The 138,053-nt window shown below is 43.1% G+C and overlaps 3 protein-coding genes across 5 annotated transcripts; all 3 read right to left on the bottom strand.

Annotated features, from left to right (window-relative positions):
* Positions 1-79: 79 nt before the first annotated feature.
* On the bottom strand, positions 80-3,086 carry LOC113981366 (protocadherin beta-16-like). The gene has a single exon (XM_027708721.1). It carries the CDS (start codon positions 2,782-2,784, stop codon positions 289-291), a length of 2,496 nt encoding a protein of 831 aa, XP_027564522.1. The 5' UTR covers positions 2,785-3,086; the 3' UTR covers positions 80-288.
* Positions 3,087-3,339: 253 nt separating this feature from the next.
* On the bottom strand, positions 3,340-8,636 carry LOC113981365 (protocadherin beta-15-like). The gene is made up of 2 exons (XM_027708720.1): positions 5,997-8,636; positions 3,340-4,570 (listed from the first exon to the last, which is right to left on the bottom strand). Exons 1-2 carry the CDS (start codon positions 8,601-8,603, stop codon positions 4,451-4,453), a joined length of 2,727 nt encoding a protein of 908 aa, XP_027564521.1. The 5' UTR covers positions 8,604-8,636; the 3' UTR covers positions 3,340-4,450.
* A 41,194-nt stretch (positions 8,637-49,830) lies between these two features.
* LOC113981364 (protocadherin alpha-C2-like) lies at positions 49,831-130,674 on the bottom strand. 3 transcript variants are annotated; one of them, XM_027708718.1, is made up of 5 exons: positions 97,867-100,383; positions 89,500-89,558; positions 87,232-87,320; positions 52,189-52,290; positions 49,831-51,751 (listed from the first exon to the last, which is right to left on the bottom strand). In XM_027708718.1, exons 1-5 carry the CDS (start codon positions 100,381-100,383, stop codon positions 51,681-51,683), a joined length of 2,838 nt encoding a protein of 945 aa, XP_027564519.1. In that variant the 3' UTR covers positions 49,831-51,680. The 3 variants fall into 3 exon arrangements, with proteins under 3 accessions (XP_027564519.1, XP_027564518.1, XP_027564517.1); XM_027708717.1 differs by lacking the exon at positions 97,867-100,383 and adding an exon at positions 128,139-130,674 and having other exon boundaries at positions 49,831-52,290; XM_027708716.1 differs by having other exon boundaries at positions 49,831-52,290.
* Positions 130,675-138,053: the final 7,379 nt, after the last annotated feature.

Here is a 138,053-nt window from a genome sequence, read left to right as displayed (position 1 = left end):
TCCCCGCTCCTCGCTGTCCGCAGCCCGCGGTCCGGAGGGCACTCTCGTCTAACGATAGGCGAGTCTGTGACCTCCGAGGAACGCAGCGGTAAAAGCGGCAACAAGGCGTTTCTCAGGGCAACGTGGGGCGAAGGCTTAGTTCGGAGGGACTGAGCCGCCTTCCCCGGACTGAGGAACCGGCACGACCCCTCCGCAGGTCCAGCACGCCTGTAACAGCATAGAATGGCACTACAGCTACTGGGAAATGTCAGGCTGAGGATGGGGAAGGGAGGTTCCTCCCAGTACGGCTCAGGCATGGACGCGCCCGCCGACCGGCCAGTCCGGCGGCTGAAAGGGAGAAGCGACTGTGCTGCCCGCATAGGCTTCCCTCTCGCCGGCGGGCTGCGAGCTGCAGAGCGCATCTTCGTCCTTGTCCGGCCCCGCCTCAGCGCTGCTTTGCGGGCTGAGCAGGACGGGCCTCAAGAACTGAAATTCACTCCTCCCCGAGCCGGTGGTCAGGCACACCTCGTAGCGGTAAGCCGGTGACAGAGTGCCCATCCCGCCCACGTCCACGCCGTCGCTCGCGAAATCTCCATCCGCGTAGCAATTGGCAGAGGGAGGTGAAAGGTGTGCCCGGAGGCGAGCCTTGCACAGCTTGACTGTCGCCAAGGCGATGACGGACAGGAGGAAGAGTGACGAGACGCAGCCCAGGGAGGCAATGAGGTAGGTGGTGAGCAGGTCTTCCTCAGCTACCTGCGGCTGCTGCCTGCTCGCAGGATCATGCTCGACCTGCAGGGAGGCGTCGGAGAAGTCGTGCACTAGAGCGACAGCGAGAGTGGCGGTGGCAGAGCGCGGTGGGTGCCCGCGGTCCCGAACCAACACGACGAGCCTCTGCCGGGGCGCGTCCCTCTCCGTCACAGCCCTCGCCGTGCGCACCTCGCCGCTGTGCAGCCCCACGCGGAACAGCCCCGGCTCCGTGGCCTTGGCCAGCTCGTACGACAGCCACGCGTTCTGCCCCGCGTCCGCGTCCACCGCCACCACCTTGGCCACCAGGTAGCCCGAAGGTGCCCAGCGCGGCACCAGTTCTCCCACCACGCTGCTGTCGGGGGGCGGGTGCAGCACCACGGGCGCGTTATCGTTCTGGTCCTGCACCACGATTCGCAGCAGCGCCTGGGCGCTGAGCGGCGGCGAGCCGCCGTCACTGGCACACACTACCAGCTCGAAGGCACGCACCTTCTCATAGTCCAGTGGGCGCAATGTCCGGACGGTTCCACTCTCCGCGTCCACGGACACGAACGATGCCGCGGCGGGAGTGCCCAGTGGAGGTGTCTCTATTGCATATCTCACATGTGCGTTTTCTCCCGCGTCAGCGTCTGTGGCTCTCAGGCTACCCAGGCTCGTCCCTGCGGGCTCGTTTTCACTCATCACCATGGTGTAAATGTCCTGGATGAAGGTGGGCGCGTTGTCGTTCACATCCAAGAGCCTCACGAGCAGTGTCTTGGATGTCGAAAGCGCGGGGGAGCCTTGGTCACGGGCTCTCACCGTCACGTTATACTCTGCCACCTGTTCCCGGTCCAGCACCTCCGATGTCACCAGCGCGTACGCATCAGCTGCCAGCAGTGAGATGCCGAAAGGTTGCTCACCTGCCAGCTCGCAGGTCGTCCTGCCGTTGTCCCCCGAGTCCCGGTCCCGCACGTTGAAGAGGGCGACCACGGTGTTCAGCGGGGCGGCTTCCGAGAGGGTGCTGGTGAGGGAGGTGATGATCACCTCGGGGGCGTTGTCGTTCACGTCCTCCACCTGCACCTCCACCTTGCAGTGCGCGGACAGGCCCCCTCCATCTGTTGCCTGGACGTCTATCTCATAGGTCTTTGTTTCTTCATAGTCCAAAGGCTTTTTGAGTCGAATCTGGCCTGTCCCTGGACTTATTTTAAATGTCTGTAGATTTTCCTCTGAATTTTGAAATATGGAATAGGCTATTTCCCCGTTCGTTCCTGAGTCTAAATCGCTAGCAGACACCACCACCACTAAGGTATCCTGGGAGCTATTTTCCCTAACGGGGACTTTATACAGACTCCGAGTAAATACCGGCATGTTGTCATTTATATCCAGGACTACCACGTGGATTAAGGCTGTACCAGAGCGTGGTGGAGTCCCACCATCCACAGCTGTGATGCTGAAAGCAACTTCTGCCTGCTGCTCCCGGTCCAGGGCTCGATCCAACACCAGCTCCGCGTACCTCCTGCCGTCATTTCGCTGCCGGGTGTACACATGGAAATACTCGTTGGAGCTGATACTATAATGCTGAAGACTATTGTTCCCCACATCTGGATCCTGAGCGCTTTCCAACAAAAATCGAGTCTCTGGCATTGCAGATTCCGGGATCTTTAAAACTATCTCTTTATTTAAGAACACAGGAGCATGATCATTAATGTCGGTGAGTCTTACCTCAGCTCGGAAGGACTGCAGTGGGCTCTCCAGCAGCACCTCGAAACGCACCAGGCAAGGCTCATTCTGTCCGCACAGCTCCTCCCGGTCCATCTGCTCTCTCACCGCCAAATCCCCGGTGTGCTGGTTCAGCTGTAAATACTGCTTTTCTCCATCAGAAACGAGTCGAGCCTGACGAGCCGATAATTCCTCACCGGTCAGTCCCAAATCCTTAGCGATATTCGCCACAAAGGAGCCTCTCTCCGCCTCTTCGGGCACAGAGTACCGAGCGATTTCTGCTCTCATTCCCGAGACACAGAGGAGAAGGAACAGAGCCACCGCTCGCCCCGGGAGCGGCTCCTCGCTCTTCCTCAGCTTCATTCCCTTCCTGCGACCCGATCTCCCCTTCTGCGAGCTGGATGGAGCTGCCGATACAGCCTGCCGACCCCCGGACGGAGCAGTACGAGATGGTGCAGCCCCGCCTGTCCGAATTCTGGGGGCGGCAGCGGTGGAAACTGGGAGTTGCGCGGAGCCTCCGCGGTCAGCAGCGGCACCAGGCGGCCGATCTGCGGAAGGACGCAAAGATTTCCCAGCACAAAGCCTGGAAAGTAGAGATTAACGGCTCGATTTCTCTCTTCCGAGGTCAAGCAATACAGATTTAACTGTCCATGCAACCCTGTTCAAATATGGCCATCGCTTGAATAAGCAACACCTCTGTTTGTCTTTTATTTGAAAAAGAGATTTATTTAAATCTGGGGTTTGTAGGGGTTTCTTTTCCCCTCTTCCCCCCCCCCCCCAACGTACCTCATTATAATGATTTGAGTAAATTACTTTCAGGCTGTTTAGCTAAAAAAAGCTGTATATTGTTACAAGTGTCCAGCAAACCAAGTGAGCTGGTCCATTAACCACGGCAGAAATCGTCATGGTGCTCCCCATAGAAATCCTCAGAATGGATCAAAATTGTTCACTCAGTTCCCCCTCAGTCTGGGAGCAACATCCCTCGGACCTCAGCTTGGCTCAGAAAATCTCCCTCCATCTTACTCTGGCTTCTGAGAATGGCCTACTTCCCAGGTAGTTCTGATTTCCCCTGCATAAGATCCACTCCAAATGCACGGATTTATTCCTGAAATCCTGCTCCTTAGGTGGCTATTTCCTTGGCGATGACTGTGACAAGTGATCTCGAGACAGCACACTCACCCGAGGGAGTTTCAAATAAGTTTTATTGTTTTCTGTCAGCAGGCATCTAACTCTTAAAAATGTGTAGGTGACAGGAAATATCACATTACTTTATAGATCAATACCTATTAACGAAGAAAAAGAAAACAGAAAGCTTCTTGAAGGCCTATGTTCTACAGTGCCCTAAGTTAATTGTAAACAGTTCAGAGTGTTTTACTTTAAAACCACAAGCAGTACTTTCAATTGTCTACTACTTTACACTAAAAAATCCTTAAATAATAATTTCAATTTTACCTTATTAAAACAAACAAACAAACAAACAACACCCTCCCCAACAAAACAAAAAAAAGCACATTGCTCAAAGCCCACTCTTTACAGCAAGGAGAGCCTGCCAAGTGTGCCAATGCCAGTGGTTTCTAATATAGATAGCTTCTGCCTGTTACTAAGAAATTCCTTTGCAAGCAACACTCAGTTTTGCTTAATATTTGTTTGGCCTAGTATTGAACAGAGGACAAAAAAATAAGACATTATTACAGAGCCCTCTCATAAAAAAGAAACAAAACCCACAAAAAATCCCATAGAAAAGGTGGCATAGGAAAAAGCTGAAGATCTGCTGCAATTTTCCCTTAACATGTAGAAGCAGTAGCACTTTCACAATCATACATTATTGTGTAATCAGCATGCAACACAGTCCTCCTCCTCCATTGGCATCACAATTACAAAATACCTACATAAATAAAATACTGCTCAAGAGGAGAGTGTTTCTGCTCTCTCACAGAGAAGACTTCATCTCCCTGGTACCTTTTAGGGAGGTGTTTGGTCTCTTTGTTCTCTTTTCCCTGGGAGGACAGACATACTTGTCTCTCTTCATTTACTGATGGCTGAGCCAAGGGTTTTGATCAGAAGTGTCATTTAATCCCAGCCCCCCGTTTGCAGTGCAAGCTGCTTCTGCAGCTCCGGGTCCTGTGTCTTCAGAGACGGGGGCTCTGCCCTGCAAAGAACAGAGAGATTGGTTGTCTTTTGGGCATTGAAGGGAAGCAGGTATCATCGAGAAGCTTGGAGGGCATGTCTTAAACCACTGCCTGTGTGACACTTCTCTACCCAGAGCCAAAGAGGAGGTTGGTGGGTCTCCGACCCGAACAGGGAACATCTGAAGTTCAGAAACCATCCTCCACTCTGGACAACTCAAAGGCACTACTGCAAAACTTTTATGATTCTCAGGGAGTAATTCAAGATAGTGAGAGCCCCAAATGAAAACCCCTTTCTCACAAACAGTAAATGTGGTTTAATGTTGGTGTATCAAGAAGGGTTGTTGTCTGCCCTGAAGCTACTGCGGCTCTGAAAACCTGCAGTAAAGTGAGTCCAAGTGGTTATGAAATACTAAAATGTTAAGGGGTGACTTAAGACGGTATTAGAGGTAACTTGGGCTCAGTGAGAGAGTGAGGAGTTTCAATGATCATCTCTTGTCTCCCCCATGCTCTTTGAGCCTCAGATGTGACTCACTCTGAGTTCACAGAGGGCTGGTACTACCTGGGAGCGCCCAGCTGGGTCAGGAAAAGACTGCGAGGGTGCATTGTAAAGTCCCGATAACCACACCTTTCTCGCCAATACTGTTCATGCAAGTCACAAAAATACAAGGGAATTGAATGGCAGAGGTACTCACCTCCGTATCCTCGAGCAGCTTGAGTTCAGCACTGCCACCACCACCCTGGTGAATGGCACTTGGCAGCGCCGAGCACCAGCTCCTAACAGCGGTGCAGGGGACACCGTCAGTGAAGTGCCACCCTGTTGCACAGTTGTCCCCGCAGTCTCATCTGACACTGCACAAGATCACTACATTCCCACTGATGCCGCCTCCGAGAGGACATGTCCCTGGAAGCGGTACATTCCTGCTCCCCATGGGCTCCACACAGTACTTAGAGAGGATCCCAAATGGAGACACATTTTCTACCTCTACTTCTCACCTTCTCGTTGTCCAGCTGCTCCCCTTTGCAGTGACACTGAAGACTTGCTTTAACACGAATACTCAGCATAGATATGGGTGCAGTTACCCGGAGAGGTGATAGATGCCTCATCCCTGGAAATATTCAAGGTCAGGCTGGATGGGGCTCTGAGCAATCTGATCTAGTTGAAGATGTCCCTGCTCCTTGCAGGGGAGTTTGGGCTCGATGGCCTTTAAAGGTCCATTCCAACCCAAACTATTCTATGTTTCTATGATGCAGAGAGGCGAGGTTAATCAGCATACAGGATGCAGTTGAACCCTGCTGGATCCTCCTGGGAGGCACCGCCAGCGGCTCTGAGACCCCCTTTAACTTCTCCTGCCGCCACAGGGACCCCTCCACTAGCAGCTCAGCAACTTCCTTGCTGGCAGGATGTGACACATCCCCCTATCCTCCCCCCGCGGACAGGTTCCTTACCTGTGCAGCCCAGTCGCCTTCCTCCCCGAGGTTGGCCACATCTTGCGAGCACACTGAGCTCCGCTGTTCGCCCGGGCCAGGAGGCAGCCCGGCGGGGAAGCAGGGGAAGAGGGGTCTGAGGAACCGAAACTCGCTGTTGACGGTCCCGGCGGCGAAGCAGACATCGTACAGGTAGCTGCGGGGCAGGGAGCCCGCACTGCTCTCCGTGGCTATCGTCGGGAACGTGGGCAAGGTCTCCGTCTGGCTCCGCCTGGCCCGCCGCACCTTCACCACCACGGCGGCCAGCGCAGTGGCGAGGAAGAGCGCCGACACGCAGGCCAGGGAGGCGATGAGGTAGAGGGTGAGCGGCCCGTCGGGATCAGCGGCCGGTGCCTCCTCGCTCACCCGCAAATGCGCTTCGGAGAAGCCATCCACCAGCGCGACGGCGAGGCTGGCGGTGGCGGAGCGCGGCGGGTGCCCGCGGTCCCGCACCAGCACAACGAGCCTCTGCCGGGGCGCGTCCCTCTCCGTCACGGCCCGCGCCGTGCGCACCTCGCCGCTGTGCAGCCCCACGCGGAACAACCCCGGCTCCGTGGCCTTGGCCAGCTCGTACGACAGCCACGCGTTCTGACCCGCGTCCGCGTCCACCGCCACCACCTTGGCCACCAGGTAGCCCGAAGGTGCCCAGCGCGGCACCAGCTCTCCCGCCGCGCTGCTGTCGGGGGGCGGGTGCAGCACCACGGGCGCGTTATCGTTCTCGTCCCGCACCATGACGCGTAGCAGCGCCTGGGCGCTGAGCGGCGGCGAGCCGCCGTCACTGGCGCGCACGGACACCTCAAAGGCACGCACCTTCTCGTAGTCCAGCGGGCGGAGGATATAAATATCCCCATTTTCAGCGTTAATTGATACCTCGGGCTGCTCCTTGCCCTCCTGCCGCACCAGCGCGTAGTTTACGCGGGCGTTTTTTCCTGCGTCGGCGTCCGTGGCGTTCATGCTGCCGATCCGGAGCATGGGGCTGTTGTTCTCCGTGACCGATATGGTGTAAATCTCCTGGGTGAACTCTGGGGGATTGTCGTTCACATCCGATATCTGCACGAAGATGTTTTCCCGAGAGCTCAGCCGCGTCTTGCCCCAGTCCGTGGCTGTGATGGTGATGTTATACTGGGCCGTGCTCTCCCTGTCCAGTGCAGCGTTTGTTCTCAGTTCGTAATAATTATCAAAAGTGGGGGTGAGGCTGAATGGCAAGTCCCCGTCGATCGAACACTCTGTCCTGCCGTTGTCCCCGGAGTCCCGGTCCCGCACACTGAACAGAGCCACCACGGTGCGTGGCGGGGCGTCCTCGGGAATGGAGGCGGTGAGAGAGGTCAGAGCTATCTCCGGGGCATTGTCATTCCTGTCCAGGACTTCTACCTGCACTTTGCAATGCGCAGACAGTTCTCCACCATCGGTGGCTCTCACCACCATCTCGTGGGTTTTCGCTTCCTCGAAATCCAGGTTGCCCGCGACTCGTATCTCCCCGGTGGCCGGGTTCAGCTGGAAGAGTTCCCGGGATCGCTCCGATGTCTGGGTGAAGGTGTACCTCACTTCCCCATAGGACCCTTCGTCGGGATCCGCGGCCGCGACTCTGACCACCAGCTGCTCCAGGGGGCTGTTCTCAGCCAGGCGCACCTCATAGACCTCCCGATCGAAGGCAGGGATGTTGTCATTGGCATCCACCACCACGATCCGGACCTGAGCCGTGCCCGATCTGGGTGGCGAGCCCCCGTCGATGGCGGTGAGAAGTAAATTCAGCTCCCCCTGCTCTTCACGGTCGAGCTGGCGCTGTAGGACGAGCTCCGCGTATTTTACTCCATCTTTCCCTGTTCTGGTAGCGAGGGAGAAATGAGGATTGGACCCGAGGCTGTAGTTCTGCAAACCGTTACTGCCCACGTCCTTGTCCCGGGCGATTTCCAAGGGGAAACGGGACCCGGGAGATGCTGTTTCTAGAATCTTTAAAACCATCTCCTTCTCCGGGAACACGGGGGAGTTGTCGTTTACGTCACGAATCTCCACCTCCCCTCGGATCAGCTGCAGCGGATTTTCAAAGAATATCTTAAAGACGAGCGTGCAGGTATCTCTCTGCGGACAGATCTCCTCTCGGTCCAGCGACTCCTTTGCCGTCAGGACTCCGGTGTTTTGATCGAGACGGAAAAGCTGCTCACTCCCCTCAGACACAACGCGGGCCTTGCGAGCCGCCAGCTGGCTCACAGGAACCCCCAGGTCCTTTGCAATATTGGCGACAAAGGAGTCCCTCTCCATTTCCTCCGGCAGAGAGTAGCGGAGGGTTTCAGCCCCGCTCTGACACACGCAAAAGCACAGAATAAAGAAGATCACTTGCCTCTTGCTGTCTCCGCTCCGTCTCCCGCACGCCATCAGTTTCCGAAAAAGCCATCCGCCGTCCTCCGCGGCTCCCAGCATTTTTAAATAGCCTCCGAAGCGGAGCGGTGTTTGCCAGCAATCCTGGGGTGAGGGAATCTGGAAGCTCCCGAGTACTCCGACTCCTTCCCGAGCAGCTCCCACGGTTTTTTTGTCTCCCTGTGCCTGCAAAGCCGGGGCGGACCGAGGGACGCGCCGGTCCGCGGCCAACATCCCCACCCAGCGTCGGAAGGGGGAATATTTCCTCTCATTCGGGGTAGAGCTGCTGATTCGGGGTTTGCTGCTTGAATCTGCGCTCTGTGTGCCAAAGTGAAGCCAAGAGGTGCGGTGGAAATATTCTCCTCGCTTGGAAGCGGGATTGCTGCTCTGGGTATCAATTCCCAGCTCTCCAACCGCGAACTCTTCAGACACAGCTTTTGGGTTGCCTCTACGTTGTGTAGGCATTGCAAGATTCGCTTCCACGGCAATCACTGCGACATTTTCATTCTCCATTTGTAAACCAGCACAGGACAATTAGCAATTGGGGAGGGTCAGAGAAGCTATTGAAGATGAGAGCTTCCCTGCCAGAGAGTTGACAGGGAAGTCACACTAGAAGATAATGCTGTTCTAGGTTGTTTTTTTCTCATTGGGTATCACATCTCGCCCGAAGGACACTTAACACTTCAACATTTTTCTGTGTGAAAAGCGCTTTTCTCCTTAATTGACAAGAGTTTCCTCCCCTGCCGCCTGCTGATCCTTGCATCCATGATAAGGCGTGTCACTGTGTAACACGTTCCTGAAAAATGTCCCCAGGCGTACACAAACACCGAAATGCTGCAAAATGTTTTCATGTTTTGAACGTGTAATGTCCTTTCCCCTCTAATGTTACCACACAGGGTTGGGAATATTTTAAAGGTCCCACCTTAGAGGTAAAACCTTCACTCCTTTACCTACCTGAGGCCAACAACTGGTTAATGCAAAAGGCAAGGAAACAAACACAAGAGCTCATAAATTAAGCACCTCGATACACAGAAGCTAACGAGGAGCTAATAGAGACAATAGCAAAGATCAGGGATCTAATTACACTAATTAATGGGCCATTAAAGGATTTACTGAAGTGTAAACTCCAGAGGTTCAACGAGAAGCTGTGTACACGATAAAGGGAGGAAAAAGTTCTAAAGATTCTCATATATTATCAGAAAGAGTCTCACAGAAAGAGTCTTAGAAACAGATTACGAGATGTTTTATGGGGGATTCTATAATATACAAAGCTTGTTATGAGACAAGAGGCAGAACCAAACTCGCTAAGAGGGAGAGATCAAGAGCAGACCTGTGAGGAACAACTGTGGGAAACAGAGATGGAAGGGGACACCGAGGGGTTCTGAGCACGGCCTGGTAGTTGAGGCAGGATCCGTGCTGGAGACCGGTTAAAACCATGAGGGTCAGGCACTCATGGCTGTCCCGGAGGATCGACATCTCAGCTGCTTCTGCGGCGAATGCACACACAGTGTGCTGGGGATGGGTCCAGGTGCCTGCGAGCCCAGCCCAACCCTCCTCTTAGAGAATTAAAGAAGTGAAGGAGAAAACAGAATACAGCTTGCACTACTTATTTTTGGTTCGAGCAATTTTTATTCAGATTTTACTATAAAAGGAACTGTACTTTTTAAGTATTATTATAAAGTATCACAACCTCCTGGGTTTTGGCGCTTTTCCTTTAATTTCCTAGATGTTTTCTCCTTATTTTTGCTTTCTAAAAGGGCTGATGCTGTCAAATAATACTCACGAGATCCAGTCCTAGAAATTCGTCGACACCTTCATTTGTTTTAAAATAAAAACTTCGTGACTGCATGAGTAGGAGAAAGTAACAAGCGTTGATTTAGGATTCCTCAGAAGTTTAGATACTAAAGGATCTTGTACGAATGCAGTCATTTTTTTGTGATTTCCTCTTACAGCCCCTTGGAAGCGTGATAGGCTCTAACTTACATCAAAGGGCAGCTCAGCTGTTTCTTCTCTTCCTCCCTTCCATGTCCACCTCTCGAGTTGCGAGTATTATCACCAACACAAAAGCTTGATGTAAAACCAACCACAGTTGGGAAAGTGGCTTCTCTCCTCTTTCGTGCCACGCAAAAATAACTGTGACACCTGGAATTCATTTGCTTTGTGCCCCTCTGTTTAGCTCTCGGCACCTCCGAGAGAGGAAAGTGTATTTATTTCTATTTAACCTAATTTTTGGCACCGCGGTGCAGCAGGGAACAGGCACAGGCCGAGCGGAGCTTCCACAGACACTTCATACTCTGACTGCAGTAATCCCATAATTTTTGCTCCTATCATTTTGGAAGGGAAATGGTGTCTTTCAGCTTCAGGTGTAGAAGGGAGCAAGAAGAACAGTGATCCTTAACGGAACTCTTGGCTGTGAGTGTCTTTGCATATCAGAAGATCTGGTCTTCCACTGACCTTCATATTCTTTCAGATTTTAAAGAAATGCGAAATAAAGAGGGTCACTTACCTTGCAGCACTGGAGAGCTAATGCTGGTGTTTTCTGTTGGGTCACAACAATAAAATGAATTAAAAAAAAAAAAAAAGAAGAAATAAAGAAGTTTGAACGCTTCCAGATGAAGGCACACTATTTTAGGACAGACTGAGGAGCAATAACCATAATAAGGATATAATTTGCATAAATGTGTCAGAGAATTCACTTATCTCCTTGAGCATATAGTGATGTTGCAGGCTTCCTCATCTTTGGTTAATGATGACATCTTTATCCTAAGAAGATAACTTAAAATTACCAAAAAAACCCACTTCTCTCTACTTCAATATTTACAACTGAATGCTAGAAAAGTACTACAGCAACATATTCTGCTCAGTTCCTGCTATGTCCCCGTATTTCAGAACACAGTGCTCCTAAAAGAAAACTCTGCCCGTACTTCCCCAGCCTGAGCAATTTCAGTTTCCAAAATCTGCCGAATGAAATCTGAGACGCCCCATGCCTTTAACCCCTGATAAAGGTTTCTTCCCCATCCCTGGAGCCCCTGAGGATAGAATGGCTTGGGAGGAGGCGTTGCCTGGAGATGGAAAGCAGAGATGCTTCCCCGAGTCACTGTGGTTTCCATGCCTGGTGCAAAGAGGGACCAACGTTCCTGTCCTCTCGTTCCCAGCCATCTCCCAGGACTTCTTCTTTTGTCTCTGTAACAATCAGGCAGCACCTGAATTCCCAGCTCTCCCGCGGAACTGCTGCCTGGAATTCTCAGCAGGACGCAAACGTCAGGAAAGCCGGGAGAATCATTCCCAGCCACGGTTATACAGTAAATACCACTGATAGCTGTCCTTGTTTTGGTTCATTTTCCGAGAGATAAACCTGCCTCCTCTCTCTGCCTGCATTCAGATCGGTTAAGGCTTTCCCCATCACTCTGTTAAAAGTAAACATTTATTTCTCCCGGTATTATCTCGGTGCTTACCAACCAAACTGCTCTGTCTGAGTCACCCCAGACCTGCGGTGAAATCCTCCCAAATCCCTCAGGGCTGGACCTGGGAGACCGCCTCTCTCCTTCACAATCCCTGCTTTGCCTTGTGCTCTTAGCGTTTCCAGGCGATGCGACGATTCCCAGCGCATCCTTTGGAAAGGCTTTAAACCATGGCGTATTCCGGCGCAGCGGGGGCGTTTCGGCTGCGCTCTCAGCAGCCTCTGACTGGTGCTCACTGGTCTCCCCCCGGTCCCGCCCAGCAGCAGCAACACCCGCCCAGCGCTGGCCAACATCGCCACTGGGCGACCAGCGCAGGAACTGCACCGGGGCGTCTGCCCCGAGCTCAGCACGGAGCTGCTCCCTCGGCTTCCGGCTATTGCAAGGACAAATTCAGAAATACCTTTCCCATCTAAAGTCTTTGGCGAACAAACGCGCTTTCTTAGTACTTATCGAGGCATTTGGTTTGAGATTAATAATCCAGGCAAGCATGAGACGTCTTCCACAAGCCTTCTGTCGAATGTGCTTAGCAAGGGCTCGAGCTATGGGGAAATGCAGCAAGCATTGCTCACGTGTTGTTCACTGCATTTTCCAGAATTCAGGCAATGAAGGCGTTTTCAAGCACAGGCTGTTTGTGGGAGGCTGAATTTTGAATAGTCTCCATCACGAGGAAATCTCCAACTGTTTGATGTCTTCTAAAGTATTCTGCAGTTAAGAACTTATTCAGGATTAATACCAGCACAAACCTCCTCTGAGCCTTGAATCAGCTGCAACAGATTTCCAAAGAATATCTCAGAGATGAGCGGGCAGGTATCACTCTGTGGACAAACCTTCTCTCAGTCGAGTAACTCCTTTACAGTCAGTGACTCTTCTACAGTCAGGACTCGGGTGTTTTGGGTGAGGCAGAAGTGCTGCTTCTTGTCAGACACAATGGAGAACACATTTCTTCCCAGGCAGCAGTACTTCCTTTCTAATAAAATCAGTTCATGAGGCCTTCTGCTCTAGGATCTCCCTGTACACATTTCAGCTTTGAAGAATAAAGGAAAATTCCCTGCTTCAAAAGTCTGAGTTCATATATCTTCTCAGAGACATTCTGCACTCTCCAGTCTCCAAAGATAGTGCTGGAGAGAAAATACATCCCAGACTGAAAGAAAGCAGGTTTAGATTGAATATCAGGGAAAAATCTTCCCTGTGAAGGTAGTTAGTCACTGGAAGAGGTTGCACTGAGGAGCTGTGGCTGCCTCATCCCTGGAAGTGTCCAAGGCCAGGTTGGACAGGGCTTGGAGCAACCTGGGATAGTGGAAGGTGTCCCTACCCTTGGCAAGGGGTTGGAATGAAATGGGTTTTAAGGTTTCTTCCAACCCAAGGCATTCTCTACTCATATCTTTTTCATCGTGCATATTTTGAACACAACAAATTCTTTCTCTCTTCTCTCCAGTCATGACAATCACAGTACTTCTTGTTTGGAAATAAATTCTCTAGTTTCAACACTTTGCCGCTATGAATGTCTTTTGAAGCCAAGTGATTATTCTCATCTTCATAAACTTTGTTCTTAGTGGGATCCAATTTTTCCATCCTCAGCCTCCCTCGGCAGAAATTTTCTTGACAAATCCCTAGAACTGTGTGGTTTTTTTATGTATCAAATGGCCCACAAATAATATTTTTATTTCTAGATATCTTATATCTTGATGTGTTTTGAGGGAGGAATACATAATTTGCTGAGATTTTTTTTATAATTATTTTCTTGTGTCCATTCTCTGTATGACTCCTTCCACAGTTTCCTGTGGTGGCTGTTTCAGTTGACTCAGAGGAGACTGGTCCAAAAGAAGAGTCACATGATGAACAGTCAAGAAGTACAAGGTTGTCAGGCAACTCAAGTTCACTGGGTGAATACTCTTGGCTTTCCATGTGCTTTTCGTGAAGTGACAGAAAATAAGATGATTTTCTCAGTGACATTTGTAAAGCCTTGAAAAAGAGACTTCAGGGACAGGCTTTTCATGAGTCTTCAGGTTTGTGAGGAAATATTTCTACAACTGGCTACACTATCACCTGAGGTTAGTAATTAGAAGTGTTTGAAGGTAAACAGTCCAGCATTATAATAAGAAAGTGAGAACTAGACAGACTGTATGCTGTTCTGGGCAGAGAAATAGCATATTTTTTCTTAAATGGAAGGCCAGGAAGGAAAGGATATGGGGATGTTGGCCTTGGACAGGCTAATTTTGAAAATCTAGCTGGTCATCTGAGGAGGAAAACAGGGATTCAGCTGAGAAATAGATTTGACAGTGAAGGAGGGAAGGGCAGAGCAAGAGGGATAACAATGGTTGAAGAGGGAAAGATGTTATGCCAGAGGGACCAAAGGAGGACAAGCATGAACGTGTTCAATTGGCAAAGCTGACCAAACAGAGTAAGGACAAAGAAATACATGTAGTGGCCATCCTGAAGGCAACTTAGTTGATGTGGCACCTGTAAAAAAAGAATAACAATGGACATTAGTAAAGGGAAAGTGGGGTCCCACCAGCCAGAGCAGAGAGGATATGGGGAATTCTGAAGAGAAACAGGAAGGGCCATAGATGGAGTTTGAAGTCAAACTAGATGCATGAATCAGAAAGAAGCTGAAATGGATATAGAGAAGGAAGAAACAAACCATTTAGGCAGGAGGAAAGAAGTGTGGATATGATCCTTTAGATTTGTTCCTGTCCTCCCATTCTCAGTATCTGGCTTAAGACCTAGATTCGTCTTTTCCATCTTTCTTCCTCAGAATGCCTTTAAATTATCCGAAGGTAGCAGCACACCAAAGGGAACCCTGTTATCTCAGTCAGTGCAACAGGATAAAGTGCCCAGAGAAAGCATCAGTGCCCAACTTTCTGTCTCCCAACACCAACCTTGGCCCATCTGCAAGTCGAGTTCCCAATCCTGTAACCCCTGGATGGCATGAACATACTGAGAGCAGCTCTGGAAACACTTGGCCCAGTGCTACCTAAAGGGAAGGTCAATGGAGAAGTGATTCAAGCACAATTTCATGCACAGCATGGTCACTGCCTGGAAGGAAAACAGAGGTTCTGAACAGAGGTTTTCAAAGGAGACAGAGAGATCAAGGGGATCGCCGTGTTTACTCATCACAGCTGAGCAGAGAGATGATCCAACCTGAGGGCATCACTCCCCACTCCATGTCTAGAGCTTCTGGAGGCACAGTGACCAGTCCAGCAGTTAAATAAGTGTCCAGCACTATTTCTAAACCAAATCCAGCAAAATAGTAAGGGCTGTGTAATCCCAGCATAAGAGAAATCTGGCCTATGCTTTACTGAAACAGCAGAGTTGTCCTGTTTTGGGAAAATACGTGGGAAAGAAAAGGGAGTTCGGGCCCTGTTTTTAATTTTCTTTGACCTTAGCTGCAGGTTACTTTCTCTCACATGATTCCAGCAACAACTGCAACCCAGACACCCTCTGGAGTCATAGGATGACCCTTTTGTCTCTGACACAACTAAACTGTTCTTGGAAATACAGGGTGAGCATTGAACTACCTGTTCACTGTCACATTGTTTACAGAAAGCAGTGAGGTTTAGACTCTCAGTATCTTACATACCCTTGTATCTTGCCTTTTATTTGATTTTTAAATACTTTTTTATCTTGACAGAGCTGAGCTATGAAAAGTCATCTTTCTGTTGGATGGTGTTTTGATGTGCTGAGCACTTCTGACCAACAACACGTAGATACTCTGAAAGAAAAGAGACTTATAGAAAAGAAAACATCCATTCTGTGGGGAGAAATCCAGCGTTTATTCACTGTTTAGGCAACAGGCATGTACTTACATCAGTATCACATTTTCTAAAGGAGTGGACACACTGGCAATGACAAATCCAAAAGCAATTTCAAGATAGATGCAGACACACAATTCCTATTGAACAATTATAAAGGAAATAGATACGAAAACAACACATTTAGCAGGTACCGCTGAAAGTGCATGACAGCTAATTCACTTTACAAAGAGCTTATACCTGGGTAGATGCAACACAACTGTGATGTAAAGATACTTCTACTGCTTGGTTCCTAAATCTGGGAAGAAAAAATTAAGTATTTTTATATCAAAAGTCCTGGATTCTATTAATGATGGGGAGGGATAATAGAAAACTGCCTGTAGCCCCTGAGCTCTGTCACATATAAAACTATTACCAGTTTTTTGGTTGGGCTTGAGCAAATGAGACTTGGATACACCTTGGGATCACTTAAATGAAGTTTTTTGTCCAGTAGCAACTCGGCCCCTGCCCTGGCTGTGTCCTGAGAGCAGCAGAGGCAGCGGGCTCGGATCCCTTTTGCAATTCCCGCTTTTTGGCACCAGAGAGCAGCCGCCACAAAGGAAAAACCGAGCGGCGAATATGCAAGTCACGGAAAGAGAGGCGGGGATAGATCGGGAACACCCGGGCTCGGCTAGAGAAGGGACAGCCCCCGGAGAGAGGAAGGTCTCTTTATTATCTATCTATCTATCTATCTATCTATCTATCTATCTATCTATCTATCTATCTATCTATCTATCACTATTCATTTATCCATCTATTTATCAGTGCATCCATCAATTTTTTTACCTACCTACCCATCCATTCATCTGTTATCCATCCATGCATCTGTGAGCATCCTTGTCCACATGTCTGGGTTCTGTGTGCTGTTCGCTGCACCACGGGGAGGAGCACACGCTCAGATCCAGGGAAAAACCTGCTCAGACCGAGGGAGTTTTGGACTCAAAGCTGGAGGCTGAAGAGAAAGGGGAGAAAAGAGGTCAGTAGAGAAGTGATGAGAGTGTTAAGGGGGGATCCAGCACCCTGGATTGAGCAGGGTGTGGGGGAGGATATAGATCATGGAGCAACTCCAGGGATCGTTTTATCCCTTGAGGTCCCTGACTGGATTTCTGCCTTTGCCGCTGAACAGAAATGAAATTACAGCAGTATTGAGCAGTGTGCTGGTTTCCCCCAGCACTGGGACTGCAGGGCAAGTGAGGACAGGAGCCAGCTTAAACCCTGGGAATCTGGGATTGTTGTGGGAGACACCAGGGGCTGACTAATCTTCTAACTTGTTCCCTGTCAAGCCAGACTGGCTCTAATGCAGAAAATATTTATACTATTTGAAACATGCTTAAAGAATTGTGTCTGCATCCATTACTACATGCTTGCCTTCTGTTTTAATCTTTGCAGAAGACAGAGAGAGGGGATAGAGAAACCTCTTTAGAAAGGCAGTTGTCAGGAATACATATATATAATATTCCTCATCACACACCTCAACATAAAGTGAAATTCACAGGTTCAACCAAAAATTTCCTTCAAGGCAGTGTTGCCTAAAGGTGAACTACAACATCAACAAAAAAACCAACCAAATATGATAATACTATTTTAATGACTGATTTATTTATTTAAAATACCTTTTAAGAAGCAAAAATATAATGCACTCCTGTAAATCTCCCATTTAGTTTCTTTAAGGTAAAAGCAAAATAGATTGTCTCCTCTTTTTTCTTCTTTTAATTTATTTTGATTTTGCAAAACATTTTTGTGCCTGCACTTCACAGTATTATTTGATTTCTGTTAAAGATCAGATTATTTTTTCATTTTACTGTACAGTTTTAGTTCTCTTTTAGTACTGTACTGTACAGTTTTAGTTCCCTGGCAGTCCTTTAGGCAGAGATATTTAAAATGTAAATGGGCAGTGTGTCCTGTGTTGTGTTAGAGGAAAATGAGTTTGTATAAATCAAATCAGGCAGGAGCATAACATTTACTCTGTTGAAGGAAATTACATGTATAGAAAATGTGTGTCTTAACCTCACCAATCATCAAGTACAGAGTGAGGACCAGCCCTGAAGGCCCAGAGGATGAGATACTACTTAAAATACACCTTAAATGGAAATTAAGGACAAACTTCTTAAAGTGTAATACTAAAAGTCCTGCTCTGTGTCCCCTGAGTTTGGAGAGATGCTGAAGAGCTTTAGCTCTTTAACTGTTGAGTTCTGTAAGGCCACAAAATTCTGCTTCTGCATATGTAGATGTGTCCTGACTTTACCAAGAAACTTGGTTTTAAATGCCCAGATGGGCTCCAGAAGTTTGTGATCCCATGTCTGTCTTCCAGAAGGAATTTGGTTCACTTGGCATGTAAAGGACAGACTTTGTCCAGAACCTATGCAAAACACAGTATTTTCCTTTAAAACTCTAAAATGGAGAAAAATATCGTTGGATCTCTTTTTTTTTTCCTAAAATCATCCTATGTTTAATACTTCAAAGTTACACTCGGCCTAAAAAGGGTTCAAACTCACTCTGGATGTCAGATGATAGGAACTTCAGAACGGAACTGGAGTGATTCTTAGCCTTCCTCTCCATACATACATTATACTCATTAGCAGGTGATAGTTAAGAACTAAATCAGTATCTCTTTGCTTTCTCATATTTTTCTTTTGTCTGCCTCATTCTATTTCTTGATATATTAATCAAGGTATCTAAAGAAAGAAATGCTCAAAAAAAACCCCCCAAACCCAGGGACTTTGAGAGAGGTTAAGAATTGCTACAGGCTGCCTGGGTGAATAAACACGTCCCTTAAACTGAATTTTTTTATCACAAACCCAAATGTTGTATCCTTTGGAACATAGGGAAAAAACCAACTCTCTGCCCAATACACAAAAATCTACCATTCTGAGAGTAAAACTGGGGTATTGGATACAGTGACAGGAATAAATAAATATTCATTACAATGTTGTTTAGTAGATGGAGTATGTTATTTACATAAAAATGTTAAACCAAGAGACTCCCAGCTCTGCAGTCTCTTTGTTTATTGACACTTCCACTAAATGCACATAAAAAGACATCAGAGAAACTATTTGGCAAAGCCTTTAAGCTTTAAGAACAGAATAAACCTGTGCAGTGATTCTTGCCTTGTACCTAAACTATTTATGCACTTGCCTTATGAGCAAAACATCAGAAAAATCAAGAAAGCTGTTAAACTGCATAGGCAATTGAGTTCCAGCATCACTAGGATACAACAAAAATTTTCTTCAAGGCAATGTTGCCTAAAGGTGAACTACAGAAAAAAAAATCCATGATGATAATACTATTGTAATTTCCATGGCATTCAGACAACCCGACTGATGTTGCCTCTGAGAAGCTGAGATTTTTAATTTGCTCAGTGTCCTCCTTGCCTCACTGATGGCTCAAATTCTCACCAACTTTGGCACAGTGAGACCCAGCTGGCTGAAAACACAGCTTACACAAGAAAATGTCCAATGTTTTCGAACATGTGGCAAAGGAGAAAAGCTGTGAGGCTTGATAACAACAATAACAGTTGGATTAGAGCAACAGTTATGTGATAAGAATGGGAAACTTATCATTAACTTTCAAAACAACAAGAAAAGTCGTCTTGTTTGTAGCTGAGGGGAGAAGTAAGAAGTTCTGAGGTACAAAAACATAATCACAAAAAATCTATTAAAAATCTATTAGTCTCTGTTCAACAACTTGTGACTTACACTACCTTTGAGAACAGACAATTATTTTAGGAAAAAGATACCAGCTTCTGAAACAGGCTACTGCTTTCTGCTCTTCCATAGAAGCCATCCATCTGTTGTCAACTTAATAATTTGAAATCTGACTCTAAAATCACCACAAGGCACATGCTGTGTACAGCACATGGGAGCAGTTAGCATGGTGCTGGACATCAATTTTCATCAGGGACACATGAGCTAATGTGACCCCATCCCAGAGGTCAACACCAGTAAGTACAGTCTACTAAAAAATCCCTGAATGGAAGATGCATCACGTAATGCAGCTTCCTGCATGTGTTGCAGGATATTTGTAAAGCTTCTAAAGCTTTACAGAGAGATTTGTTCTGTACTAAGATGATAATTAAGAGGTATAATGAAGTGTTGTCCAGCAGAGAGAAGACACTTACAAATGCCAGGCAGATAACAAGCACTGGGGCCTCAAGAGAAATAAGAAGAGATGGATTCCCCTGACAATCAAAATCCTGAAGCTTCCTCTGGGAATGAAGTGTTCTGAGCTGACAGCAAATGGTGAAATCAGAAAACCTTTCCCCCCTCCCCCAAAAGAAGAACCAAACAAAAGAAATCCCCAGGCTGGTATAGATACCAATCCACTTGTATACTTTAATTAATTAGACTTAATATGAATGGTCAAATGTATTTCTTCAAAAACCCAAAGCACTGTTCTAACAAAAGCTCTTCATGCATCATTTGAAGTTTCATATCAAATTAGGGGGAAGGGGGAGATGAGAAGAAATCCTTCCTATTGGACAGACATTTGCACTTGTCTCTGAAATAAAAATGTGTGAGATTATACACAGTTAATATCAAGCTTGGAAAGTGATTCTTCTGTCAGTTAGTGAAACAGTAAAAGACACTGAGGACATTCAGAGGGCTGCAGGTACTGATTTTTTGGCCCATGGAAACAAAATCCTAAGACTATTCCAAAACTTTTTAAATTAACATTGTGTTGACCTACATTGCCATAATCAGAGCAGAAAGTACATGTGTAAGTTTTTTTTGTGTATGTACTTTTTCAGAGAAACTGGAAATGTGTTGGGTTTTTTTTATGAGGTAGTAATTTAGGAATTTATTAGGACTTCTAGCTTCTTACGACTCAGTTTATCTACTTTTTCTTTCTCGTTACTTTTGCTATCCAAATGAGTGGAAAAGTTAAGGGAGCGATCAATTATTTTAAAAACTGTTGTAGAAGTATGTCAGTTTAAAAATTATATTTTGGTGGCTGGGCCCAAAATGATGATCATTCTTTGGAAAAATGCAGATGAAAGTGATAAGATAGCCATGCTAGCAAAGGTTGCCTATTTCACAGCAAAAGCACCCCATACTGTGGGTTCCTTCCCTTCCTGCTCCATGGAATATTTATTTACAATTTTTAATTATTCAGGAGGTGGTTGTGTCAGTGCTGAGGACCACCCAGACCTTGACTCTCCTTCTCTTGTCCTGCCAGTGCCTTAGACATTTCCTGGCTCTTGTCATGGATCTCTATAATCCCTGCTCAGAGATCCAGCAACAAATTTACCATTGCTCTGCTCCTGCCTTTGTGCTGGTTCTGAGAGGTCCTCTGTTACAAAGACTGTGGGATTGCACCATCAGAACCAGATTTCTAGAGGAGATCCTGCACAGAAAGCATGGCAGAAGGCTCAGCTGGTGTGTCCTTACCCCGCTTCCTAGAGGTTCCCTTGTAAGTGGGATGTAGGTGGATGCTGCCAGGTCATCAGAAGGGCAGGGACTGCTTGGTGGAGGCTGTGAGATTCAGTTGCCAATGGACTGGCACCTCCAACATGCCTACTTAGGCCTGCCAACACCTGGATCTTGAAGGTACTGCTGGGGCACAATTAAGCACAGAGTATCTTGAGTAACACTTGGTGATTAAATAGAGGTGCCTGGTGCTATTCAAGGTGAAATCCAGCATGATGTACCCAGGGCATGAATACACAGCATGTGGGAGATGTATATGGGATATATCTCCCTCATTACCCTCATTGCCAGAAGGACATGGGGCTCTAACAGAGCCTCTGCTACATCTTCCAGTTTTCTGTGGATGCTCCAGTTACTGTTGTGTGTGGTGCTGGCTGCCAACCAGCAGGTGAAGGTATATGAGCTGTGTAGTTATTTATTATTTTTCTGTTTACTTATTATCTGGATGCCCCATCCCTGGAAGTGTTCAAGGCCAGTTGAATGGAGTTTTGAGCAACCTGGTCTAGAGGAAGGTGTCCTTGCCCACGGCAGCAGGGTTGGAACTAGATGAGATTTAAGGTCCCTTCCAACTCAAACCATTGAGATTCTATGATTTCCAAAACACAGTTATTGGACTTGGACACAAGGGTAAACATGTAACAAACACCACAAGCAAGGGGAAGAAAGTGCTTCCAGCCATCAGGAAGCAGAAGCAAACAAATCAGCCCCTAAATTCCTGTTGTATCCTTATTTACTACTTGGTTTAGACATTCCTCTCATTGTGTGGCAACAGCTTAAACTCATCACAAGCCTAATGAGGAGAGTGCAACTTAGTGGAAAGCAGATTATGTCAAACAGATTTGATATCTTTCTCTGACAAGATTACAAATAGGAATGATAATGGAGACTGTATTGCTGATATAATGTAATCAGACTTTTGTTAGATTTCTGGCTTTAAGCCTCTAACATTCAGATAAAAAAGAACCCCAAAACAAGAGCACCATGAAAAATCAGAATGGCACAAACTGAATCAAATTAAATTTGTCAAGTTGATGGTCTCACTGCAGTTAATGTGGACGCATCCAATAATTGCAATTAGATTCATAATATCCTATAAATACTGATCTATTATATACATATAATCTTCTTTTGTGATGATATAGAGACAATGGTAGTGTAAACATGCATTTTTTCCTGTAAAGTTTTCAGATTATATAAACATTGAGATGTGATAAGCAAGAAGGCCAATGAGCAGATCACAGAGCTGTGAAATGCTTGGCTTGGCTCACCAAGGCAGATTTTAATACAATAAATCACAATATTTTTCCTACAGGAACAGAGAATCATACGCAGAGACCTGTCTCTGGACAGAGCTCCAGAGACCAGAGGCTCTGGAGACACTGAAAATTTCTGTAGGCAATCTCCTGAGCACCACTGGGAAGGCTGACAAAAAACATGATTACAGAGGAACACTGAATAGAAAACCAGCATTTCTTTGTAACCATTGTGACTCAGTCTCCGTGTGTGCTCTTCAAAACCATTGCTGGTTCACACAGGAACAGTGAGAGCAATAACTGAAAGAATTCCAGTCTCACCATTGGGAACTTACAGGTGAATTGATGTGAATCTGATGAACAGAAATCTATTAGATGGCTTTTTTTGCACAGCAAGGACATCTGACACATCCCTGTTATGATCCAGAAATTTAAAGAAATGATAACAGGGAATAAAACACAATTTATAACACCCGGAGAACATGGTCAAGACATATTCTGTGCTACCTCTCAGTTGATACCTTCAAGTCAGGAAGTGGAGTATTTCTAAGGATGGTTCATAATTGACGTGTGTGTGACAGTAATGGACATGTTATGTGACTTAATGTCACAAGTCAGTGATCTTGTTTCAGGGAGAAGTGCATACAAATATACACAGAGCAGACTGGATGATCACAAAATTAATTTTGCATATATGAAATATATTTATTGGTACCTAACATGCTCCAGGTCAAATATACCTTCTGTATTTAGTCTCTTCACATTTGATTCCCAAACACCACATAACTATTAGCTTTCAAAATCATCTAATTTATTAATTAATGTTCAGATTCCCCAGGAAATATATTTTTAGGTAATAGAATGAATTCAATTCAGCTTCTACTCTGCTTTGTGCTCTTAGTAGAGATAGAGATTTTCTCAGAACTTACTGAAACAGCAAAGATAAAACAAAGTTCAGATTTCATACCTTTAGGAACACACACAAGTCCCTTTCCTTCTGGCCAGGACATATGTGAGCATCAGATGTTGCTTCCTGGGAGTCCATTCCCCACAGGGTTCTTTCAAATGACAGACTGATCTCTGTGCTTCCCTCAGGGACTGCACACACGTCTAGTAAGTAGAATAAGTTGTTGTGGTTTCTTTTTATTTTGGAAATGCTACTTTTCAATACCAATTGTCTTCTGAAAAGTAGGTAAAAATGCAGCTGATTCTCTAGCTATTGGTACTGCTATTTTTTTTTCTCCTTTGAGATGTGTAGAGCCAGCTCATCTCTGCCTGTTCAGTATCACAAATATGAAATGAAGTGTTAATGAAGATGCATCTGCAGTGCCAGATGTTGGCCTTAGCACTAGCTGTACCCAGCTCCCTGCCTGTCTGCCATTGCATATTCTGAAATTATGATCTTTAAGAAGACAGAAATCAGTGTTATCCATTACTCCTGTTGCACCTACCCACCAGACAGTGCACACGGTCTCATTTTAAACAGGATTGGTGTTTCCTGGCAAGAGAAAACATATTTCTTGCTTTTTTTAGGAATATATTTGATCTGTATTCAGTCAGACTGTAAACATGAGATTCTTAAATCCTGCATTTACACCCTGGAAACATCCATCTTCCAAATCCTAGGCTGGGGGAATTCTTCTGGCTTTGAAAAGTCAAGAGTACAACACAATGAATGTTTCGCTGTCCCAGAATGGCCTGATTCAATCTAATAACAGAAATTAACAATATTTAAAGATAAAATGTTCCAGAAGAAATGAAAGAGCAGACAAGGAAGGTAACAGGCCTTTGGACATGAACCTAGAAAAGAGAATATCTCAGGCAGAAACCCTGTTTGGGAAATCCAGAGTGGTTCACAAGGAGGATTCAAGGCAAAAGCAGCATCCCTTGGGAGATACTTCCTTGCATAATGCTTTTGAAATCACATTTATTGAGCTAAAAGGCACTCTGAGATGTGATAATACAGAAATGGGGGAAATATATCACTAAAGATAGAAAAACTTCAAATGTTCTTAGTTACTTCTTGGAATTTCAGCTGTTTGACCAAATGGTCATATTTTGGGTTTGTACCTACCTAGGTCTACATGGCATTAGCTCCAGAGTAGGATTTTTAGGTAAATTCTTCTGCCACAACATAACTACTTCTGCTAATAAATTACTGGTTTGTCCAGTCCAAAGGAAATGCAAATTAATAAAACATTTTTCAGTGTAACATAAAATTAATATAGTTATTATTTCTAGTTTAGGCAGCACAATTATTTTTCATGCCAGATCTGTAAATATTGATTTTGTGAAGCACTTCTGAAATATCCTGAAAAGCAGGAAAAGCAGCATCTCACCTGGTCTGTTACCTTGGTTTTACCTGGTGTCATCTAAGGTCAAAGACAACATACCCTGCAAGTCACTTGTGTATTTTGGCAATTTTGTTTTTTACATCACTGCTTGCTGTTTTGTTCATGTATTTCTTTAAGCTATCCACTCTAAATTAAAAAGACAAAAAGTTCAAATACACTCCTGTATCTCTGTGCTCTGTTTGGTACAATGATTTTCCAGTAAGCTTCCTATTTTCTAAACAGCAGTTATGAAGCTTTTGTTATATTTTTAATTAACTAGAGCTCCCAGGTCTGTGTGTAATTCTGACTGGTTTGTATTCTCTATGTTTCTATAATATCCGGATGGCCACATCACACAGGAGAGCTCAAATGCAACATGTTCATAAACTTAGCCAGTCCAAAGAAGTATTATCAGCTGATGAAAGGCTTGAAGGAAATTAAATGCGAGGCAAGAAAGTTAAAAACGTATAGCTTAGGAGAAAGAGATGAGAAAGTGAGATATAAGTCTACAAAAAATCAAAAGTGTGCCAACACTGAAGGAAGAAGCAGCAGAGGCACAGGGGTAAAAGCACAGAATGACTTAGAGGAAGATGTAAACTGAATGCTAAGGAACTGTTGGGGTTTATTTACATATAGATCCCTGCAAGTCCAAACATAATCTCCATATAAAAGCAAAATCTAAAATTGATTATAGCAGATTTTTTTTGGCGGGTGAATATTCTAGAGTGAAATAGATACCATGAAAGAGAACAATCTTCTTGACCTAGTTGATCATTTTCCTTCTAATACCTTTCTTCCAGCTACAAATTATGTTAGAAAAATATTAAGTTTACAGGGAAGCACCTAAAACGTAAGAGGAAGCGCTGTAGTTACTAAAACAAATTAGCCTACCTAATATGAAATTTCTAGGTTTAAATTTATCCAGCTGTACAAAGACAGTGAAAAGTATGAGTAAAAATTATGAAGTTTTATCTCTGCCTTATAGTTGCACCTTTTGTTATATGTCTTATATGTATCACATATGAAATGATCATCATAATGCAAAAGAAGTTTATGTGACCACCTTGTTTTTATCACCAGCAAGGACATAATATTTTCTTTTTGACCAGACTGCATGTTTTTGACAATTAGCACATGGCCTGTGACTGTTCAGAAGTAACCACAATATCACATAATTGACAACAGTATTTCAGCCACGTGAGAAATAAGAGCGCCCATAGGAATTACTAAATAAATTAAATCATTAAAGCAAGCCACCTTCCCCAGGAACAGCTGTTATTATTTTAGAAAACAAAACCTGCTGAAGAAAACTGGAATCTTGCCAGATCTGGTACTTAAAAAGAAAGGCGGGGTGGAAGAAAATATAAGAAAAAAAATTAGAGCACTTGAAGATTAAGCAACTGTGCAAAGTGAAAAAACATCCCTTGCAGTATCCTGAGGCAAGTATCAAAAAATGGGCCAATATTAGCATATGTATTCAGCACACTTCTGGAAGCAAGGAGATGTTTGGAAAGCTTTGTGTGTAACACCTGTCTTTCGTACTAAAGAAAATACAAGAATAAAAAAAAATGCAGGAAGGGTAAGAGAGGACACCATTAAGCCGAGATGGAGCAGGCCAGCTGGACTGTTATGATTTAATTAAGGAGAGTTTTACTCAGTGGGATTCACACATGGGAGATTATTCCTATCAAATCTGACAGAATTTTTCACAGTGGTAACATATCACAGAGGGAAACTGTGGACATAAAAACGATTTGACACTGTACTGCACGCTGTTAAATTAGAAAGTTAATGATTAGAGTATATACAGCATGAAAAGCTTGCAAAAGTAAAGAGCTGACTTTGAAATCTAATACATGAAATTAAAAGATAAAGTGTAGACTACATTCTAATTTACTCAGCCTCATTAAATTACTTGTATCAGCCAACTCCTAATATCTTTTGGTCAACTAACCATAGAGGCATAATACACCACTTCCACCAAAACTTAAATTTCCATCTTCTGCCTAAAAATGCATAAATTGTATGTTATCTAAATGTGCCCAACTCTTTCTTTGATTCCAGCCTTGCCTTTTCTTCCTTAGAACTCACTGTCAAGCTGCTTTATCAAGAATCAGTTTTCCTGTAAGTCACAGAGCCACAGAATTACTGAGGTTAGAATGGACCCTCTGGAGACATAAACACCACACACCCACTCCCCTGACCCCTCAAATCCTGGGTAAGTTAAAGCAGGTTGGAGTTCTCAAAATACATCCAGAAATGGAGACTCTGCAACATCTCTGGGTGATCAGTGGTCAACCACCATCTGAGCATGAAAGCTTTTTCCTTATATTTAGAAATGAATTTCATTTATTTCCATTCCTGCCTAACATTGAAGGTAAAACTTCGATGTTTCCTGAATTCCTCTCCAGAACCATCTTCTACACAGTTCTTCCTTCAGCAAGCACCTGAAGAGACCAAAGCCCACCCTGCTGAAACCTAAAGGCTGCTGTCTGCCCATCTGCCTCTCCCAGAATACTTAACTCCATTGCACAGTCCCTAAAACCAAGATTCCCCCAGTCTCCACACTCCAGACCAGTTTTCATTGTTTATAAGTACCAGGTCTAGTAAAGAACTTCCTCCTTGATTCCTCAGTCACCAGTATCAGGGAGTTATCAGTAGTGAACTCCAGAAACTTCCCGATTTGCTTGAGTCCCACTTTGTTGCTCTTTCAGCAAATCCCACAGAATAGTTTGGGTTGGAAGGGACCATGAGCAGGGACACTTTCCACTAGACCAGGTTACTCAGAGCCCCATCTGGCCTGATCTTGAACACTTCCAGGGGTGAGGAGTCCGCAATCTCTCTGGGCAACCTGTGCCAGTGCCTGGCCAACCTCACAGGGAAGAATTTCTTCCTAATATCTAATCTAAATTTACCCTCCTTCAGCTTAAGACCATTCCCCCTTGTCCTGTCACTCCATGCCTGTGTCCAAAGTCCCTCTCCAGCTCTCTTGGAGCCCCTTTAGGCACTAGAAGGGGTTCTAAGGTCTCCCCAAAGCCTTCTCTTCTTCAGGCTGAAGAGCCCCAACTCTCTCAGCCTGTCTCCATAGGAGAGATGTTCCAGCTCCGGGATCAACTTAGTGACTCTCCATCAGAGTGGATTAAGTCTCTGAAAAATCTGTGAGCTTTTTTTGACCACTGTTTCTTATGCTGTGGCCAAGTGTGGTAACTGTCCCAGCTGGGGCTGGGGAGAGGACATTAAATGGTGCATTAATACACTGAGGATACACTAGTAGATAATCAAATAGGCACCATTTCTTCAGTAAACACACAGCCAACAAAAAGCCTCTCTACTGCTGTACCTGTACAGTGCTGCTGTATGGCCCTGAGAGGCAATTAGTCAGCAGCTCCCATTTATTTTTTAGGATGGGCAATATGCTGTCAGGGCTTAAGAGGCACCCTTATGTTCAGCTGAAGGTAAGGTCCTAACCATAACCTGAAAAACTGCTAACTCTCATACAACCCTCTGGTGGATTATATTAGCTGAGACTGTTGTACTACCCAGAAAATAGTTTTAGAGGAACTCCAGGTCACTGCTTGTTGAAAAACTTCAGTGAATTCTCCTCAGCTCCCTGCTTGGCTAAGAAAAACAATGTTTGGTGATTTTGGCCCCAGAATTGTACTTAGCTAATACTGAACTTATTTGTGCAAGTCCAAAATGTTCTAGATAAAAGTTTGTTAAGGCTGAAGGCAGTCACTCTAGATAATATCAAAAAAATAACAAAGAATGTTAAAGTTAAAGAATGACTCATTTATTTTACCAACAGTAATGTTTACAGCAATGTAATCTGTTACAAAGATCACTTTAAAATAGCCTAATATTTGGAAGGAAATGAAATGCAGGCTTTGACAGTTATCTGTTCTGAAGATCAGAGCCAGGGCCACACATATTGATTCTCTGTAATAACATTCTGAGTTCAGTTTGCAGACTCTCAGAGCTCTCGGTTTGGCAGCAAGAAAGCAACACATTCATCTCTGTCAGGCTGATATCTTGGTTATTTCATAGATGGAAAAAAAAAAGGAAGATAGTGAGCTCCTTACCAATAAGATGTAATAACTAAGTAATGCCTGGAGAGTTTAGTCCTATATTTTCATATACATTGTAATACATTTTATAACCCACTTGCTAGTGTGGCATTTAGCTACAAACTTTGCAGGGTGTGTGTGTGAAAGCTACATTGCATCACAGAGGTGCATAATAGAATCTCCTAAATTGGAAGGCACCCACAAGGATCACCAATTTCAACCCCTAGGCCTGCACAGACACCCCAACAATCCCACCCTGTCCCTGAGGGCGTTGTCCAAACCCTCCTGGAGCTCTGGCAGCCTTGGGGCTGTGCCCACTGCCCTGGGGAGCCTGGGCAGTGCCCAACCACCCTCTGGGGGAAGAACCTTTTTCTGAGATCCAACCTGACCCTGCCCTGACACAGCTCCAGCCATTCCCTGAGGTCCTGTCACTGGTCACACAGAGCAGAGATGGAGCTGCCCCTTGTGAGGAAGCTGCAGACCTTGGTGAGGTCTGACCTCAATCTCCTCCTCTCCAGCTTAACAACCCAACTGCCCTCAGCCACTCCCTCTCTGGCTTCCCCTCTAGGCCCTTCACCACCTCTGTACCCCACCTAGTAGCTTTGTAGCTCTCCAATGACTTTAGATCTTATATTGTGGCACCCAGAACTGCCCCCTGGCTATGTAACCCACATAATCTATAGGTTACACATATAACTTGTATGACCCCATCCCAAAGTTGTACCATTTGTTCTCTACTCACAAGTAAACAGCTCCTCACTCTTTCTGGATCCTCCCCATTACTGCCCTTCATGGTATCTGAGTTGGGACATAGATAATGGAGCCAAAATAAAGCTGTGAAAAAACACACTTTGGTCTCTGACCACACCATCTCTCCTTGATTAGCCCCAAATCTCATTTACCTGGTAGCCCCCATACTGGTCAGTACCACAGCCAGTGCCCAGAATAATAGCAGGGAAAACTTTCCACTTGTCCAAAATGTCTTGATGTGTCAGTTGGCCACTTATAACATTTATAAAGCCACCTCTTAATTTTCCTTTGCTTAAAGAACCTTGTGTGCCTTTGTGTATGTCTGAAGGGGATCTACCTTTCTTATAGCTGGTTACTCAGGCACAGAGACTGAGTTTGTGTTGACTGGTGCCCCAGAAAGCCAACAAGGACAACCTAAAGGTTGGCTTCAGTGAGTTGAAATTAAGATTCAACTCTTTCAGCGCTTAAACATAAGTAAACTACAGTGAAGTATCAAAAGGAAGGCATGGGCTTCTTTAAGTAAGAACAAAATGCCCTTGAGCAACAAAACGATGCAGAGTGAAGGAAGCACGAGCAGAACAGAATGATTCACACACGAGAGACATTGGGAGCTGTGCAGTAAAAGGTGCTTATTGTGCACAATTACATGGGCACCAGTGGGCTTGGCTTACCCCACTGTGCTGTCACCCTGGATTACATGGAATTTAAATGACAGTAAATGTATAGGGAGATCCCAGCCTGCTCTGCCACAGAGATGCCACGTAAAGGAGGGGTTTGATTCATGAGAAGTGGTTACTCAGTAAGTTTTTGCTTCTTTGCATAGGGGTACAACTCCTAGAACATCTGCTGGCAGTGGTGCTGATTGGGCCCTCAACAGAATGGTAAATGAAGCACAGTTTCTTCAAGGGTTAAACTTATTAAAAACTCTATGGTTTAGCAAGACAGCTTTGAAAAAGCCTATGTGAGTTAAGCCTGCACTGTGCATAATCCATCTCAATTCCCATGTTGGCTATCATGAGTAAAATCTATTTTTGGAGAAGATAAACAAGTATCTATTATCTCTTACTGCTCTTTCCCTTCATCTGGTAGTTCACCTGTCATCCACAATTTCAATCTCCTATCAGAACTTCCCCATCACAGCATTGAGGTTACTGGCCTGCTTTCTGTGTTCTGCTTCCATCCAAAAGGGACTTGTTTTCATGAGAGTTGGGGTTGATGTCCCAAACACACTTCTGCTTTTGCTCATGATATTTAGCAATTCTGCAAGAATTGGTCTTTTGGTGACACGATCTGTCTATTTTCCAAATAATTTTATTCTTCAAATGTGTCCATTCCTGACAAACGGAAACAGATTCTCTTTTCACATTTACTTCTCAACCTAAAGATGTCTGTTAACTGCTAATATTCCTCTGCCCCTCTTCAGAAAACCTTTGTGAATCCTTGTGCCTGGCCTCATCTTCCTTTTCTCCAGTACATTTTCTTTTCCCAATGTAATGTAGGTTAACAGTCACCTTTAAATGACCTTTTCTTCCAACTCTGACTCTTTCTTCTCCTCTCCTCAGCCTGACACTTAACTTTTATGTACTTGAGTTTGCAACCTGGTTATAACCTAGAAATGATGCAGCTTAAATCACCATAATGTTAATAAATAATTGACTTAGAGAAAAAAAAAATCAGTGTTTAAACTATGGTTTACTGTCAATCTGGAATGACATTTCACATATTCTCCTACAGGGATCTGTCATCCATCCAACTCTACAAAACTATTTTATTAGCACCTTCTATGCTACAGTCCTGCACACAAAATCTTATCTGGTGCCAAACTGGGATAGAGGAAAAGGAAAACTCTTTGGAGCTCAGAAGAACATTTTCAGTTTGGGAGGGAGAGTCTGAAATAAGACAAAATTTTCGTAATGACACATTCGAAAAGGTACAGTCAGGAAGGGCAGAACAAATAGAGCAAAATGAGGAATGAAATGAGTGAGCAGTACTGCAGAAAATATCTGGGGTTATAGCGGTTCACAAGCCATAAAATGACACTTTAAAAAACCCCAGAAAAATCTCATTCTGGAGCATGTTATCAGAAGTGTTGTGTAAGACAAGGGAGGTAATTATTCTGCTCTACTTGCTACTAGTGAGAGCTTGGTTCCTGCTGTGGGCACCACATTTAAGGAAGCAAGAACATAAAGAATATCCAACAGAGATCAAGAAAGGCAAGGTTTTTCCAAAAACCACAGACTTGAAAATTAATTTAAATGATAAATAAAAAGGTTGAGGGAAGGTGAGAAGAGCCTTCCTGTTTATCAAATGCTATCACAATGAAGGCAGTGATCAATTGTTCTCCGTGTCCTCTGGAGAAGGGCAAGTAAGGTGCTTAATTTGCAGCAAAGAGGATTTATGTTACACACTAGAAACACTTGACTCTCTAAGGATAGTTAAGCTCTGGAATAGGCTAACTGGAGAGTTAGTAGCATCCCTCCAATAAGGAATTTTCAGAACAACTTTAGCTGATGTGTCAGAGACAGAAGCTGCATGTATTTGAAATTTCAAGTGATGTTGAAGTCCATTTGGTCACCTTTGATGTCATTTTGCCACTGGAGCTGCACATACTCTATATGTGATGCTACTGGACAGGCAGTGCCTCTGACCTCACACTGATCAGCATCTCTATTGCAGAGTTAACAGGAATTCCTGTGAGAGGCTTCCTGAAGTGTTTGGTAAATTATATTGAGTACGTTCCAACCATCTTTATTATAATTTCCTATTTACACACATGCTGACAAGGATCATTAGCAGCACTATTTGATGACAGCATTTCATCAGGAACCAGAAAAGCATATGAAAGTAAATTATTAGAGGGTAGATGCTGATAGGGCAATCTGTGACTGTCAGCAGGTTGCCACAGGATTTTTGACACTGGACTTCACAATATTCCAAAATTCTTATGTTAACTAATACCCACAGAGTACATCATATCTATATTTGGAGTGCAATGTTTTCACATTTGCAAATCTCAGTATATTGATTTTTATCTGTAAAACCTAGTTTTTTGTGTCTTCTTTTCCTTGGAAATCCTCTTTCTCCTAACGTGACACTAAGTGAATTCCCAGTTACTGAGCTGCTTTGACACACAACAACCTTTTCAAATGGCAGGGAAGAATTAGCCTGATATTTTCTTTTGGTGACCTGCATGTTGAATTCACCTCCTTCCTAGATATGACAAGACACAATGTTAGTCTCTCAACATAAAATGTGGTTAGTGGGTTTTATTACATTGATCTTAGGAGCTTCAGATTTTGAAGAAAAATAAAGAACTTTTAAGGACAGAGTTTGCTGGATTTTTATATTTAAAATAGCTTATAAAAGTGCCCAGTGGTCCAAGGCAAGTGCTTTAAGTAAATTAAATTTAAATAATCAGATAAATAATCTGCTTATATTGAGCTGTGAGAATGACTTTGCCATCTTAAATTTTCATAATCTTTCACTTGTCCATTTGTGGGACTTCTGTGTCATGCCAAGAAGAAAAGATGTTGGAATTTCAAAATTTCACATGATTACAGGATTAATAACTGCTTTGACAGCTCCTTTCAAAACTCTAGTTTTCACTTTCATGCATTTCAAGTCCCTTATTTTAAAAAGCAGTCAGTGATGCACACAGCACACAGCACACAGCCAGGTGAGAAACCTGTACTTCCAATTAACACCATATCTAGCAATCACAAGACAAAAATTGGGAGATAGTGGGAAGAAACAATGTCTGCCAAATATTATTACACCAGGATGGAGATGCAAGGAGAGATTGTTAATGCAGACTTAATGAAACAGCTATTCATCATAAGAAAGATCTATCAGAAAAAAAGAAAGACCCAAATGCCAAGAATTACAGTGAAGCAACCAAAAAAGGTGCATAAAACAACCCAGAACAACAGGCTGGCCCAAACACAAGCCAGTTCAGTTGCTGCAGCAATTAATGACTGAGGAGCTCACAAGTTCATATATATATTGAACTCCATTGTTTTAGACTTGTGAAAAGAAGTCTATCCCATCAGGAGCTCCCAAGGACTTCAGATACCCAGTAGGAGCTAAGTAAATAAAAGTGCTTTTCTCCTACCACTGTAACAAAAGCAAGAAATCCCACCCTGACAGCACAAAAATCACCAGTAAGTAGAGGGTGTGTTTAAAGAGCTTTGTGCTTTGCTCTGTGTCTGGGTAGGAAAGGATTCCTTCTAATGCTGGACCAGACAGCCAAATGCCAGTCTCTATTACATCAATAAACAACCACTTTTCTCCAATCCAAGAGGTTTTGACTTTTGCCTAGTATTTGAAGTTATTAATGCAGAGAAAACAAAATCAGCAGGATCTCAGGAATAACAGTGGGACAGGTTGGAATATGTTCTCTTTGCTGTCTCACATAATAATAGACCCAAGTTCCAGGGTACTTGCACGATAAGACCAGAAATACACACTAAGATCTGTACAGGCCACACTGGATCTACCTCAGGAGTCCTGGGAAGGGCAGACTGGGACACTGGGCTCCAGGAGCTGGAATTGTTCAGAAAATCCAAAGGTACATCATTAGCCTGGTGACAGAGAGGCAAAGAAAAGGGGGCAGAAAACCTTTTACAGTATTTGTACTCTTTCACTACCTGTAACTTCATGACCTGTTTACCATAATTTAGATTCTAATCAAAGAAGTCATCTTGCATCATGTTCCCAAGTTGCACAACAGGTTAGGGAGATGGTGATGGAGCTGGAATATATGCAAAAGGAATATAACTTTTTTTTTCCATTGAGTCAGCAACATGCAGCTGGTGTAAACCACTTGTGTTTGTTCCATGCCTTTAATCTGTCTGCAGTCTGTAGAAGAATACATCCCCAGAGTCTTCACTAGACCTTGAATTCTAGCAGCTGTCACTTGAAATTTATTTCTTCCTTTGTCTGGGAGCTATTTTAGTCAAATGCAAGCACATGTGCTCTGAGCAAGGCTCCCAAGAGGAGCCACCATGACAGGGACACTCCTACATGTCTGTGTTCTTTCAACAGGCTTGAAGATGGTGGCAAATATTTCTCCTTTTAGTGTGTTTTTCATTAATCCATGGCCTGTTGCAGTGTTTCTTTTCCCCAAATCATCTCCTATGGCACAAAGCATCGAGTACAGCAGCTTAGTAGTGTTTAAGGTGCTACTGGGCTCACAGCAACCAAAAGATCCTGGGGAAGGAGTAGCACAAGGGATCAGGCCTAATACAAGTCTTCTCCACTGCAATATTCCACATTTGCATCTCTTGAGGTCCAGCCTGTTCAGTCAGCAATTGCTTTTCAATTGTGACAAAAGAAAACCTCAGGCTCAGGAGCTGCATTGCCTGATTTCTGGGTTTTTTTATGTTACAACCATTCCAACAGCACTGCCTCTTTCTGTGCCTATTTGTCCTATATTATGAGCTGGTGACCCCTAGATGATCCTGAACTTCATTCCATTAGTCATCCTCTCACTTTCCCCAGCATAAATTGCATTGTAATCATACCTTGCTCCTCAGAATAACTTGACTTTTTCATCAATGTAGAAACTTGCATTCCTCCCACACTCAGACAGTACTCTGATGGGATTCAAACTGGGGAGCAGTGAGGTGTGGCAAGGCTTAAGGAGAAGGGAGACGATTTAAGCAGGAAAAAAGAAAAGAAAAAGCACAACACATTCACTTGGGATTTACTAATAACTAATCATTATCTGCTTGACCCCAAAAAACTGAGCTGCTTGGAGAAGATTAGACATAACAGAGTAACCTTGCTGGACATTCTTACTCTGTCTAAATTAATATTTTAGGAGCTTCTCTTGTGAACAGGCAGAAGAGGAACCTCTGGCTAGACAAGCTTCCAGGAGCAGACATCCCTAATAGCCAAAGGGTGAGATTCCCCTGTCAAACTGGAGATGTTCGTGGTGCAGACTGTCACCTTGGAGCTCATTGTCTGGGCTCTCTTGGCAAAGAGACAGAAATAGGCCTTTCAAGGGTCACCTCATCTCACTCAAAGATAGGACAAATGACTAGAATTTCAGAAGAGTTTATTTCCCTCCACTGGATACGAAAGGAGACTCACACATTAGATCAGATGCAGATATCTATGCTGGTAGGCTTCTCACATTAGGTGAGATGAATCCCACTAGATTTTGTAAATCTTGCCCGTGCACTTCCCCTTTGCCCTATGTAACATAAAATATATGACCACTAGAGATAATATGAAATATTAGATATTTTATTCCCTCACTACTGAGAACAAAATTCCTTAGTAGACCCCTTACCATGCTGCAACTGAGTACAACTCTACTAATTAGGGAAGCCTGCTGTGAGGGGAGCATTTAGAGGCCAGATAAACAAGGGCACTTCAAGCTTTAAAAATCAACCCCACTTGACTTGTCTCGTATCAACAATACACACAATTAAGATTTGTTGGTACTTTTTATTAATAACCATCACTACATACTCAAATAATTAATTTTAAAAATCTTATTCTAATTTAGCTGTAAGAGGTCAATACCACGGAGAGGGCGTCATATTGTCAGAGCCAAGAGCTCCAGTCCTTGATGACCTCAGCCCATGAGGTGAAGGTGATCAGTTTTGAGAAAGGGGAAAATCTTTCCTTATAACCCCCAAAGTCAATGTTTTCTCCTTTTGTAAGTGTTTCATTTTCTAGACAGTTCCAAACCATTCCCTTGTGCACTGCAGTGTGCTGGGGGTGTCACTTCCCTGGTCTACTACATATGTCTTGGCCTGTTGTTGTTTCTTGCTTTGTGCTAGGATTTAGGTGTTGGTTTTGTTTTTTTTTCTTTTTTAATCTCTTGACAGGCTGCTGCTCTTGCTACCCCCACCACCACCTCACATCAAAAGCTGTCCTTTCCCAGTTTTTTAGTGTGTGTTCCATCACCACTGTCCGACCACCAATGATCAGTTTATTTCTGGGGGCTCTGTTTCAACATATGCCCATATTTTCAAGGCCTTCACTGCTACCCTATGTTTAAATTGTGCATATAGCTACAGACTTCAGCTCAAACTCGAGTTCACACATGAAGTTTTTGTAGGAAGCTGCTGACACATCTAAGAGACAGGACTGGAGTCTGGCACAGTTCATATAAAACCTGTGACCAGTTCCTAGCATTGCCAATATTACTTTTACTAGGACACCAGGAACAAAAATGCTTATACAATTTTTCACAGTTGTGCAATGTAACTGTCCTCATATTTGAATTCAAAACAAGCTGATATTAATTACACCCAGCTTATGGAGTTCTGACTTCCAGGGGTGCAACAGGCCTCCAATTTAGCTACAGAATTTTTGAAAGCCTCATCTTCTCCAGAAAGGGCTCTCAGTCTCAAGTGCCTCGTCCAAAGATACAAGTACTCATTACTCTAATGAAGAAACTGCAGCCTTATTTACAATTTACACGACTTCATTCTTAGAACCGCTCTGTTTGAATAAGTGGTTTACTCTATTTGTTTTTCAGTGAGTCTTCTGTGCTTGCTTTTTAAATGAGCATAAAAAATTCAGTGGTGATTAAACAAAACTAGTACAGAAAAGAAGGACACTAATCTGGAAAATCTGCAAACAGCTATCTGTGAATGTAACAGCCTTCAACAGTAGAGTTTCACAGTTATGATTTGGAGTAAAATTATTTATGACAGTTTGCAACGCTGGGGACTAAGCAAGCAAGGATAACATTTCACATATTTGAAAATAAGGGATTTTCTTTTAGACTGAATATTCAAAAATAGCCAAGATTTCTTACCTGGTGTAAGAAAAAAAAAAGAGCTCAAAAGACACCACTCAGACCAATGTCCAGCTATGTGAGGTCCCGTCTTAGAAATGCCCTCCTAAAAATTTTCACTGTGAGAAAAAAACTATTTCATGAAGGAAATAACTTCTACATAATAAAGACCACAACCAACACCTACTACTTACCTGAGTAATACCTAATACTGCCTGAAACTTTTTTTCTGCATCAAAGAGCTAGTGCTTTCTTGGTAGCAACTTCCTGATTCTATCGCAACATTGAATTATCTACTTCATCTCATGACTTCACATAATGCCTCAGCACTTCTCTTTTAAAATGTATTTTCTTAAATTCAGAACTTATTATCATTGTCTTGGAACTAAATGCCGTGGTTTTAAAATATCAAAAGGCAGCTGAAAAAGTCTCATCCTGTGTGTCTGTCCCCCTTTTAGGATCTCCAGTAAATTATTCAGCGTGTAGTCTATCAACACAACCTTATTCGTAACCAACGAATCTCAATCAGAATTTTAGCAGTTCCTTGAGACATTTATTGCATGACTTTAGCTAGCTAAGTTACTTTATCTGAAGTAACCCTCCGTACATTCCCTCCCTTTTGGAAGGGGAAAAGAAAAAAAGACTTTGATCCTTTAGAAGAGAAGAATTAGCATCTCCAAGCGATAATTCACTCGTAAAAGCACTCAGCACAATTGCCCTCCAGGAATGCTCTTTGTTGACTCTAGAAGCAACCGGGTCAAGTGCCTTTGGATAAACTTGTGGCTTTAAATACACACCCCAAAAAAAGCAGCTATGAATAACTATTCCACTCTAAGACACCTACAATTAGAAAGAAGAAATCCAGGCTTTCCCAAAGGCATAATTCTACAATTATTTTTAACTATAGGAGTTAACCACACGTTTTTTTTAAAAGCTTGCCATACCTACTGAATACCTATTCTCTTTTTGAGGCAGAATTACTACCAGAGTTTGAAGGGAAGTTTGAGATTACACAGAAACAAAATTTCCCCCGTCTCTGTGGAAAGAACCCTTACCTGTGGAAAGAAGCATTGCCAGACCAGCTGCTTTTTGATGTGAAGTGTTTTCTCTGCAATATTGCTAGCAGACTTGAGGAAAGTAAGCAAAATTAAATTATTCCTTTTCTTTAGATATAAGATTATTGAAGTGTAAGTATTTTCTTCTTCTTTTAAATTCTCTGTGTTTTCACCCCAGTGAAACAACAAGAACAGTAATAAATATAGAATTCAAATGCAAAAAAATTCTTCTGTGTTGCAGTCAAAAGCTGCTGCTTGCCAAAAATCAAGAGCATGAGTGGAGATACCCTTCCAGCTCACTCATTGCCTCACAGCCTGTTTAGGATTGAGCTGCAAGATAAAGTCTGAGAGGGCTGATGCTCTCGAGACCTATTTAGTCCGAATCCTCCCTGCAATTATGTCCCTCTCTGACAGTGTCACTCTGGAATGATAACTATGGAGTTGAATATCAAGAGTTAGTTTTTATTTTCTTCCTTATCCCTCCTTCAAACAATGATTCCAGAACCTAAATGACTGCACTTATGTCTTGAAAGAGGAGAAAACAAATCGATGTGACTCATTTATTTACCGGAATAAGTGGAGGAGTGACAATATTTAAGCATCTACCAGATATTTAGCACTACAACAACAATGCTCTCAGGTATGTGGTGGGATTCTTGGGGTGTCCTGTGCAGGGCCAGGAGTTTGACTCAATGATCCTTGTGGCTTCCTTCCAGCTCAGTATATTCTATGATTCCATGACCCCAACAACCAACCCCTCACACAACACTTAGCAATAAATTAGGATTTTAGCTTTGTAGCACTGCAAAATGGAGGAAGGCTTCTGTGCACACAAATTTACTCGAAGGATCCACAACTGACAGCAAACATCAGCTCTAACAGAAGCCATCACGGAGCAAAAGTGAGTTAGAAAAAAGGCAGAAAGAACAGTAAAGCCCAGGCCTCTGAGCAACAGAGAGAGCATCTTCAATGCAACAAGGAAATCCCAGATACTTTTCCAGCTGTAACAATGTGGTTTCATCAGGCCCTACTCAGTCTCTCCAATGTTGATTGGAGCAGGCTTTGATGAGGTGCAGAAATTACAGCCCAATCCATCAGGTTTTGTGCTGCCCACCACCGAGTGATGTGTATCAGTTTGTTGTCTACTTAGTAACCTGATCCCTTGAAATTTTAGATCGTGGGGAAATCTTGGCCATTTTTGCCTATTTTGGAGGATAGAGGTGTTTGAAGTTCAACTTCCCACTAGTAGCACTTCAAATAGATGTTCTGTGGCCCAAGACAGTCTTTGTCATTAGAGGGTGTCTCACTTGTTTACTCACCTTTAAATTTTAAGTGGTAAAAATAGATCTTCACAAGCTCGAAAAATCATTCTCCCAAGGTTCAAAAATTTAGCAAAGGAAATTAAATTTTGTAGCAAAAAATCTCACTATCCTACACAGAAATGCTGAAATTTGAGCTACTAAGTTCTTAAGATATAGAACCTCCAAACACTGTTTAATAGATGTTTTCTTCTCTCTCTTCTCTCTCTCTCTTCTTTCTTCTTTTTTTTGTGGCTAAATTATTCTTTTACACTTTTGTTAAAAGCATTTTTTCCGCTTCCTCTATCCTCAGGGTTTTGACATGGAATAACCTTCTTTCCTAGTCTGAAATGTATTAAGCTGTGCATTAAAAGAAGCTCAGCTGCCTCTTAAATGCCAAAATCTTTTGTAAAATAATGTATTATCCTTTTTTTAAAATTACATGTGTGAGAAGTGTATTAGATAAAGCATTAAAGAGTCAAATTGTAAAGTAAGAAAATGAAGAGGTTAGTAAAATACATAAGATTTCTATCTTGAATAAAACCAATAAGCCCAGATGAGCAATCCTTTAGCTCCCACTGGATTTTTGATTTCCAGATCAGCTGTTTTGGATGAGAAAAGATAAATTAGGAGTGTATAAAATTGTGTTTCATTATCCAGGACAGGATCTCCCACAAAATACAACCTGGTCAGTGTGTGCTCAGAGGGGCTACAAGGTATTTTCCAAAAATGCTGGACTTCTTAAGCAGGCAACGACCAAATATTGCAGTTCTGGACCATTTCTCTAACAGCAGTAGTCCTGATTTCTTGTCATGTCTGATGTGGTCATTGCCCTCCACAGACACATGCAAAAAACAGGCACTTTGCTGTTAACGTTGCTTGGCTGGAAAAGAAATGGTACCTGTTAATGCCTTCAGTTTTACATGAGCCTTTTCTTACCCATATTCACAGTGAGCCATGATGATCCTATATTAGCACCAAAAAATTAAGATATGATCACAGTGACCTTGCTGGATGTATTTGAAGAAGAAGCCCAGTTATGTGACTGCAGCAGAAAAATGTACCGACTGAGGAAAGCAGTGTGTGTAATAATGCACTTTTCCCAAAACATGCCAGCAAAGACAAACTTGCCCCCAGCTTTTATCATGGCATGTTACATTTCGTTACTGTTAAAAACTAGAGGTTGATGAAAGACCTTGTGCCATTTGCCCATTGCATGATCAAATTCCTGTATTATTTCTGTTATTTCCTGCTTGTCCTTGTCTTAAGAGCATGTGTCCATTTTGAAGGGGTTGTCCTAAATCACCAGACAACCAGAGAAATGTGAGCTGCCACATCTCAAAGAGCTGAAAATGGTGAAGTGAAACATTCACAGTTCAAAAATCAATACCTTTAACTGTTTCATTTCTCTTCACTTTTACAGAAAAGTTCCCTTATCTAGAACTCCCTCCCACATCTCTCACGTGTCAAAAGCTCCAGTTTTTCTCTAATAATTTCTGACATTTTCTCTGGGACTATTTTTTGAGAATAGGATGATCAGGGCTCTAGAGAAAACAGGAAAAGTGTGTCATATATGTAATTTCATATTAAAGAAAACAGTTCAGAAGAACTGTACTGATTATGTGAGCAGTTGAAAATGAAACCACTGCAAAATTTCTAGTCTTTTGTGTCAGGGGACTGTGGAATGAGATACTTGAAAGTAGGATTTAGGACTCAGTTTGCAGCAGCACATCCATGGCCTTGACAATTAGTTTTGTGACATTTCCGTCTTCCACTGAAGTACATTTGGCAGAGGCATTATATTGAATATCACACTCCACTGTGGTCTGAGTAAAAGATTGCATTAGAGTCCAAGCTTTAGTACATCCCATTGTCCTTTTAAGGGTGACTTTATGAGATCAGAAACAGGCCCTGAGAAGCTGCAAGAACTTGATTCTACAAAGCCTTGAAGGGAATGAGAAATTACCCATGAATATCTGCAAAAAATGACAGTAAGAAATGAGAACTTTCTGGACAGGTTTCTTACATGCTGTGTGTGGATTTTCAGTAGTGATTTTATCAGAAGTATCAAAATACTTTTACCAAAATATTGGCCCATAGGCTTCACCTGAAATGGTTGTGCTGCTTTGTTAAGTATAAAACAAACCTCTGCTGTGATGACAGTCAAAACAGCTAAAGTACTACAAAGTGCAATCTGTTTACAGGCATTTATATTTTTTTGCACGTGTAAGAGGACCTGGAGATGATGGCAGGTGAGGTAGATATGTGAGATAGGTGGGGAAAGACTGAGAAAGTTGGGGCTGTTCAGCCCAGAGAAGAGGAGGTTGTGTGGAGACCTCACAGCACCTTCCAGAGTCTGAAGCAGCTGATGAGGCAGCCAGAGAGGGAACCTTCATTGGGAACTGCAGTGATAGGACAAGTAATGGCTTCAAACAGAAAGTGGGGAAATTTAGGCCAGATATACGGAAAAAATTCCTCACTAAGAGCGCAGTGAGGCCCTGGCACAGGTTGCCCAGAGAAGCTGTGGCTGCCCCACCACTGGAAGTGTTCAAGGATGGGGCTTGGAGCAACCTGGGATAGTGGAAGTTGTCCCTGCCCATGGCAGAGGGATTGGAACTAAATTGTCTTTAAAGATCCCTTCCAACCCAAACTGATCTGTGATTATATTCTATGATTCCACATCTTCATTTAAGAACAACACAAGAATTGGCTCAGGTTCCTTCAGTGACTGATTATTTTAACACCTCTCAAAACTCTGGAGAGAGACCAGTGAAAGAGGCCAAATGGCAACAGTTAGAAAATTGGAGGACAAAGGCTGTGAAATTTGTGCCTGGAAAAAATAAGAAAAGACTGGTGTGGAATGTAAACAGTAAAGAGTAAAACTACGGGTTTATGAAAAATAGGTCTTGTTAAATAAGTGCAATACAGTTTTTTAATGGATCATTGGGATGATTTATACAGAAAACTCTGCTAACAAAAAGCAAATCAAAATGTGTGCCTTAGTTTTAGACAATAGTGATCATATATAATAAAGCTGTAACCATAGAATTATAGAATATCCTGGGTTGGGAGGGACCCACAAGGATCAGCAAATAAACTGGCTACAAAATGTCTCACAACAGATAGAATGTGGCCAGTGTGAATCTTTCTCTGGGATCTTCTGTGTATCTCCAGGGGATTTCTTATTCACCAAATGCTGCTAAATTAGTAACGTAGAAGAAAATAAAAAATTATTTAAGGAAAAACATGCAGATGACACATACTATCAGACATGAGGCACTTAAATCAGTTATATAGACTAACCTGAACTAGATTGGAAGGCGGAGAGCAACTGAGACACAGCTACTTCACGACATCCAAAGGCATTATCTTATATGATCAAGAATGTAGGTCATGTGTCTGACTAGAGGAATCACATCCATATGAGCCATGTATTGAAAAGGGCTTTGGACTAGTCACTGAACAAGTCCATTTGGAGCTTATGCTGAGCATGTCAGCTGGGATTGTCCCTGGGTGTGTAAGTGTTGCCAGGGAAGGACTGGGACACTGGTTGGTGGAGGTTAGGGATGTTTGACTTCTTGGTCTGTGTCAGACATTGGCCACTCAAATTTACAAATGGCTAAAAGTTCGTGAGTTGCCAGAAAGGAAGGGACATGGCTTTTCAAAGCATTTTAATCCGTTTTCTGAAACAGAATTTGGGTAGGTGGGTTGGTAGGAGAGCAGAAGAGAAGCTGATATGATAGGCTTAGACAGGAAGTGTTTAGACAGTCTCTTCCTTTAAAATGTGTGTTTGGACATGGGCAGAAATCCAGTCTTGCTGCACTTGCCCAGTTCTGCCCTTTAGGGGAGCTGGACTAGGGCAGGAGAAAGAAGTACATAGAAAATACATCAAGATGTAATTTCCTCCATGCATTTAAAAAAGGACACAGGACTTGTGGTTGAACTAACTTACCAAAGCAGAGGAATCTGACCTCACCCAGCTGCACAGACATGAAGAAACTTGGAATCTTTCAGGATGGGCTCAAGCAAATCATTATTTGCCCTGTGGGTGGGTGAGCATCGGATCATCTATCCCATTTGCCACCATAATCCCACCATTGATTGGCAGCACGTATGGATTTTGTAGCCAGCCCTGTGCCTTTACACAGAGCAGGTACCAGCAACCCAAAGCCCACTGGCACCTACAGTCAACCATATAGACATATATGGTGAGGTACACACATGTCCTTACACAGTGAGGTCAGGGAGCACAGGCAATGCCTCTGGGGTTAAAGAGCTTTTAGTGCAAACCTCTGTGCTGGGGAAGGACAAGACTTTGCATAACATAAATTCCATGGTGTGCAGCCATCCTGTAAGTGTTCATTGCACAGAGTAACATCTGCACACACCCACACCTGCAGTGTGCCTGTGACCTATTTATTATTCCATACAGCTGCACCCTTCTGGCGGACACGGTGGCAGCAGAGCTTCACCACAAAACTCACTTGCTGAAGGGGTTTTAGTTTTACTCTGGAAGTTAATCAATGCTGAACTAACTGCACCATCAATATTGATCAGCCTGCAAAGGCTTTGGCATTATAGCACTGCAATATCCTGTTACTTCCAGGCTGCTTTACATTAATTAGCCTGTGTGCATATTAATGACTGAACCTACATGGCTTGGCAGGTTCACAGGGGGAGCCCAGCAGTGCACAATGAGGGCCTAAGCAAATAAACCTCATAGGAATTTTCTTCTTAGATACAGAAAAAATGGAGCAATAGAACTCACAGGTCAGCAGTTCCTGCCATGAGCCCAACAGCATATTTGGCAGCTTTAAAGATGATACAGGCTGTCCATTTGTGAAAGCTTGCTTGACCCAGGGGGCCATTAGCAAGATCCATAAGCAGACTAGCCCCTCCCTCTGACTGAAAGTAAGTGCATTTAGTGCCCTGGGTTGACCTGTCACACTGAATCTCTGGTATCTTCCAATGCTGTGAAAGAATTCACTCACATAACACCCTCACCACTTTCTGGCTAATAAATGTCTCTTTGCTTGTGCTGCTGGTGTGACCCAATGTGGCCAGTTGAGACCTACCCTTGTGTGTGTGAAGGGGGCCTGAGGATAAAATAAAACTGGTTTCACCTTTTTGTGTCATTTGCTCCCTGAGAACAGGGAGAGACACTCAAGCCTGCCATTTTCAGTGCTGTCACCCTTCAGGGTAAAATGCAGCTCATCTTCAGACTACATTTATATTGTGAGTGTTCTGAAGTAGATTAACAGGAGATTGTTCCATGTGGCTTTGGAAAGATCAAGGTAGCTTTTGTGATGCCTGGTGGCAGCTTAAATTCCCACAAAGAACCTTCTGAGTCTACAAGTAGCTGGACTAACACAATTTACACACCCTTGGGGTTAGGCAGATCCTCTTTATTGTGTAAACACCCATCAGGAGCTTTGTGGATCATTTCCTCAAATGTCAGTACCTAAATGTTGTGTAATCCCCTTTTAAGCATCTAAGAAGACAAGCAGATTTTAGGTTAGATTTTTTCATTATTTTAGGCTTGTCCCTTATCTAACATGCACCTCAGGTAATTTCCACACTGAAGGCAGGGAGGTGAGAGCAAGTTCAGCAAAGTTAAGCCCCTTCATCCTCTCACCATGTGGCCCTGGTGACGGATGAAGCCGCTCACAGTTGGGGGTCACAGTGTCTGGGAAGAGCCAGGTTGGCAAAGCTGCTCTAGGCAGGTCCTGAGCCTCTTGTGCCAGCCCATGGAACGAGATCCTGGGTCCTCACTGAGCCTAAGGCTGCTTGCACCATAGGTGATGAAGAGGAAGGTAGGACACTAGTCAGTGAAGGCTTTGATGGTGTAGATAATTTGGGGGTAGGTGTGGGGATGTCTGAAAGGCCTTAAGTCCCAGTGTGCAGAATTGATTTGATGTGTATTTGCTCAGCTCACCATTTCACGCCTGAGAGACTTCAGGTGGGATTCTTTAAACCCCTACAGAAGGAAGTTGTTCAAGGTAGGGAGTGATTCATGCCTTCCTGGAGGAGGGCTGTGATCTTAGACTGGGGTCTTAGGACAGAGGATTGCATCTACACACATTTTTAGTCTAGCTTTCCCCAGAAACACAAACATTGCTCCCACTGAGGCTGCACTGAACGGAATTGTGAGTCACAGAGAAGCTTAAGGATTTATCTAACAGGAAAACTATTGCAGAATTAAAAGTCTAGGGTGGCTGTGATTGATGTGTTTTAACAATTACTGTGTCTTGTCAAGCTTCTTGTGCGGCGCCATTCCCATAATTAATGGGCAAGGACTTTTTAATCCCCCTCAGTGCAGCTCAAGTAGTGCCAAGACACTCAAAGTGTCCATAAAATATCACCAAAGGAGCTGGAACAGGGCTGCCAGGGCCAGCTGTAATGTTATTCCACCTCAGGGCTGAAGCCTGATATCATGTGTGATGCACCACCCACTGCTGAGCCCACAGGGAGCCCCTCAGGGTCTCACACTTGGTTAGAGGTTCAGATCTGACTCCTGCTGGGGTGGCACACTGGTGACATGGTCACCATTCACCAAACACTAATCCCCACAGGTGTGCCCAACAACCCATTTATGTGCCTTATTGCCATGCAGGATAACATTTCCTCCATGACACATAAATGGGGTTATCTCTTCAGGACCTGTCCCTCTTTATACGTGTCCTCCCACCATAATGAAGGAACAAGGGGGTTCAGGAGTGGGACAACAGACCTGTGGCTGCTCTATTCGGTATGAAGGCCAGCTTAACACTTCTGATTCTTTGGCAGGGCCCTGGTTTTAAAATCTAGTTTTCAAGCCCAGCATGTTTGTTTTGTAATATGCTCCAGACATCAGTTCTTAAATGTGGATGAGTCACTTGCTGTCTTTTTGCAAACAGTGACATAGCTCTGGGCACCACTGGCAAGCAAACATTTTTAGTATTTTCAAGCTGTGTGGCTTCTGAGAGATGTTTACTTTCCTACACCTCTGTCATCTTTTGATGTTAATACCTGTGTCAGAGTGATTGCATGGAGGCAATACTGGGATATGAAAGGGAATCCATGGTGCAGTGTAAGACAATTCTGTGGTACTTCATGCTGAAGGATTTCATTCTTTAGTTCTTTAAGCCAGCCAGAGGCACCTGAACTACAAATATTCTAGAAGTAGGTGCCTAATGTCACTGCAGTAGAATCACTTTGAAAAATCAGATTTGCATAATACCTAAGCAGCATTACCACTGACAGTAGGTGTTGCAGTATTCTGTACACCTTAACTGGGTCCCAGATTTTTATATATAGAATCACTGAATGGGTTGGGTTGGAAGGAACCTAAAAGATCATCTCGTTCCACCCTCTGCCATGGACAGGGACACCTTCCACTAGACCAGGTTGTTCCAACCCACTTCCAACCTGGCCTTGGACACTTCCAGGGATGGGGCAGTCACAGTTTCTCTGGGCAACCTGTGCCAGGGCCTCACCACCCTGGCCTCAAGCAAAGAAGAATTTCTTTCCAATATTTAATCTAAACCTACTCTCTTCCAGCTTGAACCCATTCCCCCTTGTCCTGTCACTCCAGGTCCTTGTAAACAGTCTCTCTACACCTTTCTCGTAGTCTCCCTTCAGGTACTGGAATGCCACAATTAGACCTTCTCTTTTCCAGGCTGAACAATCCCAAATTTCTCAGCCTTTCCTCACAGCAGAGCTGCTCCATCCCCCTGATCATCTTGGTGTGTCCTCTGGACTGGCTCCAACAGCTCCATGTCCTTCTTGTGCTGGGTCCCCAGAGATGGAGCAGCTCTGCAGGAGGAATCTCTCCTGAGTGGGGCAGAGGGGCAGAATCCCTTCCCTTGACCCGACAGTCATCCTGCTTTGGATGTAGCCTGGGAAACAGTTGGCTTTCTATATAAATGCTTGCACACACACCTGCAAATGCAGAGCAGTGTCAGTGGATCCTCTAGGGAGGAATGGAAACCACAGAGAGGAGAAAGAACCCAGGAGAGTAGCAAGTGCAGCATCCCCATATCAAGAGCTAATGGAAAATGAATGTACATGCTATCAATATTGATTTCATACTATGCTGGTTTAGGCCGTTCAAGGTCAGTAAAATGTGATAAAGCATTTATTTTGTTATAGCTATGCTATTCATTCTCTATCTGTTCAGCTTTGGTGCGGCCAAGCAGCCACTCAGGCATCTGTGAGCCTCATATAGGTCCTGATGTGATTCCAGCTACCACATGAAGCCCTTCACAACCATGATTTATTAATGCAGTATTTGGAGTCCTCAGCTTGTCCTATACTTTCCAGGGTTTCTATTTGCTTCATGCAGATTAAACTATGTGAGATATCAAAACATTGATCAGCTGTTCACTCATTTCTCCTTCAGAGATGTAGAAGAATAAACCACAGGACTTCAGTGTACATCTACACACCAAAGCCCAACTTTTTATCTAAGTGATATTTCTGCTCATTTACAGGAGCCTTAACAGAACTCTTGGCACTGTCTCAAAAAACTGTCTCTGTCCAGGAACAGCCAGTAGTTTCCAAACAAACAAATAACAGCAAAACTGAGGAACTTGCTCAGTTCTTTAGGACTCAAATGAGGATAATGGCTCAGCTCCTTCCTTAATCCTTGTCTTACATGAGATCTATGAAACTGCTGCTAGGGGAGAATTGGAAAAGCAAGAATAATTGTACGTGGTTTATTTTACCCAGCTGTTGACAAAAGTGATTGTTGAAAAACATCAAATGAGTGAAGAAGAAGGGGAAATAAAGATGATCCTAAAAGGTATCAAAACTGCCTGAAAATAATTCCATAATTTATTTTCATATATGAAATTTGGGAAACGTATTTTGGGTCCTGTGTTCTTCTCCTTATGTAAGATGATTGGCAAACTTCAGCTGGATCCCCTCCTGTGATGTGGAATGACCCAAGTACTGAGCAGAAAGAAACTGCACAAGATTAGGCCTTAGAAGCCTAATGTAAAATGAGATTTCTTTTTAATGACAGGATGTTATTAATACACAACATAATTCAGGTTTATTGTTATAAAAGCCCAATAGTTTTGACCACTGATCTTGTGTGCACAGAAACCAGACTTCCAAGGACAATGTGCTCACAGAAAGCATCTGTGAACTCTTGAGAGAAATAACCTGTTCAAGTAGTAAACGCCCTGCAATTGTAATTTCCTTGCTAACAAACTCTGCAGTGTATTTTGTCTTGCCCATTTCGTTGTCAGCAGGAGGATAAACTAAACTTTTGCTTCTTAATTTGTGAAGGTCTTGGCCACCTCTGGTTCTCAATTCCCATCGTTGTGTGGTGTTCCAACAGTAACCCCTAAAACTGTGGCGGAATGTGCAGATTCCACCCCCACCCACCCCTGGTTCTCCACACATACTTCATGCCAAGGGTTTATCCTCCTCCTGGACAACTAAAATCAAGGATGTAACCGGTATAATTTATATATTAGTTATGAAATAGCCAAATTTCACTGCAGACATCTCAGCATTCCAGTTGCACTAGAGGTTCAAATAAGGAAAAATCTTTTAAGGATCTGGTGAGGTGCCTGATTCAGTCTTTTGAAAACACAGTGAATCAGTGGAATGTATAGCCTACTAATGCAACCCAGCCTCTTTTTAAACAATTCCAGCAAGAGCCTCTCCTCTCCTCTGAGAGTTTTTTTCTCTGCTCTATCAGCTCTCCATACTGGAATTATTATCTTCAGATATTCTGCTCTTGTCTTCCAAGGCATACAGTCCCCCTGAAGTAAGCACCTGCATCAAAGGCAGCATTGGTAAATGTAATTTTGTGTTCAAACCAGCAAATTGGAGACATACTGCAGCTCTTGGTTTATTCTGATAGATGCAAGACTTGGAAAACCTGCTGTGTGTGACCACTGATGAGAAATGACTGAATCAGACTGGCTTGCATAGGGGAAAATGCAAGCACTCAAAAGAAGAACAAACACTCAATTAAAATCTAAAAATAATCAAATGTTAAAGATTCCTGTAAGAATTAAATCCTTGTGCTGGATTTTTACCAGAGGCGTTGAGAGAACGACTTTATGATGAGTATAAAACAACTGTATCCTTCTGTGTGTTTAAGTTACCTCTGTAACTCCAGTTGATGAACGTTTTGGGAGCTCTTGGATTAGTCACCAAATAAAAAAAAGTACGTCTAAAGGTACTTGCATAGCACATTTGCATAAAGGAACAGTTCCCTCCCCAAAGCTTAATTTTTTTCCTCTTGTCTAGCCTTTAAAAGTGAATCAAGGATTCTCTTTCACAAGTAGCACCTTTTTATTGTCAGTAAAACAAGACTGGTAGCAAAAGAAAACTCTAAATAGACCACATGAGGCCATTGGTGGTTCATGCTTTGAGATATGAATTCTTTTATTAGAGCTTTTCTGTGATGTTTTAAGACTTGCTGCAGGTTCTTAAAAATGAATAGGAATTGTTCTATTCTGAACTGTCAGCAGTTTGGAAACTTAAAACATCCAGGACATGTCTCAAGAAATCCAGTTGTTCTCTTTGATCCTAGATTAAAGGGCCTGTTAGAAATTTCAGAGCTATGTAGTTTCTTACACAGTTCCAATTAACACGACACTTGAGCTTTATTCTGTGAATGTACAATAATGTAGAAAACTCCTTGGAATTCCCTCATCAGCCATATTCTATTTAAAAATACATGTATTGGTTTTATATCAACATCCTCAGCCACGTTCAACACTCCATTTATACCCTCAGGTTTAATTCACAGAACTTCAGCTTCACAGATTCTTACCAATAAATCCCAAAATGCATGCATGGCTTGGTTTAAGAAAGATATTTTACTTGTGTTTCATACACAAAAGAACTGATAATCAACAGTGGCTTAAAAAAATTAACACTACTGCACTTTTTCACAAGTGTACAAAAAAGAAATAATGAATTTACATTCAACGGTAAAGCTTAAAGTCCACTCTAATAATAGTTGCATTGACATTCACATACACAAGCACAGAATAAATATTTCAGGATTCTTATAAGAGCATACAGCATACATACAGTACTTGAATTTTACATAGGGAGTGTTAGTAGGGTCAGAAGTTCATAATCTCATAGAAAAGTTAAACTAAAATCAGAAAAGGTTGTGTGGGAGGTAACACCAAGGTACTGCACAGAGCTAGCAGGTTAATAAATCCATTTGTGTGAGGAGTTTGCTTCTGCTTCTTCATATTAGGACAGTTTGTTTGCAAAGGTGTATTCAAAGTGCAGATTAATGAAAAAAAAAAAAGAGAAGATATTCTTGTATTTATTAATACATGCAAGAGGCAGCCCTCAAGTCACCCGACAGAATAAAGCTGTTATTGGCAAGTGGCCGATATAATACAGATGTTTCAGGCAATTTTTCTAAAGCACTTTAATAGCAGCAATTGTAATTTATAATGGCTCTAGATTGACTTCTGTTTGGGTTAAAGGGCATCATATTTCTTTGACATTTACAGCTATATTTCTTTATAAATAAATATCTCAAATAACAAATAGCATAGTTAACGTTTCTTTTTTCTCTCTTTTGCATAAGTGTCGTGGAAAAACTCTGACTTTTTCAGAGACATAATGTGCAAAATAATGTTAGAGTGGAAATAGGGACACAGAGCATCACAGTTACATTCCTGGGATGTCAGCCCAGCCCTTCTTACACTCTCAGGGCTGGTCTTGCCAGGGTAATGCAGGGCTTTAAGGGACAATTTTCCCAATGGCTTGCTTGGTAAATAGATATAATTTATGGTATCTTAAAGAGCTGTAAATGTGAGGTTTCATTCAAAGCAGTGTGTACAATACGTCATGTATAGGACTCAGTATTTCCACACAGTGACTTCTCAAGATTTGACAAGTCTGCTCATCTCCTTTCAGGTATTTTCTCCCCAGCCTGAACATCTTTGAACATTTGTGTTCATTAGGTGTTTCCTCTGTTGCATATTTACCAGCTCTTCTTGCATTTTATAATCTGATCTCGTATCACCTAACTGACATCTGCACACAAATATTTCCAATCAGATAGAGGGTGCACAACATTAAAACTTTTAAACCTGTCCTGTAAGTGTCATCAAGACAGGAGCACAGGAACCACAGTGCAGAGTCCAACCTCTCACTGGCTGTACTGTGAAGATTCTCCTTTTCGGCGTAGGAGAAAGGAAACTTGTGTCTGCTTTTTAGATTCTGAAAACAAGCCAGAGTGGAGAAAAAGAGTTAACACCAGACTTAATAAAGCTTTTAAGACAAAACCTGTTAAGCAATTTAGACAGACACTGAATTTCCTGCTGATTTTCTCAAGTCTGTACATACAGGAAATTTTTTAACAGTAGGAAGAAGTTGGGAGTTGCTACATAGGAGAAATCTGCCATTATTACAAAAACTGGCTAAGTGGGTTCTTTCAGTATAAGCCCCTCACTGGTCACTGTTCTCAGTGGTGCTGTTGCCCTTTTCTTTTTTCTCCTGAGTCTTGTTTCCCTTCTTCTTTTTCTTCTTTTTCTTGGTCTCTTCCTTCTTGCCAAAGGTTATGAAGTCACTTTTGTCAATTTGGCTGTTTGGTGGCTCCTGCCGGATGGAGATGATTGCAGGAGATCCTGGGATAATGAATTTGTCTGGCAACTCACCAGGACCACCTTGTTTGGAATTGCCCGGTCCAAATTTAAAGGTCCAGCTGTTGCTGTTCACACCAGCTCCCACTGGGGGGGACACCTCTCCCGCCTCAGGTTCTGAAAAAGTCAAAACAGCAAAAAAAGCTTAAAGCATCATTAAATACAAGCCCTCAGTGAGCATCAGCTTCCCCTTTGAAAGCTCTGGCTTCAGCCTAGTGACTCCTGGTTGCCTGGCTGCTCATCTGGGGGTTACCCACTGGTTCTTGCCCAGGCTGCTCAGTGTTAGCACACACTGACTCACTCCGTGCACTGCTGGGCCCAAGAGGCTTTGGACTCTTGTGCCTTGAAACACGGTTGTTCTTTATTCCTCTTTTGAAGTATATGAAATAAGAGATGGCTGTGATGCAGCCCACTGTAATGTTTTAAGGCAGGAAACACAAGCTCGTGTATTGCATGGCAAAAGAGTGTCAAGTCTTCTGGGACAGGGTTAGAAGAGTGTCCAAGGCAGCCTTGGCATTATGCACATCCATTTGGGATATTTTAGCAAACCATCCTCTCAGCTGTGTCCAGGATTCCTCATGGAGGAAAAGAGTGTCTGAAGGGATGGTGTCAGAGGATGGACCCAGGCTCTGCTTGGTGGTGCTGAGCAATAGGACAAGAGGTAACAGAAACTGATGCTCAAGAAGTTCCTCCTGAACATGAGGAAGAACTTCTTCACAGTGTGAGTGACCACACACTGGAACAGACTGCCCAGAGAGGGTGTGGAGTCTCTCTCACTGGTGATATTCTGGATGCAATCCTATGCCATGTGCTCTGGGATGACCCTGCTTGAGCAGGGAGGTGGGACCAGATGAGCCACAGTGGTCCCTTCCAACCTGAGCCATCCTGTGATTCTGAGCTGGTGCATCCCTGAGAGGAACCTGAGGCCAAGTAGCACGTGTTTGTGTGTTTGTGTGTGTGCAATGTGGCTGAGCAGCAGACATGGCCCTAGAGCAAAACCAGGAGTGAATTGAACTGGGCAGAGATACTGCAGGACTCCTTCCATCAGGGTGCACAATCTGGTCTCAGAAATATCCATGGTCTTCATAGGTTATCCTGATATTTTTTACAGATCACAGCATTTTATAGAGAAAAATATAAAGTTCTGTCCCCAGATTTAGGTTTGCACTATGAAGCAAGTTTTAATTTTATTTCCATGATTTTGATTAGATTGAGCTAATCGGATTTAAATGTTTGTGTATGTTGCTCTGACAAGGACCATTTTCTAGCATAGTGAATTGCAACAAAATTAGGTTCTTCCATGAGAGAAATTGTTAAAACCTGGTTGTTTTCTTTTCTCTGAAACTTTGAAAGCTTGTTGTTATTTATGGAACTCCCAATTTTGAATGGGAACAGCACAGCTATTTTAATACATCATTTTAAGTGTTTAAAGGACTCTAATCAGGGGAAGGCTCAATGTTTATGCACTGATGCTAAAACCCTCAAATCGGATGAAAATATTCTTATCTACACCCTAAAAATGCAGTATCAAAACACAGGACCTCTCACACTTTTAACACTCCCAGCCACACACAAACCCTTGCAATACCACACAAAAAATTCCAATACCATTGATTAAGTCTCAGCATCATGTATCAGAGCTGTCCAGTTGAAGAGGTAAAGATGTTTGGGGTAAGGAAGGAGGTGGGAACTGTGCTGATACAAGGAGGGGTTGGAAAACCATTTGAGAGGGACTCCATTCCCTTGGAAAAGGAGGGAAGGGCACCGAAAGACAGAGAAGAAATGTCTCCCACTGTTAAAAGAGGGCAGGAAGAGAGAACAAAACAGATAATCTAGAGGGAGATCTCCAAGGTTTTGCCAGTAAACATCAGCTACTGGCTACTCTGTACCCCTGTAGCAGAAATGAAGAATACTGCATTTGTTCTATTTGTTCTGAAATGAAGAGCGTCTCCTCTATTTCTTATTCTCTAATGATACTTCATCTCCTGTAACACTGTTTGTACAATTTTCTATTTTATGAAATAAACTATGTGTTGTGCATGCAGACATAAGGGTCTCCTGGTTCAAAAGCTAAAAAAAAGCATATTCTGCTGCTTGACAACCTTTCTCCTGCCTGGCAGCAAAATAAACACGTCTGGGAAGCATGATTCCTTTTTTAAGCTTTTCTGTACTTACACAGGATGTCCAAAGTTACAGAGCCAAAGAAATGTGAATATACAACATATTGGAACTATCTCTGAGGCCATCTATGTAACAGGTTTGGCACATGGAATCTTTGGCACCTTTGAACCTCCACAGCACATGGAGGTGACACGACTGTTTTACAATGTGATATTTAATCAAGAAGAGACTGTACACTTCTTTTCCCCCTAAGATTGTATTAAATGATGAAGAAGTTTTAACTTTGAACTTACATTCTTTCCAGGAACAGCTGAAGCTGTTTTAGTGACCTTAACCTGTCTAGTCTCAAATATATTTTTTAAGTGATTAATAATGTGAAAGTTCCTCTATTTTATTAGTTGTAGCTTTTCTGTAAATTTCTTACAGTCTTAACTATCAACTCCAGATTTTTTACATGTTTCCTGTTAGTAACAGCAATGTCCTAGAAAGTACTTTCATAATAAATGCATTAATATGAACCAGCTTTCATTCCTGCTTAATAAATTGTTTTGCTCAGGTACAATTTATATCACTTTTGTTTCTTTGAGATGATGGATTACAAAGGTGAATTTGTGTGTCTTGGCCTTTTTCCAAATTATTAATCAATTGGCTTTCTGCAGCAATACAAAAATGTGAGCTTTCATATTGTGCCTAATAAATTAAGCCCTTTTTGACAAATAAATCCTTTCTTTTTTCCCAACAAGCCCACAGAACATTCATTCTAAACAATGCTGGCCCAGACCCAATGCTCTTTTTCTGTTCCTGGCAGGAAAAAGACAGCTGAAGGTGACCTCAAATCATGTTTGACTCCACCCTTGCTCTGGTTGGGGAGAACCCTGCAGCAGTGAATTGCAGAAAAATTACTTTGAAGAGTACAGAGTGACAAGACTCTATGGACTGCAGGGCCACCACAGCACAGCTGAAACGACACAGGGTGTGGCTGTGCCATTTTTATGTGAGCATAGAATCACAGAACCATGGAATCGACTGGATTTGAATGGATCTTAGAGATCATCCTGTTCCAACCCCCTGCCATGGGCAGGGACACCTTCCACTAGCCCAGGTTGCTCCAAGTCCCATCCAACCTGGCCTTGGACACTACCAGGGATGGGGCAGCCACAGCTTCTCTGGGCAACCTGTGCCAGGGCCTCCCCACCCTCACAGGGAACAATTTCTTTCTAATATCTCATCTAACCCTGCCCCCTGGCAGTGGGAAGCCATTCCCCCATGTCCTGTCACTCCAGACCCTTGTAAATAGTCCCTCTCCCTCCTCCCTGTCAGCTCCCTTCAGGCACTGGAAGGCTGCAATTACATCACCCCAAACCTTCTCTTCCCCAGGCTGAGCAATCCCAGTTCTCTCAGTCTTTCCTCACAGGAGAGCTGCTCCATCCCTCTAATCAACTTATTAGGTTGGACACAAGACGTAAGACAATGACAGTGACTTTATGTTACTCATTTTACCACACAAATACAGCAAAGTGCAAGAACCCAGGGTATCCCTAAGGTACAGTATCTCCTGCATGAAACCTCCTGCCAGACTAATCGGGTGCACAAACACATCTGCATTACTGAAATCTAATTCAGAGCAGGATATTGACCCTTTAATCTGGTTCTGCCTGGAAAAATCCACTCCCCAGATGAAGTCAGTAATATTTGCTCCAAAACCATCTGACATCACGTATCCAAACACAACAAACCCATCACACCTACCCTGGAATCAGGGTTCTGTCAGACTGTGGAGGTTTGCTTCCCTTTCTGTATGGTTTTCTGCCAGACCCCAAATATGTTTGTTGTCCATACAAACTAAGCATTTTAAATTCTCCTTAATACTCACTAAGCCAAAGGAAACTAATTATCTCTGCAGCTGCGTGGAGAGCTCACATACAAAAAAGACAGAGACAGACAGAACCTAATGAGTTAATAGCCATCATTTCCTACCAGTGGGGCTTCACCAGTCTCCTCAGGAAATTTCTCTTCTGCGTGATTTACCTGATAACATGTGTGTTTATCTGTATTGGCAGACTGAAGGTCACAGTTCAGCTGTACTAACAATGCTGTATGTTTAGGCATTTTCAGATCAAGGATAAATGTCATCTACTACTTATTTCCAAAGCTTCCTTAAACATCTCTTCTGTTTCTTATCAGCAGGAGTTCAACAACAAAAACTTTCCACTTAGATGCTATTTTACATTTAATGGGATTAGTTGTACTTCTCTTGCATATTTTCTGGGTCTTATTGAATGCTTCAAAGTTGTTTATTAAACTTAGAGGAAAATCTAAATAAAGCAAACCCGCCAGTTATATTCATGACACTTAATTTAAGACATTATATTTCTTTTCTTCCTACAGTACAGAGGATTGTACTGAGTTGCCAATGTTCCTACATAAAAGTTCAGAGTCTGGTCATTTCCTGGTGTAACTCATAGGATTACTTTGGAGACTGCCCCTTCACTTTATTCTTAAGGAATACGGCAGATTTCATGTTCAATGACCAAATAATTAAATTTTTAAATGCTTGCATGCAGCAGAACCCAAAATCTAGGCTGCACCTGCAGGTCCTGATGCTTCTTCGCCTGTGTGTCTGCGAGCTAAAATGGGAGATGAACTTTTCACCCCTTCCATCTTTTACTCTCACCGAAATACAAGTGTCTCAGTAGACTTTAAATGGAACCCAGAGCAGCAGAGACTCTGCAGTCGAGTAGATCACATATTTAGATGGCACGAAGTGACTTCTAGGCTGTCTTTCAAAATACTTCTTTTTCTATCCCGTGACTGCTGTCTGAACTGCACAGGCAGATTTACACATAAAAAACCACCAAACATACTCTAAAATCACCTATCTGAAAGCTTGAGGGAGTACAGTACGGTGCATAGCTATTTTTTTTCCTCTTCCAGAAGCATTTACTGGTCACATGCTGTAGCCTTCTACCTCTCACCGGACTTAAAAAACACAGAAATCTCGGTCAGCAGGCCCTCGTTCAACAAGCCCTAATTGCTCTGAAAGCACCTGATTTCCTACACATTGTCAGATAGAAACTGTCATATCACACTGAGAAGCTGTGGCTGCCCCATCCCTGGAAGTGTTCAAGGCCAGGCTGGAGAGGGCCCTGAGCAACCTGGTCTAGTGGAAGGTGTCCCTGCCCATGGCAGGAGGTGGAATGAGGTGAGCTTCCAATCCAAACCATTCCATGATTCTATGTGGATGTCACAGATTCCAAGATCCCATCATGGGGGCAGGTTGCAGGTGAGCTGTGTCACCTCGCTGAGCACCAAGCTCCTCACCTGACTGCTCCAGGCAGTCCTGCTCTCAGCACACAGGGTTTCCAGTGATGTCTAAGTCTCCCTATACTCTGTGCAGGGAGCCCAGGCACCTGCTACAAGGAACAGGTTTCCTAAAATTTAGCCTGTAGCAGTTGTGGGCACCTTCTTTTTATTTTTCTAAGACATCCACAGAGTAAGACATCCCTTTTCTAAATTCAACCACCAAAACACAGGCATCCTCTGTCTAATTTAACTGTTGCTACAGTATGTAAAGAGAGAGACAGGCACCCTCAGAAGTCAGTTCAACCCACCGAGCTAAAATGCCTGGTTTTAGATGCACTGAATTCTCTCTGTTCCTCTCCTCTCTCTGCTGGAGCTGTATTACCTTTGCTTCTTTACAGATAAAGCCCACCCAGAAAATTTATACTAGACAGCTAACTTTTGGATGGCTGGTGAAAAAGGAGCTGAATTCTACCCTCAGGAGCAAGCCAAGCAGCACCATGGCTTGGGGGGTGTTGTACTAATGACCATGCCAGAATATTTCAAAAAAAGAAAAAGTTCGAAACTAATCTCTTTAACGGTGACAGCCACAAAAAATCCTGTGCAACTGTTTGCAAGATGAGGCCACTTTCTCAGCCCTAATCCTTTCATGGGATTTTCATTTGGGCAAGCACTGGCATGTTCTGTTCAGAAACACCTGAGAGAGCTCAGCCACGTTGTTAAAATTGCACCATTTCCACCCCTTAAAAGGCCACGTTTTAGTTCTGGCAGCAAAGACACCAGCACAGCTTAGAACCTGTGCTGCAGAACTCCAAAGCACAGGTCTGTCACTGAGATTTCAGGTGCTGCCTTCTCTGATGCAGAATTTGCAAATTCACTCAACTTTCATCAGCCTGTAAAACCACCCAAGCTGAGAGGTAATACTGAGTGATGGGTACAAACAGCCTGAAATTGAGACATCTTCTAAATTTGGGGCAAAATGTCTGCTCACGGCACATGTCATCACTCAGCCCAGGAATCGATATCCCATCAGGTCTGGGCTAAGCCTGTAATTTCCATCTAACTGACATTTTTCTCTCTTTTGGGGAGGCCTTGTGTTTTTTTCCTGTCCCTGTATAGCCCCACAGCTCCAATCTGGTGTTTGCTAGGAACAGGTGGTGCTTACTGCCCATAATGCGAGCTGCCCGTATACTCTGAGCGTCATTACATCGGCTCTACCTCCTATGCCTCTGCTGCTTTCTTAAAGAACCTTTGTCAGAAGAAGGCTAACTCATGTTAGAACAGATGTGCCCCTACTCAAGGGGGAGAAGAGGAAAGCGTTTCTGTGCAGCTCTGTCTCCCTGCAGAGACATTTTTGACTGTGTGACATGCTCGGCCAAGACAGCAGCTCGTTTTTGCTCTGTTTCACCCCTCTCACCACTCACCACTTTGTCCCTGTCTTTAAAAATATGGTGGCTCGTGGACTCAGAAAATCATTTAGGTAAAAGCTTTCAATCGAAACTTCTGTTATTATTAAAGTTAAAGGAAATATTTTTCAATGTTCTTTTCCCACACAGCAGAACACGCCGACTAAAGCCATGGAATACCCCGTCATTAATCACAGCCCCTTCTGTCCGCAGGTCAAAGGAGCAAAACACATTAATTAAATGAATTTATTTAAAACTGAGATCAGGCAATAAGCAGGAAGCAAACTGCAGAGAAAGCTAGTCATTAACCTGATTTCTCTCTTCCCTGCCTCCTCTGCTGATGCTGTACTGACTGCAGCCTCTGCCTCTGGCAGGCTTAATGAATATTCACCATGATAAAGAGTCTGACATTCTGCACTGATTCTGAAACAGCACATCCAATGCAAACAGCGTGCTCTGAAAAACCCTCTCTGTGTCATTTGGAGGATCTCTGCGGACATTCTGGCTTCACTGATCATCCCTAAGCCTTTTTGGGATTAAAATGCCCATTTAATCTTTTTTTTTTTCCTGAAAAATGAAACAAATTAAAAAAACCCCAACAAACCCACAAAAAAAGAAAGCAAATAAAAATCCGTCATCAGCATGATAAAAAGACAGATATAGAACTGAAAGACAGAGGAATGATTCAGTCAGAACAAAATTGAACCATTTTAACTATCACTTTGCCAAACAATCCCAGCCATCTCCAGTGACTGTGTCAATTTGGAGCCTTAAAGAAACACCCAAATAATTCTCACTCTCTGCTCTCCCATCTGTTTGACCTGTTCTGCATTAAGGAATCAGAGACAGGAGGAATGAACCAAATGAAAACTTCTCCCCACGAAGAAGCCTGTAGCTTTAATCCAGTGCTTGGATTTAAAGTCAGTATTATTAAAGAGGGTAATTATAGCACATATGTTGTAGGAGATCTGTAACCCCCCACTGCTCCAACATCCAGTCCCAAAGCAGGGGGTGGGCACGGAGGTCACTTCCAGCTCACTCCCAGGTTAGTGTCCATGCTGACAATGACCATTAATATACACAAAGATTATTTACCTCGTTATAAGAAACCAATCTTACATGGCTGTGTATTAAAGTAATTGTCTCAGCTACCAAATAGCTCTGCCAGCATAGTCTGAGATATGGGAAACCAAAATTTAATTTGCTCGCTACCACAGCCTGCTGTGGCCAGAGCACAACAAAGGGTAAATGGCTTCTCACAGATGCTGAAGAAGCAAACAGAGCAGTTCCTCTCATTCTTTTTTCACTAAAAGAGGCTTTTCCTCCTATAAAAATATCAACCTTCTCAGCTAATATCCTCTTAGTGCTGTACCTGTGTCTAGTCCTGCTACCACAGGTAGAACTTGCCTTGGAGAGCACAAATTTTAACCCTTTCCTCAGCAAACTGAGGGCTAATCTGCTGCATCACTGAGACAGCATGTGCACGCATCCAGGATGCTCCTTGTCATCTTTTCAGCTCAAATTTAATGTTGGATTTGGGGAGATGCAGCATTTGAATGTTTGTGTCGCATGCAGAGGTCATCAGGGAGAGATTAGTCCTGCAATATAAGATAGATATATTTTTATTTGGGCATTTCCCCATGTCTGCAGGCTCACAGTGACTGTTTTTAAGAGTTCATAGCTGAAAATAGCAAAAAAAAAAAAACACAAAGAAAACAAATCTCAAACCAACCAAACAATAAAACCCCAAATTATTTTCATCTCATAAATGTGCTGTTAATACAGTGTGGGCAGTTAAAGCACCAGCCCTTCTGCCCTGGATTTAATGCAAACAATAAGGGAAAGAGCAGTGAGTAGCACAGAAAAATTGAATTTGGGGTTGGAGGGACTGCTCTGCCCCTCAGTACTCGGGAAGGGAGAGGGTGGTGTGGGTAGTAGCTGGGGACAATGTTCCCCTGAGGACCTGTGGTGGGTGCCCCACCTCCACCTAAGAGAAGGCTTGTCTTTGCCTTCCTGTCAAACCAGGTGCTATGTAGCCTAAATGTCCTAATTAAATGTCCTTAAATGCACTAAACTGAATGACTACAGCAGCAAGCAGCTCCCCAGACCTCTGCTGAAGGCTGATTTTAGGAGTGCCGGGTGACGCATCCCAAAAACATGGACGTAGAAGCAGACCTTTAAAAAATGGGACGTCTGCTTTGTGGCTCAAATGTCCCTCTGGATGTGACCAGGAGAGGGGTGGCACTCTAACTGCTTCCATCAGGCTGGTGCTGTGGGTGGAGGCTGCCTCTTTATATAAGGACATGAAATATTGCAAAGAGAGCAAAAGTCACTGCAGAAAACAAAGCTCTGAATGTCGGGAAGACAAAACACATCTGGGCACTGCTCAGTCTCATGTTATGGAAAGCCAATTCTGGTTACTGTGTTCTGTCAAATTTAAATAACAAATAATTTGACTCTTACATACAAGCCCTTTTATTTGACAGACAACAGGCTCACAGAGCATCATAAATCCTGATGTGAAGGTGAAAAGGAGGAAGCATTTCCTGGCTGCTGCTGGAGCCTGTAACAGTACCCTGGGGCCAGCCAGCCCCCTCCTCCCCTTGCTCTCTGCTAGATGAGCTGTTGAATGGAGGCCAAGAGCACAGACTTGCAATCCCAGTCGACTCCTGCCACTGGAGGCCACTCTGCTTCTATGGGGTGAACAGGATCAGCTCGGACTCCTGTCTACAGCCACTGCAGCCACGTTATGCCTCAGCCCCCATCTCTATGGCTGGCTGTGCTTGATAGCCCAAAGAAGGAAAATTTCAGGTTACTTGAAAGGAAGGATTTAAATGTTCTAGTGTTGGATTGTTTTTACAAGGGCCTGGAGGGACGGGACAAGGGGGAATGGCTTCAAAGTGACAGAGAGTAGGTTCAGACCAGGGTAACAGAAAAAAATTCTTTACTATGAGGTGGTGAGGCCCTGGCACAGGTTGCCCAGGGAAGTTGTGGATCCCCATCCCTGGAAGTGTTTAAGGCCAGGTTGGATGGGGCTTGAAGGTCTAGTAGAAGGTGTCCCTGCCCATGGCAGGGGGTTGGAACAAAATCATCTTTAAGGTCCTCTCCAACCCAGGCCATTCTGTGATTCTGTGATTTCCTGGACAGGCTCAGCTTGTTTTTATTTGTGTTCACCTTGGACAGTGAACACTGCTGAGAGAATTGAGTTTAATTCAGTCCTTCCTGCTTACCCTCAACAAAACTGTTTACCATGTACCAATCCCTACAGCTCTGAAAACCTTCTGCAGGTAATCTTACCTGAGCACAGTCCATATCACTGCTGGTGCACAAAGCCCTGCACAGCTCCCAAAACCCAGTGCTGGTAGGCAAGAGAGAATCCCCACCATTTAACTGAGCAGAGTTAATAGAAAGCCAGCAACTATGGAAACTTGAAGCATCAGTTTTAGCCTTTCAAGGCAGAATCTAATTTTAACCAACTAATTGGATGAAGTAGTAGTGAAAGAGAAAGGGACACATTTCTGTCAGTGCTCTTAGAGGCATCTATTTTAAACATGAATGAATGTGTGAGCTTCACCACTCAGAGAGGATAGAATAGCAATGGATCAGGGACACACGAGAAATAGTCTTAAAAGACAATTTTTCTTCTCACTTTATCATCTATGTTTAGCTTACAGACTTCAGCCATTCCTATTGCAGATGGCTCCCACCCCTGCAGCCCAAACCATTGCAATCTCCAGACCAGTTGATTACAGGGTAAAGCTTTCTGCTTCTTAAAGGAAAAAAAAACCCATACAAAGCTTCAGAGAGTGGGAAATGCAGTTCCTTGTCTCTCAGAGGTTGAAGGTGGCTCTGTGCTCTGAACCTCAGAGCTGACACCTGTTCCCTGGCTCCCTGTGGCTCTGGTCACAAATAAAGGGATCATTTTACTAATATTTTATGGATGAAACCTGAAACTGGCCTTTTCTCTATCTGCATCACAAAAGGGAAGAAAGGGTACTATTACTGTTTTGTTTAGTTTAATTTTGTTCTCCTCAAGTGATTTCTTCACTTGAAAGTGAACTACACCAGACAGGTACACAAAATCCTTCAGCTGACCCACTTTGACTAGTTTGTCACTAAACCTCTGCAAATTCTCCTCCTCTGAAAGCCAATTAACTAACACTAACCAATGCCTATTTTGATTCCCACTGATATGGCTGTCAGCCAGCAACCTGCCCTAAGAGAGGTCTGTCACTGTAACACCTTCCACAGGAAGGGGCTGTAAAACTAAAGATCCCACAGCCCTCAAAACAGACTTTGGCAGTCACAGCCCTCTTTCCCTTCCACAATATATATGTCACATTAGCAGCTTCCTATCATCTCCTGTTAGGATCACATCCCATTATTATTCCTTTTCACTGATATGGGATGAATGGAGCTAATAATATTTTGCATCAGTTAAAAAGGAATCTTAATTAAATGTGATGAGTAAGTGCTAATACAATATGATAAGCCCCCTGGATAAGCACGCTACACAATTCCTCTCTCTTTCAGAATCCCTTAAAACATTCTTCAAGAAGAAAATGGAGGTGACCTTGCAAAGACTCCTCACATCCCTTCTCCTACTGCAGAAATAGGTTTGCTTTTTCAAGTGGTTGCAAGTCATCATTTTTCTCAGGTTGTAGGTAAATCTAAGTATTGTGATCATTTAGAGTCATCTACGTCTTTAACCCTTTAAAGCAGATTTTTTGGTGCTGGTGAGATGAACCAGCCTGACTGCTCTGGAAGTCTGGACCTACTGTATCATGGATTCAAGCTTTCTACCTGTTTGTCCTCCCCTGCAGCTAAAAGTTCTCTCAAAATTGAGCCACATGATGAGAAGCCTGCATTAGGTTTTCAAGGGATATGTACAGGTGTAGTTGTCCTGAATTTGACAGATCTGCATGCAGATCCATCAAACACCAAAAACCACCTGTGGCTGGTTTAAATGTGTTTATGAACCTCCTAACTTGCTCAGTGCTTTATTCTGCTTGGTCACATAAACTGAAATCAGGTGATGAGCTGTAAAGGCCATATGATGCTGATACAAAATTTAACAAAAAGATTAGTTGAGGGGGAGGATAATAAACAATTAGGGAATATTAAGGTATGGTTATCTAAGTAAGGCTGAGATCAGAGTTGGCAGCTGCTCAAAATGGATGGTACCACACTGCAACAGCCATTTGAACAGTTGCAGATGCCTTTGTGTCTTGTCTCTTAGACTACTTTCTTAAATATTCATCAGATGGTAAGTATTAAGTCTAGGAGGCCCTTGGATGCTTAACACTTCCATCAAAAGTGGGTAGAGCTATCTCAGTTGATTTTTGATCACTATAACCTTTTCAGAATAGAGCTCTCATAATCCCAGCTTAAGAGTTAGTAAATGATGTGCTTTATATTTCAATTATTTTTATTTTCATTTTATAGCCCAAATAATGTTTTAAGTGAAGAATTGTTCCTTCAATGGAACAACTGGAGAAATGGCTCAGATTTGTCCTTCCATGTAAAAGGATGCTTTACATTATACTCAGGAACTGCTCATTTGCTAATGAGCTCTCTCAAGAAAGGCTCAAACAGTTGTAGTAACATATCAGAAACTTATTTATTTAATATTCCTGCCATTTCCCTTCTCTGAAGGAAGTATTAAAAATGGAAGAACTGGCTTGAAATGAACAGGATGATCAAATCTGGGAAGTGAATTATTACACATAGATTGTAATGGATGTAAAATGGATGTCTGAGAGCAAAGAAAGGGAAACTAACTTCATTTCCACCTTATTGCTTAATGGAAGCTGACTTAGGAAAAAATCCTACCCTGATTAAATTTGAGAAAATTCACATTTCTTATAGCTGTGATTCCTTTAAATGAGGAGGCAGGGAGAAAATCAAGGACAGACTGTATCTGGATTGATAGCATAGTTATTTTCCTTCCAGGAAACATGTCATATTCTCAGGTAACTAGGACAAGCTGTCAAAGAATAGAAACATTTAAAAGATCTTAGTGTTCACAAAGGCTAAAAGGTGATATTATTGCTTCTCGAATCCTTCACTTCAAAAGGAATTTTAAATTACTATCTGGTGGGACCTACATGTAGAGTATTTTAAAACTATTTTAAGACTGAATTAAACTTAATACTTTTGTTTTCCATATTGTAGTTGTGTGTATTTTACACATACATTTAAATACAAAATTGGGTCATTCATTTCTGTGATAGATGAGGAGGTGACTGATTTCTGAATTATTACATATCAGAGTCTACTTTCCCAACACCTTTCCTCAGTCCCACCACTACGAGGTCAGGCCATGGATTAAAGGGTTTGTTACATTATGAACTCTGGATTTGGAATAGTACCTGAGTGGGTACTATGACCTGGTCCATTTTAATCCATGCAGACCATTCAAATTCAGAGTCCTGGTGTGTGGTGCAGCTCATGGATGTCAGATCATCTGATAATAAATGTATATTCCTGCAATACCAAGGAACACTGTTCTCCATGTGGGGACACCAGTACCAGAAAAATCAACTCCCCCAGCAGCCCTCCATCCCTGGAAATATTTAAGGTCAGGTTGGATGGGGCTCTGACCAACCTGGTCTAGTAGAAGGTGTCCCTGTTCATAGCAGGGGGGATGGAATGAGATGATCTTCTTCGTCCCTTCCAACCCAAACCATTTTGTGATTCCAGGATTCTGTGTCTCAGCTCTGGTGTATGAGGTGGCCACAGCAGCACCTTTTCATTGCAAAGGTGTGAGAGCAGCATGTGTCAGAAGGGGAGCACAAAGCCAAAAGAGCTTCATTCTCAGACTCTGCAACCTGACAGTCCCATGAAGGGGGATTTTTTCCAGCTATTTCCCTCACTGGAAAGAAGTGGGGGGGAAAAAGGCAACTTCTGCAGCCAAATGCCAGCTGCCTGGACAGCAGCAAGAGCTGCCATTCATTAATCTTGATGTGCCTTGTCCCACTAAGCACTAAGTGCAAATAGCTGTGATCCTTAAATTGCTTCATATGCTCTCTATGATCCACAACTGCAGCACAGAACCTCACTTCAATGTATTCCCTTTACACCAGACTTGAAGAAGAAATAGCTCGGGGTAGCCAGCGGAAACATAGACCATGACAACAAGGAGAAAAAAGCTCTATTTATATCTCTTCCTGCTGACACATGGAATAGCACACACTTCATTCAAGCATACACACAGCTGCTCAGTGGCTGGAATTTCTGCAGCAGCTCAGAGGCTGGAGGAAGTGCAGTCAAAGCACATATACTGTGTATGGAGGAGGAAAGATAGCAAAAGGATGCTTTAAAATGCTGTGCTTGATCTAGTTCATTCTACTCATGAGGGAGGCTCAGAATTCTCAATTTTATATTCAAAAACATGTCTGCATGTTTCCTGAAACTGGCACGAATATTTAATACCTCTTCTTCTAAAACTAGTATAATCCTGCATGCAGATCTTCCACAAGCAGCTACCGACTATTTTTGCTTCAGCAATTATCCAATTTGCATCTCTAGTCAAACAGTGAACAGGCAGACAGATTTTTATCTCTGTGTCTGAGCAAATCTGCCAGTGGCTTAAAGCTTCGAGTATCACTCTTCAGAAGGGGACAATACCTGGAGAGAGGACAAATATGTAGGCTCAATAGCAAAGAGAAGGGCCCTTCATCAGGAACTGTAGTAAGAGGACAAGGAGTAAAGGCTTCAAACTGAAAGAGGGGAAATTTAGTTTAGATACAGAGAAATTTTTCCCTGTGAGGGTGGGGAGGCCCTGGCACAGGTTGCCCAGAGAAGCTTTGGCTGCCCCATCCCTGGAAGTGTCCAAGGCCAGGTTGGACGGGGCTTGGAGCAACCTGGGATAGTGGGAGGTGTCCCTGCCCATGGCAGGGGTGGGACTGGATGGGCTTGAAGGTCACTTCCAACCCAACCATTCTGGGATTCTACTGACATGAGCCATATAGCCTTGCTTATAATACCTGAGAGAATCAAATAACAGAAATGAGTTATGATGGGTTTAGTCTTTTTTTTTGCAGAGGCCAGAGCTTTCCCTTTGGCACATATTTTTTAAAGATACAAACACAATTAAAAAAATCATGAGAGAGAAAACCAACAATACATCAATAAAACAACTGTTTCCATCTACTGAAAATAATGTGTTAATTGCTCAGTTACTCTCTTCAGGGCCTCAGACTTTCACCAAAATACACCAAATGGTGCCAGGTGAGGTGGCTGCACCTTTACTGAAGGAGCTGAGGTAAACTCATTGACCCAAAGCCACAGTGAGAATCTTGTTTTCCTTCCACCCAAAGTCTCCTGTCTGCCCAACTATGTCTGCAACTGCACCCAAACCTGCACAGCTTTCTTAAGGCAAAGCCCACTTCTCCCCCCTCCATAAATAACTTAGGTATCAGCTCATACTTCTCTCAAATATCCTCCCCACAGCTTTGATTTCATGCTCGTCTTCAGTGAATCACCCATTTCCTGCCTCCTAATCCTCAACTATCACAACCCTCTCTGCAGGTTTTCTGCTGCTCCTCCAGGTAATTCTGCTCTGGGCTCAGTAAAAAAAGCTGCATTAAGATAGAAAAATGCTGAGCAGGTGGCACTGCCATAGTCTAACACAGAGAGAACGGAATCAAGCTTGTTCCCTTGTGGCTGTTGTATTTTAATCACAATTAAATAATGAAAGAGCATAAACCGAGCCTGGATTTTCTCCTGTAGATTTTTCTACCCATGTGGGATTTTTGTGTCTCCAGTCTTTGCAATGCAGGATCATGTCAGGCCCGTTCATCCTGCCAGGTCACTTTACTTAAGTATCAGTAGTTTTGTGAGAATCTCAGGTTTCACATGGGGATTGAAAAAAAGTGAATTTTGGCTGCTAATGCACTAGAAAGTAAATAAAAGGAAGTCACTTGAGGCTGAAGTTTTGAGTGGTTTGGCAGCATTAGGACTGACCCAACACAATTTCATGGTCTGTTTATCCATTCTGTTCTCTACACCATCATGCATTTAATAACAGGTGCTTTCCCTTACCCAGGCATCTGTGACAAACAGAACATGTTATTCATATGCTGTTGCTGCAGACAAAGCAACCACCTCCAGAAATCCAATTCCAGTCAATGAAGAGCTCATGTCTGAGAACCACAGAACTGAGTAATCAATAACCATGCTCTGCAAGACAGAAGAATATCTTCTGATGGCTCCCTTCAATGCTGTGCACCTGCTTCTGGATTGTTTTTCAGTATTCCAGGATTATGCTGCTTCCCTAAAGGCTGTGCAGACCAACACTGTTATCCTGCATAACTGTATCTGGCACTTGACCTGAATATGTTCCTCCCAATTAGGCAGTGACATTCTCATCTGGAAACTCTGTTTGTACATTCAAACTGTTGTCTCAGCACAAAGGTGTACCCGAATTATTCTGAAAATCCAGTTGTGTGACACCACCTGTATCTCAAAAACTTTAGTGATTAGCATCACTTGGAAGCTTTTACCTCTGGATTCCAGAATCTTCTGCACTTTATTCCTCCCAGCCCACGTGTTACAAAGTGATGAGTCTCGGTCAGGAGGTGGGAGGACAAATTCCACAGCACAAATAACAATTACATCTCTTTCCCTAACTGCCAATCTCAGCAGAGAAATGAAAGACTTATTAACACCTAAATAGGAAAAAGCCAGTGGCTGTTAGCCTGGATTCTTCCAGGTCAAAAATGAAACACAGCAGGTCTGCAGAGGAGGTAGAATTTCTGCCCAGCACCTCTGAACAGGAGACCTCACTGCCAGGTGCAAAAATTTGTCCCCTTTCCCAAATGCTAAATGTACCTCAACATCCAAATATCCTCCTTAACTTAATCCATGTTGTATATTTTTCATATTTACCATCAGAATTGCAGAGTCTCAGATCACATATCCTGTATGGAAAAAACCTGCAACAGCTGCTTCTTTTCAAAGTAAAATAAAAGGCCATTCAAAGCAAAATCATCTCTTGTCTCCTCAGTTCCTCTGTGAAAGTAGGACTTTGTATAAAGACCAGAAAGCAAGTTCTGCTCTACAGGAATATCTGTTCACCAGTTTCACTCAGTATCTGAGCTGACCTCAACTATTAACCCAAGGTATGAAGTAAATATTTGTGCTTCCAAAAGTCACAAAATATTCACAAAAATTAATACCATGGAATTAACAAAGCTCCATGTTTTACCAGTAATTAATCTGAAATGCAAAATGGCCAGTTCTCTCATTTTGTGCATGCTACATGATGGCTGCTGCAGTTTTTGAAGGCTCAAAGGCTGCTCCAGCATTACATAATCAAAGAATTAAACAAAATCAAATCTATAATCCCTATGGCTTTAGGAAAAGCCATGGGAAGGGAGGGGAAGGAAGAAAAAATAATCAAACTGATGATATAGAAAAAAACAAACAAGAAGTTTAATTCTTTTAAAATCAGATGACCCTTGACTACTGAGCTCTGTATATGGGATTGATAATAATTAGTTTTCCTGGATCTTCTCAAGTATAATGTTCTGCACAGCTCAAAGGAAAGGTTATTGCTGTGAAGCCAAAATGGTAGAGCAAAGATTTAATTTCTATTTTCTCCAATTCCTAGGCTGCACCTCAATAGTAGATGTACAGCCAGTCCAATACAATCTTGTCCACTTTTCCTAGAATCTATCAGCATACTACCTAAATCCCAGGCAGTAGCATCAAAGACTGACAAAATGTTGGGGAAAAAAAATTGTTTGGTCTTCCAGGCACTGTGAATCATTTAGGGAAGACATCAACTAGACTGGGTGATTTACATTCCATAAGTGAGCTAAAAATAAAATTTAAAAAGATACAGATAATTAGGGTCTCCAATTAGGAGTCTCCTTGCCACAACCTCATCCTTTTAGTTCTGGAGAGAACAGCCACTTGCCTGAGCAGCACAGAGCCTCACTTTCCACAGAAAACACAAGATAAACATGCATGGAAGATTTTCACTCATTTCCAGGATTCAAAAGAAAATCTGGGGCTCTCCCACAAGAGTAACTGGATAACCTGATTTTTTTTTCAGCACAAACAGAAAACAATGAGACCTCACAGAGGTCCAGGTCTCAATGATCTTGGTCTAGGGCTGCTCCTAGAAATAGTCTGTGCACTGCATGAACCACAGTGGTTCAACAGTTTCATGAGGAAGGACATGACAAAACAAGGCTGAAACTCCTGGCCATGAGCACAACTAGTCATCTCTCCAGGGGGAACCAAAGCTCCTGCTCTTGGAAAGGAATCTCCAGGAGCAACAAGACTTCTGTGGCTTGGAAAGGACAAACAGCAAAAGCTGTGGTTCAAGGAGAACAAAATATAAGTATCATGTTTTCTGCTCCACAGTCAGATATTCTGTCCCCTCTTTCAAGTCAATGGTAAGGATGTTAAAAGCAATAGCTCAGTGCATGAAAATAATGCTGATGACCTGAAAGTGAGATACAAGTGCATGAATACAGCACTGGCACTTCAACAGGATGGTGGAAAGAGGAAGGAAACTATATGTATGTGGATTACAGAAAAAAAGTTATGGCCATGCAGATGGAGATTTCACCAGAAGTGAAGGATCAATACATAAGGATCTTCTCTATTCTGAAAAACCATCACAAAACCTGCAGCTAAAATGGTTAATAGTGTAGGAAGGAGAGTGGACGCAGGCAGGAACTCTGAACTATGAGGCTTTAACTCTTTCAAGAACCTGATCTTGCTGCATTATTGCAAGTTAACAATCTGAAGGGCTTCCAGGATACCGGTAAGAAAGTACAGAATTCAAAAAGCAGCTGGTGATCCTATAAACTGCTTACTCCTTTCTTGTCCTTTGGCTTGGGCTTGTCCATTCAGGCCCTCAGTCTCCTGTGGACTAGTGAAGTTTTCAGATGTTAGGTTTATTCACTATAGGACTCCTTCTGTGTTCTTCAGGCCAAATTTTCCTGTCTTGGGACAGGTTTAACCTCACTTAAATACACTGTAAAACTGAGTCTGCAATGAAAGGGAGATAGTTGGCTACATACTTCCTACACATTTCTAGGGTATGATTCTGTGATTTTTCTCTAGGCTTACTTTCTTATCCAATAAATGGTAATTCAGTGCCATTCAGATGTGTTGGAGCTCCTCTATTATCTGCATATATCAATAATTTTTTTTCCAAGCCCTAATGCCCTTAAGCACTTACTCCCAGAAATGCCTTCCAAAAGCTGAGACAGTCAGCTCGTTCTCCCTGACAGAACACAGTCCTTGCATCACAATCACAAAAGACTACCTTGGGCAGCTCACTTGTCCTCAGATGGTGGAAATAGCTGATACTTTTATCAATGGGTTGTCAATAGTGATTCTCAGCTTGCCTGCAAATTTTTAAATAATTATTTGGCTGTGGATTTGCTTTTCTAATTTTAGTGAATATAATGATTTCTTTTCTTCACACTGTTCTTTCTACATGGTATTACTACAGCTGATGGCCATCTGCATTTCAGTAGTTTCAAGAACAGTGGATTCTGATTTGACTTCATCTTGCTCTTAGAAACATATCCTTAAGGGGTGTGGGAAGGGGAGGAAGAACACAAGACGAGTTCTCCCTCCTCTCTTGTGAATATGCTCAGACAACACTACAGCCACAAGCAAGGCTTACTCTGCTGTGATAAATTCCAAGTAACAGTGTCTCATGGTTAGTGGATCTCTTCTCAACAGCCTGGAATTGCCCACCAGCCATTAAACAGCTCTGATAATCCAACACAAGCATTTGGCCATGTTCTCCCATCTCATATTGCTGCTTATCAGCATCACTGATTATATTGCAGCCAGCAGCACAAACCATCTGAACTGGAACTGGTCACTGATCCAGCTGCCCAGAGGGAAGCTGAATGCCTGGCAGCACTTTCTGATGAGGATATCTTCTGGGAATGTCTGGATCTGCTAAATCATACCATAGGTGCCATCTTCATCCCACCTTTCCACGTTACCACGAGGATTCTCATACCTAGTTTGTTTTAGGCTGGATGGCCACTGTATCCAAACTTAAATCTCTTTCCATCCTCAGTGTCACTGTTTGTCTCTCCCAGCACAGGGCAAAGGTTACAGTCTTAACGAAGAACTCAGGAGTCATGGGTCTGTGTATTTTCACTTCCATCTACAACACAGATGTCAGCATTTCCACATTTCCATAGGTTACTTGAATAATAGTGAAAAAGGAACTTGGTGAACATAATTCAGCTGATTGCTTTCAGCTATCTGCTTGAGGAAGTGACAAACTAAATGTAACACATAATTTTTCTCCATCAGACTTTTCTTAAGCTCACAGGTCAGTGTGACCAGCTAGGATGCTATCACTGACACCACAGGAGACTAAAGTTGAACCAAGAACCCATCCTCTGTTTTTTCCTGATTTTTAGTTTCTTATTTGTCTAAATTGTTACAGCATAGCTGTAACTCACTTGTGTCTCCTCTCTAATGTCTAAAATCAGCGTCTCAATGCTGGAGTTCTATGATCTTCAAGCAGATTTCTATTCAATATTTTAGTTCATAAATACACTTCAAAGCCAACATATTTTAGAAGAAATAATTTTGTCAGGGGGTTACTATACTTCTCAAATCCCTTCTCAAATGCTTTATTATCCTTGGACTTAGTATGCCTCTCATTGTTTGTGTTTTACTTACTTGGATAATGAAAGTCCTTATCTATCTTTGCACTATCTGTTCCAATCAACTCCACAACAAGATCAGTTCTTATTTCCTCTTTGTACCTTGTTTTCACAAGCTTGATTCTTTACAAGCACAACAGTCCTTTGTTCTGGACATGCAGTTCTATGCCTTCACTCTGTGGTATCCCTAACCCTTTTTGTGCCAGTGTTAGTTCTCAGCAGCAGCTAATGGAGTTGAAAATCGAGTTTCCACAAGCCTTTCCGGGCAGCTCAGTTCCCTGAACCAGCTAACTCTGAGGAGAAACAATGCTGATTTGAGAGAGGACTGGAATATATGGCAAGAACCAAAAGAAAAAGCAAAACAAAAAATCCCAGATTTCATAAACGACCTGGATTGGAAGGGACCATAAAGCTCATCTGGTTCCAACCCCCTGCCATGGGCTTCCACTAGACCAGGTTGCTCCAAGCCCCATCCAACCTGGCTTTGAACACTTTCAGGGGTAGACTTAGATGGGTATAAGCTGATATTGAACTACACAAAGCCCATCTATGTATCCTCACAGCCTCCCTGAAATGCAGGCAAGATCTTCCCTGCTTCAAGCCTCACTATCTTCCCTGCCAGCTGCCTCCGTGTTTTTTGGAATATAAGCTGGGTAAAAACATGAAAGTATTCCATACAGGTCCTAATTTCTCCTAAAGTTGAAAACTAACTCTTTTAAAAAATTAAAATTACTTGCAGTAAGCCTGCAACACAGGCAGGACTACTGGCATCAGGACAGAGATCACCTTCCTAATGCTTCCTTCAAATTGCTTTCTGCAGCCTCTTTCCATCCACAATTGAGGTTCACCACCACCAAGGAAGAAAATAAAAGAGAGAAATTGCAGCAAAAACCGTCGTGCTCATGATATCTGTGCGTTACAGACCAGGGATTTTTATTTTGGTTTCCTAGCAACTCTGAAGGCCGACCCTGCATGATTTTGCACTGAGCACCAGATAACACAGGGTTGCTGCAGCTCTTATCAGAAATGCTTTAGAATCCTTAACTGCCTCTTTCCCTCCTTTAATGTACAAGTGAAGTACAGTCTAAGGCTGCCTGGAAGATTAATTAACACCTACATTTTACTTCTACCTACATTCTGTTCTCTGATGATTTTCCACTTCACATGAAGAAATGGTGAAGAGCTCTTAAACTAGTATTTAATCAAATTAATCAGGGGAAACGAACAAACGGAAAGGAGAATCTGCAGATTAGAGTGAAGTTATCATTAAACAAGATCTCCAGCCAGAGCTGATCTCACATTGCAGCCATGAAGGACCCAGATGCAGTTTCTACAATGTCTGTTGAAAATACTTGCCATCTGGGAATGGTAAAAACAGGAAAACCAGGCAAGAATAACAAGCTTAATTCTAAACCTCGATGAAGACTAAGCTTTTAAAATTATATTTGACATAGGATTGGAAGATTCATAAAGATGCATCAAGAAATAAACACTCAGAGCATCAGTATTTATGGCTGGGAATATATTTTCCACCGAGAACACAGACAAAGCTGGCAGAAACGCTCTGGGCTTCTCATGCTGCTGTCTAGCCAACATGCCTCAGAGAAGATCAGGAGTTGACCTGCATGGATTTAGTCTGCATGACCCACTGGCCTCCCTGCCAGGGCTGCCAATTAGTTTCAGTGTGATAGTGTTTTCTCCCATGTGGCAACTTGCCAGCGGGGAACCGGATTAAGATCACCAAACTACTTGGCCTGTCAGCCCCGAAGTAAGTGGTTCTCTTTCCCATTAACAGGTCTTCTGGAGAGGTTCAGCTGCAGTTTGAAAGCCTGTGCACTGGGATGGATGGGCTGATTTACAGCATGGAACAACAGAAACATGCTTTGTTCTGTCTCCAGACTTCACTGCTGGAAATAGTTTTACTGTATAACTGCACCTGCACTCTTCAAAGGGGTAAAGGCAGGAATTCAGAGTGGACCACAGCATGTGTGGTCCTTGGGAAACTCCTGTCACCTTTCTTCCCCCAGAGGAAATAAGTTCAATTAAAAGCAAAACAGGATGGTCATGGTGCTTTATTTCTCCCAGCCGAAGTCTGGGAATAAATGAAGCAGATAATCTGACACTAATGTTATTCATTTATTTTAATTCTTCTGTTTCCAGCTACACATATGGGAGACTCTGCTACCTACTTAGCATAAATTTGCAGCAAGATAATAATCTACCAAGAAAGGTGATTTTCACCACGAAGAGATGACATCATACATGATAACCAGAGAGAACAAATCCCCTGGAAACCAAAGGAGTAGGGTGGTGCTGGCACACTCCTCTGGCTGATAGTCTGTGCATGCTGCAGACCCAGGTTACTTTTTTGAGTGAGCTTATCCTCTACATGTGACTGAATACATTTGACTCCGGGCATTTGGAAAGGACACTGATTACCATCACAGTCTGTCTGCTTATATTGTCTGAGATGACAACAGGAGCAGTTTGAAATGGTACTGTGAGGACAAAGTATTCAGTTGCTGCAGTTATTAATTATGACCACTTAAACACCACTATAGGCCTGCAAGTTGATTTATGGCTAAAACGACAGTCTCTTGCTCCTGGGAGCACACTGGGTCGTGGAAAACAAATACAGCACAAGATAGTGAAAAGCAGAGAGCAGGAAGGAGGAGAAATGTACTTTGCAACCACAAATCTTGAGATGTGTTTAGTGTCTAATGTTCCTTGTAAATGAAAATTCCAGTTTGGATTTTGGTTCCTAAAAGCAAAGCTGTACGGTCTGCAGGCAGAGTCTGAAGGAAAGCTGGGGGAGGAATTGTTCATTCTGCATTTTTCAGTATTATGATAGTATTTTTAATATATTTTGCCTTTTTTCACTCACTGTCTTTGTTCAAAACTCCTCTCATTTTATTCTCAGTCTTACAACATTCTTCCTAATGATTAGGTGAAACAAAAATATCAGAAAATTTAATCAAGGGAACTAAAGAAAGCTCAAGACTTTCCTGATTGTTTTTGAGCACAGGCTGGTTTCTGGATTTTCAAGTGCCTCCCGATGTATGAAAAATCTGAATGTGAAAAAAACCACTGAAATTACTTGAAGATCAGAGCTTGCCTCTTGGAAATCACCAGCTGTTTCTTTTTCAAGGTTTGAATAACCTAGCTAGAATAAGCAGGACCAGGCACTAGGCCAAGGAGGTGTGGTTACAGGATAAGTAGGCATAACCTAAGGCAAAATCCCTTGGCCAGCTCCAGAACCACAGGGACGAATGCAGAGAGGGAAGGGCAGAGGACCTCTCTTGTCCTTAATTGTCTAAATGAGCCTAAGGAGATTAGCTGCATAATTAGGTATCTAATTAGTGCCACTCCCAGCCGGGGCAGTGGCCTTTCTTGTGTGTGCTTTAGTATTATACACCTGAGGTCTGACCTATAAATGGAGTTTGAACTCCCTTTGCAGCCCCTCAAATCCCACCTCACTCTGTGCAACAGGATGACATACACCACAAGGGAGCCTGTGAATCCACTGACACAGGGTTTGCTTGCCAGCCAACAAATCCTGCTTCTTCAACAACTCCTTTTCAGAACAGTCCAAAAACAAGCAAGGGGAAACAGGCACAAGACAGAAGTGGGACACTAACAGCAAATCATAGAAGGGTTGGAAGTGACCTTAAAGCCCATCTAATTCCAACCCCCTGCCATGGGCAGGGACACCTTCCACTATACCACATTGCTCCAAGCCCTGTCCAACCTGGCCTTGAACACTTCCAAGGATGGGGCAGCCACAGCTTCTCTGGGCAACCTGTGCCAGAGCCTGACCACTCTCAGGGAAGAATTTTTTTCCTAACATCCAATCTAAACCTATACTCTTTGAGTTTGAAGCCATTCCCCTTTGTCCTACCCACTAGATGCCCTTGTTCTGTTGAAGCACTTGTTTTGTTCCTAGTAGCAAACTCCATCAAAATATAAGCAGTTTAATTTCATCATATTCAAACCACTACCAGCAAATTCTGTTCTAGCTCCAGTCTCCTTGATATCTTTGTTGTGGGATGAACTGCTGCTTTTAACTGTTTTGCTCTGGACACCTCTTTGTATCTGATCCCAGCCCTGCATGCTGACTGGGCTCCACACAGGCTGTACCAAGCCTCCCTTGTGTTCTCCAAACCTCCCCTGTCTACCTGTGCAAATAGAAGCAGCACAGTCTTCTTCTCAGTATAAACACATAGGAACAATTTCCACAAGACCACAAAGGCTTTGTGGCATGTTTTGCTTTTTTTTTTCCTCCTAATCAACTCATTTATTTTGCTAGCTGCATGTGCATGCTAAGAGGGGATGCTTTTAGGGATGGCTGACTGTAATTATATAAGACAAGAGCAGAGAAGCTGCATTGAGATTCATTCCCTCCACAGCCAGAGCCTTGATTTTCTGAGAATTAAATCCCCATAATGAAGGGGCTGCCTTTGCGTGCTGCTATTGCTGTTTTACATCTCTCATTACACCCTCTGAGTGCACACGAGTAATGACCAAATGAGTTCAGGGTTTAGCTTTTGAAGTAAATTCAGCATCTCTGGATCAATGTTACATAAAGAGTCAGAATGTGTGCTGGAAAAACATGCATGGTATTGCTTTCTCTGCTTTGTGCAGCCCTCTTCTCTTCTGGCAGTCCCGACAAGACAAGGGTACACCAAAGAGATCAGAGAGATGCAAAAGAGAGAAATCATAGAATGGTTTGGATTGGAAGGGACCTTAAAGAACATCTAATTCCAAACCCCCTGCCATGGGCAGGGACACCTTCCACTATCCCACGTTGCTCCAAGCCCCGTCCAACCTGGCCTTGGACACTTCCAGGGATGGGGCAGCCACAGCTTCTCTGGGCAACCTGTGCCAGGGCCTCACCACCTTCACTGAGAAAAATTTCTTTCTAATATCTCATCTAAACCTACTCTCTGTCACTTTGAAGCCATCTCTCCTTGTCCTGTCACTCCAGGCCCTTGTAAAAAATTTCTCTCCAATGGCCCAGAGGAACGTGAAGCAGCCGGTGCCAGCCTCTTTAAAAGCAGGACTTGGGAGCTGCTAAAGGTCAGACTTCACAGCAAAGGGCCTATAAAGCACTGCAGTGAAACATGAGGGCTGAAACAATAATTGCACAGTGCTCAGGGTGCCCTGACCTAATGGACTCTCTGTGGCTCAGGAGGCTGGAGAGGAGCAGGGAAGGAGAGCCCTGACACAGTCTCACAACGCTGTTATTCTTTGCTCACTCCTGCTGCAGTGAGAGCATTTTGGGCCAGGTGGATGCCGATCACCATCCCCACAGAGTGATAAGAATAATTTTAATTTTTCTGTACTCTGTTTTTCCTCGTTTTAAACCAGGAAAATGATCATGTCCTTTCCCTTGTGTTCCCAGACTTTGTCTGCCCTGCTCAGGTCAGTGGCCAGTTCCTCAAGGCCAGGCTTGTCTTTTGCTATTTGTATGGGCTTTGTGTAGCACCATCTGACCTGAGAGGCACTGCCACACTACAACATTAACAGCAGACACTGAAGCAATGCCTGGTTACAAAAATAAACACATGAAAAATACATTTATGACCCTTGTGTACAGTGAAGTGCTGCACACAGGCAAACATCCATTAAGGGAAGATTCAATATCACAGAGCGATCTGGACTCCCTCAGCCTCTTCTCTCCTTCCATTGCTTGCAATATAAATACATTCCAGATCAAAACTTCTTAGAATTACTTAGAAACATCCTATTTTACCCATGTATTTTCTATCAGATAGTGAATTGTGTATTGCAAGACATAACGGGTTGAAATTCCTCTGGGATCATAAATATCACACATTGGTTTAACATTTACTTGAGTATGTTTTCTTCCTTAAAAAAAAATGTAAATAGAATAAAATTGAGCCCACAGCAGTAGAGAAAGAGGAAAAAAACAACCCCCAAACCATGCACACAAAAGCAGGGCACAACAGGGAGAAATAATGCAGCTGTAACCTCAAGTGGAAACAATTTGATTACCATCAATTCCCTGAAGTACTGACCAGATAAACACTTGTTTAGTTTATAAGTTCTGACAAGATCACAACCCAAGGTAGTACAGCTGCAAGGGAGTGATTTTTCTATTTATTTATTGGAACTGCTGAGAAAATAATAAAGATGTGAATGAAAATCCATGTCTTCTGTGTAGCTACAAAATATTACCAGTAGGCAGACATGGCAAATTCACTGGGATTGTTACCAAGATCTCAAAGAACTACATGCCCAGAGCTATGGACAGTTCCTTAGATTTGAAAATTGGACTTCAATTTATTTACAAAATAATTTCCTACCAGATGTCTAAGAACTAATCACATCATCTGGCAAACGTTATATTCCCTCTCTCTTTTTTCTTTTGTTCATTTAAGAGAAACATTTTTATTTTTTAGGTGCAAGTTTATCCTCCATTTTGAGGAGGCAAAGAGATTATTATAGGACAGGATGAATCAAGCAGACAAGGGGTTATTGCAGTTAAAATTTCTCCTAGTGCCTAAATATAGAAATTAGAGCCAGATAAACTGCTTTTGTAAAATCTCTTTATCACTCCTTAAAATGACAAAGTCTTGAGCTGCAGCAGCTTTTGTCCATGGTTTCAGAAGACTTTTTTCATATTATTCAGTCACGGAAACCCTCTAGCTTTTTGCCCCCATTACTCTTATTTTATTCCTGGTTTTAGAAATTTTGCAGGTCCTCTGTGTTATTAATATTCAGCTGGAGTTATCAGTCTTACATGAACCTTCAAGAGATCTGCATTGGAACAATCACCCCATGTGGAGCTCAGAAGTTGGACATGGTCATCTCCAGATGGGAGAATTCAACAACTGGCTCCAGTCACAGACAAATGTGACCCAAATCCAAAAGGGAGGATGCACATACACAGGGACTGGACTAAACTATGAGATACACAAATGCATTCTGCATTCCCTGGGCCTGATGAGAAAGGTTAATTCTTCTCACAAATATTTGCAGTAGATGAAATCAAGATTTTTCCATAATATATATGAAGACAAACTCTTCCAAAACCATTCTCTTTGATAGCCAGAATGAACACAAAGTCTTATTCAAATTCATCAAGACAAAGAGACCACACAACTTAGAACTTTCCAGCATTAGCTTTTTCCAAGTTCTGATGAGTGCTTCCTTTTTTCCTTATACTGAGTCTTCAAGGACTAAGATATCACACACTATTAAATCTCTCATCCATGTCATCTCATTTACTTGGTACACTCTGCTGAAAAATAATGGACCCCTTGATAAAGATCACAAACATTATTTCAGGTCAGTCATGGGGCGCTTGCAGCAAAGACAAAAAAAACAAATTAAGACAAAGTAAATTTAACTCTAGCCAAGTCATGACTGCAGTTGCTGTATAATATGATCTATCACCCCCTCCTTTCTTTGCCCACTCAGCTGAACAGAAATCTAAACTAAGCTATTAATTTACCTAGTCATGACTCTGAAAATTGGAAGCCCAAACTGCTGGTTCAACTGCAGTTTGGATGTGGTGAAGCAGACAAGTTCTGGTCAGAACAGTCATCAGCTTTTAAAAATAATGATCAGTATGTCAAGCTGCATCTGTCATAAAAATATGTGGGGTATTTGACATGTTCTTTTGAAAAATCGTTTTGATTTCAAAATGCTGTCCTTCAGCCCGAGCAGCATTTGAAATTCTCAGTCCTCCTGAGCTTCCATCAGGCTGTCAGAAATGAGAAGCATTTATCCCTGAAAATTCTTAGTTCAGTATGAAATATTGAAAAGGTGATGTGGGGCCAAACCGGTGATCTACATTCCAGCATTCCTGGAATAACAACACAGGGAGACAGAGTGGACAGATGAGTAGGAAGAGACCAGAGTCATTAGATGAAAGGAATAAAAAAGTTACGAAGAAAAATAGGGAAGAGAGAGGTGCCTGCTTGGCAAACTAGACAGGTAACAGGAAAGGGGTGAAAATGGAGGAAGGAGAAGTGGAAAGGCCAAAAAAGCAGACAGTATGCAGGGAATATCCTGGGAATAAAGTGTTCTGGGAGGAGGGGCAAAACTGAGCACTGCACATCATGTTGAAGGTCTCAGCAACCAGGAGGAAGAAACTTGAGAATTCAATGACCAGATCAAAACATGAGATAAAAGGAAGGGATTTATCCTTATGTGGCCCTTGCAGAATATTTCTATTTCATTACAGTGTTGTTGCTCTGCATCTGCAAGAGAAAACTGGCATGATTTCCTTCCCCAGGCTCCATTGAGCTGACAGACACTGCAGCTTCAAATAATTACTTTAGTGTGCTTCATGGGGCTGATTTTTTTCCATGATACAAGAGGCTGTGAACCAAATCCCTATGATACTTTCCTATGGAGGCTTAGGAACTGATTAGGACCCTAATTTTGGGAATTTATTAATCACTGCCTTGAAGACTAATTTTCATGAGAAACACAAATAATTTGGCTGTTCTGTATTTTCCCCGTTCTGTCCTTTAAAAATATTACACAGTTTTTCTTAGGCTACTTATGGTATGAATTTTAGGACTGGTATTTTGATTTGTACGTATTTCTGGTTTTGAAAGTTGGAATTATGACATTCCATAGAAAATTAGTTATTAATTAAAAAATAGAGAGGGGCTATAGATATACACAGCTGCATTTTCTAGCCCCTTCCATTTTAAACAGCTGCAGCATTCTGCAACAAACCAGGAGCTCAGTTTTAGATTCTGGGTTGCTAATTAGTTATTATCTGTTATAGCTTTAATCAATGAACTGCTAAAGCTAAGCCAGAGCAGTGTCCTCTGCTGTTCTTTGTAAATTAACCTTTAACAGTCTCCAAGAAACAGCTCTTTCAGCCTCTGCACATTCTGTGCAGTGACTGCTTGATGAGTCTTAATCAGACCCTTTTCCAGTAGATGAGGAAGGTCATTCGAAAAAAGGTGAATAGAAACTCACTGACATTTAGGAAGAAATTGTCCTCCACTTACAGCCACAGTGTAAAGCTATAGCATATGAAATACATTACAACTCAGGCCTCATCACTTTCTGACTTAATTTCTTAGGCTCTTTCTCTTTAATCTGAATTTTTAGAAGACTAATTCAGTGTCCCAGAGCCTTATGACAGTTCTGTGGGACCCTGTGAGCTTCCCCTGGAGTGTAGTGCCTGCCTGGTTTCAAGAACAGCGTCTGCTGCAATGGTGAGAGTCAATCCCAACCAAACAAATTTTATTTCATTCCTTCAGTGCTGGTGTTACATGGATTCAAGGATGGAGACAGATCAAATGATTATTCCATGAAAAGAACAACCAGTTGCAGTGCAGCTTTCTGTCCCACTCATCCCAATCCATTACCCAGCCTCAGTGGGTAACCTCAGCCAATCTTCTTCTCAATGACCTGTGCTCAGTAGTCACTTAAAAATCCAAACTGTGCCATTCCCAATGCTATCTGCCTCCTGTAGACCTTCTAATAATATATTTTCCAATTGTTTCCCTCTACCAGATCCTCTGTGCTCACCTTCCTGTTACGAGATTTTTACCCCTGTCCCCTCTCACACTCTCAGATTTCTCTGCTCAGATCTCACCTGCTACACTAACACTGTATTTCTTATCTGGGCGCTTCTCACACTGTTTCATTGGAACAAAGTATCTCTTTCAGATACAATATTCTAATTTGAGTAGGATTTACTTGCTTGACATCCAAATCAGTGTGTGAAACACAGAATTGTGTATGTCACAACTTACAGTAGATAATTATAATAATTTCTTCCCCTGTCAAGGCAATCTTGGACATTTTTCTTAAAACTCACACAAGAAGTCCTTTCCTTTCTTCAAAGCTTTCCCATAGTCATTTTGTTCACATCTACCCCAGACCAGCAGTAGAAAACTCACTAGAAAGACTGACTTTACCTTTCAGATAACTTTGCTTATTTGCCATAATTACAGTAGCTTCACATTCAATTTTCAGTTTTCATCACTTATTCTGCACCTCATGCCCCACCAATGGACCTCATCTGCACTCCAGCTGATTGCAGCAGGAACCATCCTCTGAGAGCACATAAATCTCTTTCAGAGCAAATGGAGTTCCCAGCAAATCCATGGCAATCTGACAATATAGAGGCATGGAATATCCCTAGCTAGCATGGCATGTGTGAAAAGGTCACAGTTAGGCAGGAGGTAAAGAATGGCAGGAAGAACTGAATAAAACCAGGAAAGCTGTGAAAAACACAAACTTCAGAGGACAAATGTTGAAAGATTCAGACTCAGGACGATGGGATGCAGGGAGCTCTAAATACGTATATAAAGATTCTCTTGATATATAAGCACATATATACATGTGTGTGTGTATATATCTATATCTATATATATCTATATATAGCACACAGAGTCCTCTTTAGACCTAGAGTTGGTCTCTAGGTTTCTTGGTTCATAGAATCATAGAATATCTTGAGTTGGAAGGGACTTAAAAGGATCATCCAGTCCAACTCCTGGCCCTGCACAGGACATCCCAACAATCCCACTCTGTCCCTGAGGGTGTTGTCCAAACCCTCCTGGAGCTCTGGCAGCCTTGGGGCTGTGCCCACTGCCCTGGGGAGCCTGGTCAGTGCCCAACCAGCCTCTGGGGGAAGAACCTTTTCCTGAGATCCAACCTAAACCTGCCCTGACACAGCTCCAGCTGTTCCCTCAGGTCCTATCATTATAATATTCCCATGTCTTTTCAAGCAGCTATGAAACCTACAGCTAACCTGTCTCTCTTACTTATTTCCCTTAAGGAAAAGCAACCTATATTCCTATTTCTGTTTACTTGGCCAGTTCAAGGGATAAACATAAGCACCATGAATGCCAAGCACTGAGAACTGTCCATGTTGAGGTCAGTAGATTCTCACACAATATAATTAATTGCTTTTCTCATAAGAGTGCTTAAAAAAACAAGGCTATCACCTCTCTTTCCCAGATAATTACCTGAGAACAGGAAGCAAAAATTACAGATATACTTAGAAAAATGTTACCACTGCAAAATCAGAAGTACAAATTAGTGTATTTTAGGACGGCATTTGCCTAGGCACCTTTAATTCAATCCCTTGTGCATATTTGTAAGGCTAGACACTGAAATCCTAATTTTTTTTAAGTCAGTGGGCTATTTGCCATGGACTTCAGAGATGCAAGTAATTTCACCCACAGCTTCACCTACACACAAATTTCAGATGCAGATTTTATCATGAGATCCTTTCCTCTTTTGTTTACAGAGCTGTCTGAATGGAAGTACTTTGTTTTCCCCTCTCTCTACAATGCTGTGTGGCCCAGTGCCTTATTTACTGCACACCCATAAAGCCCACGTTGAATACAGGATTTGAAATTTCTCATGGCTGTTTTTCATCACAAAACCTTGTTATTCTCCCAAGTCTTACATGTGCTATGAAAGCATCTTTAGACTATTTTGTGAAGCACTTGCATTACCACTTCTGTTTTGTAGGTTGGAACCAGGAGCGAAGACATGCTAAAGCTCACTACTCTAAGTTCTCAATTATGCATAGTTCTGATTTATTCAGAAATCTTCAGTGTTTTATCTCTAGAGCAGTTTCTTTTCATCTTAGTTTCTGTTACGAGCTCCCACCATTTCTGCAAATTAGGCTCCATTTATTCTGAGTTAGGCAAAAAAAAACCCCAAAGTTCACTCAGAATAGTGGTCACCTATAAAAAGCCTGATAGAATTGCCAAAACTGTTGAAGGACATAGAGCAAAAATCAGAAATCTGTCTGCATTCCCTGGACTCACTATATAACCTGTGGGGGACAAAAAAGATGCCCCAGAGAGCTAAACTCAGTGTCAGAGGGAGTTTGAGCCTTCTTGTCACACCTCACCTGGAAGTTTCCTGGCTGCGAATCTACAAACTATTGGACTGGTGCATAAGAAAATGCAAAGACAATTAAAAAATGCCCGATGAAAATTCACTGTCCCTTGCATGGCTGAACTATGCAATAAAATCAACAGGAGTGCTGACAGTCAAATGAGGACCAGGCTTTGCTTGGGCAACACATATTTGCTGAAAAACATGGGATGTTTGAGTTCAGCTATGAAATAGGAACTAAGGATTTACTGATTTAACCCTTGACTTGTTCATCCTTCTCAGAGTGGTCCTATGACATCATCTTTGAATGCTCTCTAACTCTCACAAGCATCTTATCCATGGCTTTTCTGGATTGTTAAAGGAAAATGAATAGTTTAGTGACAAACTGATTTGGATTTATCGACTAAATCAACCGAATGGAGGGTGTGTGCACAGAGCAGACTTTTAAGTGGTTTCTAGTAATCAGAATTAGAGATCTGCAGCTGCCTCAGTATGCTGATGATAACAGAGATAAACAGCTTATCTAGGAGCTGAACTGGACCAGGGGTGCTCCATTCATATGCAAATGTATGTCCAGAACAAATGCACTTGTTGGCTCAATCGACTGGAATTGACCCCTAATGAGTTAAATCTCTTCTGAAAAGCCTCACTCGAGTATGTTAAAAAATATTACAGGTCTTGAATCTAAGCCAAAAAGAAAAAAAGAAAGAAGCGTTGAAAGACATATTTGTGGGAAACTTCGGATAGGAATTTAAAACAGTGGTAGTAATTTCTTAAAAATATGATGTATTGAGGCTAGGAATGCTAGCACAATCATTAATTCTGAGATTTCCCTATGAAATACCTGTTTGTTATTAAGGATCAGGGATATCTGTAGCTTTTGCTTACACAGAGTGGGGAAGAATATTACCTGAAACCCACTACAAAACCAAACCAAACCAAAAATGAACAAACAAACAAAAAAAGGCCTAATTAATGTTATGTCAGGGACATTAATCCCTTGGGAGTGGACAAAGGCAAAACAAATGAGTCTTCATTGCTCAAGTGCCTCACTGCACCCTCATGGAAGAAAGGAGCAATAGGAGCCAAGGGTTACTGCTGGTCCTCAAACAAAGAGATCTTCAGGTTCACAAAGTGAATCTAAAATGATAAAGCCCCAAAAAACAATAGCAGGGAGGAGTCCAGATAGTGGAACAGGGCTCTGGGACCCAAATGCCAATGGGCCTCCTGAGAAGACAGGACCATCCTACCCTTTGCATTTACATTCAGAGGCCTGGAAATCGTAGTACCAGCAAGGAAACATCTGGGAAAATATTTGCATCCATACTGAACTTGGTATAAGGTAATACCCTAAGTGCTCAGTCAAGGATGGTTAGTGCAGCTGAAAGCCTGAGGGAACCCCTTGCAAAGGTTAGAGTGTATTTGTGGTGACATTTTCAGATGCAAGCTCAACAGTCACACACCCTTCATAACATGCACAGGCTGTGTCTTGCTCCAAAGTCTGCAACAGAAGGAAGGGCATACAAACCCCAGGTAATTATAGCCTAGGGACACATTATATATTAAATTAATTTCCAAATCTGTTTCTGCAAAAAACCCTTCTGCAACACCACTGCAGGTTTTGCTGGGCACCATTAATTGGCTGATGTTGTAACTGTGATTGCAAATCCTGGTGTTGCTCCTCAGCCTTTTATCCAGGTAAAATTCCCACTGAAGATGAAAGAAAAGTTTGCACAAAAAAAGAAAAAAAAAAGGATTAAATAAAGCATCTCTCATATCTTTTCTGCTAGAGATTCCACTTGTCAGCATTTGAGCTGCCTCTGTGATATGAGCATTGCTCCTCATTTGAAGTTTGGACTGACAAAGTTCACAGAGCTGCCATACAGGGCTCACCAACCTATGCAGGGCATCCACCAAATTTACAGTTCAATTTGGACATGACTGAAACCACTTGTCACATCAGTGACAGGCTACTCCACTATGTCTCTATATTATTCCTGCTACAACATAAAAAATGAGAATATTTTATTGCCTTCCCTGCAAAACATACATGTGTTTTTCCTCTAAACTCAATGAAGACTTTTACCAATTCTTATTGACCTCTGTGAAGTCATCAATCAGTGACTGAGTCAATGAAGCTACATTCTAAAACATGGGGTTTGTCAGTCATTTTGACAAATAAATAACAGTTTAGCTTCCATCATCGGGTATTAGGAAATGAAAATAGCTAGCAAAAAAATTAGGTCTGATTTCCCCACAGAAAATGAAAATGAGAAGAGACATTCAAAGAGACTTACTGGGTTCGTAAAAATAACAAAAGGAAGGCTGATAAGCTCCTACCCCAGTTTTACTGTTCTTTTGAAAGTGAGGGCAAATCAGCTCTACAGTACACACACCTGAATACACACATCAGAACTGAACCTTTATTCCATTATTCCATTATTCCATTATTCCATTACACAAACCAATAACCTCCAAAGGAAGGGTCAAAGCTGGGATCAAGGATTCTTATCTCCAGTGCTCATCTGAGACTGAGTAAAGCAAAAGATGTATTTTATGCTTTATCGTTCCACTCTATTTAGATTCCACAGATTAATTTACAAAAACTTCACTCCGAGGCACGAAATAGAGGGAAAACTAAGATGGGAGCATTAGGAGGTCAGCTGCAGTTAATATTAGCTCTTCACAGATATTCTGGATTTTCACACCCTTACCTCCTGTAGCACTGGAGACTGTTGGCCACTGCTGATCAGGCCCTCCTGGTCCTCCACGCAGGACTGCTGCCTCCTCCATATGGACAGCACTGGATAAGCACATATCACAGTTAGATTCCACAGTTCCCCCCTGCCCTGGGCTTTAAAGCATTTCCCTTTCTCACTACTCTTCAAAGTTCATAACTGTTTGTCACTGTGCAGCTACTACTACAGATGTTAGCAAATTCTGCTGGAGCACAGGAGAACCAGCTGCTTTGACTTGCAAAAAATATCTTTGATTATTTACTAAAACCCAGTTGTGGCATAACCTATAAAACAAACATATCTGCAAGACACATCGCTCTCATTGACTGGGAGTCTCTAATAAAGAAGTTACACACCTTTGCTGTTATGATCTATTAGTATTAAAGCAAATGATAAAAAGTTGGTGGAGTTAGTTCTGAGCTCCTGTCTTTATGCTATTTTAACAGATCCCACCTTCCTGGGTTACTTTCAGGAAGAAAAATACATTTTCTCAAATGCAGAAACTATTACAGCAGATTTTACAGTGTCACATCGTGAGTGCATGAAGGCATCAATTTTCACCTTACATGGAAGGAAAAGAAAAAATCTGCTACTTTTAATGCAAAACTAGGCATGTATTTATATGCAGTTCCTTGGAGAGACAGGACTGTGTCCCTGCCTCTGCTCTTCTGCTTTTCAGCTCCCTTCCACACTCCCAGCTGAACTTCATGGGCAGTGTCAACCAAATGTGGCAGATCTCAAGGGTCCTACAGATACTACATTTCTACAAATCTTATGAATATACCCAGGCTTAGAACTTGAGATTTCAAATAAGGATGGGGGCTGTGATGTAGGAGAACAGAGGAACACACGTGATTTCCCAGAAAGCCTCCATTAGCTGCCCTGCTTGTGGGATGAATTGCTTTAAATAAGCTCTGACTTTTCATTGATTTTTCAAGTAACTTCAGCCAAGATCTTGAACTCTGTATAGAAAGGAACGTGGATCCACAGGATCATGCTGGGAATACATAAGAGCATGCCTGACTCAGGACCAGCAGATAAGGTGCTCAGATAGGCAGAATTCCTGCTTCAGGATCCTGCTCCCCAGACTGTTCATTCACTTTGTCATGTTTTAGTCAGGGATTTAGACAGGGATTCCTGTCATGTAGTCAGGGATTACAAAAAAAAAATGAAAGTCACAGAAGGAACATAAAAGAAAGAAAGCAGTTTCCCAACAGGCCACAGAGTCAAGCTTGCTCTGCCTTCTTTTCCTTCCGGTCCCTGAGGTTTAGATTCCTTTTTACAAAGCAGCTCAAAGTCAGCTGGGAGTCACTCTGTGCCCTTACCCACATGAAGCACAGTATGACTGAATTTAAAATTTCAACCCTATGAAGATTCTTCAGCCCCATGGATAATAGATAAAGGTGATGCCTACAGTCCCATTGCACCAACAATTTTCGGAAAAGCAAATTATCCTATACTTTGTAATGCCACTAGAAACTACTGCAGTCTTGTGTTTGCACCTAAACCTGTACAGTTGTCTTATTAATCACATCAGCTTACACGTGAATATAAAACCAGTTTTCTAATCTGCTAAGAGAGAGCAAAAATACTGTTTGATTTAGGATCTACAAAACCAACTTTGTAATAATTCTCTTTTTCCAGGTGTACTGAGTAGCAAATTATAGCAGAGACTGCTTGCAATATTAGGCAGCGGATTTTCAAAGATGTCTAAAGAGATTTGGACAAAAGCCTCACTTACTTCTCTGAAAATCCATCTCATATCTTCAAAAAGTCCTTTCAACTGTATTAATCTTCTTGATTGCACCATGTGGTTAACAAACCTGCTGCAGGAGCAGCTACTTTTATGGTAATGAGTAAAAAGAAAATGGAAAACGCAGCGGTGCTGGAGACTGCCTATTGAAACATCAGCAGTGATGATTACAGGCAGCTTTAAAATAAACAAAAAGCATATAATCACAATTAAATGATTCAATAACAGGAGCAATTATGCCTTGACAATCAATGTATACAAAGGCAGGAGGTAAAATAACAATAAAAAAGCACAGATCTACAGTACTGCAACAACAGCAAGTCAGACAGACACTGTAGCACTTGGAGATTGGAAGTGACAGCAGCAGAACTCATGTGCTTTCCATCTCAGCATGGATAACATCAGTCTGGGGCATCAGAGGAACCAGAGTTTGTCCTTTTCACAGAGGACAAAGACAGAACTCCCCTTCACTGGAGAACCACCACACGTACCTTTGCATTCCTGCCCTCAGAGATGCAGAATAGCGCCAGTCCGGGTTGGGGTGTTTTGGCTGTAGAAACAAAAGCCCAGGATAACTCTGTTAGTGTCAGTTAAACATGCTAAAAAGCATATGCATCTGGCTAATTTTGCCAGGAAACTCTATGTGGAGCTACTCAATTTTTATGAATTGCCAAATCTTTCTATAAATCTAAAGAACCTTTCGAATGGGCACACAGGGAGCATCTCTGTAATAAGCTTGTTTGAATGCCAAGGCCTTGGGCTAGAGATGATCTCTGTGGAACATTTAATGCTGAAAACTGGTGGGCAGTTATTTCATACATTCATCGACATTTGGGGCACAGGATAAAAAACCATCATCATAAATCCAGAAAACACATTGTTTGTTTACCTGACAAACTGAGGACACTCAAACTCCTGCACTGAACAGCATCTGCTTGAAAGTGGGTAAATGCAGCCCCTCATGAAGGGAACATGTGGGGCAGTGTCTGCTGTGAGGTGTCTGCTAGAATTTAGAGTACTGCAGAGGACTGCACTGGATGGTATCAGATTTGCAGACTGCAGCAAGTCTTTTATTAGAGGCAGACATGTTCTTCCATAATACCAAAACCTACTAGATTCTCCATATTCATGAGAGGGCATAAGAGGTAGAAGGGGAAAACAGCCAGCAATACCCTTTGACCAACAAACCTCAGCATGTGCTGCAGAGTGACCTGCTAAACAAGGAGATAATAAAGAAATCCTCTGTGGATCAAAAATTGCTCCAGAAAATCTTGTTCACGTTGTCAGGGGACCATCACTATAATTTTCAACTACAGCCAATGAATGCAACCTCAGGTCCCTTAAAATTAAACCCTAAGGACATAGCAAGGTTATTTCTCAGGTTGCTCAAAACATTATTCTGTAGGTGATATTGCACTCAGTGATTAAGTTCAGGCACTGGAATTCAAAGACAGAACTTATGTCCAGAAACATAATGGACTACATTCATTCCTGATGTGTCTTGCACAGTGCCAAGCACACAAATAATATATGACAGTAATGGTTTAATTCTCTTCAAATTATTGGAGGCAGATCAGAAATGAATTTGGCCCCACTACTTGAAAGAGAAAAAGAAAGCGTTGAATGTTCTGAATTATTTAAAGCCAACTCTGTCTTTCCTCTTGAGGTTTGGGGTATGCTCTTCTCTGGATCAATAGGTTTTATTCAAACAAAAATGGAGCAATTACAACTTACAGTATCACTCTATCACCAACCTTCCCAGGTCCAACATCACTCAAGAGTGAGATGCTCTTGGATGATGCACATACTAATATTCTTTATGGTCTGAGTTACACAAAAAGGAGGAGTCTGCTATTTGCAACCACACATTAAACATCTGTGCTAGCAATTTCCTTCCCATTTAGCCCCCTGTTCTCTGTCAAACCTGTGCTCGGGTTCTGCTGAGTTTAGCAGAAAGTGGTTTGACAAGAAGCCCATTATGCATAGTTCTAGTATTTTCTGATTAATTCTATTTTGGCACCAATTCCAGGGATGTCAGAGCAACTCTAAAGTCAACCATGTAGTAACAGTCAATGAAAGAGGATAGAAAACAACCCACACTGATTAGATCCTCTCCTGAGCTTGCCTTCCTTGGAAATGAAGGGTGCTGACACCAGAAGAATTGGCTTTTCTTCTTCTGGGGATTTTTTATAGCAGGGGAACTGCTGGACTGAAGGAAAGCTCCTTTGTTCCATTTTGCAATTTGAGAGGTGCAGGTTCTAATTCACACAGGCTTGTAGGCAGTGTGAGGAGGAGGAATATTACCACAGTCCCAGACAAAACACAGAGGAAGTGAGATTACATCAAATCACTGGAAAAGTCTGACACGGGTTGGGTAGAATGAGAAAAGAGGAAAACGGCCACTCACTCACAGTACATAGATTTTTGGTTTTCAGTTGAGAGCTTTCCAGCTCCTGGCTTGAAGACAAAAATCTCTGTTCTGTTTGCAAGAGGGAACTTTCAGGCACCGGTTCATAAATGGGTCATGATGGCAGGAGAAACTCATCAGTGAGAAATTCATCATTTATCCACTTCACATGTGTGGACCAAGACTCCTCATACAAGAGAAACCACAGTTAGGAGACTGTGGAATTTTCAAGGATACTATCCAGAAGCTGTGGTATCTTGTAGCTACTCCCAAGCAGTTCTCTCTTTGCTATGACCTGAGGGAGGGCTGTAGTGCTGCTCCCAGGGGAGCAGAAGAAGGAAAGAGGGGACAGGATGGGAAAAATATGCTCTGGAGGCAGAAACAGTTGACTGTTGGGCCTGTTTTTTAACTGTGCAAAGAAAACAATGTCTGTGACTTCTTTTTGAAGTCATTGCATGAAGAACAGGAGCACGAGGCAGTTGGGCACCAGTCTGCCTTTGTGCAGACTTGTTTTCACCCAGTTTTACCATGTGCTTACTGCTTGACTGGGTAGTTTCAGAGCTCAGCAAGAGAAACATTTGTCCCACACTTCTGTTATCACAGGTCAACGTCCCTCAACTGTCAAAATCAGTGAAAATTCTGTTTTGTCAGCATAACTGACTTCTCCTTTCGTTCTGCTATGGACTGTAATTCTTTCAGATTCTCTGGTCATAAGAGAAAAGTTGTTTCAATACATCTCTAAATGAGACTGGGCTATTAAAGCAAAGAAGCATGACCAGTAATAGAAGTCCAGCACAGCAGAAGCAGCAAACCTGCTCAGTAATATCTTTCCCAAGCTCAGATGTATTGATTCTTACAGATCCACCAGGAATTCACAGTCTGAATGCTGGACTGGCTTATACCTCTGGCTATGAACAGTCCACCTTTCCCAGACCACCCCCTGAAACCTGCCACATGACCATGTGTCCCACAGCACACTGGCACTGTGCCATGGCAAATATGGCTCATGTCAAAGCAGAGCTGAGCCCTCAGGCAGTCCCAGGGAACTGCACAACAGCTCTCAGTGGGCTCCTCTGCAAAGCCCCATCACAGACTTGGCTGGGAGATGTGTAGCTGTGTCATAAACCAACACCACCAGGACAAGGTACAGTGGACAAGGAAATGTGAGCACAGAGAGGAAGCACAGAGAGGAAGCACAAAGAGGAATAGAGGCTCTGAAGGTGTCCAGATGCTTCCCACTTCTACATCCCCACACAATGCTGATTAAGATAATATTGTTCCTTTTACTGCCCCACCTCCCAACTCATTACAAGACCCTGCTTATCACAGTTCAGCACATTCTTCTACTTAAAGGTAATTCTAGCTTGCCATTTCCCTCAGAGATTTTTGAAGGCCATGTAGCAAGTCCAGTAGTTCTGTCAATACCACTCATCAGTGATGGTGAGAAAAATCACATGATCCAGCACAGAAATAATCAACCATTCCCTGTTTCTCCCATCACCTCCTTTTTCTGATTCAGTGATAGCACACATGACCACAGTGTGAGATCAGTCAAAAATCTATCCAGGTGCCTATAGAAGTGGATGTCACAAAAGGTGAACATCTCATGCCACCAGTTTGCTCCTGCTTGTTCTTCCAGGCACCAGGGTTACATTCTGCCAACCACATAACCACAAGCATTAATGCCACTAGTCATAAACAACCAACCCTACCGGGAAGTCTGACAAGCAAAATGAATGCATAATATAAAATGGAGCCACCTTAAAAGCAGAAAACCTCATGCAAAATGTCACACAGTTGTTTTCAAATGGCTTAATTGAAGAATCATATCATTGGTTTGGGGAGAATAAATTTAGTTGAAAATATATTGTTACCAACATGTTCAGTTCTTTTTTTAGCTGATGCTTCAACACAGTAAAAATCTGTCCCTGGGAGGGGGGCAATTTCTAAATTTTTTAAATGTTGTTCTGATATGGGATTCACGTAAAATAATGAAAATGCCACCTTTCACTTCAGTGCTTGTTAGAACAAAACCTGTCTGAGGTAGAGAAATGTGAATCAAACATTTACAAACAGTTACCACATGCTGAGATTGTTAAAAACATCCCACTCCACATCCATTTCTACACAAATGCACAACAGAATGACACAAAGTATATTTATCGAATATATCCGCTTTGAAGCAACAATAAAAGCCTTTCAGAACTCTTGACCGCATGAGGCTCTCCTTATTTTCCAGTGAGACAATCCTGACAGATGTGAGGAAACAGAGGCTTCTATTCCTGCCTTCCTTTTATAAATGTTTAAAATTAATTTGACAGGGAAAAGAAACTATTTGAACACGTGTTTATCACACAAGAAATCAGAAAGGAAACTGGAAAAGAAGCCCAAAGATTTTCTTCCTGGCAGTGTTCATTTTCATTCCTAACTCTGAGAAAACTGAGGTGAAGGAAACAGGCAAATGCTTCTGTAAAGCATATTTAACGAGTTCCAAGAGAAGGAAAACACCTCTGCTTAATCAAGGCTGCAAATTTCTGCTGGCACAGCAGCAAACATCAAACCAAGCGTCCGACTGCCCTGAAGCACAGAGCACTGTCCCTGCTTAGCAGAGCAGGTTCAGACACTGCCACTAAGCAAAAGAACAAACATTTATAGTTAACCTTTTCAATGTCACTGTGGCTGGAGAATTTCTTAAAGGCTTAAGTTCTTGAACTGAGATTTTGAGATATTCCAACCATTAATACCTTTAAATCCCCTGAGAGAAGTCTCTTGGAAGGACTGCTACAAACAATGCTGTGGCTGTACTAGGTTTAGACACTTCAAAATATGCTTGCATTTAAAGCAGTATCAAGATGTGTTCAACTCAGATGTTGCTTGGGGTTTTTTTCCATGTGTTTAGCAAGCCAGTTTTGAAGTAAAAAATGCAGAGAAAGAGCTAAAATCAGAGCAAACACCTCCAATGAATCCCTGGCTCTTACCAGTGCTGATGTGCAGCTCTTTTTCACTTTCTTTAAAAATGCCATAGAGCAACATGAAAGTTTATTTCTGAACATCACATGAAATATCATATTTTGTCAGCCACATGTCACCACACAAAAAAAGGTACAACTTAATGTATAATATAAAAAGTTTATATCTAGCTCTATCAAATATCCTGACTGGCCACTCATCATTAGGAATGTGCCAGGCTGCCTTCTGGGGCAGAAAACTCCTGTGAAAACATGTTGGTTTGATTGTTATTTCCTGCACTGAAGGGGAAAAGTTGTCATGAGATGCAAGACATAAAGAACGAGCTTAACTGCACAGGATGTAAGAACAAGACAGAAAGATGAAAAGACAAAGCGAGGACCAGACGCTATCCAGACATCATTCAGCATCTTCACAGGAATATGAGGAACAGATTCCAGACTAAAGCACTGAAACCCTTCCTGAAAATGACAGATCATGGCTGCAGCAGGGCCCAGTAATAAAATCACATCTTCACTACCCCCCTTCACAGCTGTGTGCACTCCCCTTTCGAAGGGCAGGAATCCAGGCTGCCCATAACTTCACACCACGCCAGAAATGAAGCCACAGTATTTTTCCATCCCTGTATTTTGCCTACATTGCCTGCCTGGTCCCCCTGCAGTAGTTATCTGATGAGAGAGCAATACCCATTAACCCTGCATCACTGATCCTTATCACCAGCCTCCTGCCAGCAATAACTGTGTCCAAGGTTTTCTGTGCAGCTGCATTAATACATTTCTTCTTTCACAAAACACTCTTGGTTTGAGTCATACTTATAAACCTCTAAAGGACTGAACAGGTAAGCAGGGTGAACACAGAAGCAGAGCTTGTCTTGCAGAAACAAGCTTCCATTCCACCATCACCCCACTTGCTGTAAAAAAGGAATAGTCACACAGGAGTCAGAGCTCCCCCAGGTACAAAAAATTCCCTACCTAAACTTATTGCACTTGATTTTTCCTTCCATTGCATCCTTCTAATGACCCAATAAAGTCAGCCACAACTTACTGTAATTATTAGCATCTTTGACCTTACCAGTAAATATAAAAAGAACTAAGACCTTATTGCCCAGACTGTTACTGAGATGAATCCCAAATAACTCTGGAATATTTTGCTTCTCACTGTAGAAACAATCTTTCCAAAATATCAGCCTTTCTGAAACCCTGTGAACTATATGCACACATAGAAAACCCATTCACCTGGTCCCATCCTTGTCACTGAACAACCAAGAGAAAATCTATTTCCAAAACCTGTGGCTAAGAAAAAAGTAAAAGACCTGTTCACATTCTCCAAAAGTAAAGAGATTAACTTTCTAAATCAACATAAGGACTATGATGCCTGGTTTTATGCTTCACAGGTGAAAGCACTGGCTTTTAAAGGCTGATTCAAAGTTCACTTTAACTAAAGAGAGAAACACAGTTCTCTGCAGGTCTAATAATACAAAGACCATTATCCTTAAAAAAGTAGAATTCAGTGTTGCTAAGCAATTGATGGCATCTTCAGTGCAAATGCTAAGCTTGAAACAGGGGAAAGACACGATTTTTAGTATGTAATTAGCTAGGAACTAGTAATTAGTGAATGCCATTACATTTGCCCATTTTCTCATGTACACATGGTATTGATGCATCTTCACAGAATGTCCTACCACAGGACAGATCAAGAAGCAGAGACCTAAGAAAAGAACTTGTGATGAGTAGGACTTGTAAAAACTTCACCTCTGTTTAAATCATACTGAACTCCTTGAATAATTCATTCCTCATTTGGATCATAACTTCACACAGGCAGCATTCATTAGTTTGGTCTATATATCTCTCTACTTTTGTACTCCAAGTTTGGCCTGGCTTTGCTGCCATTGCCTAATCTGCACTGGTAATCAAAACCTGCTAATTCACTGCATTCAATGGAGTGATTCCCAAAATGTGATAGTAATCTGTTTGTTAAACTAATTTCCTTGGTCTTGCATTAAAAGTGAAGCAATTTTTAGTTATTGTTTCTCTTTCCTGTTCCCCTTCCCCTCTGAAAATCAGATGTAGAGTGTATATTTTGCTTTTTGATTCTTCAGCATACATGCTTATAGAGCATGTCTCATATTCCCTCCTACATCAAACAGATTCCAGGAATTTTATTACACTCAGAAAAATTAAGGTAAAAAACTGTGCAAAAAGAAAAAATACTTCCTCCATGCCCTGTCACTGTGATTTATAGAAAAACACTGCATTAATTTTAAATGCATTAATGTTGAATGGATGATCATTACTCTAAAAGCATTTTTGTGGAAGACTTGCTAGACCTTCAGATTTGGGCATCTTTGCATAACTGAACAGTTGCAAAAGATGCTAAACACTTCATATGTGGATAAGTATAAAGAAATAAATAAATGAGCTCTATTTCCATGGCAAGAATACACAAGTCAGATTCCTTTCTATCCCACCAGTTATTTCCCTACCTTTCCCAGCTCTGCAGGCATAGCACACATTAATATATGAAGTGCCACAATTGTAGGGTACAAACAACACACAGTAATTGCAATATTTTCCTTTTGTGAACCAGAATTAGTCTCTCCTGTGAGTGCTTCTGAGTTCAGACCCAATATGTGCGGAAAGGAAACTGCACAGATCATGCAAACCACACACCAACTGCAGGCTGCCTGCACACCAGAACAAAGCAACCATTAATTCTTCACTGTGGGAAAACATTGCAAAGGTTAATACACAGCTGGTCAAACCATAGGTATTAAACAATTTTCAATAGCAAGCCAGCAGGTTGGAAGTTGTCCCTCTGTAACTTAATGATGGTAACTTGCTGTAAGTCTCTACAAAGATGTCACTGGGTTGTCACTGGCCAGAAAGCACAAAATGCAGCACTGAGTAGAACAAACATTACCAAAGGAGGGTCTGCAGTTTTCAGACAGATAAAACATGCCCATATTAGTAAGAAAAGCATATTATTGCAGTGATCTAAATTCAACGGCTTTGTTTAGGTATGAAATCAGCGAAGCAGCAAACATTTATAACTGCCATAATGTCACTTTTTGATTCCCAGGCTAATCACTGACTTTCACCATTTTGTTCCCGCAACATCAGTTTTAGCATTAAAACTTTAAGATCACATGTGTCACTCCCTAGCACTCTGGGGCAGCAGGCAATTTTAGATCTGTAAGAGAAAAGGGAAGGACGCAATACTTGGTACAGCATGTGCTGCAAAAATGAGGTGAATCTGAAACAACAGATGCATATACTGAACTTACCAACTGGACCCTAAAGGTCTCAGTATTTACCTAGAAACAAAATGCATTGCACAGATTAGATTCATTACAACCAAGTTTCATAGCTGGGTGTCAGTGAGCCCCAGAGGGAATATGCTCCATCTGAGTTTTCCATTTGGAACCTCTGCTTGAGTACAGACCTGCTCAGAGCACTGTGCAAATCATTTACCAGAGCAGCCTCACCTCATTAGGAGTAATGGAGTCATTTCTAAGTATGATCAGGTTTTGTGCACTCTGCCCACTTTGTCCTGTCAGATGCCTCTCAGTCATCACTGCAGAGGGACCAGTAGTTCCTGTTGGGCCACAGGTATTGTAAAACATGAAAGTGTCACTTCCTGATCCTGCAGTCAGACATGCCTTATAGCAGTAGGTCTTAGTGAGAGACCCATTGCCCCTCACTTCAATGAAATGGGGTTGTACTTTTAAACCTGGGGGCAGCCTAGCATCAATGTTGTTGTTGGCCTGCTTGTACAGTTCAGCAGGGCTCCGTTCTCTGACCCCACAGGACCCTGCACAGCAGGAGCTCCCATACAGACTGTATCTGTAGCACTTGATAATAGTAAGCCCAATGATTGTGAAAAGGAAAACGAAGGAGATGGCGCACAAAGCGATAATGAGATAAAGAGTCATCTCTGAGTAATTGCTCGGGCTTTTAAAGTGTCTTCTTCTATCAGGGATGATTTTGGAAACTCTGTCCACCACAGCAACAGTGATGGATACTGATGAGGACATTGGTGGCTCTCCATTGTCTCTGACCTCCACCGTCAGGTTAAAAGTAGGTGTGGTGTCCTCCCCCAGTTTGCGAGTAGTCCTAATCTCCCCAGTATGGAGCTCTATCCTGAACAAACCCGGATCTGAGGTTTGCACCAGGTAGAAGAACAACCAGGCATTTTGTCCTGAGTCTCCATCAATGGCTATAATTTTGGTTACCAAATATCCAGCGTATGCCGAGCGTGGGATCATCTCCAGGGCTGCTGAAGTGTTGGTTGAGGTAGGATACAGAATCTGTGGAGCATGGTCATTCTCATCCACCACGTAGATGTAGACAGTGACAGTGCTGCTCAGTCGTGGGCTCCCGGCATCCTGAGCCTGGACAACTACTTGGAATTCCCTTAGTGTCTCATAGTCAAAGGACCTGACAGCATACATGTTGCCACTATCAGATTTAATGGAGACATAGGAAGCAACAGGTAGCCCTTCAATCTCCCCATCTAGTAGAGAATAGGACACATAGGCATTTTCGGCGACATCTGGGTCAGTGGCTTTGATAGTGCACAGGAAGGCTCCAAGGGGGTTGTTCTCAGGGATGTAAACTGAGTACACAGGTTCCTCGAAGCGTGGAGGATTGTCATTGATGTCTGAGATTTCCACATGGATCACCTTCTGGGAGGACAGAGGGGGACTCCCAGAGTCAGTAGCCGTAACTGTGATGTTGTAGGCTGCTGCTTTCTCGTGGTCCAGTTTTCCCTGGGTGACTAAGGTGTAGGAGTTCTTGAAGGAGTTGAGTGCAAAGGGGAGGCCGGGGGGAATACGCAGGCTCACCTTCTTGTTCAGCCCTGAGTCCTGGTCAGTGACACTCATGAGAGCCACCACAGTTCCTGTCTTTGCATCCTCTGGCACTGGGCTGTATAGGGAGGTCAGTTCCACCTCAGGAACATTATCATTGGCATCCACAATATTGACCAGCACCTTGCAGTGCCCAGCCAGAGAGACAGGGCCCTGATCAGTGGCTTGTACATAGATCTCATAGGAGGATGCCTCCTCATAGTCCAAAGTGCCATTAACCCTCACCTCCCCTGAATGTGGGTCCACAGTAAAGAGCTGCCTCACCTTCTGTGGGGTGTAGCTGCCAAAGGAGTAGATCACATCCCCATTAGAGCCCTCATCAGGGTCTGAGGCATTGAGTTTGACCACCAGTGTGCCAGGCAGGGAGTTCTCCATGAGGCTCACGGTGTAGGTGGAGCGGTCAAAGGCAGGAGGGTTGTCATTGGTATCCACAACACGCACAGAGATCTGGGCCGTACCAGACTTGGGGGGGTCCCCACCATCCACAGCAGTGAGGACCAGCTGCTGCAGGGCACTCTGCTCCCGGTCCAGCGGCTCCTGCAGCACCAGCTCCAGGAGCTTGCTGCCACTCCGGAAACCTTTCAGGTCCAGGGCAAAGTGGCGGTTGGGGCTGAGCAGGTAGCTCTGCACAGAGTTGGTGCCCACATCAGGGTCCTGAGCACTCTCAATGTGGAAACGGGCGCCGGGCACGGCAGACTCACTGATCTCCAGCCGGTAATCCTGGCGGGGGAACCGCGGCGCGTTGTCATTGATGTCCAGCACTTCCACCTCCACGTTGTGCACCTCAATGGGCTGCTCGATGACCAGCTCCAGGCTTAGGAAGCAGGTGGGGCTCAGCTCGCACAGCGCCTCGCGGTCCATGCGCTCCCGCACCAGCAGTGCCCCGCGGCCCAGCTCCAGCTCCAGGTACTGCCGGCCGCTGCCCGAGGTGAGCCGCGCTCCCCTGGCCGCCAGCCGACGCGGATCCACGCCCAGGTCGCTCGCCACGCTGCCCACGAAGGCGCCGAGCGGCAGCTCCTCCCGCACCGAGTAGCGGAGCGGCCCGCCCGCCGCCCGCCCGGCGCACAGCCCCAGCAGCAGCAGCGGGCCCAGCACCGCCGCCCCGCCGCCGCTCCGCCGAGCCGCCGCCGCCATGGCCGGGGCGGGGAGGTGGGTGCGGGAGCCGTCGAACCCGGCCCCGGCCCGGCCTCACTCCCCGGCGCCGCCCGGCCGTCTCATGCAAGCGGCGAGCGGCAGCCGCCGGCCGGCCCCGGCCCCGCCGCCGCCCGGTCCATGCTCGCCGGCTGCCCGAAGCGCCGGCTCCGACCTCTCTCCCTCCGGCGGCTCCCAGGAGAAGGAGGAGGAGGAGGAAGGAGGAGGGACCGGGACTCGCCGGATCCGCTTTCTCCTGCTCCAGCTGCTGCGCGGGAGGAGGCGGGGGTGGACGCTAAGCCGCGGCTGGCGCCGGATCAGCACCTGGGCCGGGAACAGCGACACGGCGGGAGCCGCCCCGCGCCCCGCCCGGAGCCCGCGCGGCCGCCCCGCCGCGCCCACGTGTTGCGGCCCCGCCGAGCTCCGGGACCCCTCGGGGAGCCGGGACCCCTCCGTGAGTCGGTGGCCGCGGGCTCTCGCCGCTGAGCCGGGAGGGGCGCGGCTCCTGTGCCGCCCCCGCCGCTCCTCGTCTCCGCCCTGGCTTCGCTGCTGAAGCTTTGGGGGCGCGGGGGAGCTGCCAACCGCATTCACTTGTGGACCTGCTGCTGCTGCAGCGCTAAAGTACATCCGCTCGAGAGGGTTAAATCAGCGCAGGGCTCCGAAAAAAAAAAAGGGCCTCCAGCCAGGTCTGTGTGATGCTGCAGTAGGTTTGACGACCTCTTTCTTGCAGACCTGCCCCTCTCGGCTCCCTCGGAGATTCATCCTTGCTGCAGCACCATCCCCCTGCCCAACCTCTGTGGGCAACCCTGCGCTGCTTCCACCCTCCTCTGCTCGGCTGAGAGAATTCTGCAAGTCACACCCATGAGTTACGAGCTTTTAAGGTGAGCCTCAGTTTCTCATCCAATGCAATACACAGGCTCAAGGTGCAGCTGGAGAGAAGATGGAACATGATCTGTTTTCCAGTTGCACTTTTTTTCTCCTCTACCCTTGTGATGCAGGGCTGACAAAAACCAAAGTCATGAAATCAAACAAACTCAGCAGTGGGGGTGAGGGTGCTGCAGCTGCAATGAGTTATACCCAGATGCCAGCAAAGACAATAAACTCGAGCTTTCAGTCATACAACACCTTAGTCACTAGGCTGACAGATTTAAGGAGACAAATCATAAGATACAGTCCTTCAGGTGTACAACTATGTTGTACCTACTACCTAGTGCAGAAAACTGCTTCTGTACTAGTATTTACTTCCCTGATGGTTTTTTCCTTTCTTACCCCAAAAAGTCTTTTGGAACATCCAAAAACTCCTCTCTGGATTGGGATGGTCTATCCAGGGGAGGGGGAGACCCCAACATTCAGCTAAAACCTCTTTCATTGCCTTTTGTTGGCCTGGGCACCACTCACAATGGGGGATGATTTTTGAGAGCGCTACAAATCTCAAAAGTTTTTACTCTAACATATCTGATGCACAAACCCTGGAGCACAACTGCCCTAATTCTGACTCAGCACCACTTACAAACAGTCTATCAGCTTTCATCTGTGGCCACCAATACCAGAAGAGACAACATTAAAAGCAGGATTACCACATATTGGCTGATAGTTCCTTTACTTCTCAGCCCATTTTTGTGGCCCAAATATTTGTCCTCATATTAATTCTAATGTGGCCAGTATCCCAGTATCTCCAACTACTGCTGTCAGGCCACCTAACCCTGTTTATCTTTTTAAGTAGGATAAATGTAGGTCTGTGCAGACCAAGAAGGGCAGATAAAGATGCCAAGTGCCTAGAACACCTGGAAAACTGCCCATTTCAACCAGTTGTCAGGAGCCAAACACTTTAAAAAAAAATCAACTTCAATTTTTTTGGCTAGCTACCCACCTTCAAAACCACAATAGTCACAGATTCAGAACAAAATGCCTTGACAGTCTCACAAAGAAAACCAAACACCACTAACAACAAGAAAGCCCCACCCATCAAAAAACACAGCATGCTGCTAAAAGCTATAAAAGTAAAAGCTATAGCAGCTCTAACATACATGGACTTTGCAGCTGTGTATCAAACCAACTTGCAGTCATCACGTAAATCTGAAGCCCGGAGAGACACACCCTCAGTTTTCCTGACAAATTACAGTGATTTCATCCAGACAATCCACTGATCATCTCTGCCCCACACCTCCCAGGTGTACACCCACAAAGTCCTCTAAACAAAGATACAAAACAGCAATAAAGGCCCAAAAGCCAAAGCAATATTGGCAACTCCTCAGGCTCTGCCTTAAGGAAGATGTTGATAAGGACTCTCCAGGAAATGGACAATGCCCATGCTAAGAGGGGGTGGAAAAATAAAACTTTTCTTTGTAGGTAACAGCTTTCTAGTCACAAGCTGATTTTAGTCAGTGTGAGAATGAAACATCTAAAGGGGTTTAACACCAGCAAGGAATCTTTCACACTGTTTCTGAACCTCAATGAGTTACTTTTGATAGACATTCGGGCCCTGCTACAGTGTATTTCAGCAAGGAAGGGCTGGTGAACCCTCAAATCCTGTCCCACCTCGCTGTTTGCACATTCCCTTGCTTCATCTTTCCTTACATCCTATCTCTCAGTGCATAGCTAAGACTGTGCACATCCAAAGTTTTGCAAAACACCACAGAATGTAAAACTGAACAGAGATAATACACACATATTCCATAATATTTTCATTCCCATCCAACACATCCCTAAACCTCAGGTTCTTAGAAAAATTTTCTCCTGCTCTCAGAATTGCAAGATCTAGGGTTGTCTGGCCTTTTGCCTTTTTCTAAGTTTTATAGCACCAATAAAATAGTTACTCTGATATTCATTGTATATATTAATACTGTAGCTTGGCTTATTTACAGTAGCACTGTACAAATGTCACAGTCTTTCTCAAAATACTTGCTTTATGCAGTTTATGCTGACTACACAGTTTACAGGTGATATATTGAAATGTGTTCTGTTTTGATTAAATGTTTCCAAAGTCTCTTTAAATCCATATAAAATTCATCAATTGCCACAATAATTTTAGTTATTTCCATCAGCTTCATTGGTAATGCTGAGTCAGTTCTGCAGGCCATGACTTTTAATTCAGGAAAAACTCCCATTGAGAAAATACATTAGGATCTGGTCTGTAGTAATACTGATCTTTCTAGTGAAATACAAAAATTGAAACAGAGAAAAATATAATTTCTGTTTCAGTTGAACTGAGGCTTAGGAGCCTCCTAGTTTTCTTTTTCCCAGAGTTTTGTTTTTCAGGAATTTCTTGAAATTTCATCTAATTCAAATTTTGAAACACCTTCAAATCTCACTAAAGACAAATGTACCCGGCGAGTTCAGAACAATGCACACAAGCAAGAGAATCAGAATTCATCCCTGCAGCAAAACCAGCTGATAAACCTGATAACCCCTGAAGTGATTGGATACTGCCTGTTTGCAGTATCTATATACACAAGCCTCTGAGCTTTGCTGACATTCAAAAACTGCACCACTTTAATTGGCTTAGCTAAATTAAATGGCACAAGAACAAACATACGGGTGGGGCAAAGAATACACTGATTTTATCAAGTCCTGCACAAGAAAATTAAGCACTTCTCAAGACAGCAATACATTGATACATATCTATGTAGTAATATAAACTATTTTAGAATGAAAAGTCCTCACATTCATGTGCAAGTCTTCCTTGAAACAGGTCTACATAGAGATAAGCCTGAATTAGCAGCAGTCTAATGCAGTGCTGCAGAAATATTTCTGCGTGCACATATTTCTCTTCATAGTGCTACAATTATACATAGATTGTTCTGTAGGTATTTAGGCCCTCGAGAACGGGGGCCATTTCAAATCACACTTGTAAAAGTAGTATTTTTCTGTAACAAGAATCACATAAATTTGCTTGGGCAGCACTAAATCTCTGTTAAATTTGCTTCATTGCAGAACACTGTGCAAAGTCCCTCCTCTGGCTAATTCTGAGTGTCACACAGAAAAAGGAGAGAGAAAGATACACTAGAAAACAGGGAGATGTTAAAATACAACGTGTAAAGTGAGGTACTCCAAGGTATTTTGACATGTACTTCTTTGTAAATAATTTCACCTTCAGTAACTCATATCCCTTTACCACCAGATTCAGTGACTCAGTGCAATGATGTAGCTCCTTTCTGCACTGGTGGGAAGACACCAGCTCCGAGCACTGGGCTCTACAGATTTCTGCATGTACCTGTCAGCACATAGATTATTAGCAGCAATGAGATTGCTTGAATATGTATAAATGCACACACAATTTCTGCCCACTGATACAACTCTGTGCAAAAAATACGGAGACAAGTCCACAGAATCCATATAGTTTAGCCATTAACAAACAGCTAAGTGGTGTCATTCTGCAGAAAAAACTAGATTTTCTCTAAATGCCCGCTTGTATGTGGTGCCTGCAATTTGTCTGCCTTACTCAGAATTAAATCAAGACCAGAGAAAGGAACATCCATCAGTCACAGGCCAGATTATATCAACCAAAGTGGAAAACAATATTGATAAATTGTAAGGGAATGAGAGGTTGGGGAGTTTCTTATATAAAGTTGGTTTGGGGTTTTTTTCCAGTGACATGGGCAACTGTAGCACCATCTTCTAGCCCAAAGGTATTAATGAGACCTATGCGAAAAAACATTTTGATATTTTCAGGGGACACTCACACTTCTTCTTCAGTCCAACCCCACCTTTCACTTCATATTTTTGGGATTCCTACAATCTCCTGCACTCTACTTACTGCAGTCAGGTCCCTCCTCCACTGTTCTCTGAAGGAGACTATGTACAAAATGTTTTCTGGTGACTTTCCATGTCTCAAGCACTCTCTGATCAGGAAGATACTGCCTAGCATAAGGCAATGGAAAGGCAGGAGTGAGAAGGATTCATACCCTACAGTGTCTCCCTGCCTGACAAGCCTCCATCAGTCCCAATTTAGCAATCTGAGCTCAGAGATCCCAAAATACGAGAGAGTAGGTTCTGCAGTCAGACAGTCTGGACAGAGCCACTGAGAAACCCCTAAACAGAGCTCTGCAGTTAAACCAGATTTCTTTCAGTGTATGGTCTGCATTCTCCAGATGGAATTTCCTGGTGACGTGGGATTCCCACTTTTCCTAAAAATACTGCAAAATGCCTCCCTGAGGCAACGTAAACTACTTGTTTCTATGCTCAAATTCTTTGCTCCTCTGTTCAAATCATCTTCCACACTTGAATTACTTGCTGACAAGTCATCTTTTCATTTGGAACCTGCCCCTCCCATGTTTGAAATAGATAGGTCCTATGCCAAATTGCTCAGTTGGATTGGCTCTGCTCTTTCATGTCTCTCCTTAAATCCATTTTCCCCATTGGTCTGACTCTAACTGGTGAGAATTTCTTTTTCTATCACAAGCATCTGAAGCCAGGCTATTTAAAACATTGCTGTTATGGGAACCAAGGCTGTTAAACAGCCAGAAAAAATCCTATTTGTATTTAGGTCACAATTTCTTTGCAGTAGCATATTTGCTTGTTCTAGAAAATGGCATGTAAAGAAAAAGAAGTGGTGGGTTGGGGTATGGAGAGGGATTGGTGCTATAAATCTGAGTTCAGATAAACCACAAAGATAAACAGAAAAAAAATTTCTTTTATTCTCTTAGTCACCAGACTACATTCAATTATTTCTCACTTCTAGTCTAAAATTTAAGGCTGGATATCTCTGACTCATTCTGTTTGTCTTCTGCTATATTTTTCTGATGACTTAAAAATCCTTTCAGTAATTTATTGCCCATATCACATATTGTGCTGTTCTAAATGGAAGGACATTAACAACTTGGACACTGACAGAATAACTTTCACCTTTCTAAGGTCACCACAAAGCCTGTAAGTGCTACTTCTACTGCTTAATATTTTCTTGAAGGTTTTGGTTGGTGTCTTTTCCTTTATCTCTCTTTAGAGCCACAGTCTTTACCACACTTCCATGCAGGCTGTGATTCTTCAGCTCAAGCAATCACCACTAAATTTCAGCTCAGTGAACAGCTGTAAGTCACATTGTAGTCAAACAAATCTCTTCCAAATGATTAAAATTTAATTTGTTTCTCAGCTCTGACTACTTTGTCTCCCTGTAGTTACATTCATGGGTGTTCCACACCCCTCTTTAGAGTTTGAGAACTGGGATAAGGTGACAAGGCAGCTCTGACCCTCTTGAAACTGTATCTGGACGTTTAACTGGGTATGTACATATGAATTTGTAAGTGAACATGAGCAATTGCCCAGAAATGAAGACTCAATTTAGTTTTCTGGTTTAAGCAGTTCTAACTCCTGTCCTCAACTCCCTAGAAAATGCCTTAATCATAGGCCACTGGATGTCCTCTGCCTCCTTATTTAAACAAGACAAAAGCTTGTGCCATTTTAGATCAGACAACAACAATATAACAAGTATCATTCTGTATCCTAGGACACGAGGTACTCACTTGGAAAGGACGAGGAGACGGTAGAAACCTGTTTATGCTTCAAGAAGTTTAATTAACTTTATACTAACCCACCCTGGGATATAATCCACAGTAGAACTAGTTCCAGTGGTTTATAACTTTTATGTTACTGCTTATACCCACACATCCGTGTTTGTTAGTGATGCTAAACCCTTTTCACAGCAAGAGTTCTCCCATTTCACACTCATTTTGCCAGCATCTGATGACAACATATCATAGAATATGCACAACCAGTATCACTGCGTGTGCAATAACACCTCTTACTCTTTGCTGGGATTTTAATATTTTTTTTAATATGGAAATGTTGAGCTCTATGGTTACAATGTAATTTTACTTGTGTCATCTTTTCCCTCTTTTTTAAAAAAATAATTATTAGTCAGATAGTACATGACCTGATTTTTTGAGAGCCCCATTCATACCCGTACATCAAGCATTTCTTACATTCTATTCTCATGTTCAGGAATATTAGTATCTTGTTAACTTTACACTTCCTCTGAGAAGATCTCAAATCTGAAGGGTCTATTTCCTACCTCTTTCTCTTAAAACCAATTATTCTGGAAGATTTTCTAGCTCATCCAATGACATTCATATATCTGCCAATAAGTCATATTCCCAAGAAACAGACACATTCTGGCATTAAGGTACTTCACAGATTGCTTTATTTATCCCATTAAACAAGATCTTCTACTAGACTGGGATGGTTCCACCAGTTCAAATCTTTACTAATGGCTCTTGAGCTCTCCTAAATGGACATCCAAATGGTCTTGGTGGCTCTAAATCTGCCACTGTTTTCTTATACATGATCTGACTCTTAAAGCAATTCTTTTTTCCCCCTATCTATTCTTTCTTAATTATTTGTTCCATATATTTTTCTCTATTATTAAGCACAGCCTAACTTCAGCTTCCCATCTTCTATTTATACTATCTATTTTTTTCATTTTGGTTTCTATGCTTTTCTCCATCTTGTCTTTTTCCACTGAATATTCTCCCCTTTCCTTTCCATCTTCTACCTCTAGCACATTCAGTCATTTTCTACTCCATTTTCAGTCAGTCCTCCTACCTCTTTCACTTTTGCTTGAGTCATCCATTCACTTTCTCCCTTTATGTTGATTTTCCATATTTCTTTCCCCTCAGCATTCTAGCACCTTTGCATTTGTCCTTCTGGATAGACAAGAAACAGACTGTGTTCCTAAATGATGCTGATAAAGTATGCTGTTGTCTCCTTTTCCCTTCATTTTTGTCTACAAAATTCAGATAAAGTAGGAAGCTAAGCAACAAACAGTGGCACAGAACCAATGGAAATGGAGATCCAGGTACAAAAATAGAGGGTGAGAATCAAAAGTACAGGCAAGGAGTAATATGAGGAACAGTCACCTTCTTCACTGCTGAGAAGGACTAAAGGCATTTTCTTTAGAGCCTCTCAGTGCCTCTCCTTAAGAGGCAAAAGAGGTCAGGTTTGCATTATAGAAGACTATACAAGTACCCAAGTATTCCCTCTCTTGAAAACACATCCTGACTTATATCTGTCAGTTTTATTTCTGCTCCCTGCTTACTCCAAAGTGCCTTTCAGAAGTTAAACCACCCAAACCTGAATTTGCCTGCTTTGGATCTAACGAGGAGCTGGCAATCCTGCAGGTTTGGAATCACACTGTTTAAATGATGACCTGAGTTTGCCTTTGAGTCTGTTAAAAGTATTAACTGTCAATGCCTTCACACCTTGTGCTGGATCAGATTTTGCTTTTAGGGAGGTTGGTGTTTTGTCCTCCTTCATTTGCACTTTTCTTTCTTGCCCTCCTGCTCCCCTAATGACTTTTGAAGGTTTGTTATATTTCCTAATAGCATCTCCATAAATTCTCTTAATCCACGAAAGGACAAATTACAAAATGACAAATTCAAGTCATAAAAGCATATCTTATGCTTTGGTTTCAATGCTTAATTTATGGAGCCCTGTATCTGGGCAATCACAGTCAGTTCAGGGCCACAAAACTGCACAAAAAGACATGGTGAAAATCTCCTTTTTTCAGCAGAGTTGCCCTGCTAAGGCACTTAACAGGATTACCCCTTGAAGGGAATGGTTAACTCATGCTTTACTCAAAGATACTTTCAGTGCAACTTTCTTTTACAAGCCTGCCTAATCCATTCTTAGCATACCTTCAAGTTATCCAAAATGTTGCAGACCTTTCACTGACTAAAAACAAACAAACAAACAAAACCCCAAACCCAAAACCAAAACAAACAAAAATGAAACACCCTCCAAACCAAACCACAAACAAAAACAAAGCAAAAACAAATGAAAACAAAACCAAACAAAACTTTAAACCAAACCAAACCAAACCAAAGAAACCCAAAAAACAAAACAGAGAGAGACAAGAGACAGAACTGCGACTCACCTGTCTCACACCTGCTACCACTCTCCTTCCTGGTATTTTCAAAACACCAGCTGAAGCAGGCATTAATCTATTAACCTATAACTGGGCTGCTAAATTCAAGTGCATTTTCTCCACAAAGCAGACCAGTGTGCAACTTTAGTCCCGTGTGACAACTAAAATGTAGCTTAAAGTGTTTTGTGTTTATTCCCTCTGCAGGAGTGCATTCCACTATACATTCACCACACTGCCTGCTGCCATTCCAGACAGCCCAAAACACAAGAAGAAAGCAAAGATGCACAACTGGAAAATGAATAGATCATCCAGTGATTACAGCTAAGCTGTCTTCACACTGCTCTAAATTCTTTCCAGCAGCTGAGTCACAGTTCTGTCCTTTCTTTCTCCATCACACATAGAATCATAGAACAGTTTGGGTTTGAAAGGACCTTAAAGAACATCTCATTGCAACCCCCTGCCATGGGCAGGGACACCTTCCACTATCCCAGGTTGCTCCAAGCCCCGTCCAACCTGGCCTTGGACACTTCCAGGGATGGGGCAGCCACAGCTTCTCTGGGCAACCTGTGCCAGGGCCTCCCCACCCTCACAGGGAAGAATTTCTTCCTACTCTCTCCACACCTCTACTCCAAAGCTGTATGGGAGGATCTCTCTGAGCTACAAGGGTCTGTTCCAAACCACCAAGATGTTCTTACACAGCAGCAAGCTACAACTGGCTCCTGAAGCTAAATATGTAAAGCAGCACATAAAAGATGGTCAGATTTTCTCAATTTAAAATCAGACCCAAAATGCTCTTGTACTGAGTTGTACAGAGCTGCCCTAAATTTCTCAAATTAACAGAGCAAGTTCTACTTAATCAGAGTTAAAAGAGTAGTAATGACTTCCTTTTTCAAGGTTATACTTCAGAATTAACTGCTTAATTGCTCTTTTCTTGATGTTGGATAAAGTCAATTTCAAATTTGCAAGGAAATTAAATAATTAGATCTATGCTTTTAAAAATATAGAAGTGAAGCAAATCATCACCTCTACCTCTGGCTGGTGCACTCAGACACGAGTCCCATGCTTTCTGCAGCCAGAGGCTGAGTCAGAGAAGGCAGAACTGTCTAGATATCATGGAAATTCCTTGCTGTAGAATGGATGAGCAACCAAAGGAACAATAAAGGTGTTGCTCTGGCCTTCCAGAGTTCACCACCAAAACCATAGGTTGAGTACAGGTTGTATTCATCACACCTGCCATGACAGAGAAGCCACATGATGGGGTGGAATGAACCTCTGCATGTCTGGTTCCAGCCTTTCACAGTGGTGTCAGGATCAGCCTTTGTTTAGACTTGCAATTCTCTATATGGTGGGGAGGAAGAAACTTGACCCCAAGGACAAATAGAGTCATAGAACATCTTGAGTTGGAAGGGACCCACAAGGATCATTCAGTCCAACTCCTGGCCCTGCACAGGACATCCCAACAATCCCACCCTGTCCCTGAAAGCGTTGTCCAAACACTCCTGGAGCTCTGGCAGCCTTGGGGCCCTGCTCACCCAACCAGCCTCTGGGGGAAGAACCTTTTCCTGAGATCCAACCTAAACCTCCCCTGGCACAGTTCCAGCCATTCCTCTGGGTCCTGTCACTGGTCACAGAGAGCAGAGATCAGAGCCTGTCCCTCTGCTGCCCCTCATGAGGAAGTTGTAACCGCTGTAAGGTCTCCCCTCAGTCTCCTCTTCCCCTCTTTCCTCCTCTTGAGGAAAATCTCCATCACAGAATCTACACAGCTTTTAGCACAAATCTGAAAGACTTTGCTCAGCAATCTGGGCAAATACCCAACAACCCTCTACTCTTACCCCCCCTGCAGTTGCATTTTTGGCTGCAGGTCTTTGCTGCAGTTCTGATACAAGTGCCATGTCTCCAGTACCCAGACAGAAAACTAAACCCCTGCAACTATTTTAAAGAGCAGCTGAGAGCCATAAAGGAAGCAGGAGGGGATTAAAGCACAGGCCCCACAAAACATACTGAATCTGTGAGGATTTTTTAATAGGACCAGTATGCTGCTCCACAGCTTTCTGTATTTCACGTGCCTGCACGGGAATGGCTGAGCAAGGAAAGTAGGGCAGGAAAATATTTCATTTTGTTTGCTAATTCTCAGCAGGCATTTCTGAGCTTAGAAGATTTTGACTTCAAATCCTATTACAAAAATCCTTTGGCCCAAACTCTGCTGTTCTTGGACTATTTTTAGCCTATAACCACATATATGATGGGCAAAATGTTAATACTGCAGATTCTGCTGATATTAACTGACCTCAGGACACGTCCCATTGATTTCCTTACTCAGCAGAACCAGGAGCAGCATTTGACCCTGACTTACACTCTCTGCTAATGATTTTGTTTTATATTTATGTTTCTCTTCAGGGTCCTGGCACACAGTGGGATTCCACACCCTCCTCCCTCCCAACTCTATCCTAAATAGATATGCAAAAGCTTGTTCTATTTTCCTCTGTTGACTTGGAATCTATGTTCCAGCCATCTTATACCCTTTGTACTTCTACAATCTCAGTCATATTTAATAAGGTTATCACATCAGCACAGAGAACTGGATTCCAACTGTGCACTTACCAGTAGTACCCAATAACGTGCCAAAATAATCTGACAATAATTCTGTGCAAAAATAAATAAATAAATAAAAGCAAAAATTTAGCTTTCCCATTTCTTGTGAATACTTTATCAATAGTTTGAGTTCACTACCTGTAACTAATCTGAGTTTTTCCTGTCTGTAATCCATGGCATTTTGCTTGCACCCATTTATTTTCTTTCCTTTCAAATGCAGAGATTTGAAAAAAAAATATTTACAATTATTATATAAAGATAGTGTGACTAAGTGTATGTACATGTGAAAGTACACAAAGAAAACACAAAATAAGGAATAACAGGAAAATTATGCATTAATTATTACAGAGGAGCCTACATGGAGTTTTAATCCAAATGAATACAGGGCAACAAAATGACCTAAAATAAGTTTTCAAGAAGATGGAGAAGAAAACTGGAGCCTTAAAATGCGCAACAGGGGAATACTAGAGAACTGGGAAATTAAAGAATTTTACCCCAGACTTATAAAGGGGTGAGACAAAACGATGCAACCTGTTCCTTAAGGGAATCAATGGCAAATCCCAGATCAGTCAATTGTCACCACTGAATGAGACTGTGAGCCATGACAGCCAATGTCCCCTTTCTTCTGCATTGCACACAAGTGATCCTGGTCACCATCAGGCCCACGAGCAGATGCTTGGGATTATGTAGGTGTGAGTGTGCAAAATCACTGAAAAATGAGTGGGATTGGGAAACTTCAGAGATTTTGCAGAAGAAAAATCACTTTTCGCTGCCACAAGACCTTACGTTCAGTTCTGTTATATTAATTTCCTACATAACAATTCCAGATTCTTCTGTGTGAGACTGAATTTGCACACAAGGTCAGACTGTGAGAGAGTTCAGTGTGAAAGGATGAGACTCAGCAACAGCCAGAAGATGCTGTGAGAAACCAACAAAACCACAGAAAACACTGTGTGGAAGGGCCCAGAGAAGAACAAGCAGCCATAATTTTCACAACCCAGAGAGACTTTAAGAAAGGGATGGAGGCACAGCTGTATTAACTCTCTGCTCCAAGTCCACTTCCCCACTTGCATACTGACATCAGCACCAGCTCCTTCTCCCTTTTTCACAGTTCCTCACTCTCTAGCACTCACTGCTGCTGTTGCTGCTGGAGAACAGGACTGGCTCCAGGCAGCTGGAGAGGTTGCAAGGAGCAGAGCAGGAGGGAGATGAGATGGGAACAGTCAGCAGCATCTCTCAACTCATTCCCTGGGTGGGAACAGCAGCAGGGAATGAGGGAGTGGCAAGCAGACCTTAGGAAATACAAGAACTGTAATGTCACATACAATATTAAAAAAGAGCTTGGCAGCAAGGCATGAAAAATATCCTGTGTGGCACAGGCTGACAGGCACATCTTGGGGTGAAACAGTGGCCAAGGTATTAAGAAGATGACAGAAAGCCACCGGCCACAGCTGCCCAGCTCGGGACCTGTATCCCCAGCACTGCTGAGACAGCTCTGTCACATTCATCAGTCCAACAAATTCACCTCTGATTCACAGCACATAAGAGTATCTTAGAGTACCTGAAAGGGGAAGCAAAGAAAAGGGAAGATTCTATATATGAGGTCGGGTAGATTATGACCTGAAGCCCAGAGGAAGGCCTGAGAAGCAAAGGCTCTCATGCAGTAACAAGAAGGTAAAAAAAGTACCCCGGAGCTAAAATGGAGCTTTAGAAATCAGGACAAGACAAAAGCAAGGTGGAAGCAGAAGCAGTTGATCATGATATAAAAGCAGGAAGTCAGGGGAGCTGGGTTCTGTTCACTGTTACATCAGGGGCTTCATGATTTTTGGCAAGTATTTTCATTCCAAAGATGTCAGCAATATCTGGGCTCAAACAGCCACAAGGTTTAAAGCACTACTGTATACTTGGATGTTCTCAAGGAATAAGGTACATCTACATATGTATAATTTATTATTTGTAATGGGTGCCGAAGGGAGATAACTGTTTGGGGGTTTTTAAGTAAGCATGAAGCAAATCTGTTTTCAAACTTCCCTTTGGAATTCTTAAAACCTCAGTGACACAAAATATTCATGATCTGAATTTAGTAAGAGTTCAATATTTGTTTCCTTGAGCACAAGAGTTCTTACTGAACAGATCAGAGTGGCTGACCTAATGAAATATTCCTTTAAAAGCTGGACTATATCCGGTGTTTAGCACAAGTTAGTGCTATAGCATTAATGCAGAATTACCTTATGCATTTTGCATGGATCATACACTTGGCAAAATCCTTCCATACTGAGGGAAACCCACACTGTTTGTACCTGTTCCTGCAACAGCAGGCAGTGGCTCTGTGATGCAGAGGGCAGGGTATCCTGCCTGGTCCTCAGCTCCTCTTCCAGAAGGGCACAGATCTTCCAGCCTTACAAGGATACATCTTTTACCTCTGTTAACCTCAAATAATACCAGACTTCCAGCTTTTAATGACTCAGCTGATCTCAGTGTATTCCTTCCATCATTGAACAGAGAAACCACAGCAGGACATGGGAGACTCTGAGTGATAAGCAGGGCTGATGATATCAAATGTACCCACTGAAATCAATCCCCTCTCCTTGTACTAATCAAAACATTGTCCTCCACAACCAGATAAACCTGCAGTGTCTCAGCACGATTCTTCTCACTTAATACTTCGCAAACTGTGCTTTTTGGAAACAGATTTTAGGATTGAGCATTTGGAATACAAACCATTACTGGCTACATGGTAAGGAAAAAACTAAGATAATAATCCAGCAACACCAGTGTTCCTCCTGGGTTTCTTTGTCACATTGAACACTGGTTAAAACCACAAAGTTTAGAGGCCTTTCAATCCAGTTCACTGAGAAGACCATATTCCCCCAAATCATTTATCACAGTGGTCAGGGTTTCAGTCTCCAGCCAACAGAGTCCAAGTTTGTGAGAACAAAGAAGGCAGCCTGGTTCTGTGTTTGGAAAGGACACAGTGGGAACAGGAGACTGAGTCTGGTCCCTCTCTCAGGGGTTTGTGTATTTTAAATCAGAATGAAATCTGAAAACATTTCTGGGAGCAGGAACCAGACGTCGGGAGAAGGTGAGGAAAGAGTTACAAGTACTGGGTAGGGCAAAATGAAAACAGAAAGAGAGAAAAAAAAAGATTTGGAAAGACAGGGAGGTACAAACCAATCCACATTTCTATCCTTTGGGTACTAGATCCTTCAACCATGAACACCACAGTTATTTTCTTGCTGTACATACAGCAGAAGCAATATTGATACTGTATTTTCACCAAAGACTTTCAGTTCTCCTTTAGTCCTTCGTTCAAGAATTCTGGCACATAAACCCACCCAGAATAGGAACTCTGCCAAATGATAATACTGCTGAGTTATTTCCTGGGGTTTATGCTGCTGCAATACAAAAGCCTGTGCACTCTTCAGCCTTGCTAGAATCCCTCTGAAACAAAGCATCTTCGCTCCAGGTAAAAGTATTAAAAGCTGCTAAATTTCTGAGCTATCAAATATTTTATCTATTATCTTTCATTGTGATACTTCTGTTTAATTACTACACTGCTGCATCATGCAATTACTTTAGTTAAGCTGTTTATTTATGCTCATCTTTGATACTTATTTGTTCACTTCTCTGTTCTCAGTTTCTTACACTCCATAAATGTGTTTTTAGTGACATTGTGAAACTAGTCCCCCACATGAAGCTTCATACAGCCTACTTGTTCAAGAACTAATGGCACATTTCCTACTGATGAACCTCCTTTGTGGGGTAACTGACCCTCATGGCTTACAAGCCTCTAAAGTTTTAAGCCAAATTTCCTTTTATAGGAGATTAAAAATTAATCATTGTCCTTGTCCAGTCAAAACACATATCCAAACCTGGAAGACACAAATAGAGGACAGTGATGTAGTAAATACTCAATTAACCTAAGTACTCATTACACCCTTTTTCTCCATTGATATACTTGTAAGGATTGGGGGTTGATTAGCAATTCATCTAAAATTCACTCACATTATGATCCAATCATGTATTTTTAATATACTTTTATACTTTTCCACTAGCAAATAAAATAGTACTTGCTAAATATCTCGAGCCTTTGCCATTTATATTCTCATTTTTAGGACTGTTCTTTCTTCAGTCACACACATGGCCCTTTACAACATCTCTAACAAATTCTGACTGTCCTTTTTGAACATTGGGGGCAAAATCAGCATTTGCCATTCTTTGTAGGTGTTGTCAATACTCCCCCAGAACCACCACAAGTACCTTATCCAATGCATTTTCCTGTTGATGGAAACACCTGAGCAGCTCATGAGTCGTGCTGCAATCCACGTGTTTTCCTCCTCGGCCACAGCCCATTCACTAAATCCCACTTGTATTAAAATAAACTATTTAAATTCTAGCCCAAAACATGATTGCATTGTTAAGGGATATCAGGATCTCTCCTGCTGGGTTGCTGGAACCCAGCCCAACGCCCCAGGGAACAGGGGCCAATGCCCAGGCTGAAAGATGCAGCTGCTGCTCCCTCACTTGCAGGTTCAACCAGCAGCAAAGCTGAGCCCGTGTCCCAGTGACACACAGACACACACAGAGGGCAGTGACACGGTCAGTCACACAGACTGACACAGCCAAGGGGCTGCCTTCCACCACCCATGGACAGGACTCACATTTCTAAACCTTCCGCACTGAAATTCTGGACCCTCCCTCTCCCTTGTGCCCTGGTCCTGGGCTGGGCACTGTGTTTGCTTGTTGGTTTTTTTTCCTTCCAGTCCTTCTCAGTTTCAGCCCCAACTTTGGTCTGGGCCACATCATACAACTGCAATTACTGGAAGGTCCTGCCAGCTCTTGGCTGAAGCAGGGCTCTCTGCTGGCAGGACTCGGAGGGAACTGAGCTTTCCAGCCCTTGCGATTATCTACCAAGTAGAGTGAACAATAATTTCTCAAAAGCTTGTAACACAGCCAACCTTAGCAGCTCTTAATGGCTATCAAACATGACACAAAGACCACTTCCTAACAAATAACAAGTCCTTTTTCCAAAACATACTTCAACAAGGCTTTTAGAGGAAAGATCAGACACGTTCTTCATGAAAAGCAGTGTGGGCAGCAGGTCAAGGGAGGGGATTCTGCCCTTCTTCTCTGCCCTGGTGAGTCCTCCCCTGCAGAGCTGCCCCCATCTCAGGGGTCCCCAGCAGAGGAAGGACATGGACCTGCTGGAGCCAGCCCAGAGAAGGCACCAAGATGATCAGAGGGATGGAGCAGCTCTGCTGTGAGGAAAGGCTGAGAGAATTGGGATTGCTCAGCCTGGAGAAGAGAAGGCTTTGGGGTGACCTAATTGTGACCTTTCAGTACCTGAAGGGAACTTACAGGAAAGAAGGAGAGAGACTATTTAAGAGTATGCAGTGACAGGGCAATGGGGAATGTCTTCCCACTGACAAAGATCAGGGTAGATCAGATATTAGGAAAAAAGTCTTCCCTGTGAGGGTGGGGAGGCCCTGGCACAGGTTGCCCAGAGAAGCTGTGGCTGCCCCATCCCTGGAAGTGTCCAAGGCCAGGTTGGACGGGGCTTGGAGCAGCCTGGGCTAGTGGAAGGTGTCCCTGCCCTTGGCAGGGGGGACTAGATCTTAAGGTCCATTCCAACCTGTTAACATTCTATAATTCTATGATTTTATGAATAACATCAGACCATTTTTATAGAAAACAACTGCATGAACACAGCCTGAAATACTGGAAGGGTTTCATTCATTCAGTGATGGACTGAACTGAAAACATAGAATTCCACAGCTCCAAGACTACCAATTGCAATTGCTTTCATTAAATAAAAAAATAGTCATTATAAAGTTGCTCACACTGTTGAACTTCCATGTGTAACAGAGGTGAGAGTTCTCTCCAGATGGCTCATTAACCCATCCTTTGGTTTAGGCAAAATATCCCCCTATACACAATATAGGTTTGCTCCTAGAAGCAAATTTAGTTTGAACACAAGATGCTACAGTGTCTATTACTATAGACAGTAATTGCTCCTGGTCCAGTTTCTCTCTGTTAAAGTATTTTGAAAAATACTCCTTTTGGAAGAATTAATAGTACATTAAAAATTCATGATACTAAGTGACTCAATACTATTTATAATAGTAACTAAAAAGTGTCTTTCAGACAGAACACTTTTATATATAAAACTCTCCCAGCTTTATTGGAAGCAAACAAGGGTTGAGCATTAGCAGCAGCCAAACATATACTTGGAACAATCTAATTATACAGCATTATGGCCAATAAATAGAATAATTCTGCTACCTTTGAGGAGGTGACTGAAAACCCTGGGCATAGGGAGATGAAATATATTATGAGATAATGTAATATACATTTGATTGAGATTTTTAATGTGTTTTAGACAGCCACAAGTTATGGAGATTTACCAGCCCGCACATAAAAAGCTCTTATGCCAAGACAATTATTTATTTGGAGCCAGTATACTTTTTAACAAATGAGAAAAAATATGGCAATGTTTTTCAAGGGAGGAAAACTACAACAAAATCTTAGCTATTGTAATTCCATTCTTCTACTATTTCTGTTCTAACTTGACTTCTGTTCTACAGACCAGTTAGGAAAGAAGTGGGACACTTGAATTTATCTTCGGCTTTTTCAGGCTGTCATGAGATGGAATCCAAGACTCCTCAAAATCCTCCAAGTCCAGAAGGGCTGATTCATTAAATAAATTATCATCTCCTTTCTATAATGACAAAATAACATCAATGGTAGTCCTGTAAATCTGCATACTGACTAATCCTGAATACTCAATCAAATGTCTAATCTTGAATACTCCATCCAGTGTAAATCTTAAATTTCTCCATGAGTCTTACAATAGTGTAATCTCAGATAATAATCCTGTGAGGGGGCATAATAAGGCCGTGAAATGAGGTGAAATAGGGTTGCAGGTGCTCAAATGTTTCTTTATTCTCCCTACCTATACTTTGCACTTCTGACCACAAGATTATTAGAAGCCCAATGAATTAATAAATTGTGATAAAATTAATTAGAACCTTGATGGTAAGTAGAGAAGTAAGCATTCAAAAGGTTATTGCAAAGGAAATTATCACTCAATATTTTAAAGGAAACATTTTTGAATTATTCCAAAAACCTCCTTGTCTCCTGACAGAAGGGAAAAAGGAATTAAAAACTCCTTGCAGGACTTCAGTTTGGAAGGATTGGTGCAGTTGACACTATAACAGACAATTAGTTCTCAGTTGGTGTCAATGATACAGTGCAGGTGTAAGCCTAGGTAAGTACAGGTTCATTTTGAATTATTAACAATGATGTCCAGTAAACAGAGTTTTGTATTAAACCAGAATGATACTTAATCTAAGTACACTAGGAAAAAAAAACCTTCTATTTTTCTTTTATCTTATTGGTATTTCTAATTGGGCAGGCATCTCTACCCCATTAATTTGCCTGCCTCTTTAGCACTGCTTTAGCAGTTCACAAAATGTCATCCAGGAGAAACACAAAACATTACCACAATATATCCTTTCAAATGAGACCATTCGTAGAAAATTCAATTATTCAGCACATATCATGTATAAAAACTGACATTTCCTTTAACCAACCCCCTGATGACATTCATCATTGCTTTTGTCAATGAATCAGACTACAGTGATCATATATAATCCAATCCCTTTCCATCAGCTTTGCTTGGGTGCCAGAGTTACCTACGGGTTCAAGACAGAGCAACAGAACCCGTGGATTTCACAGCAAAAGGAGCAGAATCTCCTTGCAAAAGATAATATAAGAGCTACAGATTCTTGTACAGCACACAACAAACTAAGAGCTCGAGTAGAGCCATTTCCACAGCTTCCCACTGAATCAGGATACTCCACTGAGTATTACCTTGTCTTCCCTGTTCACAGTTACCCTGGAATCCTGAGTGCACAAGACAAACAGCTGCTTCCACGCTGTCACCAGTGTTCTTTTATCTAAAGAAGTCTCATTTCATAAGGGGAGAGAGAGAAGAACATTAAAATTTTCTCAATTGCGTGGAGCTGAAAATAAGGGCAAGATCTAGGCTTTGAGAGCTGAATTATTAGCATAAATGCTTTCCAGTAAAGGAAAATAGCTATTCTATTGCAGAAAAAAAAAAAGATTCTTTCAGAAGAGAACTCAAGGCTACAATTAAAAGTACAAAGCTGGTTTCAGATACTAAAACTTTCCCCAAAGCTACGTTGTGTGGTTTTGATCTCATGCTTGGTGGCAAAGCAGAGCTTCCTAAACTTGTGTTACTGGGGTACAACCATCACTGTAGCTGCAGCTGGACACAACTGGACACAACCCAGCATCAGGATCCTCAACAGTGGATGCCACCAGCTGTGCATGTGACAGGGAAGGAATTCAGATGTTGTGGCATGATTTTCGTATCTTTCATTGAGGATTTTGAGCACCTATTAGGGAAAATACAGAACCCCTGCAAACACTTCAGTATGGCTTTTGGAAGTGGAATAAACCGTCATTTTTGGAAAGGCTATAACAACTTATAAATATTTATATTTTGCCACACTTCAAAGAATCACAGAAAAACAAAGTTAGGTTGGAAAAGACCTCAGGAGACCTCTATACAAAGGGAGGAGGGCTAACCTGACAGGTAGATGAGGTTGCTTAGGATTTTTATCCAGTCAAGCTAGGAGTATTTCCATGGATGAAGACCCTCTCAGGGTCCTGTCTCTGTTTTCCAACACTGTCACAAGAAAGAATTCCTTTCTCATATCCAGTAAGTATTTCCTTTGCTGCAATTTGTAATCATTTGCCCTCTTTCCACCACTGCAATGCCTGTTAGGCAGTGGAAAACTCCTGCCTAACCCCATTAATTCCCCTCTCATTGTTTTTGGGGATTTGGTTTTTGTTTTGGGTTTTGGTGGGGTTTTTTGAGGGGGATTTTGGGGGCAGGGGGAGATCTTGGGATTTGGGTGTTTTTTGTGGGTTTGTGTGGTTTGGTTTTGTTGCTGTTTTTTCCGCCCAATCAAGTTTAACTCCAACACTGTCAGTTTTCCAAGTTTTCCAAGAACCTCAAATTGCCTACATTAAGGAACACTGTCCCCATATCTTAGACTATAATAAAAGCAATACAGAGGAGAACTTGGTGATGAACTATTAATTCATACAACAGTGACAGCTCCAGGGCTTGATGGTTTTGGATTTTATCCAAAAATATCTGGGTCCTCTTTGAGCAGCTTGAGTGAAGAACTGTTTTTCACAAAACATAACACAAAAATAGTTAAGGGTCTCACTACTAGATTAAGACTCCAAAATGATAATATCCTTCAGATAATATCCTTCCTCCATTTCTGACCACGATCAAACTGGCATCTTTCCATGTTCAGTATTAACCCAGGTTAATTTTTCCTGTAGTTTTTCCAATAAGGTGAGATGCATTAAAGAGATTGAATGCCCTGCAGAGAAGCATGATGTTGTAAAAGAGAAGACAGGAACTCGCTAATTCTAATCCCCAGACAAATATATAACAAGATTAAAACAAAGATGAAAGTGCAAATAGCAGTCCTAAACCAACAACCCCAAATCCTTTGAAGCTATTCCAGCTGGCAACTTTGATTAGACAAGTCATTTGCTACGATGATTTTACTTCATCAGCCCCCAAAAAGGTGAGACAAGGTGGCAGTTAAACCTCCTCTGGCTGGAGAGAAGAAATCACTTCCTTTTTCCAGCAGATCTTCTTCCTACCAATATGATATTGAATACAAAGAGCTTTAGAGTTTGATTATCTTTAGGGTATTCATGATTGCCCAACAGAAAGAAAACAACAAAAAACAAAACCAAACACACACCTCCCAACAAAACAAACCAAAATAACTGAAGTATTCACTTGGAGGAATAAATATAAAATAGAATTGATGTAAGCCATGCTCCACGAGACTAAAGCTGTCTAAAACACACTCCCAAGACACATGGCAAACAGTCATGTAGTTCAAAAGATGAAGAGCTCACTCAGCTGTAAAACTTCCCTGCTTCCTTGCTTCTGACCCCAACAAAGGAATTGGAAAAGGCTGTGGAATGACAGCACAGAACCTTTTGGAATCAATACCCTCAGGTTTTGTGAGGGAACATCTTAAACTTTGATTTTTCAGACCAGTTGTGCAAAGAGGTTTGACTTTGTGAAGGCAGCTTATGCAGAATAAAGAAATAAAAAGCCACTAAACATGGTGTCAAGACCCATCAGACTGGGACCAGCCACGGGGGAGATGGAGGAACTAACAGATCAAAACATAAAAATCATTCCTTTGGAGAAGAAAGAACCCAAAGAACAAAAACGTGTTCATTTTCCTTAGAGAGGCTGCTCAAAGACCGGAGGCTACAAGCTACTTCTTTATTTCTTAATGTACCTTCTTTCTCTGATACTTAATTTCCACTTGCCTTATTGGTCAAGTTTGCTTTTATTCTCCAAAATCCTCTGATACCACCAAATCTTTGAGCTGTTGCCCTGGCCATTTCTTTGTCTTACAAATTCTCAGCTGAATATTTTAATTCCCATGTGCCTGATTGCCTCCCTTTTCAGTTGGGATACTGGATTTTGTTGCCACTCTTTTGATTATTTGCGATTTTAAATAGTCCTCAGCAAGTCACACCTTTAGCAGAATTCCTTTTGTTACACTGAAACAAGCTAACTGTAATCCCAAAAATACACAGCATTAGTACAGCTACACTGGGCAACACTAAAAGTTCAGCAGCTTCTCTCCAACGGGATACAGAGGATGCAAAGGCCAATGGTACAAAAACATGGCACACACAGACCAATAATCCCCTAGAGCCACCATCCCATCCTACAACAATTAATCTGCATTTTCCTCTATTTTCAGTATCTTGAGACTGACATTGACTATGTGACAAATTACTCCAAGGGAAAGGAAATCACTGTCACCAAGGCAGAACCAAAATGCTGGGAGTTCAGCATCCTCAAATCCCCACTAACTGATTTCCATCACCGATTTCTAAAAGAACTGAGAATTAAAAGCATAAGATTGAAGAGAATTTGGGTTGACTAGGGTTGTTTCTTTTTTTAATAAAAACCTGTCAAGTCTGGAGTGGAATAATCGGATTGAAGGAAAGCAACTGCAGAGACAGGAATTTAGAATAGTAAAATCCAGCTTATGTGACCACAAGCCCATTTCCCTGCTTGGATACAAATTTGGAGGAAGGAATAAAAGAGGGAACACGGAGAAGGAAGGAAAATACTCATAGATTTATCAAAGACAATTATTTGCTAGACTAGTCTTCAATTCTCTTCAATGGAAACACAAATTCATCTCATCTATTCTGATTTCACAAAAGCATTGAATACAGCACTATGTCGAAAAGTTTAACACACAAGAAGTTGGGTTATTCTAACAACAATTGCAGAAGACAATCCTATGGCATCATTCACTTCAAAATCTCGACGCCTGTCACAGAAATGGATGACATCTAATAACCCAAAGTGCAGATTCCCATAAGGTACTACCTTGTATCAGCTCATTTCAGTTATTTAATGCATTTAGTCTCAGTCTACAAACAGCACTGTCTAAACTCGTCTGACTAAGATGAACAGGGTGAGTTGCTCTCAGCAGGTGGCTATGACTTTTTAACATCTAAGGTTCAAACACCAAGCATTTAGGTGGGTTAATTTAGAGAGAAGAATCACCATCTTGGGCTTTAACCTTTCCCCATCCACCTCTATCCCAAAGAAGTTCTGCAATAACACTTACACAACTGATAAATCAACATATTACAACTATGGAGAAGATAACTGCCCTCCCAAGAAGCATCAGATGATGTATTCCCCATACCCTGGACTAGGAATTATTTCTATGTATACAGAAGGCCCTTTGTCTGAAATATATATCATTTTAGTAATCATCATCATCACTCATATATGCAAGAAATATATATCCACAAACAAAAAACAGATGCTGAGAAGGAATATCGGTATAATCAGACAAGTACAGAGGTGACCATAGGAAAAAAGATTGAAAGAGATTGACCTGTTTACTCTGGTCAAAAAAAGCTTAAGAAAAGATGTGGTTGCTTTCTAAACTATGGAGAAAGCAAGATGCAAAGAGGGAAAGAACTACTTACACTAAAAGGGAATTGCTGGCACAAAACCAAACGTCTACAAATTCAGAGCAAAGAACTGTTGGCAGGATGTCAAAACAGTGTTTTAAAGCCTTAGAGGAATAACTTTCCAGTAGGAACAATGGGCACAGCCTAGTGAATTTTGCAATTAAAATTATCACTTTTACAATTTATATTTAAATCTTTGACTTTGAATATTTAAGATTAGATGGTGAAGTATACAGGAAAGGACTGGGCTTGATCCAAATTGTGTTTTCCTTATTCTATGCTTTCATACAAGGATTACTCACATCTACCCTCCCTCAGCCCAGGTCACTATTCAACCTCATCCTTCCCTGCCCATTACTGCCTTTGCCTTTTGCTTCTCCAAATACACTGATATTACTCTCCACGTCCCCTCAAGGCCTTGTGTCAACCTACAACTTCTGTCACTCTCCTTTCCACTACCTCCAAAAATAATACTCCAAGTCAGACATCAGACAAGCAAAGTTTCAGCCCATTCATTTGTAGCCTTTCCAGGACTCTGCGTTCTTTTGTTGAACTTCAGAGCTGCATCCTTCTTTGCAAAAGGCAGTTGAAGTGGTCAGAAAGAGGGAGATCTACAGCAGTTTCCCTTGCTGAATTTTCTTTGATATTCGCTCCTTCTAGGATTTTCTTGGCCTGACCCCAAGAGTAACTTCTGCAGCCAAGAAATCTTCTTAAAAACTGAATTCTTACAATGTGGGCATAAGACTGCTGGTTCTAGGCAGGCTGTTATCAGCACAGACAGGAAAAAATGGGGGAGGTGCTTTACTCTTACATTTGACTTTGTTATGGGGGCATATTCCCCTCAGGATGAGATGCAGGGAGGGCTTGTACACGTCTGATCTTCACTTAAGAGAGGAAACAATTGATGCTTAGCCTGCAGCAGTTTAGCCTGGATTGCCTGCCCCTGCTCCAGAGTAAGTGTATCCATTTTTGCCACTGGAAGTGTGTGTCACATTGCACAGAATTATTCCACTCCCATTACAGTTTCACGAGAAATATTCTCCATTGCAAGGTTTGCCTCTATTTTTGGATGCAACCTAAATATTGAATGTCAAGTCACAGAGAGGTCACTATGCTCCGCATGTGGAAATATCTTACAGGCCTTTTGTGTAGCACAATGGGCAACACAAGCAAATAAAAGGGCTGCAGCAATCCATGGCTACATCACAATCCCAGAAATAAGTCAGTGGACCACTGCTTACTTTAATAACCACTAGTGCCTTTGTCTCTCATACAACACACCAGCGTACCATCCTTTTCATTTATCTGCCATTTATGCCATGCTGCAGAAAGGCACAGCAAAATACTGAAAGAGATACAATTACAGTTTACTCTACTGCTATTATGGCCATACATTGAGCTATTTTTAGCTCTAACCCAAATAAAAAATGTAAAAGCAGAAAGGGTCTCATGCATCTGCATATGAAAAAATCGCCCAAGCCTACAGCTTAATTCAGTAGCAAAAGCAGAAAAAGAACAAAGAAGTTAACATAAATTTTGAAAATATGTTTAATTTCTAGAATTTCATTTAGCTTTTCATAAAAAAACCTTTTTCTATCCTACACGTACTGAAAACTGAAACCACTTCCTCAATTTAAAAAAACTCAACAAAATCAGGTAAAGGTATATTTAAGTTCTGCTAAAACTGTAATTTTGAAACACCTTCCAGTGCTTTGAATAATAACTATGAAGTGGCTCCCAGCACCTTTTAAATATTTGTTGCTTTCTTTTTGTTACATTTATATTCTTTGAGAGCAATACAACAATCTCCCCTCAAAAGCTCAAAGGGCCACATAGGTTTATATTTTTATCTCCAAATAAATCAGCCTGAAAGCACTTACAGACAACATCTAAAATTAAATTTTAATTTTTTTTACTGAAATTTCAACTGGTAAATATGCATATGTAGTTAATTCCCCAGCTGGAATGCCACTGTAATTATCAGCACCAAATTAATAATAACCAGCGTTATTTTGGTTTTAAGGGTAGGTGGGTTTTCAGTCTCTGCTTCTGATCCCCTACTCAGCTCGATTACAGCAAAGCCTTTGGACTTTCCATGTAGGTCACAGCTATGGTAGCCCATCTCTGAGTATTAGGAGCCAAGGAATTAAAATTGCCAAAGATGACATCTGGGATTTTTTTCACCCACTACCAAAAGCTCCTTAAAAAGTGTCTCATGCTAAAAGTTTAAAAATTCATCTGAATGACTGAAATACAGTGAGATGTAATGAGGTAAATTTTAGTTGTTCTCATTAGGGAGATCAGGGATACTTTTGCATATTTATTACAATTAAGTTCTTTAATGTGTTGGTAACCTGAGCTTCCAGATCTTTTTGGGAACAAGGAAATGAGGTGTGCCAGTTTTTGACTTTATATATATAAATGTTGTTATATAAGTTTTGCAATTACAAGCTACTCTCCAGGCAAGGTTACATCCCCAAGACACCGTCAAGATTCTTGCAGACACCTTCTGAGTTAAGAGATTGCCAGAAAGGTTGTTAACTCCCTGTTACAAGGGTTCTAACTCAGCCTTTTTTCAGATTCTGAGAATAATTAGTGATACTCCCAAAGAACACCAATGCATTAGGAACAGATTGTTCTTTACATACTGCCAACTGTTGTTTGCCTGGACTCTACGATTTCTTATGGAAAGACACCAGTTCTTCTGCTTTTGCAATATTTAGGTATTCCACACACCCCTCCTTGCATGGTGAGAAACCCACAACACGTGCAACCCTCTGCTGCTACAGAGAACAGAACTTTCAGCTGATTCTGACTTTGATTAAAGACTAGGTAAACCACCATGTGTAAATCAAATAAAAAATATTTCACAAAATATATTTCCTTGTCAGTGGAAAAGCTTTCAGAAAAAAAGTGGGAGGGATGGGGCAAAAAATACAACCCACAAACCTATTTCACCCTGTCAACAGACAAATACGGGAAGGTACGAGAAACTAACTGGAACCTTTTCTAGAGGGGAAAACTTACAATAGTGCACTACTTTGAAATTCAAGAGTCATAAAACCAAGTGTTATATAGTTGGATATGTGTTTGATTATCCAACAAAGCTACTGAACCTACCCTTACAACCCTTCAAAAAGGGACTGGGCATTTACATACATTTAAAGGTACATTAAATATTTCAAAAATGGAAATAAGCATAATGGTTATAGACTCAGGACAACCTCTAATAATTGTAAAGTAGTTTAAAAACAATGGCAGGAAGCAGGTCATACCATGTCTGTCTAACCTGGGTTCTTACATTTTCCTTAGAAACATCTGGAGTAGCTCTTCCCAGACACAGAGTACTGGTCTGGACAGAGCCAACAGGACTTAGTTACTATTACATACACTAAGGAATTTGACAATCTGCAGCAAAACATCTCAAAAGTTCACAAAATACACAGATGACTCACAACACCTATTAAAAATATATAAGAAAATCGAGTCTTGGACAAGTGACAGAGCAACACCCAGCAGATGAGACCTTGTAGCCCTACACTATGATCACAGTAAGATTCTTTTCTCCTGCAAAGTCACCCATCATGCTACTGAGAAGAAACCAGCTTGGTCAGAGGCTCAGAAGGAAATTATTTTAGATTCACAAAACCTATGGATTGCTTGACAGAGATGAGCACTACAAATCACATTTCCTAAAAAGGTGCTAGAACTCCTACTATTCCACCTCAGACTTACCTTGGGCATTGTAAACCATCTTGGCTCAGCAAACTACTCTCCCTCAATGAAAAAGTCTCAGGAATGTGGGGGTGGGGATTAAAAAATTGTTAAAAAAATAAAATCACAGGCTCCACACAGAACCACCCATGGATTAGAAACTTGCATGGACTCTTATCATGCCCCTACCTAGCTCTCTGAAGACTTGGCTTGACTTGCAAGGTATTTAGTTTTCACTTGTATCTTCTTTACTTTCAGTTATGTCTGAAGGTCCTTAATGATTGTGCAGAAAGAAAACAAATCTCTTTTGTCATCCCACAACCACATATCAGACAAAGAGATTCTTGGCTTTAGGAAATATATAAAAGAAACTGAAACTTCCTCCAGGTGTCACGAACTGACACCTGTTTTCCTACAAATACCCTCAGTACATTCTACACGGAACATCCCAGTGCAGACACAAGGCCACGTGCCTGGGAGAAAAAAAGAGAAAGGCAGAGGTACTTACCACGAGGACAGCACTCAACCGGTCACTTTGGACCTGCTGCACTTGGATGCAGGGCCCTGGCACCTGTAACCTTGAGCCACTGGGAACATTCCCAGCGTCACCATTTGGGATGCTGCTGTTACCAGGCCCAAGACCTACAGATGCCCTGTACAAGTAGGTGTGAGTCAGTTTACCCACACCAGTGACCTCCAGCATGTCCGGTGGGAGGTGGGAGCCGGGAAGCATGTGCACACTGTAGCAATACTTTTTATAATCATCAGCTGGGCAGCAGCAGCCGCAGCAGCAGCAAGTCCGGCAGCGGCACAGCCGCACGGCGGCAAGGAAGAGGAGGAACGCCGCGAAGACGAAGGAGACGCAGGCGAGGGAAATGATCAAGTAGATGTTTGTGGCGTTGAGCAGCGGCACTGGCTCCCCGCTGTCATCGAAGTCCGGCAGTGCCTGGGGCAGGGTGTCAGCCAGCAGGATGCCCACGGTCACAGTAGAGGAGAGTGGAGGGTCCCCGTGGTCCCGCACCACCACAACCACCTTGTGCTTGAGGAAGTCGGTGGAGCGCATGGAGCGCGTGGTGCGCAGCTCGCCGGTGTGCGGGGACAGCTGGAACAGGGTGGAGTCAGAGGCGTGGGCCAGGTGATAGGAAAGCCAGGCGTTCTGAGCGTTGTCCTCGTCATCCGCCACCACTTTGGTCACCAGGTAGTCCTCGTCAGCCAGGCGGGGCACAACCTCCACAGCCACAGAGCCATTCTGGCTGGTGGGGTACAGGATGGCCGGGGCATTGTCATTCTGGTCTGAGATGTAAACATTCACTGTTATGGCAGCACTCAAGGCTGGTGACCCATTGTCCTTGGCTTCCACTTGGAAATAGAAGCTCTTAAGCTGCTCAAAGTCAAAGGCACGTTTTGCATAGATGCTCCCATTGGCCAAGTTCACAGACAGAAAGCTGGTCAGGGCACTGCCTGCAACTGTGGAATTCCTGAGCACGTAAGAAACCCGTCCATTCTCCCCTATATCAGGGTCAGATGCCGAGACCTGGTAGATAAAAGCACCAAGTGGATTGTTCTCCTCCACAAACACATCAAATGTGTCAGCACTGAAGACAGGAGGGTTATCATTCACGTCAGAAATCTGCACCCAAACGGTCTTCTGAGTGGTGATGGGTGGAGAACCCAAGTCTGTGGCAGTAATGGTGATGTTGTATTCACTGATCAGTTCTCGGTCCAGACTCTCACTGGTGACAAGGCTGTAGTAGTTTTGAAGGGAAGGTTTTAACTGGAAGGGAAGGTTGTCAGGGATCTGGCAGGTTACTTTCCCATTCTCCCCAGGGTCCTTATCCAAAATACTCAGCAGAGCTATCACCGTGCCAGGAACAGCATCCTCAGGAATGGGACTGGAAAGGGATGTAATTGTAATCTCTGGGCCGTGATTGTTCACATCAGTGATTTCCACCAGCAGCTTAGCTGTGCTGGACATGCCAAATGCCCCATTATCCCTTGCCTCAATAAGCATCTCGAGAAGGGGTCTCTGAACAGCTAAAACGCCATTGACTGTCACCTCCCCGGTGCGTGGGTGAATTAGGAACATGCGCTGTAAGTCAGCAGAAGTCGTATTGCTAAATGAATACCTGATCTCTCCATTTGGACCTTCATCCAAGTCCGTGGCGTGCACTTGGACTACCAAAGTGCCACTGGGGGAGTTTTCCAAGATACTCGCCCTGTAGACCGAGTGCTCAAATTCTGGTGCATTGTCATTGGTATCCAGCACAGTCACAATTACCGGGACATCGCCGGACTTTGGAGGATTCCCACCATCTTTGGCTGTAAGCACAAGTCTGTGAGTGGCTTGCTGCTCCCTGTCTAAGGCTTTCTTCAGCACCAGTTCAGGATATTTACTCCCGTCCCCGCGTATCTGCATTTCCAAATGGAAATGTTCATCGGGGCTCAGAGTATAATTCTGGACACTGTTAGCACCTTCATCGAGATCTTGGGCATTGGGAAGTGTAAACCGTGCCCCAGGTGACAGGAACTCAGGCACGCTTATATGATATTCACTTAAGGGAAAGCTGGGGGAGTTGTCATTTATGTCCAAGACTTTAAATTCCATCCTATAAAGCTCTAAAGGGTTTTCTAACACGAGTTCATAATTCAGGAGACAGACAGACTTTAATTCACAAAGCTGCTCTCTGTCTATGGGCTCGTTAACAGACAAAGCCCCCGTGCTGGCATTTATATTAAAATATTGCTTACTTGAACCGGTGATCATGCGAAATTTCCGAGCTGAAAGTGTAGCTGCATCTATTCCTAAATCCTTCGCTATGTTCCCAACAGACGCTCCACGCTCTGTTTCCTCGGCGATGGAATACACTATTTGCCCGTCCGCGGTGCAGCAAATAAGGCAGAAGACCATTAAATAGCCCCGCATGCTTCCTCCCCTGGCTCAGCTCCCCGCAGACCGGCTCAGCAGGAACATAATCCAGAATTTCAGCAAACACCCCCAAGTTCCCGGCGGGAGGCACCGGGGCGCGCCGGCGGCAAGGCGAGAAGTTCTCTGCAGGCGCGGGAGGCTCCGCGGCGGCTCCGCTCCCCCCCCGCGCCGTGCCGGCGGCTGCCGTGCGGGGAGAGGCGGCAGCTCCGCAGCGCTGCGCCCGCCGCCGCCGCTCGCTGTGCCCGGCGCGCCGGCCCCGCGCGGTTCTTAGACGGGCAGCGGTGGCGACGCCACCCAGAGGCCGCGGCGACACCTGCGCCACCGGGGGAAGGGGCTGCGCTCCCCCCGCCGCCGCTGTCCCGCCGGCCGGCGGCTGCTTCTCCTCCTCCTCCTCCCCCTCCTCTTCCTTCCCCTGTTTTTTAACGCCCCGACGGAGAAGCGGGTGGGGGGAGTAGGGAGAGTGGGGGGTCGTCCGAGCCCCCGAGTGCGCGTCATGGATGTGTTTCCGTGAAGAGATGCAGAGCAGACCCGACCCCCCCCGTCCTCCCTCGCTGCGGTCCTTGCGGGAGAGGCAGCGAGAGGATGCGCTGCCGCGCGCTGTCAGAGCACCGCGGTGGAAGGGAAAGGCGGATGAGAAGTGACAGGCATCGGCTAAACATGGGTCAACACAGCCCAGGCACGCTCCGGCTGAGCACAACATTTCCCAGAGGGGTTCTAAGAGCACAATTAAAGGAGGCAGTCGACTCTACTCCTGTTAAACTTTGGGAGGGAAAAATAAAAAAAAAAAGAGAGAGGGCGAGGAGAAAAAAAAAAAAAAGGAAAAAGAAAAAGTCTCTTTCCTGCTTCACCTTCTGGACAAGGTAAATTAACACGGATTATTGGAGAGAAGGATCTCTGCTGTGACAGTCAGATCACCCCCAGCCACGGACGAGCTCCCATCCAGCCCGCCAAAGCAGGATGAGGATGGCTCGCGAGGCAGGGGGAAATGGGAGGCTGCAGCAGTCTTTACTTGTAAAGAAGTAAATATCAGTGCCAGAGAGATCTTGCATTTAGGACGTGCCCAGGAATTGTGGGGAAAGATGAGCTGATACCACACAGAGACTGCAGATGATGACTGGGAAAAAAAAACAAAACATCAAAGCTCTCTGCTCCCCCGACTTTCTGCATGCAGGGCACGGTTCCCAACTACCCCCCAAAGCAGGTGGCAGAGGGCAGAAAGTATTTCAAAATATCCTCCTGGAATGATTTTCAGCAGCAGCTTATACAGATGGGCCCCAAGCCCTGGCAGCACCTCCAATCTCCTCTGTTTCCAGCTTCCTTCTCATCAATTAAAAGCAAGAGGCTATAAATGTGTGACAAGGACAGATCTTAACCCTTCACGGTGTTTCTTTATGCAGCTGAGCATTGCTGGGCAAGTGAAACAGAACACTTCAATTATACATAGCATCAAAACCTTTCAAAGCAGGAGAAAATCTGGAGCACAGCCAAAAGTTGTACGTTAAATTAAGAAAAAAAATCAATACATCTGTTTGCATCTTCACAACTCAGCAAAAACCTCACAGTCAGGTTCCTATCTTGCCCACACTGGAGCAAGTCTTGGTCAGCTCCAGCATAAATATCTGTGGATATTATGATTTTTAACTCCAGGAGGTTCTGGCAGTACCTGAATGTTGCATTTTATTTCCACTGCATTGATGTTACAACACCCCTTACAGCTCCAGGGGAAGCCTTTGCAGGGGGAGGAGAGGGAGGAAGGGGGGGCAGGTGCTGAGATTAGGAGCTGCAGGGCTGCTGTGCATCCACGCAGGCCATAAATTTGTTCAAAAACCATTGCACAAAGTATACAATGTAAGTACTCATGGTATGCTGTTTACCCCCTTTTTTTTTCTTGATTGCTAACTGCAGAAATACCCAATTCCCCCCTAGTCACCACAGAATTGTCATCCAGACTCTCCCCACTCCAAATCTGCCCTAGATACCTCTTCTGCCAAGATGTGATGTCATCTACAATACCTGAAAAGTTGCTGGGTTTACTGCTCTGTAGTGAAGCAGTCATTATAAACACCCTGAATCAATGCAATAACACCTAAAAAAGTCACAGGAAAGACTGATGTATTTCCGTTAACATTGTCTTGCAGCAAGAATAAATCCATCTGTCCAGAAAGGCCAGGACAGCCACAAGTTGATACCTCAGGTGCACACAGAGATAAAACACACAGCCTCCACTCACCCATCAGTGACTTGGTTTACAGCGAAGAAACACAAGAATTTTGGGCCCAACATCCTCCTTTTGAATAGACAAACCCCCTCAAAGGCAGATTTTCCTTAAATGTAATATCAGAATGACAAGCTGTTATTACGCATACTAGTGCCCAAAATACCAGCAGTGCCAGCAGAAACTGACTAATGAATGCCCAAAAATCAAAGTAATTGCACATTTACTTCTTTCCAAGGTGTACTCACTCACCTTCTGAGAAGTATCTGGCAGCCTACAATGATATTAGTCTTTATTCTATTCATTTACTACTCATTAACCATGAAATAAATTCTTCATCTTTCTGCTACATCACTAAGTTCACAGCATTGCCCAATGCTGTTCACAGGGCTCCAAGAGAGCCTTCAATTTGCTTTGGTTTTAACAACATTTTTAAAGCTTACCACCTTGCTTCAGTATTTTGGCATCCCTTGCCCTCTTGTCCTTTTTCACTGTGGACAGTGATGTGTCAGGCAGCTTCATTCACCAGAACAACCTGTGTTGCCCGTGCCATCTCAACACCCAGATCCCACCACACTGCCTTCCCAATCCAGCATGGATGAGTGCCTGATCCACATACCGCTCAGGTAGACAGGTTTGGATCACAGCCAAGATCCAGTGCTTAGTAATATTAAATATCCAGGGCCAGTTACACTGCAGACACTCCTGCCATGAAGGGAGTAACACTCTTGTGCCCCGGGTGCAGAATCCAGCCTTGCCCCCTGTGCAAAGCCACTGCTCTGCTCAACAGAATCCCAGGCATGTTCCTCCCTGCCTGTTTGAGCTTTCCCTTCCACATTCAGCTGCCCCGATGGTCTCAAAGGTGCCTTTACGCTCAGTTTCTCTACTCATACTCTTTTCGGGCTACCTTTCCACCTAACTCTTCTTTTCAAGGTCTCCAATCTCAAAGGGCTCCTCTCCATCTCAAGTCACTTAACCTAATTACGATCTTTTGTTGTATTAATGTACTCAGTTGCATTAAACAACCTCTATGTAGACACTTCTCTTGTAATCACAGTGGATAATGTAAGCCCTGTTTAAAACTCCCCATCTCTGATCTCACGTGTGCCTTCAGTTTGCCATATCCAAACCATTCCCTATTCCCTTCCCCGGGGTTGACCCATTCTTAAAGCCAGCGTGACATGACTCACTAAGGAATTCAGCTTTCTCTGATCCCAAGGGCGTCGTTCGGGACCTCTGAGGTCTCACTCACTGCTACACGAGCCCTCATCGTGTCTCACTCCCCGACGTGTTCATAGAGCTTTTCCTCCACCCCACAGGCAGCTGCAGTGCTGCACTTACACCGCCTCAGAGCCCTGGACATCCTTTACGTATTCTTTCTCCCTCCCCATCTCACATTTTCAGCCAATCCGCCCCTTTTCCTGCAATAAGACGTCACAAGTCCAGCCCTGCATGTTGTGCTCGGATCAACGGTGGCTGCCAGAAAGAACTGTTAAGCCAGCAAAGGCAAAAATCTAAAGGCGAATAGTAAAACCGGGTCACGTCGGGAGCACATTGCCGTCCCCCACGAAGGGACACTCGTGTTTGAACGTCATCATTACGTCGGAGATGATTTTAAGGCGCCGTTTCCGCGGGGAATCCGCCAGAGGCGGTGCCTTCGACGGAGGTTTGCAGGACACGTCCCGCTCCGTACCGGGGCTTGGGAAAATCCCAGGGGCGCCCGTTGGTGCTGAATTAGGACACTGCGCTTCAGCTGAAGACGGCAGAAGAGGCTGAATCCGTTCGGGGGAGCAGATGGAGCGACAGCCCTGCGGTTTCTCCTCCGAGGGGAACCGATGGCCGCAGCAGCTGTCCCCGGACCGACCGGCAGCCCCAGCCCTCATCTCCGCCTGGAAGCAGCACATTAAGAGCTCGCACAGTGATGGGAGCCCGACAGTAAATAGAGTCTGCCCGCGGACTGAGGACGGCCAGAGTTATTCCTCGGACCGAGCCCAAATCGCCGGCGCGGAGCCACCGACGGAAGTACAGGGACCCCGCTACAGCTTCTCACATAGGGAAAGACACGAGAGGAAAGACGGGGGTACCGCGGCGACCCGAAACACTGGGCTCCTCCTGATCGGGAGGTGTGGCAGGCAGCCCGCGCTGTCGCCCGTGGGAGTCCCCCTCTGCCCCTCAGGGCTCCCTTTCAGCCCCGTGCTTCTCCCGGCAGACGGGACGGACAGAACTGTGGGCAGCATTGCCAGGCTGACCCGCTCTTTTCCCGGCAGCTCCGAGCCCCTCTCCGCCAAGGCAGGCTATGCCTGCCGGCAAAGTGGGCAGAGATGTCGGGATGCCCTTCAAAAGGCCACGGGAGCTCGCAGCTGCTCCACGGGGACAACGGGAGTGGAGATGACTTTTAGCCATCAGGAGCCCGGGATGACAATCTTGTAGGCAGAGGATTTCCAGAATTCAGCGAACCCTACGAAAATCCTCATTACACATATCAAGCCACAGAAATATGGACTCACAACGTGCTATTCAGTATATCGCAGGCAAGGACTTGTCTCTCTAACGCGAGGGCACAGATCGGTCTATTGACTCCCAGTCAGAGACCACCGGACGTGGCGGCAGATACCAGAAAGGAATGGTCTAGTCCTGCTCGTGCGGCAGAGCAGCTCCGAGCCGAGCACTCGGCGTCTCTAGCAACTCCTCCGGCAGCCGTGCCGGGCATTTCCCTGCCTGTAAAACCCCCAGTTCTGAGGCTGCAAAACAACCTCCGGCCACCACGGCGGGCGAGCGCTGCAGCCGCTGCTCCTCCGCCTCTCCCGCTTCCCGGAGCGGCCCGGGGAAGCGCTCGGCAGCGCTCCCGGCTGCGAGCCGTGCCTCGGCTGCCAGGATTGCAGTGTGCCTGGTAACGTCGCTGTTCATCAGCATCACTCTCCAAAACAATGCGCGGCGGGAAGAAAAGCCTGGGCTTGCAGCGACTGACAACTCTACGCGAAATTGGTATCGTTTATTCAAGGCACTGCTGGATACTCTAGAGCTTTCTGTTAACGACTCCTGTCCAGACTATGCCACGAAGCAAAAGCATTCACGAGCTGTTTCTAAAGTCGAAATTGCTTTCTGTTTCTAAAAGAAATACTGAAATATTTCCTGACAGTGTGCGTCTCTAATAAACCCCGATAAGATCTTCAATTCAATAGTGCAGGCGAAGAAACCAAGAGGAACCGAAGGGAAACCAAATCCTTCCCTGCCCAAACAATCGGCATTAAGAGATTCTACATTACCCTTAGTCATAACCCGAGAAAACCAGTCGCCTCCCACTCCCGTAGGCAAATGCTGATTTTCCATCTTCTTCTACAGAATGAGGTAAATCTGCATATAAACTTAACCAGAAGTTTTTCCTTTAGAAGATCGAGGTTTGCTGCGAACCATCACAGTTTGCTGCCTTCCATCACATCCAAGGGAATAAACGAAAGAAATTGGTAGTTCTATAGCACTGGGATAAAACTCGCTACTCAGAAGTGAAGGCAGTTCACCGCATACTTAAGAGGTGATGACTCAGTCCCCTTAAGCACATCAGCCACCGGACATGATCAAAGGAGACTAAATAAACAATCCCCAGCAAATACACAAAGAACTCAAAGGCGGTACTAAGTGATCTAAAACAGATGCGAGAAGGAAAGAGGAAATCGTCGGACACATTCAAACACTTTTCTATGATCAACGGGAGATAACCCACTCCTACGATACTTTTCAAAAAGGATATGAAGTTTTCCACTTTCGTTGCTGTTTTTGGTGCACCTATAAACACCATCCTTGTAATAGAAACAATGGCAGAAACAACGATCTGCCATTTTATTTCTTTACTCCACATCCTTCGTCTGAAGAGCTTCTATTAGCTCAAAACCCAACAAAGTATACATTATCAAAATATACATACTGCGTTAAAGATACCACTGTGTCTTAAAAATATGGTGGTTATCCAAAAGGGAATCTTTGGCGAATTAAACTCGCAACACGAAAAGAAATTATATAAAAGTCCTGCTTGTTATTACCCTGACAGCTTTGCAGACTTGGGTTTATAAACTATGGAGAAAATTAAATCGGATAGAAGACATCTTCACTTTCCCCCGTAAAAGTTGTGTTCATTTTCTAACATTGAACAGGAAACACTAAACGTGACCCTAAGTCTCATCTCAAATAGTGCTTTGAAGCTGGTCTAGATGAGAACAAGGTCGATTCAGTGCCAGCAGCGCATGGACAAGATCAGTTGCCTCGATAACGGTGTTCTAACAACCCGGTAATTCAGCAAGTGCTCTCCACGCAGGGTTACTGAGAAAATCAGTATCGAATGTGTGTTCTCTTGCTTTTTCTGCTCTGCTGTTGGGAGAACCAAAAGTTTTCAATCTACCATCCCTGGACTGTTCAACACCACGCACAAAAACTCTCCCTTATAATTTTCCCTTAAACACTCATCCTGCCTCTTTCCACTCACACCAAATGCAGACTGTACTTTCCACAGCACGTTTCTGGGATGGACAGGGTAGAAGAAACGCCACACCACTACGAAAACATTAGGATCAGGTCGTGTGGAAAGGTCGGGGAGCACCCTCTCCCTCAAACAGTTCTCCATTTTTTCATAAAACAACTTGTTTTTCACTCCACTCCCCCATCGCACATTTTCACCGGATTTCCAGACAAATAACAGCACTCACGACCTCGACTAACATTTCTTGCCCTCGCTCCAGCCCAAATTTATCCCCTCATGTATTTCAGCTACTTAGGAGTGGCTTCTGAATAAATAAGCCCACGAGTGAGCCGACGCGCATGTAAACACAATATTCATCAAACCAAGAGTAACCACACCTCCTTCAAGAATAGGTGCATTCAGCCTGAGGGAAAATCCAAAAGCCTCGGCAATTCCAGGGGGTTTTCACAGGTTGAAACACGATTAAAAAGAGGGGAATAAAATATCCGCTAACGAAGAGACGACATGAAAATTTTGAAATTTTGAGAGGCCTTCAGGTAATGAAGCAATGACATTTCAAAAGGCGAACACGCATGTCTAACGTAAATTATCCAGCCTACATTCAACACCACTACAAAGCTTAAGACTTCGTCTTAAATATTTAACCGCAGAAAAGGTGTTTTAATGTATCGAAGATCCATCAAAAGTATCACGTAAATAGAACAAGCCAAGAGAGAGGAACTAAAATACAAGACTGCGAAGACGCTTACCACGACTGAAGTAAGAAGAGAAGGAGATGGCCCCGGCCCAGCAGAATCGTTTTCTGAAGCGG

This window comes from Neopelma chrysocephalum, unplaced genomic scaffold (assembly GCF_003984885.1).
Source record: "Neopelma chrysocephalum unplaced genomic scaffold, ASM398488v2 Primary Assembly neopelma1_96505, whole genome shotgun sequence".
NCBI classification, from domain to species: domain Eukaryota; kingdom Metazoa; phylum Chordata; class Aves; order Passeriformes; family Pipridae; genus Neopelma; species Neopelma chrysocephalum.
The sequence above is the reverse complement of the archived record's forward strand: the minus strand, read 5'-3'. Positions and strand labels throughout refer to the sequence as shown.

Excerpts from the sequence above, each read along its gene's own strand:
- LOC113981366 (XM_027708721.1), bottom strand. The coding sequence starts at position 2,784 with ATGAAGCTGAGGAAGAGCGAGGAGCCGCTCCCGGGGCGAGCGGTGGCT.
- LOC113981365 (XM_027708720.1), bottom strand. The coding sequence starts at position 8,603 with ATGTTGGCCGCGGACCGGCGCGTCCCTCGGTCCGCCCCGGCTTTGCAG. Across the intron at positions 4,571-5,996 it reads AAGGCGACTGGGCTGCACAG|GGCAGAGCCCCCGTCTCTGA; the intron begins GTAAGGAACCTG and ends TGTTCTTTGCAG.
- LOC113981364 (XM_027708716.1), bottom strand. The coding sequence starts at position 100,383 with ATGGCGGCGGCGGCTCGGCGGAGCGGCGGCGGGGCGGCGGTGCTGGGC. Across the intron at positions 89,559-97,866 it reads ACTCCATTACTCCTAATGAG|CCAAAACACCCCAACCCGGA; the intron begins GTGAGGCTGCTC and ends TTGTTTCTACAG. Across the intron at positions 87,321-89,499 it reads CTGAGGGCAGGAATGCAAAG|TGCTGTCCATATGGAGGAGG; the intron begins GTACGTGTGGTG and ends GTGCTTATCCAG.